This window comes from Rissa tridactyla, chromosome 1 (assembly GCF_028500815.1).
Source record: "Rissa tridactyla isolate bRisTri1 chromosome 1, bRisTri1.patW.cur.20221130, whole genome shotgun sequence".
NCBI lineage: Eukaryota > Metazoa > Chordata > Aves > Charadriiformes > Laridae > Rissa > Rissa tridactyla.
Genome location: NC_071466.1, coordinates 194776887 through 194920634, shown reverse-complemented (window position 1 = coordinate 194920634; position 143748 = coordinate 194776887). Strand labels below are relative to the sequence as shown.

At 39.6% G+C, this 143748-nt stretch overlaps 5 protein-coding genes across 12 annotated transcripts; 3 read left to right on the top strand and 2 right to left on the bottom strand.

Annotated features, from left to right (window-relative positions):
- Nucleotides 1-7953: 7953 nt before the first annotated feature.
- Nucleotides 7954-16604, bottom strand: LMOD2 (leiomodin 2). The gene is made up of 3 exons (XM_054188426.1): nt 16090-16604; nt 10905-12239; nt 7954-10545 (listed from the first exon to the last, which is right to left on the bottom strand). The coding sequence occupies exons 1-3, from the start codon at nt 16360-16362 to the stop codon at nt 10519-10521; spliced, it is 1635 nt and encodes a 544-aa protein (XP_054044401.1). The 5' UTR covers nt 16363-16604; the 3' UTR covers nt 7954-10518.
- Nucleotides 16605-27772: 11168 nt separating this feature from the next.
- Nucleotides 27773-44887, bottom strand: ASB15 (ankyrin repeat and SOCS box containing 15). Of its 3 annotated transcripts, XR_008464485.1 has the most exons (12): nt 44736-44887; nt 44372-44533; nt 35939-36067; nt 35378-35430; nt 35151-35282; nt 34569-34727; nt 32263-32508; nt 31487-31658; nt 30544-31114; nt 29820-29973; nt 28468-28644; nt 28213-28350 (listed from the first exon to the last, which is right to left on the bottom strand). XR_008464485.1 is itself a non-coding variant. In XM_054188562.1 (10 exons), the coding sequence occupies exons 2-10, from the start codon at nt 36049-36051 to the stop codon at nt 28178-28180; spliced, it is 1773 nt and encodes a 590-aa protein (XP_054044537.1). In that variant the 5' UTR covers nt 36052-36067; nt 44372-44532; the 3' UTR covers nt 27773-28177. The 3 variants fall into 3 exon arrangements, 2 of the variants coding, with proteins under 2 accessions (XP_054044537.1, XP_054044538.1); XM_054188562.1 differs by lacking the exons at nt 28468-28644; nt 44736-44887 and having other exon boundaries at nt 27773-28350; nt 44372-44532; XM_054188563.1 differs by lacking the exons at nt 28468-28644; nt 44372-44533; nt 44736-44887 and adding an exon at nt 41316-41435 and having other exon boundaries at nt 27773-28350.
- A 254-nt stretch (nt 44888-45141) lies between these two features.
- Nucleotides 45142-49050, top strand: NDUFA5 (NADH:ubiquinone oxidoreductase subunit A5). Its single transcript, XM_054221924.1, has 5 exons — nt 45142-45221; nt 45653-45697; nt 47381-47497; nt 48219-48284; nt 48842-49050. Exons 1-5 carry the CDS (start codon nt 45201-45203, stop codon nt 48941-48943), a joined length of 351 nt encoding a protein of 116 aa, XP_054077899.1. The 5' UTR covers nt 45142-45200; the 3' UTR covers nt 48944-49050.
- A 2781-nt stretch (nt 49051-51831) lies between these two features.
- Nucleotides 51832-78460, top strand: IQUB (IQ motif and ubiquitin domain containing). 6 transcript variants are annotated; one of them, XM_054221874.1, is made up of 12 exons: nt 51832-53020; nt 53360-53837; nt 55031-55192; nt 55296-55471; nt 55716-55871; nt 57821-58031; nt 62124-62299; nt 67071-67241; nt 68560-68736; nt 70419-70667; nt 74671-74856; nt 76970-78458. In XM_054221874.1, the coding sequence occupies exons 2-12, from the start codon at nt 53393-53395 to the stop codon at nt 77135-77137; spliced, it is 2277 nt and encodes a 758-aa protein (XP_054077849.1). In that variant the 5' UTR covers nt 51832-53020; nt 53360-53392; the 3' UTR covers nt 77138-78458. The 6 variants fall into 6 exon arrangements, with proteins under 6 accessions (XP_054077849.1, XP_054077842.1, XP_054077858.1 ...); XM_054221867.1 differs by having other exon boundaries at nt 51832-53837; XM_054221910.1 differs by lacking the exons at nt 51832-53020; nt 53360-53837 and adding an exon at nt 53858-54416 and having other exon boundaries at nt 76970-78457.
- A 7109-nt stretch (nt 78461-85569) lies between these two features.
- Nucleotides 85570-143296, top strand: ATP6AP1 (ATPase H+ transporting accessory protein 1). The gene is made up of 10 exons (XM_054204912.1): nt 85570-85990; nt 93447-93573; nt 93678-93746; nt 100990-101183; nt 102222-102265; nt 107590-107675; nt 129607-129848; nt 130455-130508; nt 137101-137338; nt 141975-143296. The coding sequence occupies exons 1-10, from the start codon at nt 85860-85862 to the stop codon at nt 142182-142184; spliced, it is 1395 nt and encodes a 464-aa protein (XP_054060887.1). The 5' UTR covers nt 85570-85859; the 3' UTR covers nt 142185-143296.
- Nucleotides 143297-143748: the final 452 nt, after the last annotated feature.

Genomic DNA, 143748 nt, shown 5'->3' with positions numbered 1-143748 from the left:
GACTATCTGGTGTGAGAGGCAGGAGATCAGAGCAGAGCTACAGCTTCAACAGCTTTTCCAGACTTAATCCCTAATTTCATTTAAAAACTGACTGTAATAAATTATGCAACTCCTGATCTGCTTTCAGGTCAGTCAGTTTCAACTCAATCGGACGTGCTGCTTTTACACTATGGTGTCCTGTGTCAGAAATAACATACCCAAGTCCATTGCTTGCTTTTAAATGCCAGCAATGGCCCTGGAGACCTCCCGTGACCTTGGGGCAGCAGGCAGCATCTCTTGCTGGTGGAACACATTTGAATGTTCTTTCTCCTTTGCACGGAGACCCTTGCAGCTCTCCCAGCCCCAGCAAGAGGACTGAATGGCCCTGCAGAGGTTTTCCATCCCATGGCTTGTTGAAGAACTGAACCATTTGCCCCAGGAAGAAACGAACCCTCCAGACTTCTTCATGAAAAGCAAATGAGAGAGACAGGCACCCTGAATCTGCCCAAGAGATGCATTAACCTTTGATTTCAAATAAGGAAATATCCTATAAACAAAGCTACAGTCAAATTGAAATTCTCTTGAGACCACTGCTCCATTTGGAGAGGGGCGTAAATATTTATCAGCTCAGGAAGAGGCTGATTTGGAAAGCAGGTGTTTAAACATTCATTGAAATACAGCACAGTGAAGTTCAAGTCTTCATTTTGAGTGGTCCTGGGCATGTGAGTCCCACCACAACAGCAGCACTTGAGACCCAGAGGCTCGGTCTGGTTCTGTCACTCCGATCAGAAATTCCACCCTGGCAGCGATGAATTGGCCCATCCCTGATGAAAGAACCACCTCCGCACCCATCACCCTGTTACCGCTTTATCCCAGGTGGCACTACTAGTGTCAACATGAGGATGAGACAGTATCAGAAAACAGGCAAAGCAAGAGACAGGAGAGCAATCTTGGGTCATGCAGATCCCCAGATGTGATAACGACCCCATATTCCCAGTTGCTCGCCACCGTGCCTCTTCTGGCGGGGAATGTAGCTGAGGAGGTGCGGAGCGGCACCCTCCAGGGCGAACAGTTGACTCCTTTAGAATTAATCGCTCTCGGTGGGATCACAGCGAGCTAACTGTGCAATGAGCTATGGGCCCCGTCAGCTTCCGAATGGATGACTGTCAGAGGACCCAGTACCCTTAGCGTTGAACAGTACTAACATGCTATACAGTCACGCACAGATGAGGCCAGGCACTGCCAATCTGAGGTAGCCAAAAAACCACAATCCATCGTGAATGGTCCTCCATGTCCAGTGTGGATGGTACAAAAACTAATGGGTTTACTTTCCACCTGAGAAGACGACAAAGCACTGAGAAAGACTTTCCAATGGATGGTTGTTCAGCGAGACTAGGAGCTCCATCTACTATGTATTTTTAAGGGCTGGCTTAATTCTGTTTGATCTTGTCTTGGAGCAAGGGCCGCTCTGGAAGCACTTTCTATAGCTAATTTTTATGCTCTACAGAGATAGGAAGCTGACACAACTTGCTCGATGTCCTTGAGGCACACCATGTCTCCCAGCACGGAGCTGGCAGAGCGGGATTAGAGCTCGGGATTGTCTGACACCCAGCTGTGATCTCAGTTCTCCATGTGACCTGAGGGATTCATCTCAGTGGGAATTTGAGAGCAGGAGCCAGAGGCACGGTGAGGTGATGTGGGCTGCTCAGCTGTGCTGGGCTATCACCATCCGCGGTTCTGTTGTCACAAAGAGCTTAGGGTATGGGTCTGGATCCAGAACAATTTAAGCCAAGCTAAATCCATGCTGCCCGACACTGACCTCCCTCTGTCCCTGGCCAGAGGTTCCCACCACCTCCCCTGCACCAGCAACACAGCACTGAACCTGCAGTGACAGGTCTGGGGAACTGAACCAGAACAGTCTTCCTTTTTCTTTGGTTGTTTTTCGTTTTCTTTCTTTTTTGGGGTTGGTTTTTTTTTTTGGTGCTGGTTTACCTCCCCAAACTAACTGGTTGCGGGTGTGGTGTGAGAGAGGGGGCAGCAGCACACAGACAGGCAGGCATGAAGGGGGCAACAGCAGTGCTCATCTAGGGCTGCAAAATTGTCATGGAGCTGCTCCGACTGGTGTTACACCTAAAATCTGACTTTGAGGATGTTTGGAGGGATTGGATCTCTCTTAGACTATTTTTGCTCACTCTAAACTACAGCAGAGACTGAAAAGTTTAGCTAATGACCAGCTAGAGACATGGTTTAGTGATGATGAGTGTTAGGTTGATGGTTGGACTCGATGATCTGAAAGGTCCCTTCCAACCCAGGCAATTCTACGGTTCTATGAAGATAAGTCTGGCACGGGATGTCAAAAGTCACGTAACAGGGGCTAGTGAGGCACCCAAGCCTGTGTGCTAAACTGGGATGAAAAGCAGGAATATTCGCCCCATCTGAGTGCTGCCTGTGCAGACACAGACCTTCTGGACTGGTGATGGCACCTGTCTCACCGGCTCACAATACGGGCGGCGTTTGCCTGTACCTGCCCACCCTACGCAACTGAGACCAACCTGCCGCGGTCAGGGCAGACCCAGCGAAGAGGAAAACGAAGAGCTGGAGCTCGGCGGAAGTGCTCAAGAGGACATGAAACACGAGCGCTGTTGCCTTCCAACTTGTTTGTGAAACACAGCACCACGTGCACATATGGCTGGCTTAAAGAGCAGTAAGCTGAGACCCAGCGAAGGGAGTGACCCCACTCTGTGTACACATAAACACTTCCTTCAGGTGCCTGTCAAATTCGCTGCTTTCACTGTAGCTCATTGACAGCCCTCAAGAACACTCATGAGTATGTTAATAGGAAAAATAAGGCTATAGCTCCAAATGGTTCTCAGAAAAAGCCCTGTGAAGAAAAGCCCAGGAAATATTTAGCCCTTCACAGGTAAATTGACCTAGAGCTCTGGGCAGAAAGGCAGAACAGGGTGCAGAAGGGATGCATTTCTTACCTATGGAATTGAAACTTCAGGTATCTTCCACGCAAGAAAGATAGTCTGATGGACAGAGGTTATACTTGGTTAGTCTTGTGAAATTATCTCCTAGGCCTCTCCTGGGAAACAGCCCCAATTTATCCTCCTCAGGGTGCATAAGCATGTCTCTGACTGTCCCTTCAGCTCCTTATATGCTTGTTTCTTAGGCGAATAAGTGACAGAAATGCCATGTCTTCCCTTTGACGGCATTCTTGCACGGACGACTCGGCCTTGGGATTCCCATCCTTGTGGCTTGCTTCATCTGAATTTACAACATTTCCTATTGGGCCATGGGCTGTGCTTCTCTTACCCCTTAGAAATACACTGACGCTCGTCATAGTCACTCAACTATTCAGCCAGTTAAAACATTGCTGTTAGCTTAAATAAGAATAAAAATAAAAAAAATTTAAAAATGCATCGAATAGCTCTTGTTATGTGCAGATCTTGGAGCACACTTGAGTCCATGTGAATGTAGCCTTGCAGTATTGTGAGGCAAATCAGTACTGATATCTCCAAGGCAATTTAAGCAATATACGCGAGAGTGCACAAACAGCAGAAGCACAGCCCAGGACATAACCCTCACTCTTGGCTCTGGGCTACATGTTCTGGCTCTTACAAGAAACCCACTGAGAATTTTTACTGTGACAACTTTTTAAAGAGAGGCCTCTTTCCTCATGTTAGAGTTCTATAGAAAATAATGAAATTTTGCCACTAAAAAGGCCTTTTAAAATTTGTATTCATTTGAAGCTGAAAAAAAGTCAACTGTTACAGATAAAAATAAATACACTTGGCAGGCAGGCTATTGTCCTGCTTTCAACAAGGGCAGAGTTTTTCCATATTTCCATTTTTCTTTTGGACTGACCCATCCGTTTCAGACAGAACAGTTACACCTGGGTCTGGTAACACACCACCTACCCCACAGCCACCCGGGGGTGGTCGCCCTGTTCTTCCACCACCTTCACGAAAAGAAAATAAGCCGGGGAGCAGCGTGGACCATGGAGAAGCTGTTGGTCCATGCTGGGAGATACCTTGCCACAGCTAACCCTTACCAGCAGCTCATGTACTTCATCCCGATTCATACCTTCACATTGCCTACCCGAGCTGTGACGGCACCCCTTGCCCGTAATGCTCCTCCTTTGTGGCTCCAGGTCTTGGCAGCTCGGGGTGAGGCTGAAGACGGGGGAAGCCCAAGTCCCGGCTGAGAGGTGGGATGTTGAAATATCTCCCCTCAGAAGAGGAAGGTCTTTTCTTGAGTAGCAGGTCTTAAACATAAGTCCTCTGTACTTCCAAGAGTGAGAGAACTGTCAGATAAAATAAAATGACCAAAATACTACAAAAATCACAGTCTGGCCCAGAAACTTCATTTAGCAGTGCCTAACTTGAAACTCCATCAGTGGGCTGACATTTTGCATGTCTGAAAAGAAAAATGTCTCATGCTACTTATACAAAAGTGGCCACTCCAAATCACCAAGTGCTTCTGAAGAGAATCTTCTCAGTGACACAGGCACACAACGTGACTTCTGAGCAAGGCTTTAGCTCTTGGTTGCAGACACAATTGTGTGTAAGACACAATTATCACTATGCTATTCGAGAACTTAAAACTCAAAATGCAGTCATTGAACTCCTAAGTCAAAATAAACTTGTGTTGTAACTTTTGAGGAATGAATCTAAAAATGAATTCTGTCTTAAGTGCAAGGTTTTGGAAATGGAGATCTGTCAGACCAAGACAGTGCATGTAGAGTGCTGGGGTTATCAATATGTGAACTAAATTCTGCTCCTTCTTCTACTCATTTGGTTCCTGTTGGTATCAAGTGTAGATGGTGTTAAGCCAGCATCTACTAGAAGACTTTGGCTTCCATGTCATAGTCTTTTTCTAAAGTTACATCTGACTTGCGTGGATTTGAGACTAAAGCAACTTACTACAAATTGACGGAGATTTTTACAACTTTCAATACCATTCCAGCTTGCAGATCCTGTGGAGCTATCACATCGAAAAGCATTAATATAAGAAGGGCAGGAGCTTTTGTGTTACCACTTTCAGGTCTCTGCTGCTGACAGCACACTATCCCTTTCATAAGCTACTTGCCTTCTTTTAACAGTAAGTTGGTGAATTTGTCCATTCTTTTTTAATGGGAAAGCTGTTCCAAGAACATTCGTGTTCTAAGAGTTAGGAACTTTCTTCTAATTTCTGATCCAAATGCAGTCATGCACAGTTTCTGTCCTTTTTTTTTTTCTTTTCCTACTGCTAACTACGTCCTGTAGCTCTTTCCCCTTTGCAGTATTTATAGACGTGAGCTGAAATCCTTTTGAGCCTTTGTTTGCCTAGACTGATCCCACCACCTGTTCTCATCTCTCTCATAGGACAGCCTCTCCAGTTCCCCAATTATTCTAGTCATTTGCTGCCCCTCTTCCGTTTCAAAACAATTTTTCCTGGCTGTTAGTTACTGGAATTGTACACACTCTTCCAGACGCTGTTTCACTTGGGCCTGCACCTGGGCATAGTTCTTGGAGCCACATCTCCCCTTACATCCAGCTAGTGCAGGTGCCCTCTTCATGGGCACCTCATGGTAGCTATGTGTCACTGCACAACCTACAGGCAAGTCCTCTCTATTTCAGCTGTGGAGCTGCTCTGCCTTAATCATTGCTTTTGTATATCTGATGAACTTCTGAGGAAACCACGTGAGTGGTGGCATGAAAGCCTTGAATACTCACAGCTTCTCTTCTGTGCTGGGAGGGTTATGCTTGTGTTGCGCTAATGTGCGGGTAAGGGAGAGGCCTTGGCCATAACTTCCTGATCCCCTTTTCCTCACAGCCTATCAGGCCCCAGGACACCCATCCTCCCACCAGGCCATGGTGGGAGTTCCTCTGTCTTCCCCGCTGCATGCAGCACAGACTCAGCACCCAGAAATGGATGTGGCTTTGCCTGGAAGGAGACTCATTGGTGACCTGCCCTGTTTGGTGGGAAGGAAGCACCGCGGCAGAGCTGGGGGAGATGGACGGAGCAGGCTGTTGGACCAGCACCTCTAGCCCCAGTCAAATTCCCCAGCTGCAGAGCAACTTGGGTAACTGTCCAGAACTTCCAATGGCGTACTCGGCAGGAGGGTTGGAAACTTTCAGAAGATGTGGAAATAATCTCTCTTGGACTTTTATAAGCTCAGATACTTCCCTAGGTGATGAATCACAAACTAAAGGGCCAAAGACTGGAACTACAGGTAACAGTCAACCTCTGATATTTCTGGTGCTTTGGTAGGTCAGCTTTTTCGCACCTTCTTACATGGCATGGATGCTCACATGGCTACACGCTGTGGGGAAGGGCCAAAGCATGAGCTGCAGTGGAGGCAGTGCCCTCTTGTTGGACTACCCAGAACGTGGGTCTTCACAGGGTGGCACAAGCTCCAACCACCACGCAAGGCTGCAGCCATTGCCCAGTGCAACTGGGTGGCACATCACGCCTGCAGCAGCACCGCAGCGGCACATGGGAGGACGTGGCGTCAGACTCAAGCACAGTGTGAAGCTTGTGTTTTCTGCACAGTACCCAACCCACCCCTCCTGCCCCTGGGCCCAAATCTGGGGAAAACTCACAGGAGAGATTTAGTTCAGTGTAAAGAGAGGAGGCAGGTTTTGCTTCTTTTCTTCCTTGGGAAGACACAGTATTTCTGCTTTTCAATGGGACAGTCATTTTTGGAATTTGTGAGGAGATAAATGATGTTCTAAGGTTGTTCTAAAGACACACAGAGGTTGTTCCTAAAGACTTTATAACCCATTGTCCTCTCCTGTCCTTTTATGTCTTCAGTGACAGCAAGCACTCGGTTATCTTTTGCAGCTCTTTTATTGCTGACCAATTCATTTTGACAGATTTTGGTGTGTTTGCTTCTCTGACTCGTCTTTGAGAGAAAGTGGGAAGCTACCCACTGCAGAGAGTCCTATGAGTCCAAATGAGGAGCACACCTGCATCCCGGGGCTTTCTTGTCCGGACAACACATCCAGCTCTGATAGGGGCACAGGAATGGGTGTGCAGGAGCTGGCCCAGGGGCCACCTGCCTTCCAGGTCCCACAAGACGCCTTAAAAAGAGAAGATTTGCCTCCCTGTGACTCAAGGGAAGGGTACGGAAAGTGCACAGAGTTTACAGGTGGGACCTGGGCCCCAGGAGAAATGCCCAGTCGTGAGGTGTTTGTTCCCTGGGCAGGAACACATATTGGCACCTCTCGGCTCTTGCTAAACCATCTTCCAGTCCAGGAAGGTCTCCCAGTACCTCCCAGAGAGGTTTCATGCGCTAGCCATACAGTGCTCACTTGCCTATTTGAAAGGAAAACAGATTGCTCCTTGGAAGCATCCGTGAGGGAGCTTGGTGCCACCGGCAGCAAGGCTGACACCCACCCGAGGAGGGAAGGTGGCTGCCTTTCCCTTCAGCGGGGCATCAACACGTTAACGAGGTGTTGTTGGGGGCTCTGCTTCGCGACTCTGCAAATAGGAAAGAGGCCTTGAAATGCCTCCAAGTGAAACCGCTGGGAAATTTATGTAGGCAGAAGGTAATTACCCAGATTAGACTTTGGCTAAGGCGCAGGACTGACACTTCGTGAGGGAGTGTGCCACAGGAGCTTAAATAACCACACACGGCTGACGCTTCCGTGACTTTACATTTTAGCTGAAATACTAATCTCCATCGTCAGAGTGGGCCTCACCCCAGAGGGGACCGATGAGCCACTTGTCAGCAACCACAGTCAGCAGCTCCATCCGAGCCCTCGCAAGGGCTGTGCCCGTCGCCCTCCCCTTCTGTAAAAGAGTTACTCCAGCAGCTTCTACCAACCTGAAAGATGAATCTTACCTTCCTTTTTTCCTTATTCCAGATTTTCTTCTTCTGCATTCTTCTTCTCTTCTCTTCTCTTCTCTTCTCTTCTCTTCTCTTCTCTTCTCTTCTCTTCTCTTCTCTTCTTTTCTCTTCTCTTTTCTCTTCTCTTCTCTCTTCTCTCTCTTCTCTTCTCTTCTCTTCTCTTCTCTTCTCTTCTCTTCTCTTCTCTTCTCTTCTCTTCTCTTCTCTTCTCTTCTCTTCTCTTCTCTTCTCTTCTCTTCTCTTCTCTTCTCTTCTCTTCTCTTCTTTCTGCCACTTTTCAGTATTCACTTTCTTCTATATTATCTTTTTCCGTATCAGTTTTCACCTCCCATACAGAGAGCTTCCTAAGTTCTCTCTCCCTCTTTCTTTAAAGGTTTGTTGTTTTTTTTTCTTTTTTGAACATTTTCTTGTTTTCCTCCAGATCTTCTCCATTGTGCTTTCCCTGAGTCCCCTCCCTATCTTTTGTTCTACCTTGCAACTGCTTAGCCACTTCTGGCATTTGCTTAAACATTTTGCTGTTTCTCATCCTTCACAAAGCTGCTGGGGACAAGGTCTGGGGTCACAGGTCTCCTCCTGGCTGTTGTCTACATTCCAGCATTGCTTCCATCTTCAGAAGATCCCAAGTTCCAGCTTCCATTTGGTGGTGGGAGACTAACCATAGGTTGATTTTTATGCCATGGGAGACTATGCAATTATAAAGGCAGCTAAAGACTAATTGTACGTACCATATTTCTTGTGATACTGGATCTAGAAATACTCATGAGTTGTAGTGATCCTGAGGCAAGAGGAAAAATGTTGGAAAGTGTTTCAGTTAGTTATAAATTGCTTTTGGTACGTTCTAATCAATAAATATAAAAGCAAAAAGGTATCTTCACTGTTTTCTTGCCTTAACATTCCTGACAACAATGGATCCCCTCTCCGTTATGCTTCATTTCCCTCCAGGAATTTGTTCATCTTTCTGGAATAATCTGTCTCATTACTATTTCTAGATAAAAGCTTAGCTCTATTTTTCCAGTGCTACTGCAATGTTGGGTCACCTTAAATAATTACTTCTCTGTGGTGTGGTTTTATGCAATAGAAATACTAATGTTGATATTTACTGTTGAGATGAGAAAACTAATTAATATTTAGTAGTGTTTGTAAACATATATCATAGAATCATAGAATGGTTTAGGTTGGAAGGGACCTTAAAGACCATCTAGTTCCAACCCCCCTGCCATGGGCAGGGACACCTCCCACTAGACCAGGTCGCTCAAAGCCCCATCCAGCCTGGCCTTGAACACTTCCAGGGATGGGGCAGTCACAGCTTCTCTGGGAAACCTGTGCCAGTGTCCCACCACCCTCACAGTGAAAAATTTCTTCCTAATATCTAATCTAAATCTACCCTCTTCCAGTTTGAAGCCATTACTCTTTGTCCTATCACCACATGTGCTTGTAAAAAGTCCCTCTTGAGCTTTCTTGTAGGCCACCTTCAGATACTGGAAAGCTCCTATAAGGTCTCCCCGGAGCCTTCTCTTCTCCAGGCTGAACAACCCCAACTCTCTCAGCCTGTCTTCATAGGAGATCTCCTCTTGCTTTCAACATTTTGGCCACTGCTCAGATTTCTTCATGTTAGCGCTAACTTCACACTAGCTGAAGCACCCAGAACTATAACTGATTCGAGAGAGGGAGATGTCTAGTACTACACGAAGAAGGGCTATTCATGCCATCGCCTGTGATGTGATACCTCCAGCTGTGCATCTCCAAATGACATTGGCTCTGCTTCCACCATATCATATTGACTGTTCACACCCTGCTTGTTGTTCAGCTGATATCATATGAAAGCCTTTTTCCACCTGAATGCTAGACTGCTCTTCAAGTTTCTCTGTCTGATTGAATGTCTGCACTGGGGTTAGTTCTGCCTAGATACAGCCACATGCACTTGTACTGAACAGATCTCAGTTGAATAATTCTGCTGCATCCTTAAAATATCCACATTATTTTTAACCTTTAAGTCAACATGAACTGCAGCTCTATTCATTACTCACTTCCCCTTCTGTTAGATCAAGATTTAGGACCTGGTACGTAACACGAATGACCTGATACAGCCCACAGCTTAATTTTATTTGTATATAGCCTTATGAACTATTTTTTCCCGTGTCAGTATTAAACTGCACTAACATACGGGATCAGGTATTATCCTCCAAGAAAGCTTGACTGGTGCAGCTGAGAAAGATCTCAAATTCTTTCCCAGGAAACTTCCCTAATGCTCAGGAACTTGACGCAAACAGCTGGTAGGTTTTCACTCACAGAAACCCAGGACTATGTGTCTGCTCGAAAGCTTCAAACCACATTTATTGTAACTAAGTTCATGGAAAAAAAAAGAAGAAACCACAGGTTGGTAAACTATTACATTTCAGTGTGAAGAACTTGTCTGGTGATGTGCAAAGAGATATTGAAAAGAATATCTAAATAAGCAGCAATTTCTCAATAGAAATCTCATTAAATAAAAAAGAAAATTAGTTCCATATTTACAGATTACAAGGCAAATGTATCCTTAAAGCATTGTTTCGTATGTAGCGGGTTTATTTCTTTGAAATGGTTTGAATCTAAGAGTGTACTTTGAGCGCAGCTTGCTACACAGTCTATGTTACCACCAGTGAATGGACGAGTAGCTTCTCCTTGACCACTGCAGTACTCTGCTTCTTCTGTTATCCAGGCTTTCACCGAAGGGCTTCTGGTACCTCCACCTATGAAAGCAGGGGTGGGGTTGGATGGGGAGGGTGTTCATTACATTTGCTGTACAGTCTGGATGGCAAAATTCCTACCGGAGCTGCAGACACACTCCCAAGATCCCTGTGCTACGCAGCATCTCCTGTAACAAGCCTGAACCTGGGAAATCACCCCACCTTCTGTCAAAATCACTGTCGAATAGAAATCAGTGTGCTGAGAAAAGCCTCATCAGAGGAAAGCCTCCCCCCCAATGTTTTCTTATGCTCACATTTCTAAGAATGTTATTTTTATAATATTAAATATATATGTACTAAAATTAATTGAGCTTGCGCTATAGCTGAGCCACAATCAGTTACTGAAATCTGATCTTACTTACCCGCCTCAATTGCTTTATGCTGCTTGCCCGAATTGCTTCCATAAGGTTGTCATGGAGAGACCTTTGTGGGGTGGAGGGACGGGTGGAGGGTCGTGAACCTTCCTCTGATTTTCTGTCCGAGACTGATTTTAGAGAATCTTTAATTTCTTTCAATATGCTGTTCTCATGCTTTTTGCTTTTTTTGGCTTTTTTCTTTTTCTGTCCATTCTGTAAGGCTTTCTTTGAGCTTTCTTGCTGTTTGATGACTTCAGCTATATTCCTGGTTGGTGCCTTCTTCTCTGGAATAACGGGGGGAGGAGGAGGAGGAGGAGGCGGGGGTGGAGGGGGAGGTGGGGGCGCAGGAGCTGGAGGCTGACTTTTCACTGGTGGTGCTTTCTTAGGGAGCTTTGGAGAGGACCAAGGTGAGCTCTTAGGTGACACATAAGGTGAGGACCGAGGCGTCCCCTTCTGCAAGCCTTTGGCCTTTGGATTGACGGCTCCATCACAACCAGACTCTTGTTGTCGCTGCTCCTGCATACGCTTTTGCCTTTGTTTATCCATATTTCTTGTCAGGATACTTGTCATGCTCATTCTTGGGCCAGCAAGGTCAAAGTGGTATCCAAGCTTGACCAGGGTGGTGTTCTCTTTCAACAGTTTAACTATGTCCATTTCCACCTGGCTGCCCATGATGTGCCTTTGATTGTGGAACCGCAGTTCAGTTAGAACTTTGTTATTCTGCAAAGCTCTCATGATGGCCAGCACTCCTTTGCCTGTGACAAAATTTGACTCAATATTCAGACTAGTTATATGCTGATTTACCTTTAACATACCAGCAATAGCTATTGCAACGTTGTCATCAGCATGCGTGTTAGCCAAGCTGAATGACTTAACCACTGTGTTGTCCCTCAGGGCTTGAGCAAATTGGATAAGCATCTGTGAAGTGATGTTTTCAATGTTGTTCAGATTGACCTCCGTGGTGTCAGGGTCGTTGCTCCTAACTTTTTCCAAAGCATCCTCAATAACTGTTGGATTTCCGCAAGGGTGGATGGCACTGCTTTTTAAGCTCAGATTATCGGTATCTTTTCCATCGTGGCCATTGAGTAAGTTTTGATTGTCCTTTGCACCGTTACACTTTTTGCGTCTGATGTGGTCGGAACTCCTGCTGTCCCCAGGTCCTTCACCAGCTGCAGCATTTTGCTTTTCCTCATCCTCATCATCACTGTCATCTTCATCTTCCTCCTCATCTTCTTCATCATCATCCTCTTCAGTATATGCCTCCTCAGACACTTCACTATTGCTTTCTGTGAAATATTCTTCTTGGATATCTTCTGAATTGTCTTCTTCTTGCTCAGAGTCCTGAACAGGAATGTAGGTGTGGGTGTTAAACACGATTGCATTAATGTAGCTACTGCCTTTTTGCTCAAAAACAATTATCTTGAAACTATATAAAATAATATTGAAAGCTAAAAATAAATCCCCAGAAACACAGAAAGTAAGGAGAACTGAAAATGTTTCAGCAACTAGCACCTTTTTAACAGTATTTCTTTCATATCCTTTAGAAGACAAATGCTTAGCATAAATTGGAACAATTTTACTGACGTCAATGATTTCTGCCAATTTGATACAAGATATTGCACAATGGACATACTTAATGCTTCCTATGTGTTGGTATGTCCACAAGGGGATGTTATCTGGATCCTTGCCAGCAGAAACGTAAGACTGCAATTTCAGAATGGACGTGATCTATGAGCAACAAGTTTCTTGATTTCATAAGGACTAGACATCTGTGTCAATGCCCAGACTCCCTTGCATATGCTAGTGCATCTAAAAAGGCTAAAGGCTGCCATGATTTAGAATACAGAGAGTGTTTGCACATGTAAACATACATATTGACATGCAAAATAATACAGAATTACGAGAGTCCTGTTGAAAAGGCTCAGGATGCACTGTATGGGCTATACACCCTTAGAGCCTATTTGTGAAGAAAAAATTCAGATGGATTCCCACGGGTAACAAGTAACCACATGTCAACAATCCCCAAATGTTTGCCAAGAGCTAAGACCACTCACCGACAGCTGTCACAGGTCAGACTGTAACTCGTTATAACTCATCGCCTACGGAGTAAACTGACTGTTTTTCTAAACCCCAAGGTTATTTTGGTGTGTTTGGTGGGCACCAAAATGGCAAATCTGGATCTACTTCTCAAAGGTCTGCCTGGTGCCCTGGTCAGCAGTTACGGTGGCAGAGGACAATTCTCTGTGCAGGAACAGCAAAAGGTCTGCACTCCAGGGAAGTCTCAGGCTCCTTCTGGAGGACTCCAGAAGCACGGCAGCATTGTATGGGCCATGACTGAACCCACACGCTGTGACCAACCTTAAACCTCTTGCTCAAAAGGTTCTCTCATGTCCTGTTTTGTCTACTGGACAAGCCATAGCCTATGCCTTTTTATATACATTTGTAAATGTTTATAAAATTTTGGATGAAATATAATTGTTCAGTATGCATTACTTAAGCAACATTCATATTTTAATGTTTGTAAAATACTAGAGGGTATCTTACAAAGCGATTACACTCTGCAGAGACACAGCGATTCTGTTTTGTGCTTCTGGAAAACAAAAGTGTTAACAACATGACAGCCTATTTTTAGGAAAGCTGTGCAGTTTTATGTTTGCTTAATTATCTGGCTCTAAAAGCGCAGGGAAAGGTTAAAATAACAGTGATGACAGATCGCATGGTACTGTTTCACAATCTTAAGCAGATTTCTGTGCTGGGACACACAGAAAACAGACTGTAATTGTCATGTTTGAGGAAGCGTGGCTCTAACGAACCAGGACATGGAGGGGTTTCAGCCTGTTGCTGCTGAGCATTCAGCGCATGGAGGGCTTGCAGGGTCCAGCCCCGTTGCTTCTCCTGTGGATCATGTGCAGGAAGGCCCTTACACTGAGAGATGCTGTGCTACATAGAGAAACAGGGCTGTGTTTAAGCCAGGTTTGTTATGGGACTGAGATTTCTATCCGTAGCTTTTATATATATACACACATATGTGTGTGTAAATATATGTGTGCAGACTTTTAAAAGCTGAAAACACCAGGTATTCAGGAACCCGTCTTCATGGCTATGCTTTTATCTACCCAGGAATATATACTACAGCCTTCAACACAGCTGCAGATGAGCAGAAGTTGGTGCCTCTAAACGGACTGCTAATACGTTTGATGACACTAGGTTAATACAATATATATGTGTGTGTGTGTGTGTATATTTATTTTTTTTTTAGTAGCATTTCTGGGATCAAAGGGGGAATTTAGCTTCCTGTCACATACACCATTTGGTGTCATAACCATCTGCATGCTAATTTTGAAATTGAGCACTCTTCTCTTTGCAGATCCACGGAGACATGCTCTGTTACTGTGGCAGCATTTCAGCGCAGGACTGCTGCAGGCAGCCTGCAGGCCTTCATCTTACTCCGTAGTAGTAACTCCATGAAAAGTTAGGACTAAGGTAGTGCATGCAGAGAGGTAAATATCTCTGGAGGGCAAGGCATTCACCCTAAAAGGCTATCTGCAGGATGTTTGCGTTCTGGAGGGGCTGACCTCTCACCACTAACTATAGAAGGAGCACAAAGAACCGTCTTCGATGAGGTGTCTAACTTTCAGACAGTTGAGGGCAAGAAGAAAATTGCTTTCAAGAAACTCAGAAGGAGCTTTCTTACTGCCCTCAGGGGAGGGAGCCTTTGTGCCCTCTACATCAACATTTTCGTATTTACAGATGCATTTAGGAAATTTCTTCTCAGATCAAAAAGTATAGAGGCTTTTGCTGGCACTTTGGGGTTTAGCTAGTAACCATCGTTAATGCTATAGAGCCATGGAAAAAGAAAAAAAAATAAATCCTGCCATTATATAAGACACCAAACTAGTCTTGCTCAGAAGGTTTTTTGGAACTGTCCAGGTTTCGAGTTCCAGTCTCAGCTGGAAATAAACATTAATCTTGCCATTGCCTCCCTAGGACTTGACAAACAGGGAGTGAAATCAGCGTCTGCAAGCTGATACTAATGGTTTGATGACAGCTAGTGGTCTGTGCGCTTGCCTGAAAAGACATTACACCACCATTCACAAGCAGGAGAAAACACTTATGTGTAAAGAAATCCTGGATATTATTATTGGAAACTAATTTAATCCAGGCGATTTTTCTCTAGGAAAATATTTTATCTAATGTACAAACAGCAATTATTTCCTTGTAAATGAACCGAGCTCCTGAATCAAGGCTGTTAGAAATTCTGAGTCCAGTTTTGCTGTCTTTGCCTTTGTTGTATTATTTTCTACTCAAACATGGGAAAACACGTCCTTAGAGTCAGAGCCTGGTATGAAGCAATGCTTAAAAATAAAAAAGCTACTCACAACCCCAAGTCCCCACTTTGCTTTGAAGTTAACGTGGAGCCAACGTGAAAACAGAAGTCGCTTTTCGATAGAGCTCAGTCTCACAAATTGTTTCAGCAAGGTCCTGGGGGATGCCGACATGGACATTAGCTCAGGCTGAGAGCACCCATCGCCTGCTGGGACCAAGCCCTTCGCTCCTGCCCGGCTGTGCTCTTCATTCGCAGTCCAGGCACCAGCTTTTACTATTAACGTTTTTATTTTGCAGGACGAATTGCCTAACAAGCACTACTGGTCATTTTCTGGGGAATACAGACAAACGGTTTGGCAGATGACTCTACCGCAGGCCACTTTTTAAATAATTTACAGCTACCCTCTGACAACAGCTGCCAGAGAACTCCCGAGCCGTGCCAGGGATCCTCAGCAGGAGCAAAGCAACAGAAGCTGCTTCCTGACATGCTTCTCAGCAGTCAATACTGATTTTTTTGAAGGAAAGGAAAAGGCACTTTTTTTTAGCTTTTAAACTATCCAAAAGTCCACGTCACTACCTGGCAATAATTTCTAACACGCCCTTTAAATTTTTTCCTATTCTAATCACTAATGATAGTTTTCACAGGACTTTCTTCTGTTCTCAACTGAGCGTTTAAGGCACCTCCAGAGAGAGCAAAAACCCTCTGAGCCAATGCACAGCGCTTTAGCAGGCACAAAAGTATGGCTAACAATGTTCTTAAAAATGCTACAGGAGACTGTAAGAAAACGAAATCAGTGAGCGAGGTTATGCCAGGGGAGAACAAACCCAATTTTTCTAGGAAGCAGCAAATGCCTCAGCATCTTACCTTGTCGCACGCACCCAATCTCTCTTTTTCTAAGAGTTTCCTGGTCTCCCTCTCCCAATATGCCATCAGCGCTTCCCTGCTGAAAGTCCCCGTCGGTGTTTTCTCCGTCAGGCTCTTCTGCCGTTGCCCCACCGGAAGGTTTCGGTCGGGCTCTATGTCCTCCAGCTCCCGCTCCAGCTCCTTCAGCTCCTCTTCAGTGAGAGAAGCCAGGAGCTCGTCTTCATCAATGTCTTCATATTTACTGAGCTCTCTTCTGTAGCCAAAGGTAGACATGGTCCCGCTTGGTCAGGCTGGTACGAACCTAAAGTGACCAGGCATTCAAGAAAGCTGAAGCAGGCAAGCTGTGTCTCGTTTGGTCAGCAACTGTTTCCCTCTGTAGCGGAGGCACCCTTTTAAGAGTAATCATCAGGGGCTTACGACAATGCACGAAGGGATGAAAGCATGCTCTGTTTTAAGCATCAGACGTCAGCTAGACATCTGAACAGCAAGAATGTCCCAACACTAGTGTTTGCAGGTCCCTTAAAGAGGGGGATTATTGACACACTGGCCATGGCCATATTTAGAGCAGGCGGCCAGCGGGAGAATACCAGCCTCGCGGACGGGGGGGGCGGCGGCAAATAAAACCCCGGGCGCACTCACACCAACTTCATGTCCAAATTGCAGCAGAGAAAGAACAATGAAAATCCATTTAATCCCGAGCTGCCACAGGGGCTGGAAATAAAACGCCCTCGCCGCTGTTCAGCGGACTTCCTCTCGTTTTCACGGTTTTCGAGCGGAACCGCGCTGCTATCCCGCCAAGGTGTTTGCAGGAGGTTGGGATTGGTGGGAAGGCAGCCTGAGGGGAGGAGGTCGGCGTGACAATGCCTGCAATGTCACACCTTGCCTGTAACAAATGACACAGCTGGATTATTTATTATTTCCCCCCCCCTTTTTTTTTTCCCGAGGACGATTAGAGGGGGAATCAGCTTGACATGTCCATTTGGAGCTCCTGTGAGATTTTTTTTTCACGTGGAGAATTGCTCTTTGCTGGGGGAGTGAGCAGAGTCCCGCAGAGCTCCAGGGGGACCAGCCCTGGGTGGGCAGCAGGGGCTCCGTCTTCATCACTTCTGGCAGCCCCCAGCAAACGAAGGCCTCTAGCGGCTATTTCAGTTACCGGCCATGGCTTGCTGTAGCTGATTGATGTGCAGCTGGAGAGCGCCCTTCAGTTCTTAATTTTAAATCTATATCTATGTGATCATGTCTGCTAATAAATGATATATTATTCTGATATTATTTTTAGAGACAGGTATCTTCCAATGTAAGAAACTGCAGAATGAAAGGTTAAACTTCACGTTGTTTTTTTCTTTTCTCTATTAGCAGTGCACGATGGTGAACTAGCAACGTTTTCTGAAACATGCCGGCCAGCAAACTCTGCAAAACTGTGTTGAGAGAGAGAGAGAGAGGGAGAGGAAGAGAGAAAGACGGAGAAAAGGTTGGGTTTGGTACAGGGAAGTAGGAGCACATCTATAACAACATATATTAACCTTATTAAATGGTAATACATGGTGGGTTTATTTTTAGACAGTCAAGTCAGTATTTAATGGAAACGTAAGTGAAAATAATTTCAAGTATTGCTCTTGTCCAACATCATCTCTTTTTGGTTAATATGGATTGGACACCTGAACTGACGTATGAGCCAAATTGCTCATTTAGTTGCACGTTGCTTTACTGGCAATGGAGAGAGGAGATCGAGCATGATTTTCATAAACAGATTTGATAAAGGAATTATGTTTTTCCTTTGATCATTTTTTATATGAATTTCATGCAGTTTAGCTTGCTCGAGAAGTGGGATGAAAGCTTACAAGCTTAGTCTTCCCTAACAAATGAAACACAATAATGAAGCGGACTAAAGAATATTGTGCATCTTAAAATAACATAACTATTTGCAGGCCATTTCCATTGGCCAAACCTTTGCATAAAATAAAAAAGAGGAAGATGCAGAACAGTTTGACTGATGGAGCTAAGGGCGATACCTTCATGGTGTAAGATGCTGTGATGGGTCACCTGTGCCTAGACAAGTCTGTGGGTCAGCAGAAGTTCCGTTCACTCTTTCAGCTGCACTTGCAGAAATCATGCTTAGGCCAAATTCTGTAAAATATGAAACAGCAGGAAAAAATAATAAATACAATGCTGATTGAAACTGAAATGCTTTTAGAAATGTGCTATATTTTATCAGTACAACGTTGACATGTACAACATCAGTATGTACAATATTAAAAGCAAAAACATGCCATTAAAAATGAAATGTATTCAAATATACTGTTTCCCAAAAAATTATGAGCATTCTGCTTTTCATTTTTGCCTCAGATACAACAAGATTTGTAAGTCTCTGAATTTTCCTGGGCTGAGAGTCCGTAATACAAAGTACAAAAAACCAGATACCTGAATTGTCTATTTAAAATTTTCTATGTATAATTGAAATTTTCCAAACTCAAAGGAACTTCAAAAAGCAACACGCATTGCTCACTTTTAAAATAATATTCCAAAGGAAGATTTAGTCCAGTCCTTGGCAGCAACATGAATATTACCTTCAATGCTACTCGTTGCTGAGGGATGATACAACACTGAGCCAGTGGTGATGTTTCTCTCTATATAAAATGTCATTAATATCCATTCTAGACATGAGATAAGAGAATTTAAAGATGTTACTAAAGAAGAATAAGGTATTTTGTTGCAAATGTGTCCCCTGAAGCAGGAGGGAAATTGGCACAGTTAGGTGAGGTTATGAGAGGTTTGGATCCTTTCTTGTCACTCGTGGCAATTTAGGACCCATTCTTCATATGGAGGGTGATGGGTAGAGACCCATGAACATTCTCTAGAACAATTTTAATAAAAGTAATAAGGCTGTAGCACATGTCAAATTGCACACATAAAAAGGATGCTAAAACTGTCGAGCTAAGTACTCACAGGTCACAAAATGAGGGGATAATATTTGTCCTTGCCTGCACTGAAAGACAGTCCTTAATTCCATAATTCTGTAATCATATACTTTGATCCCAGAACCATGAATCCCCAGGACCTTTATCCTTGTTCAGTGTGCAGGAGGGATCATGCACATTTCAGAACCAGCCTGTCAGCATTTTGGTTTGCCCCTGTTCTTCAGCATATCAAGACTACCAACGTGTTTCTTTGTCCAGCAGCCCTTTCAGGAGACATGAAGGTGTTACCACCTTTGTGAGGAGGAACACTGGAGGTACAGAGACCTTAAGACTGACAGTACCCACTAATTTGGAGCTTAGGATTCCCTTTTTGTGTGTATTTACCGTTATGCAGCACTTATGAGCTGGTCAGGGCTCAGTTCCTGTGGGCTCCAGCCGCTGCTGAAGCTGCCCAACACTTTGACAGCTCAGATCACAGGTTCCAACTTCCGAGAGGAACGCCGCTGCAAAGAGAGGAGCGATTCCGCTTTCCTGTTATTAGCATTCCTGCCTGAAACCTTTCGTTCTCCTTCCGCAGCCCCATTTCTCAGGCGTTATACGTGTTCGGATTTCTGGGGGAAAAAAAAAAAACAAATGAGCAAAAAAATAGCAGTCTGAGCATCCTGTTATACCTCCCAGGCTACCTGCTTGGTCATACCATTATAAACAGGTCAGGAAGAGAGCTTGTGCTAGCGATGTGGCGCAGTGAACTTCCTTCCATCACCGAGGGCAGGAAGGCAGAGTGTGAGCCACACATGGTACGCGAGGGCAGGTTTATACTGGTTGCACTGGCTGCTGTTTAGGATGAATCCTCCAAAGTGCTTCGCCACCTGCTCAGAGAAAACCCAAACCGACCTCCCCAGGGCCCTGCTGAAACCCCGCATGCAGGGAATAAACCTTTCCATGCGGAGGCCATGTAAACTCACCACTCAATCAGCAGAATTATAGAAAGGTTTGTTCCCTTCAGGACCTGGGCTGAGGTGAGAGAAAATAAGAACTGGGAGCACCCATTAAACAGGAGGAGGATTCGCTCTGCCGTTGCAGACACTTGGCACCCAGGTTCCTGGCTTCGAGTGGGACGGAGCCCACTCAGTGACAGCTAGGTTGCAGACAAGACTTCCAGTTTTTCCTAGCCTGGGTGATCTATTTTCTTGGTTTTAGAAGAAGATAAGCTTCTAAATGGTTTTTCCCTTTCCAAGCAAATAACTATCTCAAGCAGCACACAACAACACTTTGTTCTGCTTCTCGCATGTTTCCACACTTCGGGCACATTGGCCCAATGGCTGAAAGGCCTCAAGCAACACCTATATTCCAAACTGGAGCACAGGAAATTCCATCTTAACATGAGGAAAAACTTCTTTACCCTGAGGGTGGCAGAGCACTGGAACAGGCTGCCCAGAGAGGTGGTGGGACTCTCCATCTCTGGAGACATTCAAAACCCGCCTGGACGCTTCCTGTGCAACCTGCTGTAGGTGACCCTGCTCTGGCAGGGGGGTTGGACTGGATGATCTCCAGAGGTCCCTTCCAACCCTACCATTCCGTGATTCTGTGATTCTAAGGGGTGGTACTCACCCCCCGCAGGGCAAAACCCACAGTTTAAATTTTACTTCCACCCGGGTGAGTGCAGGGGAAAGAACAGGCAAGCACAGAGAGGGCTGCACAACCTTGTCCTGGGGCGCGGGACAGGGCTGTCCCCGGGAGAGGGGCTATTTCAGTCACGGCTCCTGAGGACAGCCTGTCAGACAGATGCGTTGGCTCGTACTGAGCCGCAGTCCCACGCCGCAGGAACGGCTCCAATTGCCATAGAGCACATTAAAAACAATGCACCACAGCACGTCTGGGCTTCCCTCATCTCTCCCGCTGCCCTCCTGCCCGCAGTGCTCGCCCCCACTGCCCCCCACTGCCTTTGCACCCCTCATTCCTCAACCAGCTCCGTCCCTCCTGCCACCCCCTCACACAGACCCCCAGGCACCAGCCCCTGGGCTCTCCCCCCTTCCCCTCTCCCGCCGCCTTGTTGCTGTAGTGCCTTCTCCATCCCTGTCCCTGCAGCCCCCCGCGCCTGCCCTCCCTGCACAGCCCCTCGCTGTCCTCACCCGCCTGTTCCCTGGCCTCCCCTTCCCTCCCCTCCTCGCACAGCCCCTCTCCTGCCCTCGTGCTCTTGCCTGCCTGCATTCCCCGGCCCAACTATATCATTTTATATATATATGTACACACACATATACACACACATATATACACACAATACATATATAATTATTATATATCATTATACATATAATATTTATATATAGGATCACAGAATAGAATCATAGAACTGCCTAGGTTGGAAGGGACCTTTAAGATCATCAAGTCCAACCATCAACCTAGCACTGCCAAAACCACCACTAAACCGTATCTCTAAGCACCACATCTACCTGTCTTTTAAATAACCTCCAGGGACGGTGACTCAACCTCTTCCCTGGGCAGCCTGTTCCAGTGTTTGATAACTTTCTGTGAAGAAGTTTTTCCCAATATCCATCCTAAACCTCCCCTGCCACAACTTGAGGCCGTTTCCTCTTGTCCTATCGCCTGTTACTTGGGAGAAGAGACTGACCCCCACCTCTCTACAACCTCCTGTCAGGTAGCTGTAGAGAGCAATGTCTCCCCTCAGCCTCCTTTTCTCCAGGCTAACCAACCCCAGTTCCCTCAAACAATCCAGTTCTCTCGAAGAGTACATATAGTACATATATAATACATATAGCTACTATAATTATAATATATATATTTTATATTTATATGTCTCAATTTCTGTATGCTGCTTCTACGAGCCCATGTTGAATGCAGAGTCCAAATCAGCCCGAGCAGACAAGGGGTCAGCATCCTGGCACCTAAACAGGACCACGAGGCAGACTGATGGGACAAGCTGTAGCTCTTTGCCCCAGGAGACGAGCATAACTTGTGAAAACTGTGCACAACACACTGTTCCTGAAAAGGATGTGTCATCACCTACATTTAACAGTGGTATCAGCAGAGCAAATGGGATAAAGCATGCACTGGAGGCATTTGAAGGAACAATTTTTCAGCTGCTTTTCTCTATGCCAGATGATTCTGTTGTCCAGTCCATCTCTCCTGGTGATGCTGTAAACAGGGAGTCACATGGGAGAAAAAGATCTTTCCCTTCATCCATGCTGGGGAAACAAAAAATGAGGTAAGTTTAATGATGACCCTGAACAAAAAGCAATCTTTGCTTGGGAATTGGAATCAGCATCCTAACTCAAAGACAATTTTTTCCCACTGATCCCCTGCAGCACACCCAGGCTACCGGGAGGGCAGATTCCAGGTCCAGATTGTAGCTTAACAACTCAGACCCATCACAAACAGTGATCAGCTTTCACTCAAAAACATGTGCATGTGGGCCGCCTTATTGCTCAGATTAGTTTTGAAAACAGCATTCCCAACAGCTGCTGGGGACATAACCAGAAGTCTATATACAACACTATATAGCAACAAGCCATGGGGCAACTGCTAATCTAGTGTATTTTGATGGTGGGGGTGTTTGGGTTGCCTTGCTTAGTGAAGCAAGTAGTGAAGAAATGAATGGCTCTGATAGTGCTTGCTGATGGGAAGAGCGTGCTGATGGGAAGAGCGTACAGATGCATCTTGGAAGAGAAGTCAAGAGGTTGACCTGGCTGCAGGGAAGCACCAGGGAAAAAATCGTCTGGGTGCAAATAAGAATGTTCCTGCACTACCAAATTCCTCCACCTTTGATTAAAAGAAGAAAAACTCACTGCCCACATTGCACAGGCACCCGGTATCCTTCATCCATGGATCCTGAAGGTCTATTTGATTATACAGCAAGGCATGCAGCTGGGTGCAAGCGTGTGGAAGACTTTATTGTCCCTTTTGCCTACCTGAATCACACTAAAATAAGGAAGGCAAGGGGGAAAAATAAACTTTACTGAATAAAATGTCATTCCCATCCCTAGTTCTCTTTCCTTCCTACACAGCCAATACTTTTTAATCATCTTGTGCCAGTACAATGTCATGTTCTGTAATAACGGTGCGAGATGAACCTGCTTATCTTTGACAGCACAAACTATTCCTGCCAGGGCTTTGCTCAAAGCAAGCCCTTCACCACATCTCTGCAGGCTGCCCGTTTCCTCGGTGCCACTTTCTGCCACACCAAAACGATAAACTGCTTTGTACGCAGTCATGATTTAAATGCTCTTGCTTTCATATAGCTGCTCTCATCCCTCAGGAAGAATCTCGGTGTGCTTTACAAACCTTGCCAGCAGATCTACAGACTATATATAGAAATGGTTTCACTCCCTACTGATGTACAGCCATAGGGTGACCACAGCAGCTGCTTGGAATTATATCGCGATATTGCTCAACAGGTTTGGACAGGAGGCCACTGTATTGCAAAGAAAGTAGCAGAGGAACTGCTGCGTGCACAAAAAACGTGGGTTTTGGAAGTGCGGTTTGGATGGGGTGCTGTTTAGAGATCTTTAGTTAACCTTTTTTTTTCCCCCAAAAAAAGCATGAGAAAATAGGTAACATCTGCCAATGTAAGCTTTATATTATTCGTGGTGGTATTTGCAAATACACAGTAATTTGCATGTCCAGGTCAGGTAGTTATTAAATTATAAGTGATTTTAAAAAGTGCATGGATTTAACCCTTTGTTAATGCCTTAGCGCCAGACAGTTCTCCCATGTAGCTTAGCTAAACCTACAATTTGTCATTCCGATAAAAATATTGCTGTATTCCGTTATACACAGAGAGCAATACAGACAGCAATGCTTACTTCTATACTTAGCATTTCCTTGGGTTCTGTAACTTTTTTTTAACAGTGTCTGTTTATCAAGATTTTTTTTAAAAGGAGATCCCAGCAATATAAACAAGGGATGCAATTTATAGGGAACTAAACACAAGCAGCAGTACTAACTACGTAAATTCTCTACTTTAGTGTCTTTATTTATATCTATTTTTTAAATAGTCCATATTAATGATGATGAGAGATCTGGGTACCATATTTACTATGCAAAGACTATGCAGCCATAAGGCAATGGTTTTGCCCAATCAAATGCAGAGATTTCTACTGAAAAATGTGAATTTGAAAATTACATGTCACCAGAGCTACACTGTTATATCAATCTTATGACTACTAACAATTTACTAATATATTTTTACAGCTTTTCTGGAGAGGCATGAAACACAGGTTCCTCAGGGAATATTTCTCCTGATCGAAGTACCTCTTTTGCTGATGTGAGTGACACTTAAGGGAGCATTTTAGAGAGAAAACGCTTCCCATTGCAATATATACCTTTAAATATTTATACAGTAATTTGGTGCACTTACTTACCCATGTACTTCTTTCTGATTTATCCAGCATTTGTTCTGGTGAAGAATCGGGATGGGTTTCTTTGAACACTGCTCCATGCATTTGGAGACAGACAGACGGTGTATTTTTGAATCAAGGTCATTATCTGTAGGGTGCAGAAGAAGGCTCTGAAGGATAGGCACCCTGGGTGGTAAGGTGCCATTTTTAATCACTGCAGCCTAAACAAACAATTGCCAGTAGAAAGGTCAGGAAAAGAACAAGGCAGAACAGAGCCATTAAGGCTGAAAATCACTTTGGTTGGAATTACTTTTTTCTTGATACCATTTTCCTGAGCAGAGGTCTACCAGTTCTAAGGCTGATGTGAAAAGAATAGTAGGGGGAAGGCTTTAAAAGGATGGATTTAGCAGGTAGAGCGGAGCTGTGGCAGAGTGCACCAGGGAGGCAAACCTAGTTACACAGAAGACACAGTGGTGACGGCAAGAGAGTATTGATTAGGTGCATACTAAAGGGAGCGATGGAAAAGCAAAAGAGATGAGACCTGCTCTATAGAGATAAGCAACCATGAATTTATGTCGCTTTTCTCCACGCAAACCATAGCTAACAGCTGGATATTTTAGAAGCTTTTTTCTGCCCCAAGTAAGGACCAGAAAAACTCCCTTTGGCCTACCCCAAGGTAGACACAAAAGAGCCCGTAGCTTTGTGACTGTTTTTTTCCACGCATGACTCCCGTACTATCAGGAACAGTCTGAGAAAGGACAGCGCAGGCACAAAGAGCCGGAGACAGAACAGTAAGTGCTGCAGTAAAACAGTAGAATTGACCCCTCTCAATATCCAGAACAAGGATCTGCCGAGCCAGCTCCCGAGATGAGATAGTAGCCAGTGGATGGAAGCTTTATAGATGGCACGCAAGACATTATGGCCCCTACGGGAACAGCTGGTCACATACAGCACTCATGGCTATGGTTTGGTCCTTCACCGAGCTATGAAAACGCTTGCAACTACAAAGTCCATCTTGCTGGTGCTGCAAAGGCTGAAGTAACCACTGATGAATGTCTGGCTCCTTGGAGAGCTCATCAGTCTGGTGCAGCTGCTTGTGTCAGATTTTATGAGAAACAGAGACCAAATGACACCTCTGCTTTCAAACATTGTCCCCAAACCAACAGGAGTCCCTACCCCAGAGCATGCCTGAATCAATGCCAGGGCATTTAATTACTGCTAGCCAATGTCGCCCATGGGGTGGGCATGCCATGGAATTGGGTTGCGGTGGAACACCCCATGAGTCACACCCAAATAGCAGAGAAAATTAAGTCCCAGCGTTGCAAGGGTTCAATCACAGCCCAAGCAGGGAAAAAAAGTAGTTTTTTCCTACCAATTTCTTCCTCCGGCTGCTGCCTTTGCCTCTTTCACACAACCATCTGCCCTGGATCAGTTTCATTTCCTGCTCCCACCATCACGTACTCAACTTCATAAAAGCAGTATTCAGTGGCCTGGCTGCAAAACATGGGAGCCAAAAGATTTGTGTCCAATTCCTAGCTGTGCTATAAGCGTGACATGGGGTAAACAGCTCCCTTTCTGTGTCTATCTCACCTTATATTCCATTTAAAACGGAGTCCTGTCCCTCCTGACTCCACGCACTTCACAGATGCCTTGGAAGCATTAAAGAGGCTTTGTCGTAATGTTGTACTTCCTTTAGTATCCAGGGGGAGGAAAAACTCTTCAATAAATAACCAACTTCAATGTTGAAGGACAGAAAAGCTTTAAAACAGGATTAGGCTGCCTTCTGTAACAGGCTACCAAACAAGAAAAAGGGTCCAGGATGTATTGTTTCAAAGATCGACACAATAATAGCATGTCTTTTTAGCTTACCTCATGATATTCTAAGGACAAGTCCATGATATTTTAAACACTTGGGGCAACGCTCTGTCCTAGAGCTGAATGCTTTGATGCCGCAGGCAATGTAAGTATTGCCTGAGGCGTGTATAAAGTCCTAAATATAAACCTTGGCCCATGAACTAAAATTACTAATGGAATTTGGCTCTAGCCACAGAAAGGGTTTAAAATCTCCTGTCTAAAGCCCTATTTGATCATGTTTCCTTAGCTGGTTGCCGTATACTGTATCAGATATGTGACTACTCAGATTCTTGTGCTGTGGTCACTGTATTCATTAAAATTACCGGTATTTAAGACATTATTATTAAGCCCGTATTTTTGTTTAGGAATTCCCACACAGAAATATCAGTTTATAGGTTATACAGCATACATGCATTTAGCCCGGTACGTCGAGGAGGCATTGGCCCATGGAGCCTTGACCGTGGACAGCCGTGTTGGGTTCACTGGGCTCTCTGCGTTCAGGCCATGCCTGGAGTCACCAGTCACCCAGCGCATCCTCCTGTCAGGGGCCTGGCCCAGACACCAGATACCTAGAGATTTTTCCGGCAAAAAAACCAGAGGACATGCGTTGGAAAGCCAGACGAATAGTAATCCTAGTGAGAGCAGCAGCAGCAATTGAGCCTTCTATTCAACCCTCGCCATGTCCCAGACCAGTAATTTTCACTCCGTCCATTTGCTCCTGTAAATCTGTTGTGAGGACAGAGGGGCCCACAAAGGACTGATATAGCTGCCTTGGGAAGTGGAATTTGTATCTCTGACTGAGGTGTTAATAAGTTATATATGACAACGGCATCCAGCAAATAAGAAGCAGCTCCAAAGGAAAGGGAAAGTCAGAGTAGGGAGCAGGGCAGACGGATGCTTGAGCTGATCTTTGGTTTATGTGAGTGTGTGTGTGTGACCACCAGCACATCTCTTAAATTACATATTTAGCTAAACTCTGACTATGCACTATGTAATCCTGACATCCACCGACTGAAATCTTTTCTGAATTTTGGGGGTTTGGACTCTTTTTTGTCTTTTTTTCCCCAAGACGGAAGGGATGGTAGAATATCAAAGGAGTAAGTGCAATCCACTTTAAACAGAATAATTTAAAGAACATTTAATCGGATGTGTTTTTCTCTAGATGTGCAGAAGCATTCTGCCAAGTGCATCACAGCATCGCTAAGAGTGTTGTTTCGTCTGGTCAAGAAGTGGTCTGTCAAATCTGTGTAGGAAACAATTGCAGTTACGACCTTGCAAGATTCCTCAGCCAAGGGGATATGCTGCTCCATTTCCTCGTTTGTCTGTCTGTCAAAATCTACTCTTTCTTTAAAACAGCCTATTTAAAGTCCCTCTAACTTTTGTCAAGCATTAAAACATGCAGTACTGCATACACCGCAGACGTGCCTGGGAGCAAACACTTCGGAAAAATAGCCAAAAAGAATCTTTGAAGTGTTTGGAGAATTTTATAATAGGAACGTGATTTTCAAAGTACAAAATGTGCTACATTTCATGCCAATTATGTGCATTTAGTGGTTTAATTTTCTTTGCCAAGCTAAATTAGGCATTTATTTTCTTTTACAGATAAACACTACAAACTGAGAGCAGCAATTGTATTTATCATCTTCATTGGGAAATCCATCGGGAAAATTCTTCTTTCATTCTTTATTATTATTCTGAATTCCCATTTAAAGGGTACTGTTCTACATAATTATTACAGTGTCCTTATTCTGATTTTAGCCTATATTTAGATAGTACAATGTGTTAAACATGAGCTTTAATGTACTAGTTTTGAAGACAAATCTGTTCCCATAGAAGAGCTATTAAAAACAAGTATCAAAATGTTGTCAATGTATATAAAATACCAAGCAGGTCTTCAGCTAGTAAAAAATAGTGAGGAAATGAGTCAAACTACAAACTGTATGCAGTTATTTTTACAAACTATTCTAACTGTATCCCTTGTCCATACAGATCATATTCTCTATATAGGATATAGTTCTTGAGAACTGGTGGAAGTGGAAATTTCTTCATGGATGACAGTTTCTGGAGTCTCCTTAGCCCCAAGACTTTACGTATTTTCAGACGACACAGATGTTTCAATGGGCGAGGATTATCTAAAAACAATAGTGAGAGAGAAATGGTGGAAAAAAATCAATGCCATTATTCATGACTGTAAGCCAGTTCACAGTCCCCAAACTTACTCCAATAAAATTAATACCAAAATCTATTACCTTGCATCATTATTATTTTGCCACTTCTCAATAAAATACCACTCTTTTCACTTCAAAATTGTGATGATACATGCTGCTGATATTAATCAAGCTTCTTCCACCAGATATCTGCCTTTTTGGTCTTACTTTTGGAAATACACACACTGTACTCTGTCTCCAAAGCATCCAGCTGAACACCTAAACGAGGATCTTATTTAGCATAATCAATGGTAAGTGACAATCTCTCCTTTCCCTAGGTGCACGCCTTAAAAATTGCACATTGAGCCCAGCTGTGGCACCTTCCATTTCTGCTCTATCAATAAGGCACCACAACCAGACCTCAGGATGCTTGGGCCTGCTGAGGCTTCTAAACACATACTTATTATCAGAATTTACATCAGTCAAAAGCTCAGTTTAATTTAGCCTTCCTAAACATAACAAAACCTTTCAAGGTACTTGAAATATTAGTAGTTAAGACTATCAAATTATTTTGACGTTCCCGTGACACGTAACAAAAAGGACTTTCTCTGCACTCCAGTGTAAAATACTAAAGCAAAATTAAATACAGGGTACCAGTTTTAAACATAATTATTTTGATCTTTAACAGCTGATGTTAAATCACGTTCTATTTAAAATTAAAAAAAAAAGTCAAATAAAATTAATTCATGCAAAGAGAACATTTAATACATTCCCTAACAGATTATTTTGTTTTAAGCTAAGGTGGGTGTAACCTATTGCCGGTGCCACCAATGGTGGAAAGCCCAGGCTAATGTGTAGAACTTCAGAAGTAAAGCATACATAAGAAATAGTATTCAACTACAGTATTAGTAATTGCAAGTCTAGATGTATATCACGTAAATTGGAGTTAGGACATGACGGTACACAGATTGTGATGGTACACTCACTGTCACCACCTACCACCTTAAACATAATGGGATCTAAAACATGCTCTTATGATAATCCTTGAATGATCAGTAGACTGGAAACAGGATGGAAATGTGAGCCATATTCCTCAATAAAAAATTCTGTGCCCCATAGCTGTGCAATGACTAGTGTCACATGAGTTAATGAGGATTTTGAGAAGTACCTCAGTGGTCTTGCTTAACTAAAAGGGCTTCTCACGCAACAGTGACATTCCTTAATTCTCACCAGGTGCATGTTTGCCATATTCCAGTCTGATTAAGTACTTTATGACCAGTGGCAATAGGTAAAAGATCTGTCTCAATGTGAGGACCGGATGACAGGCACAACCTGGTTCTTAGCTAGTACACTCTTGGACTGCTAGAACACTTTGGGTGAATGTGACCTCACATAAGCAATTAAAGTCTCCTATAACAAATCATAACATCATTAACTGGAAGTTAGATATTTACCCAATATCTGACGTATCTCTGTCCATTCTTTCTGTGTTTCTAAGACCAACTTAATTTTTGTGCATAGAGGAACATAATCCATGTAATCTATAAAAACACGAACCACTTTTCCTGCTAAATGTTTCAACCAAGGAACAGCAATAAAGTCACAGAACTGAAAGGGAAAACACATCAAGTCATAATTTTAAAATCTGTGGAGAATGCCAAAATTTTAAAGCAATTACACAAGATAATTTAAACAACGTATTAGCATTGACCTCTAACAGTCATAAACTGACGCCTAGGTAGGTAACTTTAAAAGCCATTTTCTTCCATGCTTAACCTTTGTGATTCCTTAATTCATGTGGACACGCCTGAAGGCTAGTAATTATTATAACATTGCTGTAATTTGCAGCACTGTTCTGTTCAACAGCGATCTCTCTTTGGAAACACATCTACTCCATTGGTTAGGACAGGAACAGAGATTCCAGAATCCTGCCCCATTATTTCTTAAAACTTCCTTCCTAAATCTCTAATGTATTAACTCCAATCTAAAACTAAGTCTATGTACATAATTTTCTCTATCGCAGAGTAGAAAATTAAAAATGGCTGGTTTATTTTTAGAGTGCTTTAAAAAAGAATTTTGCCAGTATATTAATCTTAATTCTGCACAATAATCTGGAACGTTTAAAGCTGGCTAATGGAAAGAGCAAAGTGAAAAGAAGGAAGGAAGGTATGTATTTACTGGATTATCCTTTATTACAGAAGAAGTCCACCCGGGGAGAATCTCATCCTCTGGAGTTGACCACACAAAAGAATTTCCAAAGATATCTTGATGCACACAGTCAAAACACATCTGCACATTATACCCGTGATTGAGCAACAGCCTCAGCATCACCTCATCATTCAAAGCATACTGAATGGCACTGGGGAAATGCGTATCATTAACCAACATAAAGTAGCAATTGACGTTTGCTCCGTAAGATAGGAGCAACCTTACAATTTCGTGGTTGCCAGCCCTCACTGCCACAAGAAGACAGTTTAAAGGATCCTTGTTTGGATTTGCCCCTGCTTTGAGCAATATTTCCGTGCAAAGAATGTCATTGTTAGAAACAGCAAAATAAAGTGCGGTTTTCCTTTCGTCATCGTAACTATTCGAAATGTGTTCAGCCAAGAGAGTATTGACATCAAACCCATTTTCAATGAGGAGCTCGAGACACTGTGAGTTCTGGCCATCTGCTGCTGAGTGAACAGGGCTTAACCCGCTTTTCTGGATTGCAGTTTGGGATGTGACCGGAATGAGATATTTCAGGGACCTAAAAAACAGTGAATAAAACTAGTTAGGCATCACTTGCATGCATGAAGAAAATGACCCTCATCCAGCTATATGCTAAATTACCAGCTAGACACTTTACACAAGAAGATCCAAACACAGAAGCACCAGTTTTGAGCACTGTCAAATAGTGCTCAAAGTTGTTTCAGTGGTTTTCACTTAGTTCTAAGGAGTATGTTTTGCATTTTGCTTTGTTTATGCTAAAAAACACTTAAAAGTTAATTCAAACTAATGTAACAGGCACTTCTGAAATATAAATGATCTATACATTTGCAAGTTTACCACAGTCTTCTTCAATGTGACCTTGTGCCACATTCTGTCTTAAAGAAAATGTAAAGTCCAAGCTTATACTCACAGGTAATGCCCCTCATAAGCCGCTTTGTGTATGGGAAGCAGTCCTGCCCTATTAGGCACATTGCCACTTCCTCCGTATTCCAAAAGAAGGGCTATGCAGTCTGGATTACCTCCTCCGGCTGCTTCAAACAGTATCGATGCACCATCATCTGCTAAGGCCTGGACATCTCCACCTTGAAGGAGGATGCAGAGCATATAATTACATCCAAAATGATTTGCAGATCATCATAAAAACAAACCCAGAGGACTTTCCTCTTCATTTTCAGATGTATTTAAACTAAAACTTTACTAAATCAAGAAATATTTCCTGTGGCAAATTTAAAACTCAAAGGCAAAACAAGAGTTGTACAGATACAAGTTCAAATGCTCACCTGAGTGGGGTCTGCTTTGACTATTAGTGTTATACCTGAGGATTTTCAAAATTCTTGCGTATTTCAAAAATTCTTCTTTTCATTAATTAATACCAATATAATTCTGTACAAGGGAGGGTGGGGAAGGGAGTAAAGAGAAATAAAGCAGGGCAAGAAGGTCCCTCCTTGACTGAAATGGATTAGTGTCAACTCTGCCACTCCTCTCACATGCATTATGGAAACCTGTAAGCATCCCTTAGGTTTAGCAGGAACATTCATAGATGCTTTCTTTCCTTCCAAGAAACCAAATCTTCTCATTCATCACTACTCTTTCTTTCCTTTTCCATGATCACCCTAAACTACCTCAACAACCAGGCAAGATGTATGCCAGTGCAGAGGTGTATTTCTCTTTTACCTGACTACATACCTTTATGAATAAGATGCTCCAGCACATCGCAGTGACCATACTCGGCAGCAACACCTAATGGCGTTACTCCATATCCATCCTTAAGGTTCACATTTCCACCATTCTTCAGAAGAAGAGCAACAATGTCTTTGCGTCCCTGTTTTGCAGCTTCATGCATTGCTGACCAACGTTTTACACAAGGCTGGTGGATACTACAGTTGTGTTTAATCAGCGTGGATGCCATTTCAAAGGAGCCCCTTCTTATAGCTTGAAGATATTTTAAAAAAGGAAGAAAATAATACAATTACATTTTCAGGTATGTTGCCTTGAAAGTTAAAGACATCTAGTAAGTTTAGAAAAGCTTTTCCTTGTGCACTGATATGAGGAAATTAAAAAGATTTCCAGTCCTAGAAATGTGGGCATCCATTTTACTGGTAAATAAATGGTAATGTCAGCTGCTCGGGAAATCAAGGTAAACCAACACAAGCTGGAAAATATGTCAGTTTGGAGCACAAAGGGCAAAAGCAGCACCACTTTGATTCTGAGAAAGCAGAAGCAGGTGCAACACAAGGAAAAGCAACAATAACAATAACATAATATTCAATACGGTTCTTACTTCTGAAGTTGGTGCAAACATAACAATGTCCCCAGAAAATTCCACTTGTGACTTTGTCACCTGGTAACTCTAATCCTAGCGTGTACTCAGTGGCTGTTGTCAGACGAAGTACAGTTGACATCTGTCACACTTAAAGGGCACGTTCTGCCCTTTTGAGGTTCAGGATTTGAAATATTCATGGGTAACTACATCTGCAAATTATTTACATAGAAAATAGTGATCCTGAGTAAAAGTCTAATTTTACTTCTGAACTACCCTTTGGAATAGCTGATCTCTCCACTGACTGGTGGGGCAGCTGAGGGAGATGAGCATGACAGGGTGAGAAAATTTAACTTTTGTGAATGTCCCATTATACAAGTAAGAAGGTTTTTAAGAGGCAACAGTCTTCATAATGATCCACAATTGCTTTGAAGTAGAGTATTACCAAATGTACACGGAAGCAGAAACCATCCCACTAGCCAGATCCTTATTCAGAATTTGCCTTTGTACTGAACAGCCCTTTAATCCAGAGCTCAAATTAAAAGGAGTAACTAAATCACGAGTATCATCTATTAAGCGTTAAGCACCTGATCCTCGATTTCCCTAGACTAAGCTTGAAGTGTATGATGCACAACAATATCTACACCCACATTTTCAGCGTCAAGTGACACAAAAACATAGAAAGCATCACATAAACAATACATAGCTGACAAACCACATTTTCAGGAGTTTGTATAAAGAGATATTTAGGAAAAAAAATTGTCATTATAAGGGGGAAAGACCCTTTTCATAAGCTCTAGTTACTCTTTGCAGGATTCACTAAAAGCAAAGGCTGAAAATAGCTTAAAAGTTTCACAGTCTTACAATTATTCAAAAGAGCTGAAACAACACAAAGCAGAGGAATCCTCTGGAAATACCTCAAGGCCTTAAAACGTTAATACAGTAATCGCATCTTATGAAAGTTAACAAAAATTCAGAGAACTGAATATCTTAATACTGATAATTGTATCAAATATTGTATGTTCTTATATTGCATTAATTTCATAGATTCTCTTCAGAACGGAGATGTTTTGACATTCAACAGAAGATAAAAGTTCATACAGCTAAATTACTCATGTATAGTAAAGTTCATTTAAGTCTTCCAATAGCATAAAATCTTCCAAAGGAATCACCTTTCTTTAGATTGGGGTATTAGTTCGAAATGCAGTTGAAGTTCATTTTCAGTGCAAGAGGGGAAGGAAATAAGACAGGAGATTTTGAAACTGAAAATACCTGTCTACTCCCAAAGAAATCATCTGATAAAATTAAAAATCTCCAATACCTCCAGACCTCCAGAAAAGTTACATTCAAGTTAAAGCAACACCTTATTCTTGCATCATACTTTTACCTTAAGACGGTCAAACAGAACCAGGTTGCTAAAGGTCTTACAGCACCTGAAGATACCAAGAAAGTGCCTTGAACAAAAAAATAGATCCCATTTTCTCAGGAGCAGCTCAGCAATCACCTAAAGCATCAGGAGCATGTTTAAGAGCAGCTCAGTGATCACCTAAAGCATCATGAGTGCTGAACTGAACACTGGGTACATTTCATCAAGTGCCGGGCATTTAGTTTCATCTAAAAAGATGACCAGCACCTAAACCACACAAGCCAACAGGAGTAGTTGGGCAAGTACTTAGCAGAGGGGAAATGCTGCCATTCACTTTGTTTAAAACCATGGAGAGGAGGCAATTACCAATGAGAAGTGGAGTTTCTCCTTTGTCATTTGTGGTATTGGGCCAAACACCCTTTTCCAATAACGTTCGTACATTTTCCACAAAGCCAGCTTTTGCTGCCAAAGTTAATGGCGTTTCTCCATCGCATGTTTTATATTCCCACATTGTTTTATAAGATGCTAGAGGTAAGAAAGTAAGAAAAGATAAAACAAAATTAAAGTGCGAGGCTATTAAGACATACACGTGTACCAGAAATCCTTAAACACTAAGTCTTCATGAAAATTACTTATAATTACGTTTAACTTAACCTAACTGGTACTGCCAAACACACTGAATAGTGCACAGTAAGTTTTGCTCTGTCTGTAGGTTTCTGAACAAAACATTAAAAATTGCCCAAGTTCTACGCTGGTGTAAATTGATGCCACTTTCCCAAAAAGAAATTTTGCCTGAATACTTACACAACATAAGCAAAATGCTCCAAGGAAGATTTGATCATACTTTTTTTAGTAAACAGTTCTAGCCTGTGGTTGTGGATGGTTGCTTATTGCTCTATGTTTCTTTGGTACTCCCCTTATCTTGTGGGATATTTTTGCCTTACTCACCATCTAAAATGATTTCAAGTATTTGCTGAATTGGCTGAGCTGCAGCCTCATGCAGTGGAAACCACCCTCTTTCATCAGCTTCATCCAAAGCATATTTCTGTTTCACAAGTTCTTGGAGCCCAAATACATGACCTTAAAAAATCCAACAGATAAAGGAGATGCAGTTGGAAAAATAACATATGGAAAGCTCATTTTTCCAAAGGGACTATTTTATTTTAGGGTTTTACCTTGCTTTATGGATGTTACAATTTTCCTATTTTCCTCACTAGGCGGTACAAAACTATCAAAAAAAGAGCAGAAAATAGAAAATATAAACAGGAAGTAGGTGCATTATATTATTTATTCAATGTTTTCCTTTAGGTTCTCATCTCAGACAACTTTCCTTTGAATACGCCAGCTACAATCTTGATTGACCTCCTAAATTACACCTGTTCTGTGGACATTCAGAATACTCGAAGTTCTCGAGCTAAGCGCAACTTGTGCTGCAGGCTGACCTGATAAAACTCCTAATTTGGTAAAGAATTCTGACCTGAACTAAAAATCTGTATTTGCCCCACACTATAGAAATAAAGCCTTCAGATTCATAAATGTTTTTAGGAAGAACAAAATCAACATTTGTATTTTGTTTACTCTTTTCAATCATTGCTTCAGACAGTGCTTTACTGAGAAAGAAGGTTAAGAGTCAAACTAAGAACTGTTTTAAGTATGATACAAGGCACTAAATATCAATGTCTCAAAACACTGTTAAAATATGGCATAATCTCTAACACACACTGAATTGACAGTACCTGTCATTATAGCTGGAAGACACTGGTGGTTTGGCCCCATTTGATTCTTGAATGCTAAGCTGTATGGCATACTCAGTGAGCAGATCTTCAACCAAATCTTCTCTTTCATCCATCGTTTTGTATGGTGAGCTATAATGATGATTTCAAAATACATACAGAAACATACTGTAAGGATCATATCTTGCTTAAGGTATTTTTTATAATAAAATCAGGTGTTTCCATAAATTTCTTTTAATTTAATAATGTTTTGGTGAGTTTATTCCTAGTTAAAAATGATGGAATTTCCGTTCAAAAATGGTGAAGAAAACAACCCTGGAAACATTTATTACTAGACATGCCATGTAGGATAAGCTCTTTTTATTGTTCACACACTACATTTGTCATCTACAGACAAATACTGGACAATTTGTGAACCATAATCGAAAGCTGTGATCATCAAGTCAGTGAATATATGATTTCCATACAAGCATCAATAATGAACCGTTATCACCACATGAATGATTCCTATCAAACACAGGCATACACGAGGAATTCATGAACATAAACACATATACATTTAAAAATTACAGACACAAAAAAGAAAAACACTCAATTTTTTTCAGAATTATTCTCAGAGAGGGTCTGCAGTTCAGAATGAAACACATGTCAGTTCTAAGGGTGATCACACATTGTACTTATTCAGGATTTACACAAACATCAAATTATTTCAGAGAAGCTCCGAACTAACTTGACTCTTTTGCATGGCGAAAGAGCATTTTTTCCCCCTTCCTCCACCCAGGGTGGCACTGGCAGCAGATACAAGATGGATTCACTGATCAGTGCCACCTGGACACAGGATTTCATTATGTGAAAGCCCACAGGATGTCACTACAGTTTAGGTGGTGACACGTCATCCAGTTCTGAATTGAGAACAACTTTACTATCTTTCAATAGTTAAAGGGGGGCTTTAAGAAAGATGGCGACAGACTTTTTAGCAGGGCCTGTTGTGATAGGACAAGGGGTAATGGTTTTAAACTGAAAGAGGGTAGATTCAGGCTAGATATAAGGAAGAACTCTTTTATGTAAGTGTGGTGAAACACTGGCACAGGTTGCCCAGAGAGGTGGTAGATGTTCATCCCTGGAAACATTCAAGCTCAGGTTGGACAGGGCTCTGAGCCACCTGATCTAGTTGAAGATGTCCCTGCTTATTCCAGGAGAGGCTGGACTAGATGACCTTTAAAGGTCCCTTCCAACTCAAAGCATTCAATGATTCTATGATTCCATGAAAAGTTTTCAGCTGCAACCTGTATTCACCTCTCCTCTCCTGAAGCGGATGGGGATGTTTTCTCAAACGAAAAATAAGGGATTTGAGACTAACAATACCAAATTCAAAACCTACTTTATGTTAATATCATAATGTACAAGATTTTTGGACTTCACGGAGAGGTAGCTGTACAAGAAAACATTAAAATGGTTTGTGTAACTAATTATCACTTTTAATGATCGTTAATATAGTTAAAACAACCCCAAACAACCACAAACCGCAAATACTTGCAAATCTTGCTTTATTTTTACACTGCCAAGGCACGATCTAGCAAAGCAGACTAAGGACTTTGGAGTCTCTACACTACTTCTGCAGCCATGAAGTTTAATGGACATTCACAGAGTTCAGTACACAAGCCATGCAGCTATTATTTTCAAGGTGTGAGAGTAGTTGGAAGGCTCAGTGGATTAGTAACAGAGTATGTCAAACCTTTTAACTATAGTCACCAGCTTAAATTCAGTCTGATCATATCACCAACTTTAACTGTGGCTTATGATCCCTATGCTTTTTTCTAGTGATATCACATCAACTGAACGCCTTGCTAGTAATTATAACTATAACTGTAAGGTCAGGAATGTTGCTCTTTTCATCTTCCTGTAGGTTCTTGAAGTGTAAAATGTAGCATTTATATATCGTAAAAGATATACAAGCAACAAAAACTTAAGTTAATATATGCCTAGCTGTACGTACCCAGGGTTCTACAAGTGGGCTTTGTGTTTTGACAAAGTTTCTCTGATTCAACCTTAGTGGCTTAATGCGTTTGTCCTTTAACCAGACTGGAGACACCAGATACTGAATTATTTTTTTAAAAAAGTTTTAAACTACTGCTCTCACAGTTCACGCAGTAACGTACTGTATCTACCACACAGAACACTTATCATCATCAAAGTGCTGCACAAATATTAAACAATTATACTAAGCATCTGTGGTATGTTTCTCACAGAACGATCATTGTGGGGTGTCCTAGTCATTTTGCAAATAGAGAAAGAACATTGTAGAAATTATTTGGATGCCATCTTCTAAAAATGATCTTCAAGGGAAGACTAATTTCTGCATTGTTCCTGTAAATTACCATTATAATCCCATTCACAAACAGTTGACTACTTAGTATACTATGATAAAGCTTGCAAACCAAAATTAAATTAGTAATGGCTTAGAGTGAGAATGACTCAGAAGCTAAAGGTCTCCTGGATTCAGATTCCCACATAATGCAGTTTCCCACCTCTTTCAATATGTACCGGAACCACGGACCAGGTTTTTAACTGCAAGGATGGACAATCTGAAGGAAAGCGGAAAAAATTTCCACTTCAGTCCCGTCTTCTTTGAAGGAAAAAATATAGAACTTTGGTCTTGACTGTCACTTCTGACTGCAAAAAACCTTCCACAAATAATAATAAAGAAATATTCATGAATATATTCATGAATATATTTTCTTTTGGAGCTTAGAAGAATAAACCTTTATGTTGTTCATAAAAGACAACACTTTTCTGAAGGGTTCTTTGTTCCTTCGTTTTGTGTCCCCAATCAAGGCTTCAGCATAACAGTCCAAAAGAACATTCCACACATTAATTTAGACTGATGAACTGGTCAGCACAATGCAGACACACGTACCAAAATTTTTCACATGCTACCTCATGTTAAATCTGCTGCACATCATATCAATGCTTAGAAGTTCTCAAAGTTATGTCCTGGCATACTGAAGTTCAGGTAGAACTCCTCATGCAAAAATGATTTCTGAAATTACCACGAACGCTGACTGACTGATCTCATGTTAGACAGGACAGACAATACGAACTTCTCCGTAATTCTAAAAAACAATGGTGACAACATTCTGAAACTCGTATGATCAAAACAAGCTTAGGAAAGCCTACCAAGTTTGTTGCAGCAGTAAGAAATTAGTAAGAAGTTGAGGGGTTTTTTTAAATATAGTTTGCTTTATGCGCAAAGGAAGGTATCCCATCCCATGCCAAACTTCCAAGGCGCAATACAAAACACAGCAACTTCAAAAAGCTACACAAAACAAAGCAGCTGACCACCTTTTTTTTCCAAATGCTGCCACAGGTTTCTTATTAACCAGAGTGTAAGATTCTCATCATCAATAAGGCCATGAAACCAAGCCTTTCGTCCTCATCTCCTGTTGGCAATGCACTTTGTTGACAGGCAGGAGAATTCTGAGTCAAGGTTCTTATGTGCGTTTATCTTCACTAATTCTAATTCTGATGGCACCTTAAAGCTTCCATTATTTAACCCTCAAATATACACTCTTCTTAAGAGTGACACACCTTTTAGACAGCAAAGACAAAATCTCTCTTAGACTAGCAGTTTTAAAAGAATAAATTACACCGGCAGCTGGGAGGTGCTCCTAATGAGACTAAACAGTTAATTTACTAAGATAATTTAAGGAAAAACGTGTAACATTCATAATCTCTTGTTTCCTCCACAACATCTTAAAGGCAAACACCTTCCTTTCTTCACACCTTTTGTTTTGAAAACCCTCCATTTGAAGACTTGATGCCATTGCTGAAATTTTTGAAGCATCTCTTTAATGAGTCACGATCATTCTATCAGATCCACACAGATGGACGTTCATGCCCTGCAAGCCCTATTGAAGTTGCTGTCCTTAGGAGAACTGAGACTGAAAATTATTATACTACAGCCCATCATATTATATTTACCCCAGAACCTGAACCAAAAAGACTCCTGGGGACATATTAGCCTTAGATTAGACCCTCACATTGTAAAGTCTCTAAAAAAAGGCTTTTTTTATATATTACAGTATCTTTATGAAGATGTTCACATAGGATTTAGTCCGACATCACTGATTCCAAGAAGAGTTAAGAGCACAGAGCATCTTGCAGGATAGTCATTTAGCAAGAAAATCCTTTCATTTTTGGAAAAAAATGTATTGCCTTTCTACCTCCCCTTTATCTCCAAAAGAAATCAGTTTACAGGTCATCATAGAAACTTGTTTTCCCTTTTCTGGTAATACAACATCCATACCCGTTTGGTCAGCTATCTCCTGCTTTGCTGTATTCCCCCAAACTGTGTTGCCACAGGCAACACAGAGCTCTGCTTGAACACAGACTTAACCAGAAAGGTCTTAGATAAGGAGTATTTCAGAATTGTTGTGTGTACTGTTTTCAAATTATCTTAAACCACAAAAATTAATAATATATTATAAAATGAGAAAGTTAGTAAGGCAGCAAGTGACTGTGACATGGCAGAGTAAGTATAAGGCAAACAGCTCACCACACCACAAATGCTGGACACATTGCCAGGGGTCTATACGTGCTTTGAGAGCCTGATTTGCTATATCACTGCTGGTAATACACTGTGCTGAGGTGACAAGGTACGACTGAAGCACAGATGTTCCACTAGGATCACTGTGGAATATAACAGCATGGCTGGTACACCGAGCAGCAGCAGAGACGGCCCTGCTACATTACGTGATGTAGCAATGAAAAAGCTAAAAAGCTCAGCTGCAAAATCTTCTGTTCAAGAATGGAAGGTTTGCAATTACAGACCTAGGCACTAGATCACTAGAAACAATTGCAAATGCTTTCTCTAGACAAGTTTTAGTGTTTGTATTACAAAGAACATTTTCCTTCAGCAACATTTGGAATAGTCTGAATTTTTTCTGATATTTTTTCCATTTATGCCTGAAAAAATAAAGAGATTATTTCTTGCTGTTTTCCATAAAAGAAAAAAAAAAGTTTTGCTCTCTTAAATTATGTTACTGGGTTTTCATTGAAAAAAATCTGAACTACTTGCTAATCATGGAAGTTGCATCTCTCCTTGGAAAGAAGCGTATCGAGCATTCACCACTCTTAAACACATAGGTATAAAGTTAACGTTATGTGAGTGTTAATGTTATTCTAATTTCTTATCCTTAAAATAAACTAGACAATCCTAGCTTTACTCTCTATAAATAGAAGGCCCTTAGGCATGCGAAGAGGTTATTCATAGCAATAAAATAATTAATAGCAATCTAAATTTGGACTCAGTCTATTAAATGTTACAGTTTTAAACTATTTCACTGTTAGTCTAATTGGCGAGCATAACACATATTCTCACCTTTTCAACCCATTATCTTGCCACTGTTACTCTGGGGCCTGCATTTTGAACAGCCAGGAATGGTGCCCTGCAAGCTGATGTGTCCTGTGATATTTCTAAAATTAAATACGCAGTTGCTAGATAAAATAAGGACTGACCTTGTACAACTGTAACATAAGCAGACTTGACCCACAGGAAAGTATTACACATGACTTCTCTAAAATCTCGTCAAATGTAACACGAGGTCTGGACGATATAATAAGACCATCTGTGCCCTCATTGGTTCAACAACTCTCATTAAGAAAATAAATTATTTGCCAACTTAATCTCAAGGGCTACATTAACAAAATCTGGTAACATATTTACATAAACTAAAACAAATCTGAGAAAGCTTAGCCTTCAACCAGTTGTAGATCCTGCCATACTACATCACAAAACACTAATCTCTCTCTCTCTCAGGCCAATATGATGCAAAACTTTACAGGTTCAATGACAGCCAATTATAGTACTTATTTTACTAGATTTAGTAACTTGAAATTGGCCAAAGAAGAAGGTGGCACAGCACCACAAACAGCAGTGATGCAAAACCTGAACAACCCAGCAGTAACATCAAGAATATCAATATCCAGTAAGCTGAACCACAAACCTGGGATGAGGAAGAAGCTGGAATTTTTTTCTCTAGCTAGACATACATGTCACTGATGCGACACCTCTGTCTTCTTTTGGTTTTAACCAATTAGTTACTATCTTTAGCAAAACGAACAGAGAAAAAGGGAACATAACAAATTGAAACAACAAACTTCCAACTTATCTTTAATTGTTCTGATGAAATGAAATTGTACACTGTGAACTCTTCCATGCCCCATGATTCACTTGCATTTATAGAACCATAAAACTGCAAGCTTAACTAAGGCACTACGTGCATCTCATCTTTGGACACAAGATCAAGAAAACCATTTAATGATGATAAATAATATTCATTGGAACTTCTTTTGCCAGTGTGACCTACTAAGTGTGGTGAGCCTCCAAAAAAAAGCCAGTACAACAGAAGCAGACAAACAGTGCTCCACTGTTAGCCAAGAGCTGGTAAGAACAGAAATATATTCTTATACAATAAAAATATCTAAAATACATACTTATAATATATATAAAGAACACATGATTTTAAATTGCTTACCTTGATTTTTTTAATTTCCTTTACATAACAAGAATGTTATCAGAACTATCCATATTACAAGCATGGCAATGTTTTGCTTTTCAGGTCTCTTCAATACTATTTTGCATTACTATCTAAATAGCGTCTGATTCTCGTCTCACTTAGTTACTACTTATAAATCCATCAGTCAATTACGCTCCATGCAGGTAAAGGCAGAGTAAATAAGACTCTTGTCCAGATATCAAATCATATGGCAATTTACAAGACCTCACAGTGAGATAAATTCACTGGTGAGACAAAAAAGGGGACAGAAGTCACAGCTATAGCAAGGCCACCTTAGGGTGCCTACGCGCTGTATATTAACACAGAGGATAATACCCCTAACAGAGTCCCCAGTCCTCCAGAAAATAAACTGTGAAATACTACGTGGTTAGTTTGGGGGTTATGGGAACTTTGTTTTCAAAACCAGGTATATTAGCAAATGTACTCTGATGACACTTCTTAAGTCTTGGAGTTGTTATATATTCAAGCAAATTACGTATTGAAACAGAGTTTGGCAATTTGGAGAAATTCCTACTGTATCACTTCTGGATTGATTCAATGAACTGTCTCATCAACATATCTTACTGTTTTTTACTCTTTGTATTAGGATGTGGCAAGGACACCTACGTGCTTGGGTTGACTGAACAGATGGTTAGAACTAGTGTTTGAACGATGCTAACTGAGCTAATTTGCTTAAAGTTCGTCAGGCACTGAACAACATGGTCAGTTAGTGTAATCAGGATCACCACAGAGAAGGGAAAACCACAGAGAAAATCCAATAAAAAAGGCTGAAATTTTTAAAGAACCTAATTTTGATATGAAAGACAGATTCTGAATGCCTTGGAAAGAAACGCCAGGACTCTTTTTTCAAAGAACTCTTGGGAGTGGAGAAGCACAAACCCTGAATTCTGATATAAACTGTACTAATTGCTTTGCTTTAGTTACGGAATGGAGGTAGCACATATTTTATTAAAAGACTAGCATTCAGTGAGAACTCTATGATATTCTGAAACTCAGTTTGCTGGGTTTGGTTACCAGTTATGGCAAAGAGGAGCTCGTGAACAGGCCAAAGGAATTATAAAGAAAAATTTGTCCAGAGTAAACACAATATAAAGTTCCAACGCAGCTATTACCAAATCTTACTCACTATGCAAAACTCACCCTTTAAATTAGCAGCTAGGCCATAAAGATAAGACTTAATACAAGGCCAACTGGATCTTCAAATGAACATCATGTTTATCTCCACTAATAATTTAAACTGTCTTTTTATTGGTCTTTTCTCCTATTCTATCTCAAGACTCTTATTTGAGTTTTCCACTTTCCATCAGTATTTTACAGCTTTTTTTGCTTTAATAACTGATCACATTAACTCAGAAACTACCTATTTGCCATATTATATTACAGTGATCCTCATTTTTGATTCTGCAGTTAATTAGCCACTTTCAACACAAATTCTTGGTCAAACCAATTTCGCAACTAAAATTCATAGAAGGTATATGCATGCTTCTGCTTATTAAACAAATTTCAGAATATTTATGACCATTCCCTAAGGCAGAAGGTTACCCTTAGGAAGACTTGACTGATAAACACATGCGCATACAACCCTTTAATACAATAATTTTGCTAAGAGCACATATATATATATGTAATATTTGAATTGTTCTGCATTATTTCTAAATTAGACCCTATTCCCAGGCATAAAAATACTTACTGTTGAACACTGTATCAGTTATGAATTAGGAGGTCTTTATTTTTTACACGCATGTTGCAGAAAACTAGAATTCATGTACTTCTGCACACCCTAAATACCTAAGTGTTTCAGGAAAGAGTGACAGAAGCAGACACATCTCAAGTCCCACCTACTACACCAAAATCTCACCTTGGGCGGACATAAACAGCTTCATTTCCAAGTACGCATCACACAAAACTGCTTCTGGCAGCTGCCAAATGTACTCCTGAAGCTTTAAGGCTTGGCAGAGTTGTTTTGGGTCGTGTAAGGGACCTTTGAAAGCAACTCTGAAGCTTGGACTAAGCTTGGACTCTGCAAAACATTTTGGAAAAAAAAACAACACAAAAAGTATGAACCTGTAATAGTTCTGAGCACTCATTGCTGCCAGTTAGTTAGCGATCGCTTGGCAAAAACCAGTTGATTTAAAGTACTGCTGTCAGCCATACAGAACATACCAAACAAATGCGCACCACATCTTTGCTAGATATGTGCTGAAAATCTAAATGCAACGTACAGCACCTATGGCTTTTGCGTCACGCGTTTCTCCTCATGGCTCTTCCAACGGAGCATTCCTCATTCAGAAAGGGCCAAGTTCTACAAAGTGCGCATAAGCTGCCTTTAGCCGCTTCATGCAGACAGTAACAGAACACAGGTTTATATTTAAAATGGGTGAGCGCAGCAAGGCCCGCACCGTGAGGCGCGGCCACCGCAGGCCCGGTCCGGCCCATCCCACCCCACTCCACCGCGGCGGCCACCACACCCCGGCCCGCTCCCGGCGCGCGCACAGCGCCCCACAGCGCACTGCGCATGCGCCGGGCTCCACTGCCCGCAGGGGCGCATGCGCCTGGCGCCACGACCCGCCCCGCTCTGCCATCGCCGTGCGGCCTCCGCGCACGCGCAGTGCGGCGTCCTTCGCCATGTCCTCTACCCGGCGCCGCGCAGGCGCACGGCGGGGGTGGGCGGGGCGTCCGGCGCAGCCATGGCGGGGGCGCTCAGGAAGGTGAGGGTTCCTTCCTGTCCTTGCCCTGCTCAGTCTTGGCGGGTCTGTGGGGAGAGGGTAGGGGGTGTCCGAGCGGGGTCTCGGCTCCCCTCCCCGGCCTATGGGGGGCGGCGGGGCTGCAGCGACCGTTAGCGGAGACGGGGCGCGCTCGCCCCGTCGGGTGGGGAGGCGGGTAGGCCGGGGTTCACCTCAGCGGGAAGGATTCCCGGCAGCTGCGTTGTCATGCGAGCTTCTCCCTCTCTTCGTCTTCTTCCCCTGCGTGTGCCCGGGTCAAAACACTGCTGATTAGTGTGATTGCCTGTGCGTGGTGGGAGGCAGAGGCTCATGTCACAGAATGGTCCCTCTTAGGTGTGTGTTGAGCCGAAACAAAATAATCAGATAGCGTGAGAATAGATGCTTAAGTATAATAAATCTCTGTGCTCTCTGTGCAGACCACTGGACTTGTAGGATTGGCCGTAGCTGAAAACCCTCATGAGGTATGTCGCGTGTCTTGTTCTGTATTTAATGGATGTTGTCAGTGAGGTCAAAGCTCTTTGTTATGTATTTGCGTACGCAGGTGTACTGGGTATCTTAAAGAGATGCCGACTTAATGAAAGTATAAAAACGTTCCAAAGTGACACAGGAAAAAAACCTAATTCTTCAAAGATTAATTAATATCATTAGGATTTATTTTGCACATGTACTTTTTGTTGCATGTGCTGATTTCAAAAACCTCCTTTGTGTAAATACTTCTATGAACTGGTTTTTGATGTCTCTCATCTCCAATGCAAAAGCAAAGAACTCTTTAAATTCAGTTCTTCATAAATGTAATTTCTGCTTTACAAGCATAAAGCTTTTTTCTACTTTGTTGTGTTGTGTTTCCAAAAAGTACTGAAATTACTTAGACCTATGCTAAGGGGATAGGCTAGCCTTACATGATAGAGGCTAACCATGTGGTGCAAAGCCACATCAAGGCCCTGTGATGGGAAGCACTGCTGAGAATGGGATACTTCAGTGGCTCTCAGGAACCACATTAGGTGGTTCTTGTAGCAATTGGGTACTTTCTCTTTACTTCCTCAGGCTCAGTAATGAAAGTATCATGCAATCATAGAATGGCTTATGTTGAAAGGGACCTTAAAAATCATCTAGTTGTAACCTTCCTGCCATGGGCAGGGACGCCTCCCACTAGACCAGGTTGCTCAAACATCATGCTTTGCCACATCAGCCATTACCTGTGAAAGGACTTCAGTAATTCTTCAATTTCTCCGTGCTTTGAAATTTCCCACTATGCAACAATTCAATTTCAAAAGTGCTTCTGCTTGGAAACAGTGTCAAAAAGAACCATTGAAAAAATCATTATTGTTTTGTACAAATTATTCTAGCTCCGTCTACAGCCTTGTCAGACACCTCCTGGGTGAACTTAATAAATTTTTTTTTCAGTGACTTAAAGCCAAGAGGAAAGAAATCAGCAATGCTTTAGTTGAAGTATAGACTCTGTGCCAGTCCCCTTTTCATTTCCTGTTTTTTCTTCTTTATGTTTCTTTGACTGCAGTATTCTGCTTCTATTTCTTATTGTTCCTATAGGACATCCATTCCTCTGCAGTTAGATACAGTTACCCAGCCAACACATGGCCCAAAAGCTGCAATTTCTTCACCCCAATGTGTCTTTTATCACTGCATTTAAATCGTGCAATAAAAGTTTCAGGTTTAATTTAAATCTGTCACTCAAAACTTTGCACCAGCATGAGGAGATGTGCCCAGAAAAAATAAAAAGTAGTTATGCTTTGGTAGCTTATGTGCTTCTTTATATCTTTCCCGGGTAATTTTTCAGAAACTGATGGTTTAGACATGAATTTGCCTCATTTTTTTCAAAAGTATGGTTAGTATTAGAAACACAGCTCTTTTTGTTTCCGTTTTTGCATCAAATGTACTGGAAGTTGCAACTACTTTTTTTTTTGTTTGAGGAATCTGACAATGTTAACTTCCAAGTCCCCATAAATCCTAGTCTTACCCAAGACAGACTTCTGTGGTTCAGATTTAGTTATTTTGTTAATGCTACATTTCTGGGTTGAATACCATATCTGTATTTTGTGTATAGATAGTTAGCTAGTAGGTTAAGTAGGACAGGAAGTTAAATAATTCTAATTATGTATTTTAACCATGTATTGTTATCACTTCAGCGCCTGCGAATACTATACACAAAAATCCTTGGTGTCCTGCAGACCATTCCCAAAGATGCAGCATATAGAAAATACACTGAGCAGATTGTGAATCAGCGATTTAATTTGGTGCAAACGGTAAGTACAGTGATGTTTCACAAATGTTACACATGAAAAGATTTTTAGGATGAGAAGAATCATTTTCAAAATGACTGGCTGTTTTTCAGGAGTATATGTAACTTTCAGGTATCAATTCAGAAATAACTGAAGTCTTGAGATTTATTTTTGTTATTGACTGGAATATTCTGATGGTGTATTAAAAAGAATTGTTAATTTCTTGCTGATGTTTTCTGTGAAAATTAGAAGAAAACATAGGGTTGTTTTTCAAGATTTGTAGAACAGTGGTAATTTCCATATGCTTGCACAAAAAATGCATGTGTCTTAGCACGGTCCTTGCCTTTGACATTTTAAAACACTTTTTGGTATATTAAACCATGCGATACTGGTATTGTCTATTTAAGGTGATAATTGGAAGGTTGCATATCACTTTATAAAAAGCTAAGATTAAAATTTTCTTTCAAGATACATACTGAAGCCTGTAGCTGCTAAGGCTTCTTTGTATGTCATTAAATAGTACTCATTTTTTGTGTTTATCATTGAGAGTTTGATGTTTGTTTTTCAGTAAGAAAAGTGTGTGAGATTTCTTTGATAATGTAAAACAACAAAAAACATCTAATTTGATGGTAGTTTTGAGGAAGACGAGAGTGTGTTCTGGTTAAATTACTGTTTTCATGCTTTATCTAGACTTTTTACTTCTCAGTAAAACTAAATATGTATTTATATATATTTCAATACACAGGAGACTGATGTGCAAAAACTACAGGACAAACTGAATAGCGGTCACATAGAAGAAGTCATTGTACAGGTAAAATGGGCAAATTTAACATTAGGTACAAAAGGGAGTAGTGGTTTTCAGTGTTCCTTTGGCTGAGCTTCTGTTCAGAAAATTGGCAGTTTTCCGTATCTTCCTTTGGTGCAAAACAAGCAAACAGAAAAAAAAAAAATCTGAACGTGAATTGTCATGTAGTGGTTGGGGTGACCATGCTAAAACCTAACACAATTACTGCTTACATATATACTATGTATACCGACACTGCTTCTTACAGAGTCTAAATCAGTGCACAGGGCAAATGATGGAATAATATTGGGAAATAATCCAAATAGAGTGGAAAATGCCATGAAGTTGTTATTGTGAATGACTAGGTGTTTGAATATTTGGAGGTGATTCAGTATGTTTTTTAAAAACAAAACCCCAAACTCTCAAAACGCGCTGTTCCTTTTGGTATTTATAGATGCAATTTGTGATAGTCCCTGACTGTGATAGGTAGTGACGTCACTGAGATAATGAACTGAAATAGAAGTAATTTAGTACTTTGGCAATTGTATAGAATTTAAGAATTTGTGTATGGTGTTTATTAACAGGCTGAAAATGAGCTTTCCCTGGCAAGAAAAATGATACAGTGGAAACCATGGGAGCCTCTAGTTGAAGAACCTCCTTCTGACCAGTGGAGATGGCCGATATAATTTTCAAAAGGGTATATCCTCTTGAAAGTCAAAAAAAAAAAAAGTTAATTATTAATCTATTGTTACTGACTGTTGTCTTTAAATTAAAGATTACAACTCGATAAAAATATATTTTGTCATAATGTCCACTTATATTTAGCAATCTAAAGACTGCTTCCACTTTCTTGCAAAAATGGTTTTAAGAAAATTCTTCTCAGCTGTTGTACAATTCTTGGTTTATTTCGTTTGTGATTTATTATTAACAGGGTATTTGTGCCTCATTCTGAGTTATTTTATAATCTGTATTTGCGTGTTAACAAATACAGATACAGGCCATTTGAAATCAAAATCAAAGTCGTATAAAAATATGATCCCGCCGTTCTCTCCCACCTTTGGTGGTGTGCTTTTGCCAGCCGCTGCCGGTGTCTTTATGACCACACAGATACTGAGATCAGGGGTCTGAGGTCATGAAAACTAGGCTTACAAAAAATAACAGTGTTTTAGATTTCGTGTGAATCTCTGTCTTAAGCTGGCTGACTTTGCTGCCCACATAAACATGAACTCTGACTCGGGGGGAAGCACTGGAAGAGCCAAGATCAGAAGGGTGAGGGGGAGAAGGAAGGACTGTCCCTTTAGATGGCAGCGGGAGCAGGTTTCTTGGTTACCATACTTAGCATAACACATGCGGCACAAGCTGTAGTACTGGGGTCTTACAAAGGCTTTGTATGTAAACATGTATATTTATATAGTACTGATTCAGACCTTGAATTTTACTTAGTAATATGAAAAAAAATGGTAGATCTTTCTGGACACATCTGGCTAGGTTCTTTCAAGCATTTAAATGGAAACAGTGCCTGCCTCTTCTGAAAACTTCTGTTTACAGATTTAAGCTTATAGGCCCAAATTAAAATATCCAAACTAGATCTAAGGATACTGCGAGTTTCCCTTTACTCACATTTTTTCCGTACATTTTCTTCATGAAGTTCTTGGAAGGTTAAAGAACGTAGCTGTATGACAAAAATCTGGTTTGTTAAATGTTGATAAGAGTGCCACTGCACTACATTACCTTACATACTTTGTCATAGCTGTAAGTCATAGTCCTTAGGCTTGTTAAGTTTACCTGTGACATCATTATTATTAATGATTAATGACATCTTTATTCATACAATCAAAGTATTAAGGCAGTAGGACAGAAGAGAAAAACTAGTAAGTATAGCTAATGTACTGACTCTAACGACTACTTTCACTGCGGTTTTTAGCTTTTTTTCCAACGATTATTACTATAGTTACAGAAATGTCGACATTTTGAAAATTGAAAGAGCAGAAAATGTTTTGCTTCGTTGTTTGGTTTCAAAGTCTCTTTCAGTCTTGAAAAAGGTATAAGCTGGTCTCTTCAGAGAGAAAACCACTAGATGGCATTCCAGAAGAGAACTTTGCTAAAGTTAACAAACGCAGGTTTGTCAGAATATGGTGAGAGCTATTGGAATTTTTTCTACTCTTTCTTAACTGAGACACTGGCTGAACTCTTTTTGCTCAGTTATTTTCCCCACTTCTAAAGCTGTATTTATGTGACTTAAAATAACTGTCCCAGAAGCTCATGAGCTGTGTTACAGGGGAGAGGAGGTCTTGTTCTCTTGGCCCATTGCTGTTATCTGGCCTTGTAAAACTGAGTTTCAGCACTCAACGTTTTCTGTTCCCCAAGTGCACAAATACCTCCTCGATGCAGACCCTAGTATGAGTTGTTTACTACCTTGAGGGGATTTTTTTTTTAAGGCTATATTTCTTAATTTGTGTTCTCAGTGATTTTTTTTTATCTAAAGTGTTTCTTTCACGTGACTGAAAAATAGGATAATTTCCTAAATTTCTTTATCCAAAACACTAGATTAGCCTTCACAAATGCTTTAATTTAAGAATCAATTAACTTGAGTCGTAAAAAGGTTCTACTAAGTCATTAATAAGGATTTTTCAGCTTTCTGAGCTGTTTATCAAATTCTCAGAACGTGTTATGATTTATTTTCATTATTATATCATTGGTTAAATTTGATTTCATTATCTTAGCATAAATAAATCTGTGCTACATAAGCTTGCTAATTAATTAGTATTATGTTGTAGCATCAACTTTAAATAGCAGTTATTGAGACCAAAGGGAGGAAAGAAAATGGATTGCAGTTTTGAGATGTAATGGTGTATGTCTTTTGTACAGTGTTTTGTAGTTCATGTCATCCTTGTTCCTTGCTAACTTAAAAATACATCTTTGCCAAGAAGAGAAACAGTAATTTTTACCTGTGATTAACTCTGTAACTATATATCTGATACTTAAATCCACAGTGTAGCAACAAAACAGCACACGCATATTTTATAGGAAAGAGAAAATGTATATTAGGAGTACTATGTTGCAAATAATTTATTTTAAGATGAATATGCTAGCAAGGCATAAATTGGAGACTGATGATTTTGTCTGGTTTTTCTGCATTAACTGTGTTGGAAATACAAGATTATGCAAAAGATTTTATCATTATTTCCTGTAATAAGGTAAATCACTGCAAGCCTTAGAGTTGACAAACTTTAGATCTTTAAAACACTTTTGAGGTAGTCTGATTGAAGTCATTATGGGGGTGAAAATCACCCTTTCTGCAAGAAGGGGCAAAGCCTGTTAAACCAGAAAAGCAGCTTTCAGACTGCAGTACTGAAGGCTTTGTTACTCCTGTCCTGCGATCTGTGCCACTTCACCTGCTTTGAGTGAGTGGATTCTAAACAGGGTACTGTTTTCACCTGACATAATTTCTGATTGTGTTCAAAGGGAGATGAGTGAAAGTTCGATTTTTTTTTTTAATTTTTTTTATTTACAGCAAATGTGCTGTTCCATTAGGAAAAAAAGTGAAAAATCATCTTACAAACTGAAAGTGAGTTTGAATGTTTAATCAGGTTGACTATGTAATAGTGACAAAGTGACACAAAATCCCATAGTTTCTATGGATTTACTACTGGTCCTATTCTACCCTGAGTTGAAGTTCAATCCAGGTTTTGGAAAAAAAAGGGCATTAACAGCAGTAATGGGGAATTTCTGTCCTTCTTTTGTGGTGTCGGGGTTTAACCCCAGCTGGCAACTAGAACTAGAACCAGGTCCACGTTCAAATGCTCAACTGTGAAACTTGGTAACAGCGATGGTGACATACTGTTACTGGGTATGGATATCATTTCAATGCCTGATGAAATACAGCGCTTTTTTTTTTTTTTTTTGGGATTCTCCCAGGGTTGTGACACAGAATTGTGTTATGTCACATCTGAAATAGTTGTGTGAAGTCAGTGTAGTCGCAGTTTTCCTGTAGTGGGCTGAAACATGTGGGTTGTCTCAGAAATCACACCAGGAAATTCGGTTTCATGTGTTTTTAATTGTGGTAAAAGCTTTTTCGTGAGCTCATCTTCACCTTGCTATGGGTCAGGGGACAAGACGCACAATGGCCGGGTCCCAGGCCGGTGTCTACCTGGAGGAAGCAGTAAGGCCAAGTTTCTGCAAGCGTTTCTGTTCACCGCGGTGGGGTAAAATGCAGCCGGGGAGGTCTCTCGCCTTTTGTCCTTTCACACCTTTTGCCCCAAAAATGGCTTTTCTCCTCCCGGGGGGTGTCCGCCAGCGCGGGCCCTCCTCTCCCGCCGGTGCGCATGCGCGCGGGCCCCGGCCCTCCCCAGTTGCTATAGCTACCGCGCGCGCCACCGGGGACCGGCGCGAGCGGCCCGGGCGGGAGACGTGAGGGGAAACCAACGGACGCGGGGACCGGGCCGAAGAGAACCCAACCCGGCCCCGCATCGCGGCTGCAGCCCGCCGGTCCCCGCCGCGCCCCGCGCCCAGGGCGGCTGCCGCGGACGGGCGTCGGGAGGCGCGGAGCCGCGGGGAGCGGCCCAACCGGCCCCTGGTGGCGGTGGGTGCCCGCCCGCGTGGGCGCTCGGTAGGGAGTTACCCCGTTGCCTGGCGACTGCTGGGTGCTTCTTCTCCTTTGTGTTGGGTTTGGGTTTTTTCCTCATTAATACGGGATTTGGATTCTTGCAGCCCATGTCGTTTCAGTGACAGCACAGAAAACCTTAAAGTTGTTCAGCCTCTGGGTAATACTCCTCTGTAAAATCTATATAAAGATCTCTCTATAAATCTATATAAAAATCTATATACTTATCTATATAAATATATATATATTCTTTATATCCACATAAGAGTTGTGCTGACTGCCTGCTCACAATGTCATGCAGTATTATTATTTTTAAAGACCAACGAGAAGATGTTAAATGTTTTGCTGTTAGCGGAAGCAAAGCCCTCGTGCTATTCCAAATAGGCTATTTGGGAAGAGATAGAGGAAAAGCTTTTCAGGATATTAAGTCACCTGTATGTTGTGTAGTAGAAATGTCCTAGTTTGCAATTTTAAATAGATACTGTGATTATTCTTGCAGAAAGGTTAAAACATGCAACTGATACCTTAGGAAATGGAAGATACATCGGATAGTTGCTTTGAAGTTGTTAAAATGGAAAGGTCAGGTGCAGAGCAGCCATCTGCACCCTCACAACCAAGAGCAGTCAGAGAGGCCAAGGGTGGGGACCCAGCCGAGAAGCCTCTGCTTTCAGGAGCTACAGGCACTGCGCAGTCAGAGGAGGGCTGCGAGCAGCAGTCGGCTCTGGAGGAACAGGAACAGCCAAGTTTAGCACGGTGGGAATTACCCAGAGAAGGACTAGCCACTGAAGAAGGGATCGGAAATAACGAGCAAGATGTATTTGAGCCAGATGCCCCATTGAGCACATCACCTGAGAGCACATCTCCTGTTACCAATGAGAATTATTCTACTTTACTTGAATTGAGAAATTCAGAAAGGGAAGAAAAAATATCTCAAAATTCAGTACAATCTGCAAATACAGCAAGTGGGTCAGTAACAGGTAAAGAAGTTATTAAAATGTTGGACATTAAGGCTTTAAAGACTTATGTTTTTTTCCTTCAACTTGATTATGGCTTCTTGCACCCCCTGCCCTTATTCTGTCCATGTTTGCTGGGTTTTGATCTCAAAGTGACTTTTTAAATTCTCATATAAAACATTCTTGAAAAGGTGAGTAATGTATTCTTTTTCTCAATTTGCAGTAGCAATTTGTAGGCTAATATGGCGTTTTATAGTGATCTTCGTTTCCAGAAATATGTGTGAGCACGTATACGTGTTTTGCACACATATTTGAAAAACAGCAGTGCATAATTCACATGAGTACATGGGCTACTGACATTTAGACTGGACCATAGCAATCACCTTACTTTTAAATTTTACTTTTTACACTTTTAAATTCCCCTGTAACTTACGTTGCACCCTTCCGTTATCCATGCCTTTCTTCTGCAGTCCCTGAGACACTCCATCGTTTCCTGCACTCGTTCCTCTCTGTTTTGGGTGTCCTGTGTTACTTCCCCTTCCCAGTTCAGCACCCCATTTTCTTAGGTCTTCAGAGTGGAAGGCAGCACATCCTGCTCGGCAGGTGAGCACAGTGAGCGACTCTTCAGAGTATGGATCTGCTGACTGCCTTCCTCTTGGCTGGGCTGCATTTGGATGCTCTCATTTTGAGTAGCTGGCCATCACTTCCTAGAAAGTGCACTGTACCAAAGCCAGATAGACTGTTATCTCTAAATCAAAAAGAATTAATTTCTGGAACTTCGAGTTAAGTAGATCTCATTCAGAATATAGTCTTTGAATAAACACCACAACGTCAAATATTGTGTGCAAGACGAATGATTCAGCCAGTGCACGCTTAGATCTGGTCTAAATCGGAGCAGGCTTAGGTAAGAACTTTCAATGAAAGTTCACTGTATAAATGGGTAACTTTGATTTAAAATTATGCATTTGCAAATAATTACATTTACTTACTGTAACTTTTAAAAAATTGTAATACAAATGACTTTATGTGGTGGCAGTATTACTTTAGATATCTCTTTAAAAAGTGTATGGTAATACTGTTTCATCTTTCAAGTAGACTGTCTTTCCAGATCAAAAATCTACGATTATTCTGCAGTGTTTCAGTAAAATCATGTCAGGATAAACTCAAAAGAGTTGTTTGTTTTGAGAAGCTTATCAGGAATTAATTTTGATTTTTAGGAAGCATGACTGAGGATAATGAAACTTCTAGGAGGACTAGGGCTAACTTTGAGGACGCTATCTGGCCTGTGAAGTTATATCTTCATCAGGAACATTTTCCTGCAGAAGCAGTTCAACAGGATTACCACATGCCTGATGTCATAACTGTCAGAGTACAAACAGGTAAATGCTGTTTTTACATGCATATCAATATATGATTGTGCTCTAATCTCAATCTGTTACTACAATAAACCATATTTCTATCTTGGAACTTCAATTTTGACAGATTCTGATTCATTCCAAGATGTAGTTGTGACAATCGAAAGACCTACCTATCATAAACCATTTCTGGGTGGATTTAAGAATCAGATAACAGGAGTGGAATTTCATAATGCAGGATCACAAACGATACCCAAGAAACGACCTGACAAAGGAATTCAGTTACTTTGTAGAGAAACACAGGTAATGGCTTTGTACTGTCTTCTTAGAATGTTGTTTTTGCCACATGGAATAGAATGTTCATACAATTATTTCCAATAGGAATGAGGAAATAGATGAGAAATAACTGTACAGTTGGAAGTATTTAGTGAATGAATATCATTAGTCTTGCGATTTTTGTTACAAATAGCTCATTTTGCCACTTATTGTAATGAGGGAAAAAAATTTCTGTATATTTTGATATAATCAGACATGCATTTTTCCCCAGACAGTTTTTGAAAAAAATAAGTCACAACAAACAAGAAATACAACATCAACACAGATGACTAAAATTGGCCTGTATGTGTCAAACATGACTGACAAACTAATAAGTCCTGGAAAGTATCTTACAGCGGAAGAATACCATAAACGTAGACTTGAAGCAGTAAGTTCTTACCTGTTTGAAACTATCTGTAAAGCAAAGTATTACGAAGGTTATGTGAATATTTAATGAGTGTTCAGAGTGTTCAAAGAGTGAATTTTAAAGTGAGCTGCAAAATATGAGCTTAATCTTCACATTTTGCAATCTTTCAGATATGGGGGAAGTGTGTGTTTGCTCTGTGTTTTTAGCCACATTTGAGACCTTGCAATTTCTTAAATGTTGAGCATTCTGAATTTACTGTTTTCTATCTTACAGTGACAATTAAGCTTCCATATAGAACATTGGGGATTAAAAGAGGCTTGTCCCTCTAGCATTCTCATGATCTTTTTGGAAGGAACTAAGCTACATGCTTAATGATTGACCTCAAATGGATGGAGTATGGGGTTAGAATTTTGGAGACCTGCATTTGACTTTCGGGTTTTGTGTTTTCTGGGGGTGTTTGTTTGTTTGTTTGTTTTAAGAGACTTGATAGGTTACCTTTGGCAAACCAATCCGTTTTGGATTGTGTTCAAGTTGCCTGCTTTGTCATTATGGTAGAACCTGTATGTTCAAACACATGCAATGGGTCTGTGGGGTTTTCTGGTGTGCTGGGTTGCCTCATGCAGGCAATTCTAATGACAGATTCTGTATATTCATTGTGCAGAGGATGCCATTTAGGCATTCCAAATTCCTTTTTGAAAACCACATGTTCAGTGGCTGCACGTCTAACTTAAGTATGCCGAACACCATGTTAGGTGGGGCACTGCTTTGTAAATGCTCTAGTTATTAACTTGATTCCTTAAAATAGTCTGACTGTAACTAAATGGAGAAACAGTTGATTCCCCAAGTGTCTAAGTAGGATAATTGTATTAACATGGTTGGCAAGATGCTTTGAAATCTTCGGGATAGAAGCTGTCTGTAAGAACTTCTTATTTGGTCAGCATCAGCTGACGGCAATAAGCATTTTGTAGAAGTGAAAGCCAAATAGTTAACTGACTACCAGCATCTTTTACTGTGATCATTAGTGCCACCTATTGAAATCAGTAATGTATCTATAGGTAATCTATAATGCACAGTGAAGAGACATCAGTTTGGTGTTGGTTCAAGTTGATGGATTTGCGTGGTGCAGTGTAGTTCCATGTTGAAATACTAGCTGAAGAGAAATTCAAGAGAAATGTTAGGTTCACGTTACCTCCAGAGACAGTATAACTGTATTAGTGTGGGTTTGTGCTTGATAGCCTTCAACACTGAACAATGCTTATTAGCTCGTGGTATTGACCTGGCTAAACTGCTTACGGTGGAAGTGTTAACTCAGCTGGCAGCAGCTCAGGCTTGTGCGTTGTGCACCCTTAGCATATTACAGACATTTCCCTAGTCTTTAACAGCCACAGCTTTGGAAGGTGGATTTTTTATTTTTCTTTTTTAATTTCTGTCATAACAGCATTGGTAACTTCACTTTCATTATTTGTTTACAAATAAAGTGCAGTTGATTTTGTGTGTATGTGTGTTGATTTTTGCATTTAGACGTGTATTTGCAAAATTTCTTTTAAATTTCTAAATTCCCAATCTAGACAATATATAAGTGGATAGTAAAATGAGGATCTCTGCCTACAAAGCTGAAGAGAAAAGAATAAAAACAGTACCTGGCAAAAGGTGTTTTTTAAGGAGAGATTTGAAAAAGAAAAATGTATTTTGTAATTGCAGTTTATGCTTTAACTTGGTTATTTGAACCTCTCTTCTCCACTGTACTCACTGATTAAAGTCCTGCAGTTACTTAAATAAATCGGCATGCTAGTGTTTTGACTAATAGTACATGACTGGTTTTGTCATGTACAATGTCAAATATTTAAATTAGTTTGAGTACAAGACAAATCTTAGAAAATGTAGTTAAATAGCTAGAAAAAATAATAGTTCAGAACAAAAATGCTGTATTGTTTTAAATTCGTGATTCTTTGGTATTGTATCACATATAGGTTATAGTATTACAGAAGTATTTCCGTCGTTGGCATGCTATAAATGTAGTACAAAATCTGAGGGAAGAAAAGAGGTTAAGACTGGCATGGGAGGCACAAGCAGAGTTATGGAGAAAAAAAGAGAAAGAAGAAAAACTGCGAAGGGAGCACGAACGAAGATTGAACCCTAAAACAAAAGATGATTTTGAGCTGCTGTACAATGCTTTAGAATGTAAGTGGTTTTTTTTTGTTTGTTTGTTTTTTTTCTTAAAGGGATACTTTTAAATCAGCAAAAGAGTACAGTTTGTTTAGAACCAATTCTTCTGTTTTTGACATGTTTCTATATATACTTCCTTGATTTTTTTTTTGACTTACAGTGGAATTTCTTTAATTTTTAAAGAATTATTTGGCTTTCACGTATTTCTAGAAGCAGAAAAGGCCTTGATGCTGTCTAAGCACTGTTTAGCAATAACTAAAACATCCCTACCTTATCAACAGTTTTCATCACAAATCCAAAACGTAGCACCATACAAGCTACTATGAAGAGAATTGACTCTATCCCAGCCAAAATCAGCACACATTTTTAGGAAATAATCAGTTTGTAGAATAATGCTATTTGGCAGGTTTTTTGGGCTTGGTTTTTTTTTTTTGTTTTTTTTTTGGGTTTTTTTGTTTTTTTTCATTCATGGTAAGGTCAGCTAGAGAACAGGAACTGTTTTTTTTGAATCAGAGTTACTTCAATCTTTTCACTCCACGTTTAGGATGCTGAAAATAGTACCATGAAGAAATTAAGATCATTCCTCTTTTAATATAGATATTTTTTATAATGGATTAAATTTTGCCCAGAATTTTACAATATATGATTATTATTTATAAAGAATATATTATTTCTTTTGTCCTAGTCATCTTCTCCTGCTTTTTCTTCTTTCTAACTGTGTTGTCAGTATTTTAAAAAATCTTTTAGGAATCCTACAGGGCATCCTGAAAGATTTACTTTTCCTGTTGGGGTGGATGATACCTAATATAGGCAAAACACTTCTAAACTTTCCTGGAAAAATAAGGTGAATACTGCAGATAATTGACATAATTTACAGGAAAATAATGTTGCAGATGTAACAAAAACCCTAGGCTATGTTCTTTTGGAAAAGCAAAACCAATAGAAAGCAGTGGACTTATGCCAGCATATTATGAAACTGCAAGGGTTCTTTTTAAAATGTCTCCTTTTAAGCAAGAGGCTTGCATTGTGACTTGTAATAACTCATATATTATCTAAGGCTACAGTGCTTGCTTATGGTATAACTCTTCGGCAGTTTGGATATTACTGTCCCTTTAGCAGGACTGGCCTAATGGATTACCTGCTTCATTACAAAGCTGCCTGACCTACCTTAAACCATCCCCGATACTTCTTCTATGGCAAACTGAGCATAAATTCGGTGGTATGTGTTATTCCAAGAGCTCAGGATCATGACTCAGGGATTCCCAAGTCATATGCTAATCTTTTAATCCTGTCATACACTGTGTAGCATTGTACAAATTGCTTTGTTTGAATGTAGAAATGACTTAGAAATATTACTGTTTGTGACAAATGTAAAAATTATTACTGGTCTTAAACTTCAGAATTTTGGGAATGGTATCTTCATGAGATTTGTGGTTTGCTAGGGGTTGTTTCCCCCACTCTTTTTCTTCATAGATAGTTAGCTTTTCACTTCACAAGAATCAAGCCCTTTTAAAGGTGTGTCAGACTAAGTAATCAAAAGCCAAGGTATCAAATAATATTTTTTTTCCTCTCCACTTATGGCAAGTGCTGCTACTTAGTGTCTGATTTCCTGCGATATTTTTTCTTTAAAAAACTCTCTTTCCTAGCTAATGTGCTATCAAATGTATGATCCGCTTTTTTTTTTTAAAGCATGGTGAGTGTTATTTGCAATAGAAACAACAAAGCCGAGTTAAAGTTGTGACTGAGTGCTGAGATTCCTAATATTTTTAGATTTAAAATTTATGGTTCTATAAGTGTCTCTTTTGCTTTAATGTCATTTGATTCACAAATAACAAAACTTGCAGCTTTGTATGTTCAGGAATTCGATATCTAGGCAACCTGAAAAAGTGTGTGCCGCTTCAAAACTGGAACAGAACAAACTCCAGTATTTGAAATATCTTTTTAATATTTTCTTAAAAATAATGGTCTGGTATCAATCTTTTTGGTTTGTTTTTGTTTACCAGTGTTGACTTGTTGTTTCTCTACATGGAGACTTGCAGTCGTGGTCTTTATTTTAACAGAGCTTAGTGGTTCTACGAAGTTTGTTGGGTTTTTTTTCCTACCTGCATCTGAAACTACTTCTACATTCTTATAGTGTCAACAGTCTACACAAGCTAAATCATTGTGACAGTAATAGAATGAGACTATTGTCCTCTAGAGATCTGTGAAGGTTATTGCCGCTGATCACAACAGGGAGATACTATTACAGGGTCAGCCAGCACAAGCAATTCCTGTTGGTACAAAGACTTGCTTGTTGACTGTATGGTGCTAATGAGATGTATATATATATTCGCTGTGTCCACATATAGAGACGTTGATTACTTATTTGAAAAGCATGAGCTACTTTGTTTTATAAAAACCAGAATAAAAATGATAATGAGTAAAATCTCTGTCTGTAGAACACATAATCTAAGAGGAATGTTTTTAAACTTGATTGCATGTGTGTGGTGAATCAGAAGGTGAGTATTGATGGTAATTGACAGCTTCTTCATTTGTTTAAGTACAAAATTGCTTACTGTATTTATTAGCTCTTTGAAGTTGCTGCCCCCTTCAGGCATATACAGCTTCATGTAAATTAATTCTATACAGTGCTTTTGTTTGCTGAAATGGCTTTATTTAAAAATATATCTTTGGGTACTCAGAACTTGTCAGACAGCTGTCATACTAATGCTGAAGCTTGGAGAGCCTTAAGGAAATGAATTGAAATATTTTGAAGTGGTAAACATAAGGTATTGTAGATAAGGAAGCCACAGGCAGAAAATAAACCTTCCTCCTTTCCCTCCTCCTGCCACTAATCTTACCTGATACAGGATGTTATAGGCTTTTCCAGTAAATGTGCATCACATACTGGATTGTTTTCTTTATGCTGGGTTTTGCTTTTGCATTACTGTTCTTCTGGAACAATAACAGCACTTTGAGATATTACTCAGGAATGTTGATGTTTTGGATCTTATAAAATTCCCTGCAAAACTCCAGAGAGATTTGAAATGGAACAGACTCTTCAGAGAAGGCAAAAATTGTTACAATGTATGCAAAGGAAAACACTGTTCAGTGAACAGAATTTGATTTTACTAACAGATTTCTGTAACAGCAAGTAGTCTGTGTATCAGCAGTTATAGGCAAGAAATGGGTACTACAAAACAAAAACTGTGATAGACGCGTATGTATACATCTGTGGGTTTCTGTCATTAAGTACTCTAATTTATAAGTGCGTGAGGCACCTGTGGTTTGGTGGTTTGACCATAAGAGTCAGAAGGCCAGATTCTTACACAGCATGTACTGATTCACATGCTGCTGTCATTACCATCCTGTGGTTTGCATGCTACTTCCTTCCATTTAAAGGGTTCTGTTGTAAAAGAGGAAAAGGAGAGTAAAGCAATGACTGTCTAATTGTTAATGCACATCCATCTGCTTTAAATGGCAAAAGGTGGTACCACTGAAATATTCGGTGTAAGACCTGGAGTGCTAAACGTGACCGTCAGTCAAGTTTTATCTAAATTTTGGAGGACTTCAAGCATCTTTAGATTTTACTTATTTACACAGAGAGAAGCAGTAATATTCCCAGCACTGAGTACTAGTGGTACCACAGCAAGATGCTGTCCTTAATCTGTTGAGATTGGTATCTTTTCTTGTGACTTTGATGAGCAATTGTTTAAAAAGTTGCTATTGCTCATCCCTTTTGGAGCTGTTTGAGACTCAAATAGTTAGTTTAGTTATTTTAGATGCAAAATTGTGAAGAAATCATTTTATCACACATTTTCACAGGAGCTAAATTCTTTTTCTCACATAGAACTCCTTTTTCTCCTAACCCGTCTTTGAGTTTGGAGTACAAATTGGCAGTTTGGAATTGATGTACGTACACATACTCTCACAGAACATCTGTATAACTTACATTAATTTGTGAGCCATTTTGCCTGTATCAAAAATATGCATAACAATGAATTCCTTAACATAGAAACTAGCTTTTAACAAATAGTGAAAATTAATTATGTTATTTCTTAAATATGAAAGTAGAAGCTTCACTGGAAAAGACCTTGTAATGAATACTCCAAATATTTGTATTCGTAGTATGGAGGCAGGAGGAGACTGAACGGATTGACAGAACTCTTACTGGCGCTGAAAGAAAGGCAGCATTTTGTGGACTTCTGGAACAAGAGGCACAGCTGATTGCGTCCATTGGGAGACACAAACTAAATGCAAATGAGGAGAATCAACAGAAAGCAATACTGTACTTTTTGGCTAAGGTCAGTGATGTAACTTCAGGCTGAACATAAAGAATAACAAAGTAAAGGAACAGAAAAGACATCTGCAAACTAGCTGCCAAAAGTAACTTTTGTAGCTTTAACAGTTAATCATGCGAATGCTAATGTTATAAATATGCAAATTATCTAGTTGTTCTTGTCAATACAGTTCAGCAAATTTGTTTTTCTAAGCTGAGAATTTCTCAGCTCTGTGACTGATTGAAGGACGAACAGTCTATCTTTAAGACTGTCATCTGAGATTTACTATAGACACTGGTAGTTGCGCATATATTATATAAAAAAATAGCACTGAGTGGATGAATTTTTGTATTATGCAACTATTCTGCATAAAGAACATGATTCTGATGGCACTGTTAACAGGATTAAAGGCTCAAATTCTGACTATTCAGAATGGTGAAAATGAGGTTATAAAGCATCAGGATATTGCATATCATTCTGTATGTTGTATTGTGTGCATTACAGTGATGTAGGAAACTATGCTCTTTCCTAATCTATTTTTGAAACTTTAAAAATCTGCCTATTACCTTCTCTTTCAAAAGTAATCAGTTTCACTAATCAAAACTAATGACTAAGTGGTCATCCCTCTGGTATATTCTGTTCATTGTTCTCTATAATGAAAACACTAGGAAATGTTATCTTTCAGGAACTAGATTTGTCATTCATTTCCCCATTGAGCACAGGCCTTTGATCATCATATGTCTGTCTTTAAGGGAAAGCATTTATTCTGTTTTCATGTACAGGATAGAAACCCAGAAGAACTTTGACTGAATCTTGTATCATATTGAATTCAGTTATTAATTCACTAGTTCCAATTGTGTTAGAACTTTAACTTGAGATTTTATTCTTGTATAATCTTGGGGATGAAACATAACATAAGTGCTCTTCAGGCTTTCATCTATAAACAGAGATAAGAACTCATTCATACACAAAGATGAGTTAGAATAGCATTAGATTCAATGGCACCTTAATGTAAAATAGAAAAAAAAATCCTTTGAGTACATATCTCAGCAATCCATCCCCTCAGAAAAAAAGAATAGTTTAATTTCTGGCTGTTTTCATAGTATGTGACATGAAAAGTAATACTGGAACAAAAATTTTACTATCTTTTTTTTTTTTTTAATTTTGACTTTTTAGTGCTCAGAAGTAAAAATGGCAGTTTTGTCCAAAAGAGACTTTTTTTTTTTATTCTTTTTATTACTGATGTATGGGAACTGGATTGTAAAAAGTTATTTGATACAATCTATTACCTTTCTTCATTATGAAAAAATTACTTATGTGAAAAGTTGGTGGGACTGTTACCAAGTTTATTGCTGTGATGTGATTGTATTCTCCGTTACTGCTTTCAAGACTGCAAAAAACCAGAAAACTAAATATTTAGGAATGATATCAAACCCTTGAATCATTTCTATGTTAAATGTCTGCTTCTACTATTTATAATCTATTTTGTTATTTTCTCAGAAAAAGAAGCCTGGAACAGTCAAAGTAAATCTATTTCTCTCTTAACTGAGTCTCTATCTTTATTTTTCCTTTAAGGACTGCTTTTCAATGTCCTGTCAATTACTTCCAGTATATATTCTCACAAGTTGTACAGTTCTCTTACATCTAGGAATTGGAAGCAAAATATTCTTCAGTACCAGAATTCCTAGTGACAACTGACATTTGGAGATTCAGGAGACAAGAGAGACAAGGCATGCTCTGCCTTTCCAAACAGTGGACGTGTTTCTGAAGCACTTACTGTATTTTTCATTACAGAGACTGGTTTCTTTTCAGTTTGAAAATCTAGTGAGCCTCTGGACTACTGCAACTTACTTTTCTCGTGTTGTTTTATCATGTCAGCTGTAGGGTTTGTAGTGTTGTTCTCAACTGTTGACATAGGTAGTAGCCTAACTCAGAGGTAAAGTAAGTAACAATTTTTAAAAAATAAATTAAAAAGAATTTTGGAAATATCAAAATTAAATGGGTGGTTTATTATGTCTGTAACAGTGCAATATAAACACTTTAAACTGTAGTATGAAATTTATTGTTGGAGTACTAGAGTACAGATTATTTAGTTACTTCTTGAACTTTGAGCCGATAATGTTAATCTGGACGCTTGCCAGTTAAAGTTGAAATAACACCTTTCTCATCTGAAGACTGCAAGCATTTCACTTTGCTGCAATAGCCAAAATTATATGAAACTTGCTTCTCCATGGAAACCTTCATTCCCTTCTTTGCTGCTTTAAGCATGTACTTCCTCACGCGTGTGTGCTTTTACAGTGGTTGTTACTGGTTGTGTGTGCACTACATTCGAGGCGGTTCTTTTATATGCTGAGCTCATTCTTCTTCAGCATTTGTATTTTGAAGAGGAAGTACTTGATTAAGCTTTTGTACAGCAGTCGTATCTTCTTAAAGGAATTTGTAATTATTAACTATAGCTCAGTTCATACCTTTCATGCTATGTGCTGTTTCTGCACAAATCCTATGGATTTTTTTTTTACTTTTCTTAAATTTTTCTTTCTGTGTCTGTGGTGGTGTGTTTCTCTCCTCAGGTGTTTTTTTTTTTTTCTGCTTTCATGCATTGGCAGCAGAGTGCAGTTATAGTAGTACTGCTCTCTGAAGTAATACAGATAACAGGATTATTGTAAACTCCGCAGCACTGCCAGCAAACTAAAAGGCAAGAAAGAGTTGGCAAAAAAATCTCAAAGTTTTAGTTTTCTCACATCAATCTTGAATACATGAAAATAGTCCTGAAATCAGAGAGCTTGTGATTCTTTGTGACCTACTGGAAATCTTCATATTGACAAGACCCCTGTATTTTTTTTTTTTTTTCAGTAAAAAGCTGCATAATTTCTTATTTTATTTTAGATAATACCCAGTTACGATGAGGTAGTAAGAAAAATTACAGAAGTTACAGATATGATATCTTACTTTGAATAATGGAATAATGTAGATGACATCATAATACAGTTGATCTGTGTTAAGGGTCATTTGCAGATTGGAATACTGAGACTGCTAGCTCATATATGGGTTGTTGCAAATTTATCAGAAGAACCTAGTTTTAATAACCATTTCCTAGGTTATAAAAATTTAATGACCTACCCATTGAGTCTCCCTAGAATAAGCAAATGACCTTCCTGTCTTATTATAAGTGATTTAATTGAAGAAGATCAAATGTAGGTACTGAATTAACTGCCCTGTGGAAAACAGTGATTTTTGCCAGTCTACCCTACAAAGGAGTTACAGCATGATATGGCTTCTAAGTTGGTGGCGGGGTTTTTTTGTTTTTTGCTTCATTTCTTGTGTTTTGTTTTGTTTTAGAATTTCTGGCACTGTACAAAGATAGTGAAACAAAGTTTCATGAACTTGCAGTAGAATGCTCCCTTTTTATGACAGAGAGAAAATCGTCTCTAGTTTTGCAGAAGTTCAAAGTTTTCACTAAGGAATTAAGAGTTTTGTTTTTTACTAATGTCTGGTTTTGCTATTGCATTTCTTAATCGGTTTTGGCTCTGAATTGTGACCTCTGATTAACAGTGCCTCCTCTAATTAGAGTTCCACCCCCACTGATAATGTAATTAAATGTCAGTTTTTCCATGTTAAATCCTTTTCTCGATTATTTTTGTCTTTCTTTTGCTTACCTAACTTTATAATTTATTTATTTAAAAGTGAGGAAAGCTCTATTTTAATTGTGGTGGTGACTGATCATATCTGTTCTAACTGTCTAATATTCTTGGTATTTTTATGACTTATCACCATAGCAAGCCTGTATATTTGGTCAAAATAATGATTACGTCAATGCTGGGGTTGTATCCAGAAAACTACTTGGCATGTGAATGCTGCATGAACTGTTACTGTAGTTAACTCTCACTGAGACTGCAAAGCGAAGTTCACAAGTGTTTGTGAACACTTAAGTTTCAAATATAGTGAAAGAGATAATTAATATGCAGAATGAGGTTCCAAATAGCTAAGGAAAGGGAGTGGAGTTCGGTAATGATGGGGAAAGGGTTTTGAATACTATCTTTCTGTTGGATTTAGGTACCTACCTCGCTATGAAACAAAGTGGTTTGCAACCAAATCCTTGAAAGAGGAGAATGGTTGGATTTTTCAAACTGAGTGGGGCAGTAAGACACCATGTAACTTCTCACTGTCTTTAGAAGTTAAAGATGTGCAAAGAGACAGTTAAAGTATTAGACATGTGATACGTTGTTAAGTTAGCAAACAAGAAGCTAGGTGAAGTAGCCAATAAGCTGTAAACTCATACTCTGCCTTAGTCAGTTTTAACAAAGTCTGTGCCTTCTATCCATCTATAGCTAGCATAAATAGAACAGTTCCCTGGAGATATCTTGTACTGCAGTAGATTCTGAGGCCTTAAATTTGCAATCTTTACACAGTCAACAGTTCCACTGATTTTTACTGATAGTTTAGACGGATTTATGACTGCAAGATGAAATACAGAGCAAATGTATTCTAACACTACTGTCAGTAAATTCATTTTAAATAAGTATAGCATATCCCTGTAAGAGAATATTATTTACTTTTAATATACTCTAAGTCAAAATTTTCATGACCTGCCACTTTAAACAAAGCGTGCAACTGAATACTTGCTCTGGTGGAAAAGGCACTGTATAAATACTGACAATAGAATTAGTCTTTTCTATTAGTCAAGGATTAACGTTAAGTACCTTTTTCACCTCTGGTGAAATTTGATGTAACATAATGCACTTGTTCAGCTGGTGATCAGATTATAATAGCTCAGTTATACAAATTGTTTCTGCAGTGTGCACAACCTAAGAGGTGGAAAGCATATGATGGAAAAGTCACTGAAATGGATACACAGTACACACTCCGTGCGAGAGAACTATTGGAAATCTACCGCAGCGTTAGCATGAATGACATCCCAAAAGACGAGAGACTGGATGTGCTGTTAACACTCAGACGTACGGTAAAGGTATGTTTTATTTTTCTATTTATATTTGGCTTGAAGCTGTGCTTCCCAAAGATACAGTCACTTATTTGTGTTGACACATAAGCAATACTTCTTCTGGCAGACAGATGCCAGGATGATCAGCTTGCAGCAAGAGAAATCCTAGTGTACCACCTGGCATGAGAGTGTAATTTCCATTCTAGATATACTCTAAATTCATATTTCACTTTGATGCGTGCATTTTTCTTCAAGTTGTGTTAGAATTTAACTTCATGATTTTAGACTTTTTTGTATATTAATACATAATACAATTTATTGCAAAGATTAACTTAATATTTGTAACAACTTGATGAAAACCATGGCAGAGATGACAGTGGCTATTATTTTTTTTTTTCAGTTCTTTGAAATGTCTATTTAGAACCTTATGTCTCTGTTGGGTTACCAGTTTTATGGGTGGCAAATACTGATTTATATTTTTTTTCGTTTGCCCCACACTCCCCACCCCCAGTGCTGCTGCCAGCGTTCCCAGTGAATTAGAAGCTGGTTGCATATCTTTTAGTCTTTCATAGTTGTTTTATTTATTTATTTATTCACCTACAAGAAGAATAATGTGAGTTTCAGGATACTTTCAGGATGATTCTGTTGACATCAGACTAGAATAGAGTGCTGCTTCCTGGTCTTATTAAAACAAACTAACATCTTGCTGTTTGCTTTGGTAGTACCAGAATTTTGATATTGGAAAGATGACAACACAGAGAAAACAGAAACTAATTCTTCTGCATTTAATTTTCCATATAGCATTGGGAGCACTGCTGGTTTGTGAACTCTTGCCCATCTTAATAAAAGTCAGTATTGCTGCAGTCCCCCATACCTTTTGTGTGGTGGGGTTTTTTGCTTCGTTGTTTTTTTGTTTTGTTTTTTAACCATCTAGTGTGTATATACATTACACTTCCTATGACATAGTCAAAGGAAGCTTCTTAGGGAGATATTTCTTGGGGCTTTTAGAGACTGAAAATTTTGCACATGTTGTGTGCCTCTGCTTAGCATTTTTTAGTGCTTCAAGGTTTACAGTTGCTCACAGCTTGGGTATATGTACAGGCCCCTTAAAGCAGAATCTGTAAGCATTCTCAGTTTTTTAGTTCTTTACATTAGTTTTCTTGGAGATTGTTTTCCTAAGACACTAAGGGGTTCTTCTATGAACATGTTCTTACATGAACATACAGAGGTATGAATGCTGATTGGCATAGAATCCATAGTTTGTTTTCATATCTGCATTACAAATATTTTGTTTATTTGCTTCCTTATTGTTGTGGAGTTTATTTTCCTTTGTGTTTTCTTTCAGGAACATGAATGTAAATTAACACAGGAAATAGTGGAATTAATTGACAGGGAAGTTGATCTTATGTCAAGAGAAGTGAAAGAATGCAACTTAGAAGGACTGAGGAAAAGAATTTGTACATTATTTCTTCAATATATTAAAACTCCAAAGTTTAACCCTGAAGTTGCTAGGATACTGAAGGTATTATTCCTATTTTGCAGTCTGATGTAGTGGCCATTGAACTAAGGATGGTGGAGAAAGGGAATGAAAAACAATGAAAGCTTTTTTTGTTTTACATTTTGCTGTAGAATTGCTGGAAGAGTTCCTCAGGAAGTGAAACGTAGCAAGTACACAAGCTTCACACAAATAAGCTTATAAAATCATATAGGAGGCATGGGGCATAGACATGGGTATAAGAACCTGATGAGTGGCTGGTAGCACCGAGCACCCAGGAACTCTATGTGTGAAATAAAAAATATGAGAATTATAAATGGTAGATCTTATGGGATGGTAACAGTAAAATGTAATAGCAAATGGGGAACCAACAGAGAGAGCAATTATCTTTTTTTTCCACCGGACAAGGAAGGGGCAGCATCCCATGCATACAGAAAGGAAGAGCATTGCCATTGTCAAAGTGATGCCTAATGAGTTTGTACCTAAGCAAGAGATGTTATGAGCTTCTGTTGTACAGCTAGTTGCTACTCCATGAGAAGAAGATATAGCTAGGAAGCGGAGAAAGTGGTAGACACCTCTCAAGTTGTGTGATTGTTTTTATTTTTTGACTACGGATTACAATTAAAAATATACTATCATATGTCGCTGCTTTAGGCAGAAACATGTGTTCTGCATCTGTCAGAAGAGGATTCCTCTTACAGTGGTTGATGATATCTCAGGAGCTGAGAATCTGTCAGTAAATGTTAGTCAGATTTAGAACCACCTAACAGTTATTTTACACTAGATTTATGAACAGGGTTACCTAGATGTGTCATAGGAGAGACTAGAGATGGGAGTTCTTTGTCTTCTATATAGCTTTTGGTTAACTGTACCTTGAGTTGAAGGCTGAATTGCACCTATATTTGTATTTGAATCTTGTAACCTTCTGTAGACCATAAAAAAATATGGCAGTTAATCAACAGACAGTAAAAGAGACCAAATCCTTAGGGTACTTTCAAAAAAAGGCAGATGACCAAAAAAGGTAGCTGGGTTATCAGACTATTCAAACTACCCAGTTACAGACTTGGTCCCTCTGCACAGACTGCATTATATTCTTTCCAGAACCCCTGAAGCAATATGAGGGTGAGGAGGTCATTAGCAAGTTTAGTTTATTATCTTCCCCTGTATTGCTTTTGGACATGCAGCTCTGATGATTTTATATTCTTATGCCAAAATATTAATATGCCCATAACCTCAGAGTTTTATCTTTGACATAAAGGGAAGATTCTATATGGAAAATTAAATGCAGAAGAATTAGTTTCTGTTTTCTCTGTGTTGTCATCTTTCCAAAATGTCTGACAACCTGCATACATAGAATTGACAGCAAGAGTACTGGGACATAGTGTCTAGGATCTTTGTATAGCTTAAAAATTTATTGACTGATTTATATAATTGATTATAACAAATACAATAAGAAAATACAATGTCTTTTGTCTTCTATTAAAAAACAAACAAACAAACAAAACCAACAAAACAAACCCAAAAAACTCAACCAAACAAAGAAAAACCCCAAACTTTGGGATATTTTAAAATAAATATTACTAGCTTTTACATATTAGAATACTTGCATTAATATATGTAAAATGTATTCTAACAGAGTTAGGGTGACACACAAGTAATACAAAGATACTTTGTGGTAATTTAACTTTTTTTTTTTTTAAATCTTTTAGGTTCCACCAGATCCCTTAAAGCTTTATAGAAATGTTAACTTCTGTCATAGTTGCGAAAATTACTTACCATCTAGTGAGTTTCCTGTTCCTGCTAATTCCCGCACCATTGGCAGATGTCGCTTGTGTTGCAAGCTTGATAATGAGGCTCGGCGACGAGAAGCATTTTTGAAGTACAAACTTATACTAGAAAATCTCAGAAAGTCTGAAGCTGATTATCAGGATGATGCTAAAATTGTCTTCTTAGTTCAGGTACTGTCTGAAAGAGCTTTGCTACTCATGGAAATCAATGGCTTTGACTATAATTTTTCTTTTATTTTGTGTATGTTGTTGTCAGGTTGAGAAATAGGTTAAAAGCTACAAAACCTTCTTCCTGTGATATGGTATGTTCCATACCATAAAGAGGAAGCACTTAAGCTCTTGTAGTATAGCTGTACTTTTAAAAGTGGTTACAAGGTATACATTAAAAGAAGGTAGAAGTCTAGCTGACAGGTCAAAGAATCAGATGATCCAAATTCTTCTTCTGATTCTGCTATGGCTATCCTGTTCCTTAAAGATACTATCATCAATAATGCTAATAAAACATTTTAAGCCCCATTATTTGCCCTGTTTTAATAATACAACTAAACTGTCTTGTGTTCTCAGAAGGAAAAAAAATAAAGGGGCTGAGGTTTTGACATTCCTGTTCTATGTCAGTAGAATATCTGTGTAATTGGAAGTTTTATTGTTTTCCATTTATTAGTAGAGGGATTCACTAAATATTTTAATTTTCTAAATTTTTTGCCATCATCTGTAATCTTCTGCGATATTACTAAGTAGCTAATATTTCCTAATAATCATTACTGAAATAACTCAGTTCAAAGAACTTCTTGCCTCTGTCTTCAGAAAATCCTCTCTTTTAATTATTATTAATTTGTCAGCAAAAGAATTTGACATCCAACATCTACTGGGAAAGTTTTAAACCTGAGATAATTGCAAAGTGTTATTTATTGAAAATATTGAACAGCCAAGATTTATTTTAACTTTCTGAGATTTAGTAATAAAAACCTCTACAGCATCAACATTCATAGAATAGTTTTTTCAACTGTATTTTCAGTATGTCTGAAACAACATACAAGCAAACAAAAGCCAGTCATCAATATCCCGCTGCTATCGAAAGAAGCCATGCTGTGGTTTAGCACTCTGTCAATGTCAGCTGACAAAAGGAAGATTGGGATTCTTTAATTATCATGCCTGTGTTACAAAATATTATCAAAGAACCGGGATTTTGTAGACGTTGTTCATCCATATTAGTTTTCAATTAAGCTGAAGTTTTTTGTCTGTGTCTAACTTCGTTTATCTTAATATATAAACATCCTCCAAAATCTATTTTGACCTGTCTCACATCACATCACTTTGATGGCTGGTGGCTGTTGGTGCACTGAAACATGACTGCGTCTTAACTGCTGATACTGAAAGCTCTCACTTGCAGTTTCGTTTGTGGTTTTACCACTGCAACATGACTGCTTCTTAACGGCTGTTACCGAAAGCCCTCACTTGCAGTTCCATTTGTGTCTTTGACACTGTAACATCTCTAGATACTGTGTCATTTTCATCCAAACAAGCTTTTCTTTAGAGCTGTAAATATCTAAACAACAGAGGTTTGTATCTTAAATCACTAATTGCCCTGGGTTTTTTCCTAACATTTCCTTAAATTATTAAATTTTTTCTGAGTTACTTGCTTTTTTCCCCTTCCCTTCGCAACAACCATCTGTCCCCCTTCTGCACTTATATGCAGAAAACAGCTCTGAGGCATCTAGAAATGACTTGGGCACAACTAAAAGACTTTTGCAGCAGCTATGACAGCTTCATTCATTGACCAGTGCAGTACCGTTACTGGTTCTGATTGTATCGTCTGTAGATAGATGCCAGACTTTTGAGATAAGATAAAAGATTTTTCTTCAGATATCTTGCATACTGATTCTAACTGTGTTTGGGTTGACTACCTATGAGAGTGCTGCTAAGTTTTAAAAGGCAAAAAGCAGTTGGTGAGAGTTATGGTAGCTCCAGGAAGTTCCACTTACTGCAGCTAAAGACTTTTTTTTGTATCAAAATGAACTAGTTCAGCAAATATGTCAAGGCCTGAGGCTGCCTCTTATTCTTTCAGAGAGTTTAACTACACCATGCTCCTTAGAATAGGTGGTACATACTATGGCTTTGACTTTTTTCTTGATGAGCAAAATCCTAATGGCAATATCGTATTCATTTGAAGTTACAAATACACTTAACTCCTTTAGTAGGTTTGCTGTCTACCCTTGTTTCCCAGTCTCACCTGCTGAGCATTCAATGATACTTGCTCCTAACCTGTCAGGTGACAGTACTTGAAGGCTGTTTCTCTTTCTCGTGAGCACAGAACAAATTGGGGGGAGATGGGAAAGCATCATTTAAAATGAATTAGCTGTAAAATTTCACAGCAAAATGCATGCCTACCTTTAGAAAGTGCAGAAGTCTTTCAAATCAAACTCTTCCCCATAACCTGGGAAGTTTTAACATAGAATAAGCTTTTGACTATTTTTCATGCATAAAAAAAAAAGGAAATAAACCAGAAAAAAGGCAGAGTCAAATTATTGATCTGTTTTACATGGACCCTTATATGCCTCAGCATAGATTTTTGCAGGTTATGGTAATTTTTGAGATGTGTAGCTTAACACAAAAATAGAAATACTTGCTTGTCTACTTAGAAATTTCTGCCTTCTAAGAAGAAGATACTGAAGTTATTTGAAATTTTGTGAAAAGGAGGAAATACTGAAAACAGAAGCCAATTAGTGAAACCTAATAAAGGAGGCCCTGTAGGATGAGATTTAAGACCAGATGTAGGACCAGTTCTATGTTCTTGGAATCAGTAGGCAGAGATTTACTACCAGTGGAGGTTCTAAGTCCAGCTTTTATCTTACATTTTCCCTGGCAAGAATTTACATGGGCTTCTGGATTTTGGAAGCAAGTTGGATGAGTATACACAAAGCTACATTTCACTGAAGCACTGTGTTGGTATAGTTTCGTTCATCCCTTATCAGGAATTTAATAAGTAACATGTAAACACCGTTATTTAATTAATTAAGTCAATATTTCTTTTTAGAGGGATGAGTCGTCTTCAAATGGTTAGCCTTCTTCAAATGGAGAAAAGCCTATTTAAAAGTCTGTTGTTTACAGACTCCTGTAGATAAAAATCTTCTAATAATTTTCCATGACTAATACAGAGAAAAATTAATAGTGACCGTAAAACTTGCCAAAGTTCAGTGGTAACTGCTGTCCCAATTTTTTATTATTTTTTTTCTTTCATTCAGGAGGCTGTGTTTATCAAGATTTAGTATTGATTTCAGGTGGCTAGTAATAAATTAAACAAATTAAGATTGACATAAATTAGCCTTAGACATAAGTTAAAAGAACACTTAAAGGCCTTTCTGTACTAGAGGACCTTTACAAACAGACCTTCTATTATTTTTTGTTATTATTGTAACACAGCTACCTGATCTAGTTAAAGATGTCCCTGCTTACTGCAGGGGGGTTGGACTAGATGACCTTTAAAAGGTCCCTTCCAACCCAACACGTTCTATGATCTTATAATCTCATTTGGTAAAATGAGCAACGGTATCATGAGCACAATAAAGTCTCCATATGTTAACAGCAGAAGGAGGGGAAGAAAGAGAGCAGGCAGTGATTTGGGGTCTGTCATAGCTGGGATTTTTTCTTGTCCCAATTTCCCACATTTTCCAGGCCAGATTATTCTGATTATATGTAAGCTTTAAGTAATTTAGTAGTGTAATAAGTCATTTATCGAATAACATTAATTCTGAATGCAAGAATGAAATGGGGAAGTCATCTCAGTAATGACAGAGAAGAATTATCGTTATTAACTAGAAAGGTCTGAACAGGCTTAAGCATGCTAGATAAGAAAAAAAGCCATGAGATTTAGGAAGCTTTATAAGAGCAGTTAAGCAATCAGGATGTCAACACAAAATACGAATTGCCATTGGCAGAGACAATCAAAGTAAGAATGTAATATTTTAGAGATGATACAAGAAAAATGCAGTTAATAATTGCCACGCTATGCTGAAGGAAGATGTGGATGTCTAGACATTCTTTAACCAAATGATTATATGACATACGCATAGAAAAATTTTTACTCAAAGCTTTATTTGGTTTCTTATATGGTTGCAATGCTTTTGTTGTAGAATGAAACATGCTGCTTCCTTCTTAACCCTGTTTTCCATTTCAGCATCAAGATCTGCAGTACATGATTGAGAACATATGGGGCTCTCAGTCAGCTCTCAGTGCCTGCAGTGACCTCTATGATTTGGTTATGGTCAGATGGGATAAGCAGCGGGAGTGGTCTCCGTGGAACACTATTCTCCTCACTAAAGATGAGGCAGATGCACATCTTAAGCTGTGTAACCTTGAGAAGGTAAAATTTGATGGGCTTAATTTTTTACAGTATCTATGTTATGTTTTTATGGAATCCTGTGACTAATGATGTTTGACCAAATTTAATCCTTACACTCATCCATGTTTAAATTGTCCCAATGTGACTATTGAAATTATTCCATCTGTACTATTAAATAGAACAGCCACTAGTACAGAGGGCAGCTGGCGTGTACAACTTGCATCCATGTACCTGAACTCTGTCTTGCACTGATTCTCTCTCCCGAAGTTGTGTGCCTGTGCTCTTGCACATGCTCTGGCCTCATTAGTTTCTGGCCTTATAAATTTCTCATCAAATAACAGCATGGCTCTTTGTCTAGAACTTAACCATTTGTCATAATAAAACTTGTCTCAATTTACTTTCTTACATACGTTTCGTTCAATTACCCCTGACAATGTAATCTCATAGCTTGCAATTAAGCAATTAAAACATAATTGCTCTTCCGAGTTAAAAAAAAAATTAAGAATTGGTTAAAGAAGTCATTGAAACTGTGTATTCTTACACTACTCCCCCCAAATTCCATATCTAAACATGGTATTTTGGTCAATATCTTATTCCACTGGACATCATATGGTAGACTATTTAGTTTTCTATGGCACGGGAGAATCCTGTGAGCTGTGTTTGTCCTGCAATTAGTAATGGATTATTAAGCCTTTCACCTCTAGGTTATTTATTTATGTAAGTAGTGATCTGAGGTCATTGTTGTGTAGTGTCCTTTTGTTCAGGGTGTTCCTAATTCAATCTTTAACACAATATGTGTGCATCACAAATGCAACTTCAGCTGTTACGCATTGCCCTTCTTTTTGAAAGTCTTAAGAGTATGTGATAATAAACTGACAGAGCAAATTAATTGCATCCTTGAAGAAAGGTGTGCTTTGGGGGCGAAATATACCAGTCAGGTAATTCTAAAGGGAAAGGGAATCCTGCCATCCATGATATTTTTTGTGTGTGGTGTGCCCAGCTTGTGTCTTAAGCAGACACATGTTTATGTGAGCATTAGCTTTTAAAGGTAAAATCAATTTCAAGCTGGAAATTCCTTTGTTGACTCCTTTGTCTACTTTCAGTCAACAAAGATTGTTCAGACAGTGTGAATCTAGCGATGCTTCTCTGCACCCATAAATTTATGTTACTAGCATTATGGCAAGCAAAGATTCTGATTATGCACTTACCTGGTTTAACTTCATGAGTCTGGATGTCATAGGGAAAGAAATGCCATTAACTTGATTAGGTCCAGTGGAGATAGGAGTTAGGCCAGAAAAGCAACAGGTAAAGTATGCAAGCCTACCTAAAAATTGTAAGGTATTTTCACTTAGTTTTTGCTACAAAAATTAGAAGTGGACCAGCTATAGTGAGGCTTACCTTTCTTCACTGGTAATGGTCAAGGCTTTGTTTCAAAAAAAAAAAAAAAAAGTGAAATAAGGAAAATGACGCAAAGTTAGAATGTCAGAAGTTGAATCATTGTTTCTCATTCACTGAAACAAAAAAATAGGCCTTTCAAGCACTTTCTTTAATAGCAATTATTCATAACAGTGACTATAGCAATAGCAAAGGGTTTTTTCAACTAAATATTCTGGTTATTTATTACATCATCTGAACTACTACTGGTCCCTAGAAATTTAGGAAAATGTCACCAATGAATGCAAAGGCTGACTGAAATGCTGCAAAATGCTTGCTGCCATGATTATTTGGAAATAATCACTCTGATTCTTGTCAAGGAAATTTCCTATAGTCATCACCTTGCAAATGTTGATGTTTAGGCATTGCCTTTTTTAATTTTCAAAGGTAAGTACAGATGTTCTTACCTAAAAAGAAATAAATAAGCTTTATCTTGAATGGATAAAAAAAATGCCAGAAGTTTTTCTGTTTTTAAAAGGTGACTAATATTGCACAAGGAGCTGTTAGTAATTTTCACTATTGGGCCATAAGGTAGCAGTATAGAACTGCAAAATATTTAATTTTTTATCATATACGAATAAATTATCTGGCTTGGTTTAGTAAAGGGTCACTATTTGTACTGTCTGAAATATGAAACAACATGTAGATTGCTATATATTTTAATTGTATTTAATGGGATTTGGATTTTTTTTCCTTTCAGGCTTATGAAGCGGCATTTATTCACAGAATAAAACGTAAGCATATCCGGGCAAAAAACTACTTTGCTCAGATTCCAGCAATGGCATCATTTTTGCATAGGAGTGACAACCAGGCTAATGCAAATGAATTTTTAATAGCTACGCCTATTCCTACTGGGATAAAAACATAACTCTTAAGTGAAGTTAACTGAAGTTAAAGAAGTTAACTGAATTATTGATTAATACAATTTCCTTGGTTTTAAAGAAATCTACTTTTTCACCAATACCTTAATTGTATTACACAGATCAAAATAAACTTCTAAGGATAAAATAATTTGATCTTGGCCAGTCAATATAACTGCATTTCACGTTTTATAACCTCATTATTTAAGAAGTAAAATGTTGTTGATGAGCTTTGTAAATTCTAAATTTTTAGAGCAATGACTGCATTTCTGTGTGTCCCTGTGTGGCTTGGAACATTCTGTATGTAATGTAATATTCCTGTTGGGGGAATTAGCTAATTCTTTGTCACCTTTTAATTAGAAAAAATAATACTATAAACACTGTGTTAAATCTATTTCTCTTGTCTTAACCATATAAGGCAGAAACCCCGTCGAACCCTAAATTCCTACAGATCAACAGAATTGATACGCCCTTCAAAATGTAGCTGCTTTGCCTTGCAAGAATTTGTGCAAAAGAATAACTTTACTTTTTATAGCTCACCTTGATGGTCATAGTGGAACTGGCAGCATATAATTACTGTATCCAAGATCTTGAAGTTATTGTAAATCAGACTTATAATTTGAAATACAAAATGCAGACTGTTTGGAACATGTTTATTTTTTGAGGAGCTAGTGTTATTTAAAGTAGAATTCAATTCTCCCCTAAACTTATTTCCTTATGCTTATATTTGATTATAGTTACAGAGAAAAATATGATATGGTGTACATTCAATAAAGTCCTACAGAAAGTCAAAAAGTTCTGCGTGAAACCTCTATTCTAGACATAGTATTGACCCAGGACAAAACCTTTTGCTCTGACAAATAGAACTGTATAGGAAAAAGCAGTAGTATTTACAAACGGAAATAAGCATATATTTGGCAGCAAACAGCTGGAAACTGGATTGACTCCTTCAACAGAACATGAACTGCAGAACCAGTACCTGACTGATCAGGGCATTCTAACATCAGTGGAGACTTTCCATCGATTTTACCATTAAATTCAGATTCTGGATTTCAGTTCAGTACTGAATTAATGGTAGAATTGCAGCACCTGAGCATTCCGGTTGACTTATGTGCTTTCCTGGATCTCAGCCCTACGATAGGAAATGATGCTGAGATTGGGCTTCTTCCAGATTGCTAAAAGGATTTTTGTAGAAAATTATGGGTTGAATGGCAAGAAGGAAAGCATGAATCATATAGATAGTAATGTAAGTCTTTATAAATTTGTCGCCTATCTTTTTAAACAGCTTTTAAAAAATGTACTTTACAACCCTAGAGGATGATTTAAATAAACAGTAAGGAAATAATTCAAACAAATGTGAAAAGTCACTAGTCCATTGATTTCAATGCCATGGGGTGTTGAAGATTTTTGGAATCATAGAATCAGATAGGTTGAAAAAGACCCTTAAGATCATCAAGTCCAACTGTTAACCGAACGTTGCCCAGTCCACCACTAAACCATGTCCCGAAGCACCATATCTACACATCCTGTAAATACCTCTAGGGATGGCAATTCCAGCACTTCCCTGGGTAGCCTGTTCCAATGCTTCACAACCTTTCAGTGAAGAAATTTTCCCTAATATCCAATCTAAACCTTCCCTGGCACAACTTGAGACCATTTCCTCTTGTCCTGTCACTTGTTACTTGGGAGAAGAGACTGACCCCCACCTCTCTACAACCTCCTTTCAGGTAGTTGTAGAGAGCGATAAGGTCTCCCCTCAGCCTCCTTTTCTCCAGGCTGAACAATCCCAGTGCTCTCAGATGCTCCTCACAAGGCTTCCTCTCTAGGCCCTTTACCTGCTTCATTGCCCTTGTCTGGGCACGCTCCGGCAGCTCAATGTCTTTCTTGTAGTGAGGGGCCCAAAACCGAATACAGTATTCAAGGTGGAGCCTCACCAGTGCCAAGTACAGGGGGATGATCTCTTTCCCTAGTCCTGCTGGCCACACTATTTCTGATGCAAACCAGGATGCTGTTGGCCTTCTTGGCCACCTGGGCACACTGCTGGCTCGTATTCAGCTGGTTGTTGACCAACACTCTCAGGTCCTTTTCTGCCAGGCAGCTCTCCAGCCACTCTTCCCCAAATCTGTAGCGCTGCATGGGGTTGTTGTGATCCAAGTGCAGGACCCAGCGCTTGGCCTTATTAAACCTCATACAGTTGGCCTTGGCCCATCGATCCAGCCTGTCCAGATCCCTCTGTAGAGCCTTCCTACTCTCAAGCAGATCAACACTCCCACTCAACCTGGTGTTGTCTGCAAACTTACTGAGGGTGCATTCATTGATAAAGATATTAAACAGAACTAGCTCAAATACTGAGCCCTGGGAAACACCACTTGTGACTGACCACCAACTGGATTTAATTCCATTCACCATTAGTCTTTGGGCCTGGCCATCCAGCCAGTTTTTTTACCCAGCAAAGCATACGCCCATCCAAGCCATGAGCAGCCAGTTTCTCCAGGACAATGCTGTGGGAAATGATGTCAAAGACTACTAAAGTCTAGGTAGACAACATCCATAGCTTTTCGCTCATCCACTAAGTGGTTCACCTTGTCATAGAAGGAATGTACAAAATTGTAGAATAATTCAGGTTTGAAGGGACCTCAGAATTCCGTCTCCGAATCAAAGCAGAGTCAGCTATAAGTTCAGACTGAATTGCTCAAGGCTCTGTCCATTTCGGTCTTGAAAATCTTCAAGGATGGACAATGCATAAACTCTAGTGGCAACATGTTCCAGTGCTTGACTGTCCTCATCTTAAAAAAAGTTTTTAATTTCAGTAGAGTATATTGTCTTTCATCCTTTACCATGCACAGCTGTAAAAAGCCTGGCTTCATCTTCTTGATAATCTATTCTTAAGTTTTGGAAAGCTGCTATCAGTTTTTTCCCACTCCTCCTTTTCTCCAGGCTGCGCAAGCCCAGTTCCTTCAGCCTCTCCTCACATGTCAAGTGCTTCTGCCCCTTGAATTTCTTAGTGGACCTCTGTTGAACTTGCTCCAGTTTATCAAAGCCTTTCTTGATTTGAAAGGCCCACATCTGACACAGTATTACAGAGTTATGCTTGAAAAGTTCTAGATTCTATATTCAGTTCAGTATTCTCAAGCAAACTAGTGTTTTGGCCTGCTAGGGAACTGCTCACACACACAATTCTTTTGGTTTACGCAGAAGTCCAGCAGATTGTCCCTGATAATGGCAGTACCATCTAATTGCACTGTGGAAGCTCTTGTGTAAATAGTTAAAAATTTGTGTTGCAATTATAGTGAATTGGATACTTGACTAATGTTTGTGATGTGGCAGTCCACAAAACAAGTGACTACCTGTATAAAGTGAAAACTAATGTCGTCCTTAAGTTGGTATCCAAAAATGGCTTTTGAAAGCATAGAAATTGAACGTTTTGGAGGACATCATGTATTGAAAGAGAATTGTTGAAAAATGGAAAAAGTATTTTCAATATTTTGGGTAGCTAGTTGAATCCTTTTGTTAGGGTAAAGCCAACATAATTCAAAAATAGGATAACATTTAAAAAAAAAATCTAGCATTATTGAAAATAGTAGAAAATCCTTCATGTTAGTTTTCTTTAATTGCTACTATGATCATCTTAAATGTTTTGATGATAATTTACTGAATTTAAAAACAATTATTTCTCCCCCTTTTTGTCCATCGCATTTATAATTGTATTTTGTTTTGAAAAGGAATTAATTTTAAACTTTTCTCTAATAGTTACTGTGTTGCTTCACCGGTTTATGTAGCTTACAAGTGATATTAAGAAAAGATACTGGACAAGGATGAAGAATGAAAGTGTTCTCTGTATCAGACAGTGGCAGATACTGGAAAAGCTGACGGAAAAGATGAGAATAAGATTAAAAATACTATATTTCTAGAAGTCATTGCATTTTATTAGGAAAAGAAAACTATTCAGAAAAAGGGTCAGATCAGCCAGTTTCTGTTAGAACTGAATAAATTCTTTAAAATCACAGCTGATCATATTTGCTTGAATTTCAGAGTTACTCACAAGATGGTTTTGGAATTTGTTGGTAGAAAGGCATCTGCTTTGGAGCCTAGGTCTTTCCAGGATAATGAAAACAAATGATTGCAAAGTGTTAGTGCCTCTTCAAAGGAGAATAGACTGTAAGGTGACATTCTAACCTGCTCTCTTCACTTCTGAGAAACGGATAAAGCGATAGGCTTATATAGTCTCTTAAACCGTAGCTTAGAGGTTGAGACCATGGGGAATCCACGCTTCTGAAATACTGGTGAGACATGCTGGGTTTGCCTCAGCTCTTTCCCAGATGTGGATATGCAGTGCCAGGAAAAGGGGATTGGTCCGTATGGCTTGTATTTCTCCTTCTGCACTAGCAGAGACATGTGGCCAATTACCATCTGCAGGTGTTACCTCATAGGACTCTCTTGTGAGCAGGACTCTTCAAGCACGAAGCAAAATTTGCCTTCTACCCATCTCCGACACCACTGGTAATCCATTTCCAGTGGGAAAAGTTCCAGCTTTCTTCCCACATGCACAAGTGGATAATATGTTAATTTGGCAAACGCACGCATGCATTTTGCCTCTCCACTCCCAAGAGGAAAGTCCATGCTTTTTCCAGGATCTAAATTTCCCAATTTATGTCTCAAAGGAAGAAGAACTCGGAGTAATTGTTCCCTCCACCTCCTTACCCGCAAGAGTTGTCCCAATGGATAAAGCATTAGTTCCCTTCTTAGGTAATAAAATGATTGTAAAATGTGATAAAATGGGATTATAAATTGAATATGTGAGGGTAGCAAAGTAGTTGCTGACCATTATTTGGCATATGGAAAATACTTTTTCAATAGTAAATGATACTGATAGTAACTGAGATTAAAAAAAAATAAATACAAATCTTGGTTTGTTTTAATTATTATTTTTTTTTCTGAAGAGCCTATATTTGAATATGTCTATCACCTGAGCTGGGGGAAGAGGTTCTTTAACATGCTGCTGTAGTACCATGTTAGCTCCCAAACCTATTGCTCAATGATCAAATTTGCATGCAGAATGGATGACACTTATTTCTGTCACCTATCTATAGATAGTTCTTCTGGCTTATCTTGCACGGTAAATTGTCCTTGATACAACAGTCATCCCTTTTAGCCTGACTTACAGTCCTAAATTTACCTTCATCCCACACAAATCTGGCATTCACACTTATTCAATTTTTTTTACATCGGGAGTCTAGAATTCTGAACTTGAGAGGATTTTTTTTTTTTTTTAAGAAAAGGATTCATAAGCAAAAGAAATTAAGCCTCCATCATCTTGGCCTTTTCTCTCCAATTATTTTTTATGAGTCCTTTATTTCAACTTTGACGGAATAAGAAACATATAGGATATGTGGTAGGCACCCAACTGTAAAAGAAAGCGTGTATACATCCAGGGAAATGGGTAGGAGCAGAATGTAAATACGAGGTATGTCAATATTATAGCTTCTCTTAACAAAATTATTTTAGCTAAGTGGAGACACATGCTCATGGGGCATGGTATTTTTTTCTTCATTGCAGTTTCATAATGATTTCACGGTAATCTGAGTTTCAGTATTTTGAATTTGTGTTGGATTCAAAAAAGTCTTCATGTGCAGGCAGTTCTAAATCTGGCCTCAGGGTCACCTGTGGGTTTTCCAGGAAAAAGCCCGACGGAAGATGCGACAGTAAACTGTGTGTGCTTTTGTGTATACCAACAGACATCAATCAGAAGTGCTTTTAGGTTCCTGCTCACAGATAAAAACCCACTGTGATCTCATCTCATTTTAATCAAATGAAAGAAAGGAATCTTTTTGAAAAAGCTTCTTGCAATAGGTATATTTTTTCTTATCGTTTGGCAAAAAATCTTTATATTTAGGAGTGAAGAAAAAAAAAGAAAAAGGAGAAAATATATGCAGACACATTTATAAGCCAAATTTACTGAGGGAGGCAAATTAAAATCCCACTCAATAGGTTCTTCTCATTCCTTTTTTCCAAAGCTTTCTTCACTTCAGTTGTTCCCAAACTGTGGTGGAAAAAAAAAAAAAAGGAAAATTCAGTTTGTTTTCAGTTAAAAGTTTGTGCATAAGTAATATGGTAACCTGAGAGAAAACAATCTGGTTTTGTTTCAAAAAGTTTTAAGACTGTTTCTATAAGGCAGAACGCGGAGAGCGTACCCACCAATCGTGCTCCATCTCACTTGTGTGTGATGTGGTTACTATGTGCAAACACCCTCCAAAAGATCTCTCTCAAACCAAGGGATAATCCAGTTTTTGAGATATTACCAGATGGAAAGAGACAGGGAAAATATACCTTTCTTTCATAATTCTCTCCCTTGTTTTAGCTTCTCTTTTGTTTCATTAACGTACCTTAAGTCAGCCATTTCGGGTGCAAGAAGCCAGGAATCTCTTACACGACTTCGGCTTTTCATCCAGGGTGCCAGTGTTTGAGTAGGAACTCATAAAAGAAGTTGCAAAAGCCAGCAGTGGAATTTCTGAAGCGGTGTAAATGCTTTAGCCCTAAGAAAATGCTCTGTAATAATAGAGTTGAGCGCTAATCACATATTTAAAAAGTATAGAATTATCAAAAAATTTAAATTGAGTCATTTGCCCTTGTGGTGAGGTTCCTGTCAGGTTACAACACGTATTTGTACAACACTATATGTTTGTTGGTCTTGATTTCCATGCATTCAGATCAGATTGTTGAGGCTTTCTTCTGGTGTGGAAATCCTGGCAGTGTTGGCCATGTTTACCAGCTGTATTAGTAATGGAGGAGACCCACTAGAACCTACTCTCCATTGGTTCATGTTAGAAGAACAGCAAGATCTGCTACTTTCTTGCTCTGTTTCACAAAGTAAGGATCTCTGCATTGTGCGAGCTAAAGAATGAAAGGAATCACAATCTGAGAAGGCGTGCGCTTAGTGGAATAAAAGTAGTAGTAACGTGCTATTTCGCTAGGCTGGCAACTGCAATGCTAATCTAGCAGGTTCTGCAAAATTGAAAATTTTACTGGAAATTCTGTGATTCCTTTAGTATTCTGTGGCAACCACAGTGTGCACTCTTGATTTACATAATGCTGACCTTGGGTTCGTCTTTGTTTCTTGTATGAAGGTTAATCGTAAGCACACAGGAAGAATTACAGTCGATTGGCTTTGCGGGTAGGAGGTGCACACAAAAAGTGGCAAGCGTATTCTGGACAGTTATGTGAGAAACCAGATCTCTCACGTCCTACCATGGAAAAGTCAGCCACTTCGAGAATTACAAAGAAGTATTTTGCTTGTGTTGACTGAACTATTCCAACTCAAACTAAAATCTCCCTAGGACATCCCAGTTCCACCCCTGTCTTTGTGCTCCGGATTGCTGTCTTACTTGTACGCTCCCTCAAACAGCCAAACAAACAGTGGCTTGCGAAAAGGGATATGAAAGATTTACAATATGGCTCTGAGGAGAAGAGGAAAAAGAGCAATTAAAGGGTTAACTTCGGTGTTGTGTAAAGATGACACAGAGAAGAAAAGGAACATGTAGATGACTGGGTTTATTACTTCCCTCAAAATTACTATTTTTGTCTCACACATCTGATTTCAGATTGAAGCGATGAACAAATTGCCTTATATTAAGCAATAGCACTCTAATGGTATGCTGTGAGTTAAGGCAAGTGGATTTAATTAATCAAGCTCCGTGTGCTCAGATTCAGAAGTGCGTGCACTTGTTTATATCTTCTCTTACAATTGTCGCTGCGCTTCCTTATTTTCCCCTTATCACAACTTGTTTTAACATAGCTAACTTCCCCCCCTCGCCCCCCCGCCCCCGTATTTTCCCTAACATGTGATTGTGAAGAGGCATCCGTGCCCTGTGCCGACCACGTGTTGAGTGACTGCTGCTGCCTAACGCAGTCACAAGGTGCAGAAACAGCTCAGCGCTTGGCAGGAGCAGAGAAGTATGCTGGAGGAATTTGCCTCTCAGCATGGTGAAATTATCTATGACTATTTTCATCCTGCATGAGGCTTGTGAAGCACTGGAGTCGTGTCAGGTTCTGAAGCGATTATCGTTTGCTCCTGACTTTTGATATTTTTCATTTTTTTGGGACAGCTTCGCTCCGTGCCAAAGGCAGCTGAACAATTCCATGTTTCAGTGGATACGGTCCAAAAGTACCATTTTCTCACTCTCTTCCTTCTTGCTGGAATCTGCAATAGATAGATTTACTGCAGATTTCAAACCTGTCAACACCCGAATGTGTGACACCAGCTCTCAATACATGTGAAAGAGCTAAGCTGAGGGACGTGGTAATATGTAGCAGGGGAAGAAGATAAAAGTTCTGCAGAATACATTTTGTGCAGTACAGAAAACTTTTCTATAAACTCCATTTTAAAATTGAGCAACTCTGTTATCAGCCTGCAGTTATCAGGGAGTTAGAGAACAGTAGGACAGGAGTTTGGACTTCATAACTCTCCGTTGTCCTAGAAAGTCAGAGGAATCTGCCTGTGCTTATGCTGTGGAGAGTTTTATGAGCTGCTTAAATCACCAAACTGAAAGTTATTAAAAAAAATATGTATAACTCCTGACTTCAAGCTAAGGAAGTCCGTGTTTTGGAAATCCCCCGCTGTCGTTACAGAGCAACCTCACCCAGCAGCCCGGCTGAATCCGGATAGCTGCAACTGAACCGGAAAGTGCAGCCGTGGGTACGCTGGGACTTTCCTCTGCAGCTGGCCAGTTCCGTATGAACTTGCCCGGAGTCATGACGCAGCTGTGCGCTGCGGCTCCAGCCCCGCTGCTCTGTGCCCTCGCCCTGCTCTTCCAAACGTCTCTCTCGGCGGACCATGTACCGATGCTGCTTTGGTCAACTCAGAGGTAAGAAATCTAATGAAAAGGTATCTCTGCTTGTGCTATTGCTCTGTGTTTGTGTGCAGAGTATATTGTATATCATCGGTTGTGGTAAATAACCTCTAGACAATGAAATTACCCAATAAATAAATTTGGCCCTAGGCAATCGAACAACCTAACAGATTAATTTACCCATTTTTGTTTATAATTTTAGTGTTCTGAGATGGGCAGTAAGAAGTAAATAAAACCCATATTCTTCAAGTCTGAAGTAAATAGGCTTTATTCACCCTAAGGCAACCTTGAACTCCACTGTTAGAGTTGTCACGACTTAAAGGCACAACATAAGGCAGTGTCACAAAAAGGACCTGACCAAAAACTGTGTGGGCAACCTTAATCCTCGCATTTCCTAACTCCTGGATCCTGATTTTTTCACTTTAATGTTCTTTTTAATGCAGGTTTTTTAACACTGCTATACGCATGAACACCAGTTGTTAGAAACAGCTACAGAGACTTGACAGACGCGAAAAGACACGTGGAATTCAGGGGTTTGCATATACTTATGAAATAAGATTTTGAACCTGTCTTGAAAGAGCCAGATATAGACCTCTTTTTTTTTCCAACCAGGAATTTTACTCATGCAGACTTTAAGGATTTTATATAATTACTTGGGATTTCCAGAAATACAGCAGCTTGGGCAATGCAGTGGCTTCCGGTGGGGTACTGGATATGCAAAGCTGACAGCGGACTCTGTGCCGCTTATTCACACGGCTGCCTCTGCAGGGCATGCACGTGGGTGTTGTCTAGGAAGTACTGCCCCAAAATACAGTAAGCTGATGTCAGAGATTTGTATGAAAAGACTCCTGAGGGGCTTATGGGGTCACAGGACTGAATGGATGGAGTAAGGGCAAAGTCCTGCTCTGGGTAGGAAGGTGACAACAGATCTGCTGTACTCTATGTTTGCCTAAGGCGTGTTTTGGCCCGAGTAAATCACTTGACTCTCTCCTAATTCCTAAATCCTCCACATTCTTAACCTGGTTTGTCTGAACTGTAAACCCTCTCGTGGGGAGTTCATCTCGTACTCTCAGCAAACACATATGTGTTATACCTAGGTCAACAGGCCTGATCTCAGCCTGATCTCATTTCTCTAATGCAAATAAACCATAACACCAACAGTATTTTGAATTTGTCACAATCCAGCTGGGTGACTTCATAACCATAAAATGCTTTCCCGTACCACGACATAACCTTGGTGCACAGGATGACCCTCACTTTTGCTGTAAGGAGCTGCGGAAGGGGCTGCGGTGACGGGGATTCCTGTTGGATCCCTTTGCTGGCGCGACCAAGCTGTGTGTGCCTGGGCAGGGGGAGTTGTGCTTCTGAACTCCTTTGGTCATCAACTCTTGTCAGGTCTGAACTCATGGGATTTGATTCTTTTGTATTTTTATTGCTTTGTGAATTCCCAGAATGTTACTTGTGATTTATGTGAATTCCCAAAGTGTTACTTGTGATTTACTCTTCTGTAAACTGGGAAAGAAACGAAACCGATGGCTTCTTGGGAGGTAATTATCCTTTCAGCTGGTTGCGCTGGATTCACTCGACCTTTCATGAGGCTTTGAGCCATTCTTCAACATATTTGAGACACTCAAATTAAGTGCATTATCTCGCTAGTAAAAGAATCGGACTAAATTCTGCTATCATTTATCCTAGTGTAAATCCTTTGTCTTTAGGCAAATTTATTAAAATTATTAAAAATCTGAGAGCTAAATCTTGTCAATATTTTTTTTTTCTTTTTTTCAGTTGCTTCTCAGTGTGGTAATTTTAAGGCAGCAATAGGAGGATTCAGAATTTTTATAAACATTAGGAATGATTGATTCAGTTGTTCAGGAGATATTTCTCCAGATATAGTGCCATATAGAGAAGCATGCTACTTTTCTGGTTTTTCCTATGTGATGCTATAACGCTGAGGGCCACAGAAAACTGATGTGTAGGAGGTGTTGGTTGTGTTTCTTTCGTATGTATCCTGGACACTGCATCCTTTTCCCAGCAGTAATTATTACCAGCTTTGACATATGTCTGCTCATCTCTTAAGCATTTCCAGAAATGGAACCTCTGGTCCCTGGGGACCCACAATGTATAGGAATCTGCGAAGTCTGATAAAGTTTGATCAGGTAATTTTGACTTTTTTTTTTTTTTTTTTTAACCTGAAAGAAATAAACGGATGTCTCAACATCATGGCTTTTTTATATTCAAAATACTTAATCTGTTCACCTTTACACAACACAGGCATATGTATGAGTACTAACCGGTATTTAAAAGCAAAGTAAACGTCGCAAAGAGTTGTTCTTAGGATAAAAATGCTCCTAAGAGTCTAAGCAAAAATCAGTGCTTCCTTTGTCCTACTTCCTAGTTTACGTAAATAACACGCCTGTTGTCAATATAAGCAAAATCTTATCAGTTAATCCAAGGTGGTCATAACAGCAAACTTTCCACCAAGATGTAATTAACAACTTGCTCTACTGCAGTTTGTTCAGGCTTATACAGATCTAGAGCAAGAAGGATCAGGATAGTGGACTGATTAAACCAGTATCATGTTTCCAGGAATAGAACATTTTCTGGAAGAATTGTTCCTCTTACCGTGACCTTTGCATTTTTGAAAGATGAAGTTCGTGTGGGGCAGAAATTAGTTCTGGTGAAAGTCAATGAAGCAATGGGAAAGGAGACATGTTATTTTATAAAATAAAGAAACAGTAACTTTTGTTTGCTAACCCTTTACTCCATGCTTTACATCTTGGTACTTTGCAGTGATGCAAAGTTTGCAGTGTGTGATCTACAGGCTTATGAAATCTGAAAACTACTATTAAGAGTTTTGGGAAGGGTAACTAAAGAAGTGCAGCAATTATCAAAGGATTTCTATTTGCCTTGTGGAAACATGTCCCTCCAGTTTAAAGCTTCAGTGATTCATTGATCAACAGAAGCTCAGATTCACTGATCTATTCCATCACCCTCTCCCAGCTTATCTGGTAGGATATGATATTGAATAGTTGAAGGACAATACATTTTGCTCTTCTTTAGAACTGGCCAGTGTTTGTAAAGTCATATGTCAGAACAGCTGTATTAGAAAAATGTAACACTTTAAAGTCTCTCTTTTATGCATTATTATTGTACTGTAATCGTGCTATTAAAGATGATGTTAGGTGTCAGACACAGATGAAATCTGCAGCTGAAAAACACATGCAGCGTGCAAAGCATAAAAGAAGTATGCTATTAAATCCTTACGGGGACATTAGTAAATCAAATACCTCTTTCCTCTAGAAAGAAAAATGCAGATCTGTACTTTGAGAAAAATAAGGACTTTCTACCAAACAACAGTTTTTCTCCATGAAGCTCAGGAAAAAGAAGAAATGGGAGTAACCCAGTAGGTCACAGTGTCCTGCTTTTCACAAAGTAATACTAATATATCAGTGGACATTCTCCAAATAACTTCAGCATGGAAAAATTAACCTTTATCTTAAATTAGCCTTTAAACTAATATCTCCTGGTTGCTTTTCAAAGCAGTAAAGATGGAGAGGTTTCTCTTGGATATGATTCACAGAAGAAACTTAGCCATTTTGAACCAATATTCAAAAGAATTTCTTTTCCTCCTTAGAGAGGGAGCCTGAGGAAATAAATTCATTAAAATTAGCTTTTGTGATTGCCCCCTCATGTGCTTGTTTTAGGAATGACTTTTGCATACAGTCACTGAAAATATGTTACTACCTTCATTTATGTTACGCTTACGTTGGTAAATGAATCCTGTTCTGGCAAATCTCTTCAGGCCCAGGCTGGATGGGGCTTTGAGCAGCCTGGTCTAGTGGGAGGTGTCCCTGCCCATGGCAGGGGGGTGGGAACTGGATGATGTTTAAGGTCCCTTCCAACTCTAACCATGCTATGATTCTGTGATTCTAAATCCAGATTATAAGTGACTTTGAGAAGGCATTCATGCCAAATAGTAAATTTGCAGGATTTCTTAAAACTGCAGGGAATTTGCTGAAAAAATCTGCTGAAAGAAGGTGGAAATGAAAAGGATACAGTGGAAACAGAAAATTGTTTTAGCTGCAATTTTATTGGACTTCTGTGGAGATAATGAGTGCTAACGGGCTTGAGTAGCTTTTTGATCTATTTTTTTTCCGTGATGATGAGTTTTCATTCCACTGCCACTAGTAGTAATGGTGACATGTGACCTTTGCGAGTAAAAGTGGTATTTGAAGGTAATTTCCATTTTTTTTTAATTAGCTTGTTTGCTTCTGCTGTGCAGGAGAAAATATTATTTCTTGTACTGTAATCATGAGGTGACTGAAAGAGAAAACTGACAAGAATAACTTGTAGGAAGGAGTTGAGAAGCCAGCTACAAAGCAAGAATGTAAACTCACAAGTCAGAGTGATAGAAGCCCTGTTATCTTACCGTAGCCCTTCTGGGAGGTCCAGATACAACAAACCTTGACATCTTTGCTTCCATCATAAATAAGTAAGCGTTCAAATCCCAGTTCTACCTAGACAGAGCTCTGGTCAGAGGAAAATCTGTATGCTCAAACTTGTTGTCATGTCAGAGCAGTCAGGGACAAGCAAGAAGCAAAATACCAAGCTGAACTTTCTTTCTTCTCGTTCTGTAGTCCGTTTTCTGGCTATCGGAGGAAAGAGAGAGCAGTTAAGTTTTACGTTTCCTCCTTTTTAGCCAGCAGAAAAGCGCATACATTAGCAGAGCTCGTCGGTGTGAGCCCCCACAGCTGAGGACCCAGGACGGCTCTGCGGTGGGGAGGCTAAGCCCGATGTGCTGGGCACACAGATGACTGCACAGGCCTGTGCCTCTTTGGAAGCAAAATTTTACGTGAGCAATCAATAGCAGCAATCAATATGTGTGTCGGCCTTCTGCCTGTTTCATCCTATGCCATCCCTCACTGATCCCTTGCTGCCTGCTTGAGGTGAAGAGGTCAAAGGGATGGACAGGTTCCTTGCATTCAGTGAAGCATACTTTCAGCTTAGCCACGGTGCGCTGTCTGTGGCAGTCGCGTATCTCCATTTCACTCTGCGGTTCCCGGTAAACCAGCTAGTAAAACATGCTGACATTTCCCGCCGGAACTGTGGTGGGAATATCGTTGCATCCAGCTGACAGTAGCAGCCCATGCAATGAGGGGGTGTAGCCTCGCCTACCGCCATGCATAGCGCTCAGCAAACTATTTAGAAGAAGCAAATTAAATGTGTGTGTAATATGGTGGAATAAGTATTAGGCAAATGCTGCATTGTAATAGAATTATTAGCTAACTGATGTAGATTTATTTTTCTAACGATGATGCTGGAGTTACTGAAGTTGCCTGCTTGGAAGCTAAAAAGTCTCACAAAAGGTGCTCTTCAAGGTTAGATAGCTAACGAGAGCTGCTTGAAGGAACAGGGAAAACCTTAGAACCAAGTATGCTTTAAAACAGGATCATTAAATTTCTGAAGTTTTGAGTTCATGACAAAAGTCTTTGCTATGGTGCTGCTGCAAAAAGTGTTGTGTTGTTTCATGTGCTTTCTGTTATCTTTTATTCTTAATTGCAAGTCCCAAAAGCTGTCCAAATATTCTTTTTTTTTTCTAACACTAGGCATGAAATAGATTTATTTAGTTAGTTTTTTAAATAAGTATACCAAGATATTTGCTATCATTTTCTTTCACAGAAGCCATTTTTTAACATCTCTTAACCTAATCTATCTTATTTTCCTTTAATATTATTAGTATTTTGGTGTGGCCACGCAATGCATAAAGTCAATATGAAAGTCAGTTCCTGAATAGTCCTTCAGATCTTTGGGAGTTTTTGTGTTTTCAAATATCTTATTATTGAAGATTATACGTAAATATTTGAGATCGTGAGGTTTGACTTTTCTGAAAAATTGAGGCATGTCTGTTACAATTTCTAAGTTGTTTGGCTTCATAAATACAAATTAATAAGGGTTTCCAAACACAAATGACAAAGAAATGAAGGTGCTGAGCAAAACTAAGAAAATACCAAATGATAATTTCTATCAAATAGAAAAAATTTCTTTCCTGCACAGCAAGGTTTACTTCTAAAGCTTGAAAAGCAACAGACAGAAGATCAACTAGAATTTAATTTTAACATCTGCAGCACGTTGTCCTGAAGGCATGAGCCTTCCACGTGTTCTCTGAAACCCCAGACTCTGAAGGGAGCGAGGTATCTGGGACTGCAGGACCGCTCTGCTTTTACCTCTGCCGTTACGGGTGCAGTTGGACACTTTCGATTCACCCTCAGCAGTCTTCGTTGGAATTACGGGGAAGTCTTGAAGTGAAATATAGATTTTCCTTATCTGAGAAACAACATTGAAACCGCCTCTGTGTGTTCGTTACCCCTGTTCTGCCTCCATCTTAAGAGACTGCAAAGGTTGTTTTTATTCATAAAAGCTTGCTGTACAAGGGGCATTTTCGAAATGCTTTGGGTTAGAAAATTTAATAAGCATCTCAACTTCAACAAATTGCAATCGTATAATAGCTGATGCTACAGAACACCGCAATTCTCCTTATTCTATTCTTGGTATTTAGAATAATTTAGAGAGTTTGGAATACCCTATTTCTCAGGCCTAAGCAACTGACATGGGTTTGGGGAAGGTGGGACAATAAGCTTCAAGCTCCGTGTTTTTTATAGAATGACAATATTACCTTAGCCAAGGCACCTAGGACCAAAAATTTCATAATTAATTTCATCCCTTTAGACCCATGTTGCATACTGTTAAAATCCCGTTCAGATGTAGAAAGGATAGTGCCACCTCTTGTTTTGCCCATAACTGGTTTTGGTGGTAGTAAAACTACATCGATGAGTTATTTCTCTGTCCAGTCCTCACAATGACAGGTTGGCAGAAGAATTGTAAGCTTCTCTTGGTGTCTTGAGCTGCTCTGCTCAGAAGAGCTCCTGCTTCTGGAAAGGTGGCTTTTCTGAGCTGCTTCTGCAGAACAGCTCCTTCATCATGAAAACCTTAGGAGAGAACATATTGTTTACAATAACACTGAAAAGCCACTTTTACTTAAGAAAATGTTTATGAAAAAATACTGATTTATGATAACTTGTGGTCTAGCCCGAGTTCTCCTCTCTGGCCACCGAGATGTCTGACAGGATTCACCTTGGGAATTCTCTCTGAAGATTTTCAACGTATTCTTCTTCATTCCACTTAGTAGCTAATTTTTTGGAAGATGCAACTGTGCTGTTGTACACAAACAAGAAATTAGAGAGAGACAGTTACCTTGATTGGACCAATTTCATTCCTGCTGTAACACAGTTAATGTGGTATGGGCATAAACGGACAAGTTCTTTTCCTCTTGAGGAGAATGAAAGTAAACTGAACTGTAAACCTGATCTTAATCCAAAGGTGATTATATCGTTACCTGCTGCTGCACATTTAAAGAAAGAAGCGGTGTCATCATTGCAGCAAATTTTACGGATAAAAATTTTTTTCTTTGTAGATCACAGTGGAATCCAGACACTGCTTTGCACGAAGGACACGTTGTCTCAGCACAGGAGCTGACCGTACTCTTGCAACCTGTTTTTACCCAGAATTCCAGAAACCTCATCTTGTTCCTGCAAGATACAGTATGTGACATTAATTCCCCTTCTCTCACCAATGCCGAGTGCAAGTCTGTACCTAAAGGAAACGCCGTGGCTCCTTCTCACCAATCTCTCTCTTTGTTTTTCAGCTTAGCGTAGATGATTTCACATACCTCAGCGAATCCTACGGTAACAAGAATCCATTTCAAAATGTTCAGGCAAGCATTTCTTTTTTTATTTCTTTATATGCAGTATTTAATATTAAAAAAGGTATAAGAAAGATGCAAACGAGCAATAATTGGGAAAAATTAAACTGAATCACGGCATTTTTCCTATTTAAATCATTTATTGAGATTATTTCAGTTTAAGCAAATGGGTTAAAGGAAATCAACTGAGTTTGTAGAATTGTTTTGTAGCTATTTTATTTCTGAAGATCAAGTTTTCAGAAGTCATCATAACTGACAAAATTGTTCCTAAACGTGCTGCAATTTTCTATTCTAAAAAACAATATAAACTTCCAGACTGGCACCCCAAAATTCTGTTTTGAAGCTGTTAGAAGAAAAGAAGTTGTAGGAATCAATTATTTATTCCCAATTTTCAGAACTGAACATCTGTTTTATTTTCATAAAAATTGAAGCTCTCTTAACTCATGCAGAGAATTAACTTTTATATTTTCATGTGGTTAATGTATGACTAGATACTAGATTGCTTTAATCTTCATGAAAATAAGCCATGCTACTTTGAAATTTGAAATTAACTCCAGGCACAGAATGCAAGACAGAGTCCTCCTGAGCCGGTCAGCAACTTCAACTTACCTTCTCAATCAGGAGGTTTAGAGATTTTGTGCATGTTATACTTGCATGACAGTTTACTGAACTGTAATTAGACAAAGGAAGTGTTGACATGCGGAAGTCATAAGGCATTCCCGTAGGCAGAGCAGCGTGAACGCAGCCATTAGTAATGTAACTGCTAGCAGAGCACATGAGGAAGTGCGCATTCCCAAGCACCACACAGCAAGCTGTATGTGTAATTAAATACATAAATATTCACATATTACCTGTGTCTACATCTGTACTAAGAACCTCACGTCTTCCTTGTGTGAAGGATACTGGAGGTCTTCGTCTCTTTAACAGCGTTTTAACACTGATGCTGGAACAAAAACAGCTATTCAGAGTACATACATGGGTTTTCTGAGGAACGAATGGGAGTAATAATCATTTGTAGTGCAAGGATCAGCGGTTGCGCCCACAGGCAGAGGTACTGTGGTACTTCTCTGGTATGCCTTATCTTCTCTGGGTTTAAAATCTGTGCAAGGCTGTGTCTGGAGCAAATTTTGTTGCCGCCTGACTGCAAAGCTGGTTTGATTTTAGAAGCTGTGTGAAATGCGCACGTGACACTGCAAGCTCCTGATGATGTGGTGGTCTTATTTAAGTAGGCCCTGGATATCTAAAAGGACAGATATTAAAGTATTTAATACTTTCTTCTTTTGCCTTGTAAGCAGGACTACACCAGACCTGTAGGTAGAGCTGAGGGTAGAGCTGAGTCCAGAGACTGATGGGTTGAGAAATCAGGTGGTATACTGAGTGGACCGGGAACCCAGTAAGTAAATCTTTTGTCCTCACAGCAGGACAATCTGGCCCAGCAAAGATTTAAACCCAGGTTTTCAACAAGCTGAATTAGTGTCAGTAACAGTTTGTTTGCTTTCTAACCTTGCCTCTGTTCCCTTTCTGTCTTGGAGCTGAGAAACTTTTTGTCATTACAGCTTCTTTAAAACTGAAAAGTTTCTTTTGACATATTGCTCACCTTAACTCCTGGGTTGCTCACCAGAACTTCCTAGATCGGTTCTGTTGGACTTGGCAATCTTAATACTTTTCTAGCATAGTTTTGTGGGAGTGAGGTGCTGAAACTTGAGTGAAGGAAAACGAGACATATAAACTAAATATTTCTTTTTTGCTTAGGTGCCCATATGGAGAATTTTGTCAATATCTCTTGCACAGACTTGTAGCTTTTAGGGCCAGAAAGGATCTTTATAAACATCCGGTTCCATCTTGAATGTGACAGAGGCTACAAAAATTTGCTCGGTTGCTGTTGCCTCAGTTGCACTCCACTTGAGCTACTTTGGGAAAGAAATCCATTCTTAATCATGCTATGAAAGACTCTGTTATAATATTCACAGAACAAAGGACAAAGTGAAGGTCAGGTCTGAGTTTTCTCTCTGGGGAAATTAGAATCTTTGATGTTGCATAATCACAAATTTTTATACCTTCACACTCTATATTACATGAGTGATTCATTAAGTTACAATAAATGTTCCATGTCACTCGAGTATCCTCCTTTTGAACTTCAGAAATGCAAATTTATTCACAAACCTAAACTGGAGATCTTATTTAGAATGTATATGTGCATGTAGCAGCATGTGTACTACAGGAAGGAAGTGTTATTTGTAAAAGAGTTATAGGCTTGTAAACCACAGGGACATTTGCAGATATTAGGTTTGTTCAGCTACATTAGCAGCTGTTTTGAGCTTTTGGGATCAATGGGTTTGTATGCAATAAAAGAATTCTATTTCCATTTAACACAAAAGGAATCTTATAGGTAGATCATTCATCTTAAACATTCAAAGAGCTTTTTAATTAAATAATAAAATACAAAGATTAGCACTTGGGGAACTTTTTTGTCAAGTAGTCACCTACCCTACGAACTATTTTTCTTTAATATTAGCTTTGGGTTTGCCCCCAGAATGCTCGGCTCCGTAGAACTGCAGTGTGTGGTAACACACTCCAATTAACGGCCAGCTGTGCAGCTGCATAATTATTATTGTAAGTCATTGCTATTTGTGATTCTGTATCTCCATCGTATCCTCACTCAGTGGTCATAGACTGAGGAGTACTACTTAGTCACGTGTGATACAGAGGTCTTACTATAGTTTTGATTGTCTTTGTTCCCTTTCTCTTTGCCTCTTTTAGTTTTATTACATTATTTTTGACAAAGGGGCATGCAGAACTACATAATAATCAAGATATAAGTTCATCATAGATTTTTTTAGTGACATGATGGTATTTTGCTCTCTAGTCTTTTTGAAAACACTACAAATATTTGATTTTTCAATTCTGATCATTGTCAGCCACTGAATTGACATTTTGAAAGAGCTGTTGTGCCTCTTAAGGTTTCATTACTGAAGGGTAACACTCAGTTCTGAGCCTATTATGTGTTATTGTGTACGTAAAATTAGTGTTGTTTTTTTTCTCACCCTGTGCTCTGCTAAAATCAATTCACATTGAATCTCATCAGTTACTTTGTTGTCCAAGAGGTTGTACCAGAAGTTGCTTCTGCAATTTGTCAGCCTTTGCCTTTACTATCTTGAATAATGCAGTGTAATCAGCACATTTCATTAACTCAGTAGTTATGCCTTTTTAACAGATAATTTATGAAGATATGGAACAGAACAGACCCTAGTACAGGAACAGATACGTTTTTCTACTCCTTGCTTGCTATCTCTTTACCTAGTCTTTAGCTATCCTTTACCTACCTCCATGTGAAGCCTGCCTCTCTCACGCTGAAGCTGCTTCGTTTCTTTAGGAGTCTTTGCTTCAAGGCCAAGGCTCTGCCAAGTGCATTTTGTGGATCCAAGTACACTGTGTCAGCTAGAGCTCCTTGGTGTACGTGCCTATGGACTCCTTTGGAGATTTTCAGAAGAATTGTGAGGCACAACTCCTTTTTTTGCAAAAACCATGTCAGCTTTTTCCCAATATACCCCTTCCTTGTTGTTATAGTCTGTATTTATTCTTTGAAATAGTTCCTCCTGTTCTCGGACTTCAGGTTTGCCTCTCTATAGTTCCTTGGATCTGTCTGTAACCCTTGAAAGAAAATCTGGTGTCATGTTTGCCACCATATAGTACAGTGGTATGGAGGCTTGTTCAACAATACTTTCTGTAGCTGCAGATCAATTTTCATTAAAATCATAATATACAGCTTTATGCATACCTTTGGAGAACACAGGTACAGTGTAAAAGTCTGTAAGATTAATAGTAATTGGAGAGTTAAAATACAACAATTATAATTTTTTTGCAGTTCTCACTGTGTGTAGAAACAGATGCACCTCCAAGTCTGAATAGATTTTTCTTTTTTATAGACAACCCATTGACCCATGCTGTGGAAAATAAATACAATACTTTAATATTTTAAATGACATATTCACAGGTAGAAGGTAAAGATTTAAAAGATCTCTTTTACATGGAAGAGCTTCCCTACTTTGGGTGTAGGTTCTTGGATATTTTCAGAGCCAACACAGAGATTTTTCCTAACTAATATTTTTATTATAGTACTGTCTATCGGCTTTCATGCCAAACATAAACTAGTTCAGAACAATGATCCTTTATAGAAGGATGCATAGGTCTTTAACAAAGATTCTAACAATAGGTTTTTAATGATAGACCTAAATTTATTCCATTCCAGCTTCAAATTGCTTAGGTGTAATGTCAGTCCAGTTAACGTAACACTTAAACCAGAACTGGGCAAGTAAGTCCAAGCACAGCTTTATCATAGTGCAGCTACTTGGCTTCAGGACGGCTAGAAACGTGGACAGAGTCATCCCACACCTACCTTCAAAAAAACCTGCATGGTGATATATGCAATCCAAGAGTGAAGTTTCTTTCAACTTGGGGGGTTGGACTAGATGACTTTTAAAGGTCCCTTCCAACCCAACACATTCTATGATTCTATGATTTCACTCGGGAGAGATGCTTCAGGGGACACTAAGGAAGGTAAATGAACTCATAATCAGAATAAGCTGCCTATAGACAGGTTATAGGTTCTGGCATTTAATGTAGAAAGCTCTGCTGTCACCCCAACAACTCCATAGGAGGTTTTCTTCCCTTTCCCTTTCCCTTTCCCTCTCCCTCTCCCTCTCCCAGCTACTCTGTGGTTGTACCTCTTTGTTTAGTCCTTCAGCAGAATGCAAAATCAGGTGTTTCTCAGTAATCCTCTTTGCTCTTTGCCCTCTTTTTGACTTCTCGTGTTTGGAACATACATGGTAGTTGAAATCCTAAAATGCATAAAGCAACATAAGGGTATTGCAAAGAGAATTGTGCAATGGCCAAATGTCAAGAAGGACAAACAAGAGGCATGGGATCAGAATGGCTGGCTGAGGCTGATGAGTGGATATCCAGCTGTGTCTGCCCTTCAGATGGCAGACAGTTGAATACCAGTGGCTGGAAGCTGAGACAGATGGCAGTGCAGGATTGGTTAGGAGCAGAGGCACAATTCAGATATTACTCAGTTATGATGCATTTTATATCTTATTCTACAATAAATGAGTAATCTGCTTAATATATATCCTTGGAAGAAGTGGCTGCTGCCATTCTGGCTGCTGCTAGGGGGCAAGGAATTAAAATATTGAAAATAAAACAAAATAATTGACTATTGCTCAGAATTTTAGCTCTAAATTCATATGTGCAAAGAAACCAAAATGAAAAAAGCAGCCTTCCAGTACCTAAAGGGGGCCTACATAAAGCTAGAGAGAGACTTTTTACAAGGGCATGTAGTGATAGGACAAGCAATAATAGTTTTAAACTGAAACAGAGTAGATTTAGATCAGATATAAGGAAGAAAATCTTCACTATGAGAGTGGTGAGACACTGGAACAGGTTGGCCAGAGGAGCTGTGGATGCCCCATCCCTGGAAGTGTTCAAGGCCAGGCTGGATGGGGCTTTGAGCAGCCTGGTCTAGTGGGAGGTGTCCCTGCCCATGGCAGCGGGGTGGGAACTAGATGATCTCTAAGGTCCTTTGCAAGCCTAACGATTTTATGATTCTATGATTTTATGAAATGTATCATCCTTTCCTTCCAGGCGGTGCTAAAAACACCACTCAAAGACCTCTGAACCAAATCAGTGCTTTCTGCTCTATTTTAATTTCTGCAGTTATTTTTCTATCAGTCTGGCAAATCAGACGATACTGCACAATATTCCCTTATGAGCATCTATAGAAATGCGAAAATAACTAGCCTTTGCCTAGGAAGGAAAACATGTGAGCAATTAGAAAGAACCAGAGCAGGTCAGAAAAGTGGTAGGCAGTCAGAGAACAGACAAAAAGGAAGAAGAGTAGGAGGAGAAAAGTGTTAGGAACACTACAACAATTGCATCAGTTAGAGGGGGAGGGAGAGTCTATAACAACTCGAATATCTGAATGTTGGATCAAGTGAGAGACTCAATCTAGACTTAAATATAGAAAATGGGAAAGCAAAGTTAACAAGTTGTAAACTAGGACTCAACGAAAAAGTATCTTCAAATATCGATCTTAAATTTGGGGTACATTAATTTTGATCTTTCTCAAGTCTCCATCTTGCATTTTCTTTCCCTGAATATTTCAAGTTAATTTTATTACCAAGAAAAGCCCTCGGAAAGGAACTTTTTTGACTATGCAGGTTTCAAATTCATAGAATGAGAATGTTTTCAAATGCAGAAACTCCACTATGAGAATTATAAATAAAGTGATAGATAACTTGATGTGTGATTATCTGAACCAGTTCAGCCTGAGCTTTATAATTTGTATTTTGAGTAGAAAGACAGAAAGTACATGACATTAAGTTTGTTTATGTGTGTCTGGAGGCTCTGTAGATCCTGAAACATGTAGCTTTCTTTAATTAACAGTTACAAATTAGGTGCTTGTCTGTACTGTGTGCTGTACCACCAGGATGTAAACAAAGGAAGGGTATTTATTTTGCAAAGTATGACGCCGTACTGAATGGAGCTGGGGGAACTTGAGGTGTCTGACATTGATCCTTGTCATCTCTGAGGACATTTAGTTAGAGGGTTGTCTGATGAGCTTTGCTTCTGGCAGCGTTCATAACCTGTCTCTCCAATAGATTCTTAGCTTGAGAACTACATCATCTATATAGAGAACTACATAGGACGAGGGGTAATGGTTTTAAACTGAAAGAGGGGAGATTTCTATTAGATATTGGGAAGAAATTCTTTACTGTGAGGGTGGTGAGGCACTGGCACAGGTTGCCCAGGGAGGTTGTGGCTGCCCCATCCCTGGAAGTGTTCAAGGCCAGGCTGGATGGGGCTTTGAGCAGCCTGGTCTAGTGGGAGGTGTCCCTGCCCATGGCAGGGGGGTTGGAACTAGATGATCTTTAAGGTCCCTTCCAACCCAAACCATTCTGTGATTCTATGATCCGTCTCTCCTCTCCCACCACACCTGTGGAGAGGACAGTAGGAATCTGGTGTCCCTGAGTGCCTTAAGCTTGCCCCAAGAAGGTGTAGGAATAAGAACAACGCGTGTCCCTTCACTGCCCCTTTCCAGGAGCAACCTGCAGCCGGCATCAGGCTGGTGAGAACTCACGTAGTGTTTACCATGGTTGTTCCGCACCTTGAATATTAAATTAAGGATACATTAAAAAAAAAAAAAGGTTTGTGTTTAGTTATTAAGCAAGTAAATAAACTGTTCATAAATTTATTACAGGAAATTCTTCAGTCTTCTCCTTCATCTTTAGTTTTGCCAGCTGTTGACTGCAAAGCTACCAGGGATCTTCTGAGCTTCCTTCAGGCATCAGAAGATTGGAAGTTAACAAACGTAACTGATCTCGATGTCTCTCATCTGGAAGTGAATACATCTAAACCAAACCTAGTGGTGGTTCAGCTACGACCACTTGTCAGGTAGGAGCTTGTCACAAACAAAACTGACACACACACGTGCACGATTTTTAAAGGTTTTGAAAATGTCACTTGTATTCAGGAAATTTTAAAACCAAAACGGAAGCTCACACAGTTAGCAAAGTTATTTTTCTTGCAAAGGTGAATCTGGTGTTTTTTAAAGCCCCCTAATGAGCTTACCAGGTGTAATAGAGGAATCATGTTGAAAAAGTCAGTCAGGCATTCCTATTTTGTCTGCCTCATTATATGAGAACAAAGGGACAACTATTAAAACTAAATGGCAACACACTTTTAGCAGAAAGGCTGAATTATTTTATGCAACACATGATTAACCTGCAGAATTAATTGCTAGAGGGCATTCCAGGAGTCAAAAAAACTGGCAGGATAAATAAACAAGCAAATAAACATACAGACAAGGCCGAAGTTAGTATGAATAAAGAGACTGGTTTTCATCATTCTAGAAGGAATAGGAGGGCTATAATTCTTCATGTTTCCAGGCCTATGACAACTGATCTAAGAGGTCTAAGAGGTAGAGAGAGACTGTTCCTTCAGGGGAACGTATATTTAGAAAATACAAGGCGTGGGTGTATTGGGTCCCTCTGCTCATCTTCTGCTCTTTCTTCTTCCTAGCCCTATTACTTGGGCATTTGTGTGTGTTGGTAGACGGTGTGTGTGTCAGTGGGTGCTAAGAAAGTGCAGCTATAGCTGTGCGTCACTACACCAAAAAAAAGATGATAACCATTTTAAGGAGCTCATGTACAAATATTAGAAAAGGGGCCAACTCCAAATGAAAAGAAAATCAGTAGTTTGCCTTCTCTGCAGCTAAGGTAGTTTGAAGGGTTTGAGAAATCATCTGAAGATGTGCTCCTTGTACTATTAATGTCTTTGTAGAAGGAAAGGGACATAAGGAGGAGATGAGAGAATGATGGAGGGACTGACACAGTAATCATTTTAACTAGTCAGTATATTTGTACATTTCTCGTTCACGTTGTTCTTGCCTAGAAAAGATTTTTAATTATTTTTCTCCCACTCTTTTTCTAGTGGTTTAAATGAGATTTCCACCCTGGAAGCAATTGCTGAAAATGGTAAGCAGTATGACCAAGATATAACTAACATTTCATCATTTAAGTCTGTGTTTTCACTTGACCAGATTGTATTCTCTAGTTCCTGGGTTTTGCTGTAATGCTACTATTTAAAGGTTTTCTTTCCCCCCATCTACAGTACTTATAAGCAGTCAATTATCATAGTGTTGAAGTACCGAGTGTCTAATTCAAAATCTACTGAAATGGATACAGCTCCGTGACCTGAAATGTAATGACAGTTCACCCCTGCTTCAGGCATGGGCCTTTGCTCGTGCTCTGAGATCCTCCCAGCTCAGAGTACGAACCCTGCAGCTCCGTGCAGCTCGGGCTGCCTCCTTGGATCTCTCCTTGCACACCAGCAGCTGGAGGTGTCAGGCCCGTCCAGCAGTTTGAAGGTCTTGATCTCAACAGAGGATATCTGAGTGAATAGGAAGTGTTTTTCTAATCTTTGCAAAACAGTATTGATGCCCTTCACAGCCTTTGATTTTAGAGTCTTTAATTGGTTTTACAGGTATTAGAGACTACTTCTTAAAGTTGAATCTCTCCATATAACACTATAATAAAACTTTTCTTGGCTAGCATCTGTCTGAAAAAGAGGTGCCGTGCACCAAAGAGGCACTGAGAGGCATCTGTTTTTTGCAGGGCTTTTGCTTACTACTCTTAAATTAGAGATCGACTTATAAAGTCTGCAGATCACTGTAGTAGTAGTTCCAGGGACACCCAGTGTAGTGTAATGTAATGTCATGTAGTCTACTGTAGTCTAGTCTAGTGTAAGGGGCTGATAATTAAACAGTGTCCCTAATGCCTATGACTATTTCTGCCCAGAGCTGTGGGTGTAAAATCAGAAGCAGATTTGAAAATCAGGGGAAAATACATCAGTGGTGTGTCCTTTCTCTTTGTTTTTGCACTACTCCAAAGTGAGTGTGATTTTTGTACTCCAATAAGCAGCTGGATTTCCATCTCTGAACTGCAGAAGAGCTATTTAATTCTTTTTTCTTGTCCCCAGAGCATACTAGATAGGAAAAGCCTTGGCTAAACATTAGCTTTATGGGGCATTTCTTTCATCAGCTGCACAAAGTCAAGAATAAGCTTCCCAAACCCTGCTTCAGGCCACTTTGTTTTGGAACAGCAAAGTTAACAGGGGACCCGCGGATGATGGAGGAACAGGCTATACCAACTTTCCTGTTTGTGTCAAGTAGCTGTTATCAGGAAAAAGGTGTGGGATCAGGGAAGACGTGCCACTTTGTATGGCCAAGTGCAAAATCTGCACTTAGCACTCTGTGTCTCGGCTGTGCTCCGGACAAGTGGGAGCGTGGGCTGGATCCTCCCTTTCTAGTTTATTTGCCAAAGCAGCCACTCAATGCATTGCTGAATAAAAATTTGAAATAACGTCATCAGGAAGTTTTAATTCAAGTGAAAGTTACTGAGCCACATTTCTTTAAAATTATCTCACCGGAGGCCTGTGCAGCAGATGGGAGAGAGTCTGAAGAGAGTCATTACAAAAGTAGGAGATAAGTGTCCCAAACACATCTTCCAAGTCCTGCAATCTGAGCTCCAGCAGGTCTAGGTACTGTTTGCAGCACAACCACAATCATTTACCAAATACTGCTGTCAGGAGACCCTTCAAATTCAGAACTGCTTGCAAGGTCGTGAGTTATTGGTGTTACGGAGGGACTGCAGCTAGATCCTACCTGGGTAAGCAACAAAAAATGCTACTTGTCACATACCTGCCACGTGACAAGAGAATTGTTAACCCATAAACGTTGCTTGTAAATTTTGTTTCGCAGTATCAACTGTTAAGCCACAGAAAATCACTGCAGACCTGTAGTAGGTTGCCTAGAAGTTCACAAAGCCTCTTAGGTTTGTCACAACAATTTCTTTCCTTTCCGCTGTAGAGGGTTTTAAAATTTGATATAATAAAATGTCAGAGAAATCTCTCCTGCTGTTTTACTCACTGCAGACAGGAAGCTCTGTAAGACAGAACAAATGGGCTCAGATTCTGCCCAAGGGAAATGTGCTGTTCTGAAATATCGAGAAGCTGGAGTAAGCAGAAGTTTTTAGCATGTTATTAAAATGAGGCACTTTACGAAATCCAAAATAGAATTCAGAATCCAAATCTGCTCAAGTTTCAAGGGATTCATACTTACCGTTTTCTTTAGGCTTCTTCTCAGTATGTTTTCTTTCTTTCTTTTGCATGAGGTTCAGTTTGATGTTATTACTCAGTTTTTGCCAGTTTTCCTAAATATTTCCTAAACATGCCCCATCCCTGGAAGTGTTCAAGGCCAGGCTGGATGAGGCTTTGAGCAACCTGGTTTGGTGGGAGGTGTCCCTGCCCATGGCAGGGGGGTTGGAACTGGATGATCTTTAAGGTCCCTTCCAACCCAAACCATTCTGTGATTCTGTGATTCTATGCTCAGGAGAAGGCTGCATTCTGTCATGTCAGTCTCACCTGCTGGATCCAGCATATCTCAAAATCAAAGGCAAAGATGCCTGTGACTCCATCTGCATAAGATGAGGCCCTTTAGTTGCTATTGCATTTCCCTGGCTTCAGCTGGGATAGAGTTAATTTTCTTCCTGGTAATTGTGTTTTGGATTTAGTATGAGAATAATGTTGGTGACACATACTGTTTTTAGTTTTTGCTAAGTAATGCTTATATTAAGTCAAGAATTTTTCAGCTTCCCATAGTAGCAGAGAGGGAGCATAGACAGGACAAGGTGGCCAAAAGAATATTCTATACCATAGACATCATGCTCAGTATATAAATGGGGGTTGACTGAGGGGCAGGAATCTGCAATCACTGCTTGGGACGGACTGGGCAACTGACCATTGGGTGGTGAGAGCGACTTGTGTTGTATTACTTTATTTTGCATAGTCTTTTACCATTATTATTAATTATTATTATTATTATTATTATTATTTTCCTCTTCTGTTACAGTTCTATTAAACTGTCCTTATCTCAACACACAATGTTTCCTTTTTTTTCCGATTCTCCTCCCCTGTCCCACTGGGGTGGGGAGTGACCAAATGGCTGTGTGGTCCTGGTTGCCAGTCAGGGTTAAACCATGACACACGTGTATTCCTTTTTCCACTCTGATTCTCAGCGTGTTCCTCTTTCTGCTCTTTCTCTTCTTTCCCATTTCCCCCCCGTCTCATCTTGTTTTGTTCTGTTATTTCTCTTTTGTTCATAGTTTATACTCTTGCTCCCTTTTCACTTTTCCCCTTCCAGAACATTTCTTCTCAGTTCATTCCTTCCATCCCTTCCATCCATGTGTAACATCATGCAAAGAAATTAAAGTAGATTAGAAATTAATAATAGCACTAATCCTGCACTCCCTGTTGAAATTCAAGGGATGTATCTTCAATAAGTTAGAAAGGCTTAACCCTTTCACCAGGGCATAGATGCAGGCAGTTATGCTAACTGGAAGGTGTTATCCTAGACAAACTGTTTTACATTCATACAGCTATGTAGTGTTTCCTTGATCCATGCTATCTAAAATAAAAAAACCCCACAACCTTCACTAGAACATCTCTAAAATCACTCTAACATCAATATCACCATCTGGAGATGCCTCTTGTTCCATTAAGGAAAGAGCCTGGGGTGACTAATGTTCCCATGTAGGCATGTAATTTAGGTGCTTTAAAATATGGTGGGCAATCTGGCCCTTTTACTTGGAGAATTTGCAAGCACTTCATAAGCAAGGTAGAGTTTTGATCACAGACAAAGGTCTGTGTCAACTCTATTGTCATAAAGATATTCACAGCAGCTTCTCTGAATGAAGGAATTGCCTCTAGAATCTTCCCAAAGGCAAGAGTTATAGATGTTACTGGTAACTATAGTTACATGTAGCTCCTTACTGAAACGAAATGCAAATAACATGTTATTTCAGAAAGCAATCGGTTGCTTTAATGAAAGAAAAAACAAAGGCGATCTATGCAATTTTCTGTGTATTATTTTTTCTTCCGCAAACTTTAGCTGAGGCTGCTGAGTATTTGCAGTGAGATGCACTCTGTGCATATAAAATACAAAATCTGCGTTATGTAGTGCCTATGGACCTCCATGCCCAATATAATTACACTAGTGGTATATGAGCAGTTGTTTTTCTGAGTAAGTCTGTTTCTTATAGTGGATCTTTTTACAAATAATTTTCTAGAAGGAAAATTTACACAGCTATGATTCTTGACTGATATGAGGAAATCAGTTTGGTTAAAACCCTGCAGAAAAAGCAATGCTTGCATTTTTACAAAAGCTAAACGTTTTACTCAGCTAGGAGACCATAATTACTGTAAGTAGAAGATGTTAAAAAGGATGATAATAATATAAGCTCCATTTCCAGTACATGAAAATGAAATACAATTTCTGTAAAGTATAACCTTGAAATCTGAGAAACCTGTATGTCCAGGCTATAAAATATCTGTTCACCAGAGTGGTAAATGGATGAGAAGCGGGAAGGTACTGAAACAGTAAATGTGAGTCTGCTTGCTTATTTCTCTATCGGTCCCAATAACAGCACTAATAATAATTCTTGATTCATAGCTATTATGCTCCTTGTCATAAGCAGATGTTAATATTTCTGCGTACAGCTTGAAAACATTTATCAGTTGTAAGTATTTGTCACATATTTGTAACAGTATTTGTGGTTTCAGAACTAAAGGAGGATCTTCTGTAGAGCCGTCTGTGGACCTCTTCCTTATTCAACTTTTCCTTCCTTTTTCAGAAATATTCCACCGTATTTCTCCTTTGGCCTCCATTGCAGTCAACAGCAAAATTTTCCATATCCTGTTGAGGGTGTAGAATCAGGCTTTAAGTCCCAAGGAATCTTTCTGCCAATATGATGCATATCATGCGCCAAACTAAGCACTACGTTTTGAGTATTGTTTTTCAGTTATTGGTTCTCTGTAATTCGTAATTCACAGAATAATACCACTTAAGCTTCATTATTTATTTATTAACTGGTCACTCGACTAACAGTATATGCATCCTGCTTTCATCACTTAGGTGATTTTTTCTGCTCTTTCTTTTAATTACCCAAAGTTCAACCTTTCAGGTTTCTACGGTCTTTACTTTTCAGTCTCAAAATCACCCCCTTCTCTGAACAGTTGCAATTTATTTCCTTTGTATTGTCGCATTGAAATCGTGCATTTTTCAAGACACTGAACATGTCTTATCCCATTTGTACCTATTGACATATAAATTCTATGAGCACCTAAATTTCTCAAATAAACTAAATAATCTTAAACATTTAGCTCATTACTTCTCCAGCTACTGTAGGATTTTAGCTTTCTCAGCTTACAGAGTTTGTTAAATTATACGTGTTTCTATTTATAGACAAAATAATTGGAAGACTGACCATGGATCTGCAGGAACGAGGGATTCATTTTTCAGTAATTTATACTGCAGTGAGACCTTCAAGGGTGAGTAATCTTCAGTGCCTAGAACTGTCAGATTTTTGGCATCTAACAACTTAATGTTTACAGAGGAATGCTGTAGATGATTTTCAAGATTACACAAGCATGCAATCTGTATTATATGAGGTTTTGTCCAGAACTGAATGCATGAATTTTCGTGTAGGATAGCTATATCACATAACTATTGAAATTTTACTGTTCTTGGAGGCCATAAATCTGCCATTGTCTTTAGAACTTATTATTATTTTTAAGGACTGTAATTTTAGATTTTTTGTCCATTTAACTCTAATGGTTTTATAATAAGTTCTACGCGGAAGCTTATTGAGCTTCCTAGTGTGGCTGGTCAGTAAAGACAGAATGTTGTTAATTAACTGAAGGCTACTAATATATCAATTTTTAAATTAACTGGTTTCATTCCTTTTAGTGAATACTTGGTATTTACAACAGGAAGGTAGTTTTCACCCTTGCTGATAGCCAGAACATCATTTATAGATCACTTCATATTATATCAGCAGCATGTAACAATGCAGAACAGTTATTTATGGAGTTGTCTCTTTTGTATGACATACAGGTTGTAATCAGGAAATATTCAAATTTTAATTTTAATGCGATTAAATGGAAGACAGTCATGCATTGAGGAAATCAGAATACAGTTCTCACTAAGAAGAGAGGCATATAAGGGATGGGCTGTATGCTGAAAATCAGCAGCTTTGAAAGGAACATGCATATCTGTTCCAGTGGTAGCACATCTGAGCTCCTAATATGATGCTTAGTTTAATTTGAAATTTAATTCACACTCAAGACAATGTCATTTGAGAATACAGAAGACATAATTTCCTCAGTTTAGGAGACAGGAAAGCCATTGGTGGGATTATCTAGATCTAGCATGAGCACCGCTGACAGGGTCTTGAGAAGCTGGAGCGTTTTCAGGAGGGAACACTATGAAAAATTCATAACTGTTCTTAACACAAGAACAAAACCTAGAAAACCTGTTTTAAATGGGTATGGAGTGAAGTCCCTTTAGCTGATCCAAAAGAAGAGTACGAGGCAACTTGACTGTACTTCATAAGTGTTCTTTAAAGCAAAAGTGGATGAGCCCCCCAAAGGTTTTCTGTGTTTGATCAGAAATAATCTGGGATTTTTCAGGGAGTAGGGTCTTCAACTATCCAACAAGATGATCACAATAGTACCTTCAGACTCTAGGAAAAAGGCTAGTTCTACTGAGAAAAACAAGAACTTTCTTCAGCAATCCAACCTGTGAAATTCATTTCCAGAGACTGGGTTTTGAAGACCGGACTTAGAATACAAAGACAAAGCAGCACAAGGAAGGAAGCTCACATTGATATTCTCTGTGCTCTATGTTTTTGTGGTAAAGGAGAGGACATGAGTCCAGGACTTTTGGTCTGCCTTTTTTGTAAATTTTCTTAACAAAGATCCAAAATAAAAATGCAAATTATTTAGTTATTGTAGCTCTTTACTGGTTGAAACTAAAGGTACACGGGCATTCTTAGCTGAAAATTGCACTTAGAACAATTGGAATGAAAAATACTTTTAATTAATGAAAGAACTGGTGTCAAGAGAAAGAATTTTATGAGCAATTTTTAAAGTTTGTTGAATTTTAAAGCTATTCATATTTCAACTGGCTTTCTAAATTAAAGTGACTTAGTTTGAGCAACTGGAGCACTTTTAAATAATTAAAACAATGTATTTTAAGACGTTCTGCATTTAAAAAAAATAAGCAATTTAAACTTTTCTTAATTCTGTAAATTCAATACCATATAAAACCATTTGAAGTGTATTTCCCCCCCCCCCATAACTTTCAGCTATTTCAGTGCATTCAAGATTATCAGCTTCTGTAAAGAGCTAGAAAAGGCAAAAGAGAAAGTACCTTTGAGGGTTCATGGGTCTGTACATTTGTGTGTAACCTCTTCTTAGTATGTATTGCATATCCTTAGCTCTTCTTGAACTGCAGAAGGTGTGAACTCTTTCGTAACCTTAAGCTAAAGGACTAACCCCTTTGCTTAAGCTATACGGATTGTATTCCGTGATCTAGAACTCACAGGGTCACTCCCCAGTGATAACCAAGATCACTATATATGAGAAGTTAAAGGCTTTGATCATATGAGAAAAGAGTTTACATTACTTAGCACATTTGAAAATCAATAGCCATCATTCAATATGAAAGATTTACATTTACTGAGTTGGCTTTTTCTCGTTGATGAAGGAAATGAGCTTTAAGCATGACACTTTAAAAAAAAAAAAAAAGGACAGCTGATCAGGTAAATTAATTTTATGCAATGAAGCTCCCAAAAACTGGGACTATGAGATACTTGTGTCCCAATAGCTCTACGTCCTTGGTGTTGGGCAGTTAATGGCTTCATAGCATCATCATGTTACATTTGCTCGTTCTTCTGTTCCCTCAAGCAGAGAAAAATAAATGTAAGAAATGCACATATCGGAAAAGATTCCAAACTGCTATTGGCTTCACAGAAAGTGAATTAATGAGACAGGAAGCAAAACTGCCCTATGACTGAGTCTCTTTTCTGATTTGGTGAGAAAGAGCTCTTTAGTTTAGTCAGTGCAACCACAGTTCCCATTGGGCTACCATAGTTATCAGTTAATCACCCCAATGCATGATGGAGATTTATTCAGGCTGGTTCTTGTTCTGTTCCAGTTTCAGCATTTGAAGATGGAAGACAAAATTAAGACCCTGAAAAAGAACCTGTTTGGTGACCTATATGAAGTGGTTTCACTAAGTAGTTGATGATTCCTCTAGAGAATGTCGCATCACGTCACAAAGGAGCTGCCTTCCTCCAAGGCAAATGACACATCTTGTGACTCTTGCTCTAAATTGCTTTGCCTTTAAGGCCTTGAGTTATGCAGGCATTGAAAGAATGATTTTTATCATCTAATTCTGGGCAAGGAAAGTGTAAATGTACACATATGAGGTCATCAGCCAGGATTCTTTTTACAATCAAAGACTTTTTAGGGTATGATCCTTCTGACCTGATTTGTAGGGGACTGCTGCAGGATGAGGTGAAACTCACCCTTCATAATCTCCTTTGTCTCTGACAACCATAAAGGCAGTTCTCATGCTTAGGTCGGTTCTTGACATACACATTTACTCAGACAATTCTCACTCAACATTTCTCATCTTCTTTTCCGTTAAAACCCAGAAACTTATCCCAAGAATTGAGGATAATCCTGCCCCAAGACCTTTCTTCCCTTTGAAACTAATTTGATAGCTTATTTTTCTTCAGGACAATCACACCCCTCTGCAATCCTTGTTCCACTCTTGCACCAGGAGCTCTCGTGAATGTATGAATTTCTGTGTTCTTGGGGACTATCATCAAAGTCATCCCTCTGCTTGTGCTTGCTGCTAGTTAGTTTTTTTGACTTGTGGTTCTAATGCAATATTTTACCTGTGGTGTTGTAATTGGAGAGGTGAAAGACTGCAACGCCTGAAAGATAGATATGCTTCAAATCACACGTCTCATCGTGTTTCCCATCCTTCAGATCCTTGTGGTGCCCACGTCACATTTTTACAAGTTTGCTTCTGAAAGTTCTGCAAGAGAGTTTTATAGTTGTTCTCTCTTCCCGGTTAGATTGAATGCCGAGGAATCACATATTGCAAAAAGGAGATTTGTGGCTACTTCCCAGCAGATATTCATTTTGCTGACTCCGCTTTTTACACATGCATCGTGAAGTGCTGTTTAAACCTTCTCTACTGCCTCCACATTTTCAGAGAGCTTCACCTACCGTGGGCTTTTGACTGCTTCGTTCTACAAGCAGTCTGCTCTAGTTGGCGTTTTAGTGTGTTGAGTCTTTGATCCTACTCAGAGCCAAGATATGAGTTACAGGAACTTTACTCAGCCTAAGTAACGTGAACATCTGCAATACAAGTAGTTGCATTTGAGTCTTAAAACGTGTTTTTTGAAGGTATCCTCAGGTGCTATTCATGTGCACCCCAGCTGAAGAGCACGAAAAGTTTTCATCTTCTTTGACAGGTGTTTGTGGTTGCATTTTATTCGTTTCTGCTTTCTACCTAATGCAATTTTTAAAATTGTATATTTGTAAAATTGCATTACAATTTGCAGTGCTGCATCTTCCCCTTACATCCAACTCCTCTCTTTTCTGTTGACTATTCAGTTCCCTGCTTTGAGCAGACTAAACTTTGTAACAGCGACCCCACTGACTTCACAGCATCTGATTAATGGAATGCTTTTCAACATTTAATATACTCAAACATTACATAACGGGAGTTTTCCCATGAACAAAATGTTAGAAAAATGCTTATTAATGCCATTTCCAGGAGTTGGGCTTGTAGGATTAATGTCCTTATGCATCCTTGAATATAGGAATTGCTTTATTAATTTACTTTTGTATTTTTCACATTTGAAGGAGCAATCATAGTTTCACATAGCATAATAAAGCATCAGTGCCTCCAACCTAAAAGAAGAAACTGCAGGAATTCCTGGACATCCTTAGTCCTCTCCTCTCTCCACTTAAAGAATTCATTATAATAAAAAATAAACTTTAACTTGTAGATGAAGAATATGCACTTAATTATTTCCCAGCTAACTCAGTTGTTTTTTGTTTTTTTTTTTTTTTTTTACTTAATAGAGGTAGAGCCTTTTTAAATAATTACAAAAGAACTGCATAAGTCTGGTTGAAGCCAGTTGTCACTCTAGAAGAAAAAAAGTGAACAAACACTTAGGCAAATTAGCTTGGAAAATGAATGCTAAGAATGTGAGAAATGCTCGTTAGCAATTCTGTATGATTCATTCCATGTGTTAGTGGGGAATTCAGGGAAATAACTGAAAACTGGTGTTTTACGTTTAACTCTAGACTTTGTACTAGGGCTTTAAGATTCAGTTACTTTAAACATTTTTGCAGCTTTAGCTTTCATTTTATATTCACATTTTTAGATTTTTATATATATGCTTATTGACTTCACTGGGAAATGAGGGCAGCACAAAACTAAACTATTATTTTTATCTGATCAGAACATATTTTTTTTTTATTTCCAGTTGTTAACTAACCTTTTAAGGCATAGATGAAGCCTGTACAGGTGTTCCATATGCACCAAATTAGAAAATTGCATTTATTCAGCATTTAAAACTAAGGACCAGGAAAGCTGGTGTGGGATGGTGGAGAAGGTCATAGGGGAGGATGAATTCTGTCTTAGGGAAAAAACAGAAACTGGCAAAATGCAGGCATAAAAATTGCGATGAATAGTCTTAAAAATACAGTCATATATTGTCAGAGGCCACGAACATAGTAATTCAGAATAAAATTAACATATAAGACTAAAATAGGATAGAATAAATGGAATGTGTAATTGTAAACGAATACATTGGTATGGCATGTTGGTAGGCATGCTCAAAACTTTCTGGAAGAAAAATGCCAAGGTGAAAAATTTATTAGAATGACAGAATGGATCTGTAAAGGACTGCTGTGGTATCTTAAAGGAATTTTGGATTCAAGGAGACAAAGATAAGTATTCTGGGAATTCTAGAGTCCTATTATAAGAACAGTCTTCGAAGACTGAGGGCCAACATAGTATCCGAGCGATATGAGCTTAACCTGAAGATTGAAGTGACCCGCATATCTGTGAATTGGTGAATTGCCTGGTAAGCTCCACTAATTATGTTAACCGGAAATGTTTGTAGATGGAGTGCAAACTGTTTGAACACAACATATTAAAAGCTCAAATTTTATGTCAAAAAGCATTTTTGAAAGACTGCTTCTTTCCTCTCACCCTCCTCCCCACATGGAAACATCCCAAACTGTGTCATAACTAAATAGCAGAGTGAAAGAGGGAAGCTATGAAAGGTAATAAAGCCATGCTTCAAAAATCAAAGTCCTGTATGCACACAGAAAATTAAAAAGAATATAAATTCTTGCAATTTTAGTGCAAATTCATATGGCAGACTTAAAAAGATTCAGAGTAATAATGTGCAAATGACATAAAAACTATTAATAAAAACACATTAGGCAGGAATTCTTCCAGAGAGCATTGGATCTAATAAAAAAGAGGAACTGTGAAAAACGAGAGACAGCACAAAGCCAAATGAGTTTGTGTGTTGATCATCTCTGTGGTGGAACACAGAGAAGGTCTCGCTTCAAAGATTTTTTCAGTAATGATTGAGCCTCAAAAACTTTTGCGGGTTACTGTAGTAGAAGAGATTTCTGAATACATCAATAAAATGAATAGTATCACATCACCAAGGTCAGATAATTTTCACCTAAGTTTTAACTAGAATAAGACAAGATACTGCCAAACTATCAATTGCCATGATTTCTAATGTACAACTTAAATTATAATTTATATTTTATATATATATGTAAAAATTATAAATTCGTTCAACCTTAATCCCAGAGGAGCAGGAAATGTCAAGTGTGACATGGGGTTTGAAAAGAGGCTCCATGTCTCTGGAGGAATGCAACCAGGAAACTTAACTTCTGGGCTGAAGAAATTGCTTGAAACTAAAGTAGTAAATATGTGGATATATGAAGAAAATATAATATGGAGTAGGTATTCTCTGAGAGGCATAAAATATGTTAGTAAAAGTGATCCTGTTGCTGCACTAAAAATGATAAAGAAGTGAAATTATTTTGGTGCAGAAATAAAGAATTTAAAGGTAGGAAGCAAAGGATAAAACTAAAGAACTGATGTTTACAGTGGGGAGTAATTTACCAGTGGGATTCTGTGGGGACTGATGTTGATGCCTGTGTTGTTTGACAGAGTCGTTGTTAGTATGGGAAGGGGTGGAAATCCGAAGGTGCCAAAGTTTGCTGATGCACTGACAAGGAGAAACCCCTCAGAGCACTGTGTTACTGGGTGGTAAAATGACAGATGAAACCCAGTGTGAGGGAAGGTAACACACATAAGGAAAACCTTCAATATGCGTATTACACTGTGGTGAGTGGCTGCTGTTCCTCAGAAGAGGGATTACAGTGCGAGAGTGTGGGTAGATCCCTTGGGACATCCCAGCAGTCCGCAGTGGGATGAAGAGCAAGCAGAGTGTTACCAATCCTTTGGAAAGGAAGGGGGCGAAGCAGCAAGGACCAATTAGTTCACTAAACCTTTGGTGAGTGCAAGTCTGCCAGAGGAATAGAGTGTGTGATTCTGGCCACCCCATCTTTAAAGGGATACAGTAGAGCTACAAGATTAAAATATTTTAGCTGGGAAAAGTGGTAATTCAAGAAGGAAATATTGAATAAGCCCACCAATGACATGGATGGGCTAAACAGGAAATAATTACTCACTTTCTCTGGCCAATATTCACGATTATCACTGCTCATAGAACATAATGCAGGAATTCAGGAGCACCAAAGAAACAAAAGAAACTATTTTTGGGTGACAAAAGTACATAGATTTCAGTGATTTTGTGAACTAATGGAAGAAAGATAGGAAGAATGGATGGATGGATGGATGGATGGATGGATGGATGGAAGGAAGATCCTATTACATGTGTTCATTTGAATGTAACCTCCAGCTCTGAAGGTTTCTAACCCAATGTTTATAGAAATCAAGGAGGGTACCCTGGGACAAGTATTGTTTGTGTTTACCCTTTTCTTATTTTTAGCTGCCAGTTACTATCAGTAGCACTGGCAGTCAGGTAGGTGGACCTTTGGTCTGACACAGTTCAGCCGGTCTCGTGTCTTGGCAGTGGGAGGCTGGGATATTGACATAGCATTTCTCCGGGACAGGAATGTGAAAGGTAATACGTAACTTATTTAACTAAAGGCCATGAGCCAGAAAAGGCAGCCTACAAACTATACAAAGCTCCACTAAAGGAAGCTCACGGACTTTCCCGCTTGTGCTCATCGTTGTAGAATTGCCACTTTCGAAAATGAAAATAATTGCTGCATCAAAAAAATGCCTGCTGCATGTAAATCATTGTTCTGATGGCAACCAGGAAATCCATAACAAGAAATGATGGTATCATCTGGAAATCTGGTAGGCAGCACCCCGAGCTTGGTGCAGTTTCCCCTACTTCCGGTGCAGTGAAACGGGTTCGATTCTCAAATTCCTTGCGATTGAGGATCTGCAAGTTGCCTCTGGGAACTCTGAATCCTTTCCCCATTCATTGCTACTGGTGAGCACAGACTTGTGTCTTCAGCACCTTCTCCAGACACCAAAGCCCATGGGCATGACCTTTTTCAGAGGCAGAAATACATTCCCATTTTTGAGAAGCAAAGGGTCAGAAATGGAAGATGATCCCATCTGCCCGTAGGATCACAGTGTATGGTGGAGTCTCCATCTCTGGAGACATTCAAAACCCGCCTGGACGCGTTCCTGTGCAACCTGCTGTAGGTGACCCTGCTCTGGCAGGGGGGTTGGACTAGATGATCTCCAGAGGTCCCTTCCAACCCCTACCATTCTGTGATTCTGTGTGATTCTGTGTCTCCTCCCAACATGTTCCTAGGGCTGAAGAGCCAGGAGCTCGGAGCTGTGTGGCTAGGGTCACTCCTGCATGTGGTCAGAGCAGCCTTGCCCCAGACATCTACCTGAAGTGCTCCCTGTCTTCCTTCCCTTTGTAGGAAATTAAATGAATGGGGCTGGTAAAAGAACCAACTGGTGCAACCACTGGGGTACCCCGTGCACTGGCAAAAGCATTTGTATCCTGCACCATTTGATTTCTATTGCAGCCTCTGGTGCCTGTGCTAAAGGAATAGCTGTTAGAGGAACAAATACACACTTTGCCAACACACAAAAAAAAATCGCCAATAATTGTTAAAATGCAGACCCCTGATCCTGGGAAGTGTGTGTGATCTGATGGCAGAATAACAAACCCCGAAGTTTTAGTCCATCCAATCTGTAACACAGTTAAGACTAGTTAGAAGAAACCTGGATTATTTAGTTTTAGTTGGAGCTGGCATATCATATCCTATCTTTCTTTTCACTTTAGAAAAGAATTCATTCACTTCACATAGTGCCACAGAATGTTTCAATTTTAGAAATTCAACATTTTGTGGTAGGAAGACATCTTGTTGCCCAGTTCTAGATCTGCTATGTTTATGCATGTAGTGGTTGTGTTTTTCTCTGCTTTCTAACTCTTGCCCTGCCTGCGATCCCCTGAAGTATTAGACTCTTTTGAAAGCCATCAGCTAATGATTTTCTGTCATTTGAAACAGAACAGAGAGGCCATCATTATTCATACATAGCCATTGTGCCTATGCAGCCATTAAGCTCCTAAGTACGACATACATGCCTCTAAAAATAGGATAGAGGATGATAATTTTTTTGTGCAATTTTCAAGCATATTTATGACTTTAACAGAGAAATATATCCTTGCTTTAGTGATGGATAGTTCTGCTGAAATGTTCTCTCTAAAAGTTACTTTCATTAAATCCTACGGGCTTTTCCATAAAAATATGTGAACCTGGAATTGGATGCAAGCCTCTATTCACAAAGTTTGCACGTTAGAGTTTTAGCAGACAAAGCTAAGAACTAGGCCAGAGTGTTAATATAATGTTGACAGACTGTTACGGCAGTGTTTGTGTATTGAAATACAGATCTTATTTCTTTCTGAGAACCGTATTACCCCATCCCTTGTAGCTGACAACTTGAAATCGAATCAGATTTCAGTCACCTAATATATGGTATCTTTCTTTTTAGAAAGTTGTCTAATTAGAATATTAACTGATTACAGAAACTCGTGGTGCTAGTATCTTTTGGGGAAATAGCCCTGTACGTTCAGACCCCTGTGCAGTCACCTGTGTTACCACTAGCCCAACTACAGCAGAACCAGAGGCCACGGTGGGAGGGCTCTGGGACTTCCCAGTGGAGCCCTGGACTGTTGGCGGGGGATGCTGTAAGAGAAGAGGCAGATTTGCCCAGCATGAAGTTGGCCAGTCTTTGTTTCTTCTGGGATCCAACCTAGTATCGTAGCACTGTATTGATCCATGTGGGCTTATCACCTCACTCCAACCTCGCATGGGAATCTCTGTTATTGTTGTATGACATATGTCCTTAGTGTCACTCGTAAAAAAAAAAAAAAAAAAGGCAAGAAACTCATCCTTTTCCTGCCAAAATGCCACAGGCCTCTTATTTAATTTGTTAGTGGAAGCATTGCTGTAAAAGCCATACACAAAGTGGTGCCTGACATCGAATTTTATATTACATGGCATATTTTGTTCTTGTTCTGTCCTTTTCATTTTACTAAAACTTCAGTGTTTACAATTTTATTGAAACATTGAAGCTGTTCTTCTCTGATGGGATTTCTGGTTTAGCTCAAATGATTGTGTGACTTCACAGACAGATATTTAATGAAGCATAAAAAGTATCATTCTACATTTTAGTGCACGACAGTATGAAAGTTAAACCCCGAGTATTCTAACAGCTAGATGGGCTTTCAGTCAAATCACTTCCAAAATCCTGGAGCGGAATAAGGAGGGTTTCTTGCCTTATGTTAAGCAGAACTATTGCAGGGTGAATGTTGGATCCCACTTTGCCTCCTCACTGTCGAAAACCCCTTCCTCCTCCGCTATACATGATTCCCTTATGACCCTAACAATATTCTTTGCTACTGCTCCACAGTTTTTCTCAGTATTTGAACTGCCAGCAGGAGCAACTGATTGTGGTTGAACCAAATCCCCAGCCAGCCTTGCCATTACCTGGCAGTGAAGCTTGGCTATGGTGTAGGAACAGCAGCAGGCATCAAGCTGCTAAAGCAATCCCACAGGAGTGATGGAAGGAAGTTGGTCTTTGTTTTCTAATACCCCTAACGCTATAAAGTTCAGTTTTCCGAAGTTTAATATCAAAGCATCGTAACTACCAGCCAGCAGGTTGGCAGTTACACGTAACTGCTGGCAAAGGTTGCATGCCTTGGTCTCATTTTGTTTCAGCTGATGGGCTAGAGACTGGAAGGAGATGAAGGAAATTATGAAATTGAGGTTGATGACATTGACTGAGATGTGGTAACTGGAAGGGTTAACTAGGCTCTGGTGGAAATAGGTCTAATTTGAGACAAACTTGGAAGAGGAAAAAGAGTTTATTAAGAGAAAAGAAAGCACGGTAATCTCCTTCAAAAAAGCATGGATGTTATTTCTAAGATTAACTTTGTCTAGACTTTCTGATGTGGGTTTCATTTATACATATATACCTTCTAGCTTACATGCACTACTGTCAGAAAAAAATAAGTGGATACTGACAGCAAGAAAGCAGAGTAGAAGGTAAGCAGCTTTTTATTGATTTTCTGTGAAAAAAAAATGCTTATTTTAACTTCCCTGTCAAAGGGATCCAGTTTGCTAGAATTATTGGCCTTCCATTTTGATTCAGCAAAACTAGGAAGACAGAGCCAAACTCCCCTCACAAGTTCCTGCAATGCAAGTTCTGGCTTTCTCTGTTGTCTCCAAAAGAGTTGTCACACACTGATGGAGATGCCGAAAGCAAAGAATGGTGTTGTCACATTGAGCACAGTATTTTTACAGAAAGAATCTGACCATCTGAGAAACATACTGGTATTTAGACTGTAATTTATTACAGACAGACCTGAGGAATTGTAACAATGGCATGTAACTTTTTAAAGATAAAATTTAATTTCCCTGAATTCTCAATAAAAATTCGAAATGTAACTTGTAATGCTATCATCCTGTCCACACCTCTTTCTTCAAGTTAGGATAAAAAGGGAGACGGGCTCCCTGATTTTGCAGATTAGTCCTCCACAGTGCTGCAAGATCAAAATATTCAGTGGAGGGAGGGAGACTTTTATGGATCTTTGGATTTTTAATTTCCCCGTGACTAGCCTACATCTGGGACAAACAGTGCTGGCAGCTCTCCCGGCACTGTGAGGAACATATTTTGGGCTCTGTCTGCATTTTTCAACTAGGTAACCCACCAGACCCATGTCTAACCTCAGTCCAACCCTCACTACGTAGCCATTCCCTCTTATTGCAGCAGGGGCTCCTCATCCTTTTTCACACCTCCCATGGCAACTTGGATTCCACATATGGACAGAAGAAGGCAGGCAAAACAACCAGTTGGAGTGGGTATTCCCCTTAGCAGTCTAAAAATGATGTAAAATCTGTGGCTTCTTTTATCTTTATGGCAGAATTGCCTGAAAGAGGTCCCAAAATCTAGTGTTAAACCTGGGGAGATTGGCATCAGTGGATACTCCTTCAATGATACATCTGGTAGATTCCTTTCAGGATTAATTCTGGTTTACAGTGCAAGCTGTTAATACATTTATTTTTTTTCTTTCGTGTATTAGATTGAAAAATCTGGTTAGCTAAAAGGATGTAAATGCATTTTAACAGTCTGTTAGATTGTTTGCATTGGAATAATTGTATTTAGGTTATTTGTCCTAAGTGAAATTTAAGGTGGAGAATTAAGTGTAGCATCTCCTTCCACTGCTACTCCAGTTTATACATATTTTCTTTTACTTTCTAAAAATTAGATCTTTTTATAGGCCAATTCCCGCTCTTTCTGAAGTTAGCTGAAAAAGTTTGGTATAAAGAATCTGTTAAAAGTCGGAGCGAGAAAATAACAGGAAGTATCACCATTTTCTTCAGAAAACTGAGACCGCTGTGGCGATTATGGATGCGCTTGTATGTCCCATACACGCAAAAATTCCTAGCCGCATTTTAAGAGCTTTCAAGCAGAATGATTATCACAAGTGCGGCGTCACAGCGCCTTCCTCTGCTCTGGGTTCTGTCGCTTGCACGGTCCCTGCTGACTCCCTCCTCTCGGTCCCTGCTGACTCCCTCCTCTCTGCACCGCACTCAGTCGCACAGAGCTCTCACATTGTCTGGAGATGACAGTCGAGAGGTCTCTTATACAGCCCGGTGCTGCAAAAGGACAGGCCTGTGAAGAAACACATCTAGTCATAAACATACGAGCTGACACTGCAGTTTGTGTTTACACAGGCCACTGAAATGAGCACTGTAATAAATATTGCAGTTTTATTGCCCCTTCTAACAGAAGATCTTCAAGTGCTCGGTCATGACTTGGGTGCTTTCCGCAAGTCATAACAGTACTATCAATTATAAAAGAGAACATTATCTCTTACAGTGAGATCATTATCTCTTACAGTGAGACGTGTATTTTGACTTTAGCATTCGTGTCCCAGCCTTGCTTTTGTGAAAAACCCCAGGAGAAGCAGAACCCCAGGTAGGACCTGAATGTCACAGTCCCTGAGCCATTTGACTTGCTGGTAGAAGTACGCACGGTTGGACAGGGGAGCCATCAGACGATGATGTGAGCCCATAAGCTCGGTCATGTATCCCGCAGGGCACTAAAATGACAGTAATCATTGTTAATAAATGATTGCTATTGCTATAATGTACCTCATTTCTGTGCATTCTTTTTCCCCTGCTTTATCAGAATATTAATAAAGAAGGGAAAAAGAGGCGAAGGATTCCTCTGGGCAAAATGCCATGCCACTGACACTTATTCTGATGTCTTGGTTAGGCTCAGAGTTGCTTCACAAACATGTGAAATAGCATAGAATTCACTTCAGTGTGATAGCAAGCAGTGGCCTAATGATTCCCTACCAGCTGCTGAACTGGAAGTGAAAAGGAGAAAGTACAGCATTAAGAAGGAGACCATTTTCTGGAAGTTTAATTTCAATTTTTTGTGAGGAGTCCATTCCAGTTTCAGCAATCCAAACTTAATCCTGCTTTGAAAACATTTTTCTTTGTGTGTGCTTTTAAGTGTGACCACTTTAAGCTCCTTCTCTCGATCCTCTTGTAAATGCCCTCAGATCTGCATTCTCTGTCTGGATCTGCCTGTAGATCCACGTAGTCAGCAGGGAAAAGAACGGGATTTCTGAGAAATTCTCTGCTTCTGAGTATATTTCTACTCTTTCTGTATCTCTGTATGTCTGAATGCACATACGTATGTGGGCAATACAGGTATCCAAGTCCATACTTATGCCAAGTATTGTCATAGTTCAATTATGTATGGATTTTGATTTAGATTATCTTTACTTTAAAGCGAGTTTCTCTCTTTGCTTATAACTTACAACAAATCTTCTATTTTGTGTTTCACTGAAGAGAAGCACATTGCATACCTGCTTGCTTTTTCCGCACAGTCTGCTGATTCTTCTCAGTTTAAAGTTTCTACCTAGAAAAAAATTCATTAACGTTGACAGGAAATATGACTGAGTAGAAAATGTAAGGGCTTGGCTCTCGCAGTCGAAGGGGCTTACTGCAGCTTATGCATGTATACAAAAATTGATTTTTCTAAATGAGGTTTCTAAATTTTCCTGAATCTACACAATGCACACTTTTACCTGCTTTGTTTCCCTTGAAAGCTGTATTGTAGCTTTACCTCATGCTGTTTGCACTGAAGAGAATTAATGTGGAAGGAAAGAACAACTTCAGAAATGGTAGTCTGGTTCTGATAACACCCGCAAGTGCAATTACTTGGGATTTGTGCAGTCTTTAGATATGTATGCTTTACTGTATTATATGCAAATTGTAAAATTTCAGGTGATTTAATATGAACAGAATTTTCAAATTTGAAAAACTACCTTGAAGTAGTGATAACCTACCACCTTGAATGAGATAGGTAAATGGGCAAGAAAGGTGTATTCAAATGAGCTTCTGGTAATTCATGATAAGCTAAACATCTCCACTAGGAATGTTTGGTGGATTCTGAGTATAACTAGGTCACCCTACAAACATTCCTGGTGGAAAATGCAGTTTAAACATCCTCTGGGTTCACTTGCAGCAGAGCAGAAATTTTGCTTCTGTCAGTTTTCATGATAAAGAATGAAAGTCAAAATTAGTTGCAGGGGGGGAAGATCCTTTGCAGCAGAGCACAAAAGACCATAGTTGCCGCATCAAAGCCTGCATTTGAATTTGAACTTACTCGAGATTTTGTGCTGTTCCAAACCAGTGAGTTTTTTCAGTACTGTGCTGTCGTGGTTTAACTCCATCCAGCAGCTAAGCACCACGCAGCCACTCACTCACTCCCTGCGGCGGGATGGCGGAGAGAATTGGAAAAGTGAAAGTGAGAAAACTCGTGGGTTGAGATAAAGACAGTTTAATAGGTAAAGCAAAAGCCACACACGCAAACAAAGCAAAACAAGGATTTAATTCACTGCTTCCCATCAGCAGGCAGGTGTTCAGCCATCTCCAGGAAAGGAGAGCTCCATCACGTGTCCAGTAAGACAGGAATGGTGGGTTCAAGTCCCATCTGGGGTGCAAAACAAATGCCATAACCCCGAACATCCACCCCTTCCTTCTGTTTCCCCCAGCTTTATATGCCGACCGTGACGTCACACGGCATGGAACATCCCTTTGGCCAGATGAGGTCAGCTGTCCCAGCTCCCAACTTTTTGTGCACTCCCAGCCTACTCGCTGGTGGGACAGTTTGAGAAGCAGAAAAGGCCTTGATTCTATGTAAGCACTGCTCAGCAATAATGAAAACACCTCTGTATTATCAGCACTGTTTTCAGCAAAATCCAAAACATAGCCACATAGTAGCTACTGTGAAGAAAATTAACTCTGTCCCAGACAAAACCAGCACATATCCCTAATTTCATATGTTTGTAGGTGATGGACAGACAGTATCTCATGGTTCATATTTTGTACTGATAACTTAATTCAAACAATAGAACTTGGAAAAAGTAGTAGGTAAAATATGTGTTCTTCACGTAGTAGGCAGGAAAATACATGCTAACATGACTGGGCTTCTGTATCTTTTGAAAACTGGGAATCTAAGCTTTGACCATTGTGATGAAGAAGCCTTCCTTATTTTGCATCCTACTAAGGTCATGCTGAGGTCTAGATCTGTAGATGATTTAGGATAGAATCACACAGAATCATAGAATAATTGAGGTTGGAAGTGACCTCTGGAGGTCATCTAGTCCGACCTTCCTGCTTAAGGAGGGCCACTTAGAGCCAGTTGCCCAGTACCAAGTCCAGCTGGATTTTGGACATGTCCGAGGATGGAGACTCCGCAACTTCTTTGGGCAACCTGTGCCAGTGCTCAGTCACCTCACAGTAAAAAAAGTGTTTCTTCAGATGGAATCTCCTGTGTTTCAGTTTGTGTCCATTGCCTCTGGTCCTGTCACTGGGCACCACTGAAAAGAGTCTGGCTCCATCTTCTTTGCAATCTCCCTTCTGGTAATTACACACATTCTTGAGATCCCCCTCTTGAGCCTTCTCTTTTCCAGGCTAAGCAGTCCCAGCTCTCTCAGCTTTTCCACATAGGAGAGATGCTCCAGACCCTTCCTTATCCTTGTGGCCCTTCGTTGGACTCTCTCCAGTATGTCCATGTCTCTCTTGTACTGAGGAGCCCACCACTGGGCCCAGCACTCCAGGTGTGGCCTCACCAGTGCTGAGTAGAGGGGAAGGATCACCCACCTTTGACCTACTGGCAATACTTTGTCTAGTGCAGCTCAGGATACCATTAGCCCCTTTGTCACATTGCTGGCTCATGTTCAGTTTAGCGTGCACCAGGATCTCCAGGTCCTTTTCTTCAAAGCTGCTTTCCAGCAGTTGGCCCCCAGTGTGTACTGGTGCCTGGGGTTGTTCCTGCTCAGGTGCAAGACTTTGCACTTCCCCTTGTTGAACCTCATGAGGTCCCTGTCAGCCCATTTCTTCAGCCTGTGGAGGTCCCTCTGGATGGCAGCACAACCCTCTGGTGTATCAGAGGATGAATCCAAGAGGAATAAATACAGAGGGAGAGAGCTTAAAGTTTATATGGAATGCAAGGTTCACCAAATCTAGGGTGAAATTCACCAAAATTGAAATTATATTTTAAGGTAGCCTAGAGGGGAAGCAAAATTCAAACCCCATAAAATATTAGAAATGATAAAACTATAAACAGTTCAAGCTCTCAAAAATAGAGATAATTGGTAACTCTTTGCTTAATGTTCTAGGTTTTAACAGCTCAAAGCACTGTTTTGCTGTAGTCTTGCACTGACAGATGAATGAAATAAGTGTAATCAAATACATTCTTTCTGCTTGCTACATGTGTGATTTTATAAGCTTTACACTGCAAAGAACATCTTTGTGGTTATACCAAATTCTAGTGCTTGCTTTTCGAATTTTTGGCCTTTATCAGTGAGATACAAACAGCCATTGCCTGCATCACAGATTGTGGTACAGTATCTTTCAGAAAAACAGACGTATTAGCAGGGGGGGTGGTGCTGTCCATAGCAAGGCCATGATGCTACACCAGTTAGAAAACATGGAGGAAAACGGACCTGTTTGTGTGGGAAGGAAACTGAAATGGTTATTTCAGATAAAGGATTTGAAATGTGCTGCCGCTTGTCTGGGATGTGAATGCTGAGTGGCTTCAGATGTGCCACAGCCAAACCCCAGCAAGCAGCATGATCTGCCATTCTGGTGGGGGTAGCCCCCGCTGCACTCAGCACACAGCAGCCTCCTGGTGTCATTTTTGAAGCGCTATCTTGCAAAAAAAAAGATTGTAAAGCGAATTAAGAAAATGCAAGCGTACAACTTGGTATCCTGTCAAAAGAATTACTGATGGTACAGTATGGTAGATGCAGTTCAAGCTACCCAAACCAAAACCTGGTTGAGACAGCAGGTATTTATCTTTGGGGTGCCATGGTAGCAGCTGCAGTGCCTGCTGTCCCTTCATTGGATGTTACACCTCAAGCCATTGTAAGCGACCCAAAAGGATTCTTTGGCTTCCCATTTCAAAATGCATTTTGAACTTTTGTCTATACCTGCATGCCATAAATATTTTCAGTCTCTTTTCTGCATTTGTGAAGTTTGATCCTATTAAGAAGTATCTGGAAGCTAAGGTTTCTATGTAGTTTTGTGATTCCAACAACTGGTTTGATCATGTTATGACTAAATCTGGAAAAATTACCAATTGCCATCTATGTAGGGTATATACAGGGAATGCACTGTAATGTGCACAGTACAGCATGAAGGCAGGGACTAGGCTAAGAGACAACCTAAAAAGAGAAAGGGAGTGGACCCCTCTTCCTCCTAGTCTCCCTCCTTGAAAGTACAGAAAGACCTTCCCTTGCCCGAGCTGTTGCAATAAGAGCAACAGCTCCGCAGAGAGGACGTGGTCATAGGCCCGTACTGTTAGAAAGGAAAAGGAGCCACAAGCACCACCAGAACAGTTTTCTTATTCTTGATGTGCACACCTAAACATAGCACTAAAAAAGTCAAGAAGTACAAGACTGAAAAAGAAGGCAGAACCATCTGTTGAACTGATATCCAAAATTCCCACGTTGAAACTAGTGTGAAATGTAGCCTGTTTCTGTGGTTCATTACCATTCATCATTTCAGCCAATGAAAATTTTATTTTCCCAGTATTTTGTATTTTTCTGATATGTGTTTGCTACCATTCGATTTATATTTGTTTGTAATTTCAAACATATAAATGGGCCCCGAATCTTTTTTCTTGTCTCTAGCCATTCTATTTTGGAACAGCCAACAAAAGCCCAGAGACAGCAACAAAACAAATGAATGATTTTGGACGTAAGGTCTGTTTGCTTTGAAAAAGATCGGTATGTTGGTGCATCAAAATGTTGCCAGGTCAGCTGTCTTTCTCCTTTCCAAGAGAGATGATTCTGAATTAGGAGGCTTGCGGAACAGACCAAAGGGAAGAATTTTGTCCAGGCTACTTCTATTACAGGTTCAGTTAGTAATTACAGAGTTCAATTCTGGTCTAGGACAATGTAAGTGGCACCCTTTCTTTTCTGTATCTCATTTAATCAGGTCTTGTGATTGTTCACTGTATATCTGAGATCAAAAATGTCATTGATAAATCTGGAGGAATAAGGCAGTGACTCACACATCCCATGGTTCAGATTAGGTAAGGGCGAAGCGGGCATTAATTAACAGGATAAAATATGGTTTAGTGATTGACAAACATGCCACCATAGTTTGTTCCTAAGTAATCTAATTTGATTTACAAGAATTCAGTGTAAATATAATCCTTTTCTCAAGGAAGTGTCTTGTCATTTATAGTTTAGCATGAAATATAGGGCATGGGGAGAAAGATTTTAATTCAGTAAGCTCATGTTTGTGCAGCAACAAAAGGAAAAGAAAATGTGCCAGAAACGAAGAGGCGGGGATGTACGGGGGGAGCTCTCTGCGTCCCACTGCAGGTCAGCTGGAAGGAGCGACTGCTGTTTTCAGGTCCCCGGTGGGTCCCAGACTGGGGTGTCCTCTTTCCATCCTTGAGACTAAATTTTCTTGAATCTCTGTGTTACTCACAGGTAACTCAGAGAAATGCATCTCCAGGCTGAAAGGATGAATATAGAATCATAGAATGTGTTGGGTTGGAAAGGACCTTTAAAGATCATCTAGTCCAACTCCCCTGCAGTAAGCAGGGACATCTTCAACTAGATCACGTTGCTCAGAGCCTTGTCAAGCCTGGCCTTGAATGTCTCCAGGGATGGGGCCTCCACCACCTCTCTGGGCAACCTGTTCCAGTGCCTCACCACCCTCATTGTAAAGAGCTTCTTCCTAATGTCTGATCTAAACCTACCCTGCTCTAGTTTAAAGCCATTGCCCCTCGTCCTATCACTACATGCCCTTGCAAACAGTCCCTCTCCAGCTTTCTTATAGACCTGGTGCCTGGTGCAGCCATCCTGCTGCCTATAGCTGCCTATAGCATGACTGCCTGTATTTTCAGCCACAAATATTGTTACTGAAATCGGGAATGAACTTCTTAACACCAACGTAGTCTTAAGAAGTAGGAATTCTTTTATTCAGCACCGGGGACATGGGGGATCTCTCCACCTAACGCGTCCACTGAATGCAAGATTCACAGAGACTTATATCCATACAGAATACGCATGGTCATTACATTTCCCAGCACTCACTGCCATATTCATTACATTTCCAGAACTCATTTCCATATTCTTTACATTTCCAGGACTCGTTTCCATATTCTCATCACCTTGGCACATGCGCATTAAGTCTGTTAGGGTCTTCATGGTAGGTTTTGGGTGGTTCGTAGTGGTGTACAGTGGCTGGTTTGAGCTGATAATAGAGGGATCTCTTTGTGTGGATTAGGGAAGATAAATGCAGAAGCTGTTGCAACTCCCCCATTTATTTTGCAAGCTTCTTATCGGTTCCTCCAGCCTCTTCGAGGATGTGGTATTCTTCTCTGTTTGTTCTTCACAAGGAGTTCCATTTACCAATTTACCAGACTCTCAGTCCCTCATTGTAACAGTATGACCAAAACAAAGCCCACTTTTATAAATGTTTTTGGCAAGCTGTGTTGCCTCCCTTCTTCAGCATGGGTAAACTTTTTCAAACAAGTTTAATCACGGGAAACTAGTCGATTTCTTAGTCCCTGACACCCCTTCTTCACAGGCAAATGCTCTTTCGGTTCATATGCTTTTTCAGAGACAAAAGGGAATCTTTATGTGAGAGCCTCTCGGCAAAGTACTGGCAGCAGAGCAAGAGAAATAAAGCTGTGCTGTAGTCTCATGATTATCTTCTAATAGCTTTCTTTTTATTTTAAGATACTTAAACCTAATCCCCCAAGTTAGCCCAATCACAGTCTCCAATGTAGCATTGTTTTCAGCTATTAGCAGGTGGTTTTTAAAGCCCTCTTTAGACGATATGCGGGGCCCACATAGTGAAGTCAATTGTTAGACAGGATATAATTTAGACTTCAGCTCTTCCTCTCAGTTTGAAATAAAATGATTACATTTCAGGAGAGCCTAAGGGAAGATTAAAAGTTTTATATCGAAAGTTGAATATTTTCTTTTGTTGTACACTCTTCTTTTAAAGAAAATGGTATTCATTTAAAATAATTCATGTTCTGATGTATTTGAAAAGGCACTACTCTGAATTAAAAAGAAATTCATAAAGTATGCATGTATGGGAGAGGAAGATCGCAATCTTCATTCGGGCGTTTAGTCAAAGTTTTTTAACTCAGTCCATTCTGCTTTGTTCGTAGAATGAGGTAGCTGCAAAGACCCGTAAATAACAGATGGCCCATAGCGTTTAGAGAGCAGCGGTTAAGGTGACAAAATCTTCTGGGGCTCCTCTCCACAGGCAGGTTATAAAGCGATATTATAGCCTTTGTTCCAGACTGGAAAATGGTCCTTGCTTGTCTTTAAACCTGTTAAAAGTGGTTCCAGGCAATAGCTCCACATAATTATAGTTCTGGTAACCCCTGTGATGCCTCTCATGTCTTGTATCCAAAAGTTATCCAAGGGCAGAGGCTGCTTGTAGAATACAAAGTTGTAAAATTGACATGGGTCTTAAAAATAGATGGAATAGCCCAGATGTGAACAGAGTAAGAAGTGAAGAGTAAGATATGAACAACAGGATTAAGTTCTTGTCTGATAAGATCAGCTAGCTTTTAACATTGATATCAACTGTTTTACCAAGGGTGCCCTGGGCGCATTTGTAAAAAGGCGTTACCTATTAAAGGGAATTCCTGGAAACCTCCTAAAAGAAAATGTGTCTATGCAGTGAAGTCTCTTGTGGGAGTTCACTATATCAGACAAATAAGCATAGATCTTCTTTTTCCAGAAGCCATCAGGAGAGTCTAAACATAACACTGCTGTAGTTAAGTAGCCTGCTTTCTATGTGTGTTAAAAGGAAGAGTGGAAAATCTGTTATTGTGACTAAGGGGGGTGGTCACTGAACTGGCAAGTTGAAGTTTTCTTGTGATTTTATCACAGAAAAAAAGTTAATTTCTTTCAGTATATTCTGTAAAAAGAAATAAATTCTTTTACTTGATAGCACTGGTGCTACTATCTTAAGGCAGCATTAACAACGTGGTTTTCCATTCATTTGCCCAATGTCAGTGATGCTTGTTTTCACCTGTGGACACCTGACCATTGGAACCTCGGTTAACCTTTGCCTCCACACTGCCAATTAAACAGACAGACAATAATAAATATTGAGGTTGCCTGAGGATTTAAGAAGGACGGATGCTCATAGTACAGAATGGTGAAGGTCTGTGTTCAACCGATATTATCTTTTGCAAAAGGGATGAGTTGTTACTATGCTGTTATTCCAGATTTCAAGAAGAACTGATGTAGTGTGGGAATTAAGGCGGCAATTAATGGCCACTGAGGAAGAAGACAATTTATCATATCCTCCTCTGAATGTGACCACCGGAAATGGAACATGCATCCTTTTTTATGCTAGTAATTTCAGCCTCAACGCCAACAGTTCAGTTCTTATAGATTTGACAAATGCAACATTTGTAACCCAAACTGTGGATACTTCTTCCTCTACGTGCTCAGACTTCAACAGAACGTGAGTAGCACAAGAAATTTCATATTATAGTACGTGTGATTCTGAAAGCTACTCAGAAATGGTACAATTTCAAGTTAATGCTGTTTTAATTTTCTTTTTCTAAAGCATCCAAAATAAAAAAATACTAAATTGGGTATTCTTAGAGGAAAGAGATTGAGTCAAGACCACAGAAATTGTTCAGATGCACGCTCTTCTTGTCAAAATTTGTTTCCTCTTACATTCCTTACTTCCTTGTTTGCTTATATTTGGTCCAAACAGGTTTCCCTGTGCCCGATCTTACAATCACAGACATCTCCACTGGCATTAATGAGATCATAATTTCATTGTAAAATTCCCTTGAAGGAAAGTATTGCCAGTTACTAGGTAGTAATTCAGCTGGAAATATATTAATGAAACATGATCTCTGCTTTCCTTTACTTTGAAGCACCTGCTCTTGGGTAAAAAAAATTATATAAATATTTTGTCATATTTTTCTGTGTACTGAACCTTTGCTATATGACTTTTGTAATTGCGTATTGATTTAGAATATTCCCTCCGATTGAAATGTCACACTGATCTAATTAAAGCTGACTACTCTAACATTAAAAATCTGTTTCTTATTCTTAGACTGTCATTAAAATACACAGAGCCAGTGAATAAAATCAGCAGCCTAGAGATAAGGTAAGTCATGGTTTATTTTTAAATATACCTTTGTGATTTACAAAGCCTGTTTGTAAATTAGGACTAAAAAAAGAGGAGGAGTTAAGTGAAAATGTTTTTGAAATTACGGGTTGATTTCTGTTCTGAGGAGTTACTATACAGGAGAATGATAATACAGCCTTTATATAGAGAATATATAAATATGCTCAGGTAGATTTCTGAGAAAATGGTATAGGCAAACAACTATACTGTAAGGTACTGGTATATGAAACATCCTGTTTTGCTAACAGGATCAGACTATAATTGCATCTCAGGGAAACCTAACTGTGATCAGTTTTAGGGGCTGAAGTCTACCTGCATGGCCAGGGTTGTATTTAGTCCTTGTGTGGGTTACCAGCGTAGTCTGTCAGAGCTAGCTTGTGGCTAATGAGGGGTGCAAAAACTTGTACTTTTTCTGCTCCATGGATGGTGACAAGACTACATTTCTTCTACCATGAGAAAAGGGAAGAAAAGTTAGGGAATGGGAAGACTTGGGATGAAAAGTTAAAGGGAGAACCTGCTGCTGTTGCTTTTGCTAGTGGGTTCTGGGGATGGGGAAAGCATCTGCTACTGTTTGAGGGCTGCCATACAGCTGCTGGTCCACAAACCTCAGTTCTTCCCTCAGCAGCAGGAACAGCAGTTAAAATTATTTTCTTAAGCTCTGGCTAGAATAATGTGGCCTGCTCTTTTCATTTAGGTACCTCAGTCAATGGCTTAAATTTATTTGGGAAGGACTTGGGCCGGGGAACTTGCACTGAATTAAATTTGCATATGTCAGAGGATGAGCTGGATGTTTGCTTGGGCAGCAGAAGGACAAATGGCTTTGTCCATCTCAAATGCTTCTGAGGTCTTGAATAAGGGAAATTGAAATCCAAGGACCAAAAAGAAGTAGTTTAAAGTAATAATGCAGGAGACAATCAGAGCTTGAACAACATTTTGGTAGGAGAGTAAAAGAGGCACAGGGCGCCAAGATGATAAGCACGAATGAGTAAATAGCATTATTTACAGTAAGATAGAAGGACGTTCTACGTTCAGGGAAATGGAGCCCCAGAAGTACTTGTGTTGAACAAAGTCAGTGATGTGTTTGGAGTTGTATTTGGAGAGCATAGAGACACTTTCAGTCATCATGAGAGACCATGATAGGTGGCAAAAAACCAAACATGCTTTGTTATTTAACATCTCCCCTCCCTTCCCAAGCATCTAGGGCTTTGGGAAAGAATGTAATGTATGGATAAGATTGCTGTTAGTATAGTATTTTTACTTTTTGACTGTTGTAGTTAGCTTTGTATGAGATCCTTGAGACTGTTGTCCTTAGTGATGGAGTCAAGCATTTCTCGTCTTCGCTACTTTAAATTATCAAAGGTGCACGCATTTCCCTAAGCACCACGGGGAATTAAGGAAACATTTTCCTCGGATCCTATTCCAAAAATATTGTTCTCAAACCAAGACTCTGCCCAAGTTGCAACCTTATTTTTACTCCAAGTCACAAAATAATTGCTTTCTTTAATGCTTCCCTGGTGCTTCCTTGTCTTCCGCTGTCTGCTGTTCCTGTCTCCATCTCGTACAGACAGACCCACCAAAGCAGTTCCCTGGATTCTCATTCTGCGTCTTTGCTCATACCGGTGCAGGTCTTATCTGCTCTCCCATAATCTCTTTCTGTATGAATGAATCTGGTTGATTTCTACATTTGTCCTGAATATGACATCCTCCACATAATACCATGCTTTCTAGTAAAATTGCAGTTCCAAGAAAATAATATGAATCATAAAGCACTTGAAAATCCTGTGGAGCGTGACACTGTGTTGCAAAACGAGCTACCAAGTTAATTGATAGATCTCAGAGGGGTTGTCTTCTTTAAAGTAGTCAACAGGTTTTGCTCAACTATAGAAAAGCAAATTGTAAAACTTAGGATGCTACTATAGAAAAAAATACTTCGGCAGTTAAAACATTTATCTTAGATTTTGATTGCTGCATCAGGCATAAGAAGATCAAATGTGATATTAGTGCACACATAAGGATTTAATGAGGATTATTCAGATTTATGTTTAGTCATCTGCTTGTTAAAATCTTATAATTTTAATTATTGGGAGAAAACTTTAATGTGGTCACGAATCTGAGGTGCATCTGAAGAGAAGAAATTTGGAGCAACTCTGCAGATAGACTGACTGTAAATTAAAGGAGAATATCAGTACAAAAGGTGAATGGTTCATGTTTTCTCTCTTATTGTGGAATATTTTTTTACATCCTTTAAGTCTGTTATAGTAAAGGCAGAAATACTCACAAAGTTTCTCTTGACCTGTGCTTCTACTTGAATACATTATTAACTATATATCAAAATGCATAAACAGCCCTTGAAGCTGGGATAAGAAACTCAGGCTCCACAACAGGTGAGGACTTGAAAAGAGAGTAGGTGAAGTCCTGTGCGCTGTCAAGCCCAGCGATTAATTAAAGTAGCATAGGCTGGCTGTATTTTGCAGAAGAATTTGATTTATTCCATTGGTCTAGGTGTGATATAGGTTTTTAATAGCCTCTCGGGGCATTTAGACACAAAAATGCCTAAATTGATTATCTTCCATGTGTGACAGATGCTTAGCAATAAAAAATGGAGTAGAGGAAGAAGGTGGGTGAATGGCTTCCAGGGTAGTCAGTCACTGCTCGGGCATTCGCTGTGCATTGGTCTGCTTGTGGGAGGTAGCAAGTGATTGCTTCTGCATTACCATTTTTCCTCTTTCCTTTATGTATTAAGCTGTCTTTATCTTGTCCCAAAAGTTTCCTTATTTTCCCTCTTTCTATTCTACCCCCCGTCCTGTTGGGGACAGGGAATGTACAAGCAGCTACATGGGTGCTTGGCTGCTGGTTGGCATCTACCCACACCACCTCAGAAGTCTTTATAAAGGTAGCTTTCTGCTAAAGATGCACCTGGTTATTTGTGCTACTTTATGTTGGACTATCTCTTGATCTAAGAGACAATCATGTCATTTTTAGGCCTCTATTAGCTGCCTTAATAAAACATTGCATGGCATATAATGCAAATAATAAGATATACTCAACAGAATCAGAACAATCCGTTGATCTTTTAATCATTCAGGAACACTTTATTCACCTTGTTTATCTCAGCAAATCTATTCTCAAGAGCTTCTAAAATTCACAGATACATTACAACCTCTGTTTTCCCCTTCTGGTTCACTTTGATTACATTTCCTGATCAAGATGACTCCTTGGTAAGATTACAGTCTGCCTCAATAGACAGGACACAAGCAGGGCAAAGAGGTGGGAAGGAAGAGAGTTTAGAGCCATGACTGCATTTTTTCCTCCTGTAAAGGCCATTTACTTAGGTGTAGGAGAACATCCCTTGAAGACAGAAAGTGACACTAGAGAGGACGACGTTCAAATAGCTCAATTCATTTCTCAATAAAAGAGGCTCTAATTTCAGCAGCATGAGCTGGATCCAGAACCTGCCCTTACCACCATTAGTCTACCACCTCGTGTGGAGCAGCTGGTCATGTCCCACCTCCTACTTTCAGCTGCAATAGCTGCTTCATCCTATGCAAACAGCTGTCATCTCCTTCTTCCTCCCTCCAGCAAAACAGCAGTCCCATTCATCCTGGAGGTATTTAAAAGATGGGTAGACATAGTGCTTAGATTAGTGATGGTTTTTGTCAGTTAGGTTGATGGTTGGACTAGATGATCTGAAAGGTCCCTTCCAGCCTAGGCGATTCTATGATCCTCCTGTGCTTGCCACAGAGAGGTGAGCTGTAGGGGGTGGTAGTACAGTGTTTCTAGTTGTGCTGGCTTCAGGAAAGTGAACGACTGCTGCTCCAAGGGTAGGAGCAGTGGGCAGTAGCTTTTGCTGGAAAAAGCATAATGTCAGCTCTCTTGGCAGCTGCTGACATCCAGCTGGTCAAGCACCTGTCTGTCTTCTCTGGGAAAAGGTGTCAAAGTGGATGGAAATGCAGAGCATTAGGTGGACAAAACTTCCTAGTGTTTTTGCCACTTGCATTGGTAAGTGCTTGACTGCTGTTGCTTATAGCATATGAGAGAACAGAATTGACCCAAGAACTTTTACCTAAAACAGTTGTGTTTCTCTTTGTGTCTTTGAAACAGTAGTAATTCCAGCTAGCTTCCTTTTCAGAAACAGCTGTCCTCATAAAGAATAGCCACATGAGATGGCGATCAGTAACAGGTGATGGCATTTAGAGTTCATATGGTTATCTAGCACAATGGGAGTCTGGCCTATGACCAGGAATTGTTTGTGCCACAAAACATCAAGTACATAATGTCCGGGTGAAGGTTTCCTTCCTGTATTGGCTCTAATGTTTAACATGAACACAGCATTTTCTGTAAAACCAAGGTACTTCCAGTTCTGCAGATAAAATCTTTGTTCTCTCTCCTCCCCTTGTCATTCATTGCTATGTTGCGCTCATTCTATTTGCTATCTACTCATCTGAGAAGATATTAAACTAAATGAAGTAATTCTATGGATTTTTGTTGTTTGAATGTCTTTTTTTTGTAATTTAATGAATTCTAGTGGCACCAGTTATCAGTTAAGTGCGTGCTTGTTGAAGGCTATTCAATATCAGTAGTTTGGAAAAATGCTAAGGGTAAAAGCCTGTGTTATTCAGTTCACCATGCTTCTCTAGTAATTGAGCCATAGGTCACTAATTAGAATCTTAATTCTCATACATTTGCAAGAAACGTAAGATTTTAGTCTTTGGTGCAACGTGAAGAGACACCGTTCTCTCGGAGGTCACATAGACTGTACTTACATACACAGTCTTATAAAACTTGTTTGTTCATATGGTGAGTCTCCAAAGAATTTCCTTGTTTACCACTTTTCTTATCTTCTCAGTGGAAGTACAGAGCACACCCAGCATTTTTGCTTGGCATGAACATTTAAGTAAACTTCTCTGTGCTTATAACTGGCCTTCAGTTAGTGCCTATAGCATTGCTACTGAGACACCATGGAAATTCTATTCTGATTGTGCTCTAGATCAGAAAAAGCAATTAATATCTAGGCTATTACATGTTTTAATTTTGTAACTTAATCACTATAACAATAAAATATTTTCCATAAATATTTGTGAAAGCTTTCTAGATGGAATTAAAATGTTTTTTTTCTTTTTCACTAATACTTGCAGCTGAATGTCATATGGAACGAGCTGTTTAGGCTCAAAACATAAGGAATGCCATAAGACAAAACATCCTTTTCTCACCTGAATGACGCTTTGACTTCTAGGATTCCTACTGAGCATTTCTAAACCCTTGAGGATTGTGAAGTTATATGAATCAAAAGCCAGAGATTATTACAAAAAATTAGTCAATTATTGTAGCAACCCAACCTGTCAGATTTTGCGTGTTAATCCTAAAGAGCACTGTTTGTGTTGAGTTTAGACTCAGTGTTGTATGAATGACATGGTACTGAAAGCAACTGATTTGAACAAACAGTATTTTACAAAAGAGAATATTCTCTCTGTATATACATATACCCTATAGACCATAAACTGTTCTATATTGTGCCACATATATAGATGACTGCTTATTTTTCAAACCTGTCATAATTGCATTTAAGTATTACCCCAAATTTTAAAATTCACATACAGTGTTGCCCATTGTGGATAGACAGAATATTTCGTTTCAGTCCCACTTATTGCTAAAAAGATTCAACTTCTAAATTGTTTGTGGTTATCAATAAGCAAAAAAAAAAAAAAGTCTTCAGCAAACTATATAGAACAATACATACATAGACCAAGTAGGGTTAAAGTACTAAGCAACATACAATAAGGAGAAAAGCTTATCATCTCCTTATGAGATAACTTGAATACCTAAAGGTAACTGGGTAAAAAGTGGTAGTGTTTCAGAACATCTGGGAGGTGTTCAGGCTGCAGTGGTAGTAACATATATATAAATCCCATGATTATAAAGCACTGGAAATTGCTGCAATACTGCACATACACAGGCTTTTTCAAAATGAGAAAATATTTATTTGTGCCTAACACGCTACAAATTGAGAAACTAGGGCAGACGACCCCTCCCCACCCTCCAGTGAGAGAAAACTGTCTTCTGCTGCAAATTCAGGCATTTGCAGAGGCAAATTGCCATTTAGGCATCTGCGCCAAGGAAGAATTGCAATGATAAATCAGAATGGTTATCATGCCTGTACCTATCATAAAAGCAATTTTAAAAAAAAATCCCATGAAACATTTCTTGAGCGCCACTGCAGGCCTACTGACAGTCTCTCAGGTTCTGCTCCGCTGATTATAAACTGTTGGTAACTGATGAAATGCGGCACTGGCAGAGGCCCTTGAAGAATGGAACTGCGTTTGCTCCTTGCCTGCCACAGCTATGGAAAGCTGTGCTTGTGAGATGAGACTCTAAGAAGTAGTAAAAACATATTCACAGTATCTCTTCACTTATGAAGAATCCTAATGACGTGGGAGGCCAAGCTAAGATACTAACTGTGATGTTTGCAGCTAGCAGTGGCGAACCTTTATCTGCCACCAGTACTTTATCAAATGAATGTTAACTTTTTCCTTCTGTCATTTTGACCTTTTTTTTCTCTCTCTTGTCTTTCTAGGTTTTTAATGACCAACAAGTTCTATGGAGGCTCGGCTAGAAATTGGTTCACTTTAGATTCAGTTGAGATCATACAAGATGGAGAAAAGTTTGCTAAATTTAACGTTTCTGTCATCTCTGCTCCTGCAGAGTATTCATTTCATTGTCAGCTGGTGGGAACAAGCAATCTCTATCCTGCAAGGCTGATTCCGTCCAACAATGAGGCAAAAAACTGGGATGTTTTCATTTCCAGGTTGCAAGTGAGTACACATTGACATTTCAGAGATAATTCCAAGAACGATTACTTGTTATTGTCAGTGTTGAACAACACATATTCATAATGCCCTCACTTTCATTTCAGCCTGAGGGAAAATGTAAAAGAAAAGCCGTTCCCCCTAGGTGAGCTATTCAATAAAGGGGTAAAAAAGACGCCAGTTGCTGAACAATAAGAACATGAAAGCACAGCTTTGAAAAACAAAAAACTATGAAGTTGTCCACAGAAGAGAAAAACCAATAAAACCAAATGCGCTTAATCAGGCAAAGAATGACTAAGTCCCCATGCCTGTTTAATGAATTGGGCTGCTGTTGGAAACATGGGCCTCTTAGGTGGGTGGCTTTATGCTGCTTACTTTGCTTTTATTTGATTTCTTTGCACTTTGTTTACCTGGGAAAGTACAGCTTAGTGCAGTTACTGTTTTCAGTGACATAGACTGTCTGTACTCCTACAGACAGAAACAAAGCCTGCTGCAATTAGATTTAATGGAAGGTTTGCCATGGACTTCAATCAGGAGCAATACTAGTCCCGCATGGCCCAGAAAGAAAGCAGTTGGCCTTTTTTTTTTTTTCTTGAATGAGACATAGATTTCCTGTATATTTAGTATTGTAGTACAGCATATGTGAGGTGTAGATGATTGGATCTTTATTATTTTGAGCATTGATCTTGACTTGGGAGAAACACATCAACATTTAAATCTTAAACTGCTCTTGCACTAAGGGACCTCTTTGATTAAAGGGATCATGGAAATGATAGGAATAATTCCAAACTGACTTCTATTTGTCAAAGATGAGCTACCCCATGATAACTGTGGACAAATGCTGATATAATTATATTTATGATTTTGTTAACAAACCAAATCTCAATAGTCTGAGTCCAGATTTGGCATTTCTGCTTAAACAATGGAAATCTCAAAGGAACAGCATTGGTGCTGAGATTTATTTTCCACGAATTCCAGGATCAAGTTCCACAGTTTTTTTGAGAAGCAATATGTGATACGCACCAATGTTGTAAAGGTTACTCCTGATGGTACTTTTTATAGAAAACCCTGAAGATACCTGAGTCTATGCAACTGTACTTCACCACATCAACTCTTCGAAGTTAGACTTTGGCATCACTAGGCTATGAAAGTACATGGGCTATGAAAATACAAAGCATCCACTTACAACGTATTTTTTCCTTGAATTTCTATATGCATTGATACTGCTGCCTTCTCAAAGCTTAGAGAGAGGCTTTGCTCCATCCTTAGTAGGCAACCTTTCACTGGGGTCTGGATCAAGAGCAGAAGTAGGTTTCCCACCTTCCTTATTGATTTAGAGCAGCAGCTGCTTCCACTGTTCAGACAACAGAACTTCCAATTCCTCTTGGGAAAGGCCTTTTTCTCTGATCAAGTCGTAAGCACGGAACACAACCGCAGAAGTCCTGGTCTGATCTTTTGTGTTGTGTGAGAAAACAGAAAGTCACCATTCTGGGCTTGTTTCTAAGTTCTATCTCAACTAGATCATACCTTTCCAGGTATCTTCCACCGATAGTTAGTGAAATCTGATCTCAATATCAGTAGTGTTCTAGAATGAGGTTTGGAAATCCCCAAGCTCTGTTACGCAGTGATAAAAAGAACATGGGATGTGCTCAGTGGTTGCAGCCAGCACAAAATCTTGTTACTGAAACTGAGGAACATGATTTTCATGTCAATGTTATGCAATGAATTAGAAACCAGGATCCAATGCCAATCTAGCTGGTACAATTGCACTTTGCTCTGTTAGGACCTGAAAATGGTACCGCTGTATTAGAAGGACACGGCGGCTGCACAGTGAAGCCTTGTACAGCTTGTTTCAAGGCAAGGCTGAACAGATGCAGTTTCTTACTTTAGTTCTCGAGATAGCTCAGTCACTGCCACCTGAAGAACTTCTGTGGGATGCCCGTAGCCTGGGATGTCACCACTCGTAGCTGTACACAGTACCAAAACTGCTCTGGTTGTTCTGGTTGTTCTACCGTCATACCTTTTATCCTTTTGAGGATCTCAGGTTTGTCCATGAAGTTAAAGAGGAGGCTGCCAACAAAAGCGCTGCTTTTCTTTAGTGTGTGACATAGTGGTTTAGAAGCCTCTTTGTTCCTAAGAAAAACTGCCAAAAACTTTGAAACCAAGAATATTAGGATTTTTTGTGGTTAAATACTTCTAAGTTCAAAAATTAGATGCTCAGTGTACCTTTTAGAAGCATGAAAACAACAGATTTTACTTGAAGGCTTTGTCAAAGGTTAAATGATGAGAAAACTCCATTCAAAAAAATCTTTACAAAATTAACAGTAAATGCAGACCAGTATAACCAAGACAAATGACGCTTGTCCAAACACTAAAATTAAAACTTCCGCAGTAGAGAGGCCTATACCCAAAAGGCATTTACATTCATAAAAATTAGAAAATCGCATGTAAGTATTTTTAACTTTTCTATAGGTAGAAACGCTGCTAGGAGTCACATTTTTATCTCCCACCTGGAATCTAACACCCCCACAGAAATGATAAAGCTTCAGGAAAACAATAGAAGAACCCTGCATATATTTCATCTCCGGCCTAAAAGGAGACATAGCCTTTTAAGAACGTACAATGAAAGCTTTCACCTCAAAGCTTCAATAAGCATAATCCTGCTTCAAAAAAGCCCCAATAGGATTGACATAATAAAATTCAGTATTTCTGGCTCTAAATCAGAAGTGGTAAAGCCTTTCTAAACCAAATATACCTGTTAAGTGCTTCAGAGAGTTCTTGTAAATGTAGTAACAAGTGTGTATTGTTTTCCAGAATTTCAATCCATTCTTTGAACATAAATGACATAAATCATCACCTGCTTTCGGTTTTTTGTTGTAAATAAATCTTTCAGACTACATTTCATGACTCTTAGTCACATTCTCATCTGTTGTCAAAGCGGTGGCTTAACAAGCGAAGGCTTTGGTAATCACCTGTATTTTCTAAAACTGTTATCTAACCCAAAAGCTTATTTTTGTTAATCCTGCTTTAATCAGAAGTCTGACTGCCTAAAGTGAAACAGGCAGCATTTGCAGGTTAGGTACCATGATCTGACTTGGAAAGATCTGACTTTCTTCTAAAAGGCCCAGAAATGCTTGAATTGCTAAAATTGTCTTCACCTCCACAGCACCTAAATAGCCCATAGTTCTGCATATGATAATAGTTTTATTAATCAGCATCCTGGAAGGTATAGACGTTGGTCTTCGCACACATATTACATACACGTTAACTTTAGGTGCCTGAGCCATGAATGAACTCAAACCCAGAGTAGCATGGTATGCAAGCCACAGGCTAATTTCTCCAATGTTTGTACCAACACCTTTCCTAGGAAGTACAAACCCTTTTAGCACCACAAAGCTTTCCTTTTAGTTTATCATAAAGCATCGAGTAATCATGGAGTGGGAACACAGAAAAGTAGAAATCCACAATCTTCTGGTTCCTTGCTTATTGCCTAGTAAGGGAAGTGATTTAAATGAAATAATCCTTTCTTTATTTTATTCTATAATATTTTATAGAAAATAGTCAGTTCTAAGGTCTTATTTCTTTACTGGTGGATTTATGATATTTGGTCCTTTCCTTACGCACCCATTTCAAAGAATCTGCAGATATGTAAGAATCCCAGTCTTCATTTTTCTTTATAAAATTATTTAAGAAAGACTCAAAAACGCAGATCAGATTAATTCTTTGCTTCCTTCATTTCATTCCACCAGATTCCCTTTCTTCTGAAGGAATCAGTGCATATGTCATTATGTGCATGGGTTTAGAGGGGGGATTGTCTTCCCTTTCTTCATAGTTTTCTAATCCTTTGACTGGTTTTAATAGAATTTTTAGAAGGATAATGGTCTCAAAGGTGCTTAGTTTCTTGACACTTTTTGCAAAATTGGTGGCTAGGCCCAAATTAGTCGATTTTTCTGAGGAAAAAAATATGGCAGGAGCTCAGCCAGTGGCAGACCTCCAGAATCCAGTCAAAAGAGAGACGTTACAGATTTATCTAGCTGCTGGAAAAGTTTATATGGGTTTCGTATGTTAATAGACCACACAGACCCGACACCTCAATAAAGGAAGCCCTTTCTCCTGTTTTGAGTCTCTGATGTGTAAGGAGGGGGGAAGAAAGGTTTCACAACTGTTTTCTCCTTGAACTTTCACTAAAACTCAGCCAAAAAGGTCATCTTCATTAGAGGGATTTTAAAGTAGGTTTCAGGAGTTCTGCTTGTCAAGCGGTTATTAGCTAAAAATCCAGAGTATTTCAACAAATCCCATGATCTGTGGGGGCTTTAACTCTCATGCCTTTGAGTGTCCTGGTTCTCAAGCGGTCATTGGGCTATACTGATCACACGTCCCCGTTGGGGCTTCTAAAAGTAACACAAACTTCTGAAGCGGGAAACCTCCCTCTTGCCAAACAAATTAATTCTGCATCTTTAATTTCCTGGGTGAAAAGGGCACCTGGAAAATTGTTATGCAGAGGATTTTGTTCCCACTCTTTTTTTAATGGGCAGAGTGTGAGTGATAATTAACAGGTGTGCTTTTTGTAATTACATCCTGAAAGTAGGGCCTCCACTCCATGTTTAATTGCACTCATCTATCTACTTTTCTTCATTCTCAGATTCAAGGCTTCAACATTGAAAACAACCAGTTTTCCTATGCAAGTGACTGTACAGGCTTCTTCTCTCCTGGAATCTGGATGGGCTTGGTGACATCTATAATTTTACTGTGGATCCTGACCTATGGAATCCATATGATCATGCAGCTCACAACAAACAGCAGATTTGATGATCCCAAAGGTCCAGCTCTGTCAGTTCCTCAGACAGAATAGCCATGGACTGATTTAATGCTGCTCCAGCTTTTCCTCTTCTGATATTTATGATTTTTACAACCTTTTACTTCACAATATGTGTAACCTGAAAAGATATCATAGCAGAAAGGGGTAATTAAACTGCATATAAAAAGGATACCTATGCCTGGCAACAATAATAATTCTGCTTGTTATTGCCATCATTTGTTAATAGCTCTCTCCGTTAAGGATCTAACGTGAGGCTGTAGAGGTTATTACTCTATCTGGCTATTAGAAAGACCAGTACAAACTGCCTTCAGATTAACTATTATTGGCAAAAAAGGGATATCGCAACAGACATAAATGGGAAGGATGAATAACTTCTTTGATAAGAAACTATATATTGAAAATACTGGTCTCTCTAACAGCTCTTTAGTAAGTATATCATGTTGACGCTACATCTTAAGAAGGCTGAACTGCGTCTTGGCATTTTTTCTCTTGAGAAAACCACCCAGAAAAGTACAGAACTAACAAAGTATAAGTCACTAAATAAATGGTCTTGAAAAGTCTTTTCAAAATACATCACTTTGTTCAGATGTGGTATCACAAATGAGAATGGATGGATTAAGGTTTACCTTCCCTTGAATGTCAGTTTATGCCTGTGAGAATAATGTTAAGTAACACTAACTCCTATGTTTGTTTTAGCCATGAACAGCTGATGGAGTTACTAAGCAAGATAGGTCCTTGTCCAAACTGATCACAAAATTGTATTTGGTGTCATGGCAATGAATGCAACTTTTCAAGGTCATAACCTAAAATCCAGACAGCACCTTAACAGAGATAAGGTAATTTTCTTAGCACCCCTCCTTTTCCGGGTATCTTTGGAATAGTTATGAAGTTTGTACAAAAAAGGAAAATATGAAGTCATTAGAAGCACTGCGATAGTGTACTGTTTAAGTCTGAGCATGTTTATTGTCATCTCGATTTCAGAAGCCTGAAAACATTCAGAGTGTGCTGGATTCTTTTGCGATTAATGAAAGATGCTACATCTTCTCATTGGGCAATCTCATTATGGAATGATTTACTATATCTTATGAAAAGCTAGGAAATAGTAAAAGAGCAATAATAAATTGGTAAAAAAATGGTACAAATAACATCTTCATTCTCTCTTCTGTAATGTTTTGTTATGACTGTGCATGTTCTATTAGTAGTGAAAGAACAAAAAAAATATCATTTTGACAAAATCACATTTGTAACATGAGAAAAATTCTAACTTTTCTGATCTTGATCCATGCCATAGGACAATGATACAGAGGAAAGACAGTTAGAATCTGCTATTTAACTAAACCAACAATAGCTTCTACCCATCATTCCTGGATGTCACATTTTTATTATGCAGTCAAAGAAGTAAATTAAATGCTGTCTGAAGCTATTCCTCCTGAATCATTCAATCCTGACCGGGAAAACAAAATGAAAGCTGGCATGTAGCTAGCAGAGGTGACTCCTCTGCTGTAATATTTTTCCCAAATGTTTTTCAAAACTTCCAAGAATGCTGGCATTTGATCTACACAAAAAGGCTGTGTTAGAAAGGCACATTTTCTTTGCA

Bases quoted from the DNA above. Each gene is read 5' to 3' on its own strand.
- LMOD2 (XM_054188426.1), bottom strand. From the start codon at position 16,362: ATGTCTACCTTTGGCTACAGAAGAGAGCTCAGTAAATATGAAGACATT. The intron at 12,240-16,089 runs GTAAGATGCTGA...ATTCCTGTTCAG, and splicing joins GATTGGGTGCGTGCGACAAG to GACTCTGAGCAAGAAGAAGA. The intron at 10,546-10,904 runs GTAAGTAAGATC...CTGCTTTCATAG, and splicing joins GCATAAAGCAATTGAGGCGG to GTGGAGGTACCAGAAGCCCT.
- ASB15 (XM_054188562.1), bottom strand. From the start codon at position 36,051: ATGGATGAAAGAGAAGATTTGGTTGAAGATCTGCTCACTGAGTATGCC. The intron at 32,509-34,568 runs GTAATTGCCTCC...AATATCTTCAAG, and splicing joins AGAAACTCCACTTCTCATTG to CTATAAGAAGGGGCTCCTTT. The intron at 28,351-29,819 runs GTAAATATCTAA...TATTGTTTTTAG, and splicing joins AGAGATACGTCAGATATTGG to ATAATCCTCGCCCATTGAAA.
- NDUFA5 (XM_054221924.1), top strand. From the start codon at position 45,201: ATGGCGGGGGCGCTCAGGAAG. The intron at 45,698-47,380 runs GTATGTCGCGTG...TTATCACTTCAG, and splicing joins TAGCTGAAAACCCTCATGAG to CGCCTGCGAATACTATACAC. The intron at 48,285-48,841 runs GTAAAATGGGCA...GTTTATTAACAG, and splicing joins TAGAAGAAGTCATTGTACAG to GCTGAAAATGAGCTTTCCCT.
- IQUB (XM_054221874.1), top strand. From the start codon at position 53,393: ATGGAAGATACATCGGATAGTTGCTTTGAAGTTGTTAAAATGGAAAGG. The intron at 55,472-55,715 runs GTAATGGCTTTG...ATTTTTCCCCAG, and splicing joins TACTTTGTAGAGAAACACAG to ACAGTTTTTGAAAAAAATAA. The intron at 62,300-67,070 runs GTCAGTGATGTA...TTGTTTCTGCAG, and splicing joins TACTGTACTTTTTGGCTAAG to TGTGCACAACCTAAGAGGTG.
- ATP6AP1 (XM_054204912.1), top strand. From the start codon at position 85,860: ATGAACTTGCCCGGAGTCATGACGCAGCTGTGCGCTGCGGCTCCAGCC. The intron at 101,184-102,221 runs GTAGGAGCTTGT...CTCTTTTTCTAG, and splicing joins CAGCTACGACCACTTGTCAG to TGGTTTAAATGAGATTTCCA. The intron at 130,509-137,100 runs GTAAGTCATGGT...TTGTCTTTCTAG, and splicing joins ATCAGCAGCCTAGAGATAAG to GTTTTTAATGACCAACAAGT.